A 144,179-nucleotide genomic window follows, 5' to 3' on the forward strand; every position below is an offset into this window, starting at 1 on the left:
AATCATAAACTTACACAAACATTAAAAAAAATGGTCAAAATGTGGCTGCCATTGAAAAGCCAGCATTATGAGCAGATAAGATTTTACTGCATCTGTCAGTGCAATTAAATGTGATTTACCATGATTCATAAAGAGGATATGTGGTTTATTAGGGGAGTTTCCCTAAATTTTGGCCAAACCACCTGAAACATATGAAGAGCACAGAGAGACTGACATGAAACCACATACATGGATGTGGACTGCATTCATCCTTAAATCTTGGGTAATCTTAAAAGAGGAGCAGATACTTAAACTTCCTCGTGGCGTAGAGCCTGATTCCCCTGTGAATAAGTCAGAAGCGTGGCGTGTGTGTGTGTGTGTGTTTGTGTTTGCATGCACTGAGTAGAAGGTCAGAAAAACAGCATTAAAATGAAGGTAGGCTACTGGGCCAGGAAATCCTTCAGGTTCACATGGGCTGTGGAAGGTCCTCACACGCAAACAAAGCCGGTCGGGGAGGGTGGGGACACCTGGGTTTTTTACAGCACAATTAGGCCAGAAAACTGTTAAAGGGTCGCACAAGTTTCCCAAGAAAAATAAGCTCTCAAGGATGGAAATCTTCATCTGTCGAATGTGCAATTTGAGACTTTTCATTTCCTCATGTAAAATAGTTTGGCTGCCTGCAGAGATGATGTTAAAGAAAAAGTTCCACATTTTATAAGGCATACAGTAGGCTAGGCTACTTATTGTATTCTTCACTTTGTTGGTGAGATTGAGACGAGACTCATACTGATGCAACCTCCATTAGCAAACTTAGTTTAGCACAAAACTCGTTTTGTAAGTCACTCTTATTGTATTCTTCACTTTCTTGGTGTGATTCAGAAAAGACTGATACAACTCACTATATTCATAACCCCCAAAAGCTAACTTAGCTTAGCACAAAATCTACAGTGGGAAACAGCCTGGCTTGGTCAAAAACAACAAAAACATCTTATAAGTATCTGCATCTGTGTACACGTTGCATGCTGTTTGTTGCATCTGCACAAAGGAAAAATACTGAAAAGCACAAGTAAAAATGTAAGACAACAAATCACTTTTTTTTATGTGACTGTGACTGTGTTTTGGAGCGGTTGGTTGCCTGGCATCCAGCAGCTCAAGACTCAAGGAAGTTTCTGGTACTGATTAAGAAGTAGTCCCACGCATATAATGTTTTTTCACACTTTGATTCTTGTACAGAGACACAAACAAACTATAACATTTTTAATTGGTGAGCTTTAAGGTGCTGGAAGGCAGTTTTTTTTTTTCTTTTTCGTTTTGCTCTGCTGTGCTGATTTAGCCAGCTGCTGCAGTAGCTTCATGTTTATGGCTACAAGTGTAGTGGATTTTCTCATCAAACTCTTACTGTAGCAAGAAAGTGAATAAGTAGGTCTATAACTTCAAACTATACCTTAAGGGTCTGACTGACATATCTAAGAACTGTGGTTTAAAAAAAGGCACAAGATTAAAAGAGAAATAGCTAATACCTCCCTCTGCACATGGATTTTTAGTTAGGTGATCATGCTGCTGTGTGCATCTGTTTCCATTTAGGAACCTACAGTGAGATTAAATGAGTGTGGAAACGTAATGGATCTCATATGTATGGAGAGGCCCATTTACATCCTGTAATTGTGTCATGTTTATTAAAACCATGACATAAAGCACATATCCTGGAGCTGAAAAGACACACTAATACAGTATTTACAGTGCAGGGGGAGTCATACCAAGAACCCATGACCTTCCACTGAGAGGACTCACTAACATGTGCATATCGTGATGTCAAAATGAGGGAAAAGAGTGATTCACATTGAATGAACACGCAAAGGCAGGATTTTACACAAACAGATAGTGCATGTTGTCTGACTGCAGGGTCATCAATAGATTCCTGCTGCATCAATCTTTGTTGTTTAAACAGATGGCAGCGGCACCAAACAGCTTCTGCTGTGCCTGATCGAAGGCTTGATAGGAAAGCCCAGAGGAGCCTGTGTCAGAGGCCATGGGGGCCAGTAGATTCTAAGCACATTAACATTCCTGAATAAATAACCCCAGGGAATGTTATTGTGGAGACGTTAAACAGGATTTTCCTCCTAGAGCCCAGGAGAACGGCCAGGCATCACTCTGGTGTTTCCATCGCCCCGGGGTTAAGAGCAGCTCAAGAACTCGGCGTCAAAAGGAAGAGATATTTAAACCCCTCATATATTTCCTTTAAAAAAATTAAATCTCTTTAAAAATTACAGAAATTGCACCACATGAAAGAATTCTGGATATTCTGGTTATGGTGCAGGCTTATTACTCCTTGTAAATAGACCAACCATACGCCACCAAAACATACAGACACACCTGGATCTTTAAACCATAAGCTGTCAAACACAAACCCCTGACCCCTTTATTAAAAACTTACTTAATCACCATCAATCCAGATCAAAACTTAAAACTATGTTTTATGCTTTTGTCATTTTCCACAGGAGAGTAGGCTACAGTTTTACAATTTTGCCTATACTAGGAGTTCACATAAATAACCTCACATCCTGTGTTTGTAATGATGGGCTTTCAGAATAATCAGTAAGGGTGAAGAGGTGAGATTTAGGTTTTGCTTCAACCTTAATGGTTCCTCTAAAAAAAAACAAGAATATTGAACAAGACAAGGATTTTCTCTGTCATTTTGTTTACTCAAATCTAGTTCTCTTTTCATCTTGTGAGATTTTGGAGATGTCAGTGAATGCATCATCATTCCCTCATAACATAGCCAACATAGGCTAATTGAGACTCAATTTGCATTTTTACCATAAAAATGTATGGATAAAATCGTATAGGTGCATCTTATACTAAAATATACATTGCTATCTAATGCTATTGCAGTCTAATGCATCAGTCTAATACATCAGAAGGCTGCTCCTACAATCTTGAAGCTTGGGAAATTCATTTAATTATTACTCCTTAGTACAAATTGTACATTTTAATAACCTCTTAAATGTATTCACTCATCTTTCTGTTCCATTATAATTAATTCATTTTTTCTACTGTTCTTTAAATGCCATATCCCAAGGACCTAATTTACTTCCTTCCAAATTTTAGTCCTCCTCACACTGAAGTGATTTAGATCCAAAAGTATCACATTTTTAAGTTCTGACTGAGTTTTCCTCAGTATTGTACCTGCGCTGGTCTGTGCATATAAATAGGGCAGTGCCTTACAACATAAATCTAGAGACTGAACCCTGAAACAATGTTCAACCATTGTGACCTGATTCAGTTTGTGAGGCAGATTTTCCTGAGCTTCTTACTTGACCAAGACTGGTCTGTTTTCAGTAGGTGACAAAAACCAAACCAAACAAAAACATATATGATGATATGATGATTGTAATCATTTGAAAAGAAACCAGAAGAAAGTATTTCATTGGCACCTGATGCATACACCATAACCTGTTTCCAGTCTTAATGGAAGTGTTTTCATTATCAATACTCTCATTGATAATCTGTAGAGCCAAGAGCCATTACAATCTCCAAATGACATCCTAGACCAAATTGCATTAAAGTCATCAATAACATCCATTATTACTACATAACTCAGACTGCATCATTTATGGTCACCAGTGGCTCAGACACATCAATATTCTGTCCATTGGAAAACACCAATATTCAATAAACTCCATTAGGCATGTCATATAGATCAAATAACATAAGAAATAATCAGTGCTACACATACTCAGAATGCAGCAAGGCACATTGACAGATAGTGTTATTGATTAAGATCAAAATCAATACTGATACCACAGGAAGAAAATATAAAACGAATCAGTTAATATTGTTAATGCACACAACAGGAAATATTAAAGTTTTAGCCTGTAAAGCCAGAACAAGCAGCTTTAAGTTGTTAAACTGCTCCAACTTACTAAGGGAGAGTTGGTTTGTCACTGCAGTGACAGTATATTTGATACATTATTACCATTATATGTTATAGTAATTTGACCCATTGTGAAAATAAGAAATGTTGAATGGAGCAGCCTTAAATAGACAGGTTACCACAACAGACTGAGGCCATCAGATGTTATTGTTTTCCTTGAAGCTGGAAATTACTTTCTTATCCAAGATTTAACCTGGTGATTCAGATGTTATGACATTTGTGCAAGTTCACAGCCTGTACTTTTAGTGTTGCTCAATATGTCAACATGTTGAGTGAGATTAGGAATGACATTTAACTATACAATTACCATGGGTCACCTATTGAACACACTGACATGAGAAAATATATGTTTTACTTGTGTGATTGTCCTGCAGCACAGCAACACCAAGCACTCACACTGTTCTACAATTCTTCAGTCGTACAGCGACCGGGCTGCTGTGTTTCTACCTCTGCACTGTAATCACCACCAAACAACCTGTCTAACAGCTGAGTAATGGAGCCAAATGGAAAGCTACACAATGAAGCCCCCCTGCAATTTAATAGCTCCACTTCTACTCAGAGAGTCTGTTGTCGTCAAATCCTTGATGATCTCTCTCCCCCTCACTCTCTGCGCATGTTGTGGTGTTAGAGACGCCTGGGGAAGAGGCACGACCACTGACAGGATTCCTCTGGATCAGCCTCCAGCTCTGTTATAGTACAGCTTGGAGCTCGCTAGATAGGAGCAGAGTCCACCCTTTCCCTCCCCCGGTGAATCACACATTCCTGATGTTGGAGGTCAGCACTGAGGGAGGACCACAGCTGCGGACACATTGATGACTGTGTGAAATATATACTCAAAAAAAAAAAGAGTCGTTTGGACCCTGCTATAGCTGTTACTTGATTGGGTGATTTTTCTTTTTAAGGCACAATCTGTAAGTGATCTTTCCCTGTGTTCATTGCCTGAAAGGTCATAACTGAGCACCTGCCGAATGACGTGAGAAACAAAGGGAGCGAGGTCAAAAGCCTCTGGCTAGATGCCAAACGCAATACAGATTTTAGTTAGAATGAACGTGGCACCTGAAATTTAAGTTAATCACGCAGGGAAAGTTATACCCCATCTTGCTCTTTTTTTTTCTTCACTCCATTTTTCAGTCGTGTCTCACGCTTCCTCCTTGTGCTGTTACTCGGGTTACTGGCTGAAAACATGGGGCCCTCTACAAGGATGCTGGGATTTTTCACCACCATTACATCCAAAACATTTACATTTCACGGACACATTGAATCTTTGTTATCTCTACGCTGCTTCTTTATCATTTTGAAGGCCTGAGGAAACACACAGCCTCCTCTATACGCTGACATGTTACCTCACCGGTGATAGCAACAAGCATGACCAACCTCCATCCAACTCCTCATCTTGGATACTGAACAACATGTGGCATGAGAAGATAAAGAGCCTCGCCGAGGAGATGTTGCCGTGCTGTCAGCAAATGGCTGCCGGTGCCAGGTGAACATATGGAGAGCATCAGAGCACGCTGCTCTCATGTTTGATGAAGTCAACGTTTGTGTTCTGTCAGCAGTATATTCTTCTTGGTCCCCCTCCCATGGGGCTCCTTCAGACACATATGGGGGTAATTTGTTTGAATTCTTCAGCAGCTAAAGAAATGGGAGGGAGAAAAATGGCCTTGGGACTTTGGGGTTGGAAATCATTTTGAGGGGTTGGGACCAGGTGGGGGTACACATCTTCGAGGGTTCAGAGGGAGTGGGGGTTTTCTGTGAGAAATGGCTTCTAAAGAGCTTCGAATAACATGTTTGTGAGCATTTAGAGATTGCATGATGTTTTCATCAAACTGAAAATGAAAAATAACATAGAAAATTCATTGTCTACAGCTCCCCATGATACAGCACCTCATTGTTCTTCTGTTCTGTCTCTGAAAGGTTAAAAGTCAGGTTGTCACTACGCATCAGGTTGTAAATTCACCAAGTGTAAATGTTTCTGCATCTGGGAAGTATGTGAACAAGCAAGTTAACCCATTGCATTGAAATATTTTTCTTTTCATTTCGGTCTAATGTTGGCCACAGGAGGACCTAAGAGAACTATCCTCTGGACCGATGATAGCTGCAGTAATTATTTGGGGGGTAATCCTTTCACTCAAAGAATGCACCAGAGGAAAGGTCATGGAGCTTTTAAAATGACATCCAGCAGGTAAATCAGCAAACCTGTGTCCAATTCCCCATCAGGAGGCAGGGTGTAACTGCTGGAGGAGGAGGCGCGCTCGGGGCCAGAGTGGGCCAGCCAAGCCAACTGAGTGTGGCAGCTAATCATGGAGATTGTGGCATTGTGGACAGGATCCCTATGTCTGGGTTGTGTTTTATTGGTTGTTTTGGGTTACTATCCATTTTGTGTTTCCCAGCACATGGCTGCCAGTCTTTAGTTGAAGGGGAATTTTGCAAGTCCGGTCACTTTTCTCCTGTTTTGATAACTGTGCATTTGTTTTCAATGAAGCTGGCAAGAAAGTAATACATGGAGAGGTGGATAACATTATATATGATATACGCGTTACGACGTGTGCATTTGTGTAATATTATCTACATGTATCATAAGACAGTGGTTCTCAACTGGTGGGTCGGGACCCAAAAGTGGGTCGCGGATCCGTTCTGGATGGGTCGCGGACAGCTGGTCAAAAAAGTAAATAATATTTAATGCACATCTGACATTGGACATGTCTTTTATTTTGAAAAATAACTTATATTGAAAGGCACACGTCACGTGAACACATGCAGTTGTAATGGTCCTCCTCAGTTTCTTATTATTTGCTCTGAATGCAAAGATATCAGTTTCTTATTAATGTGGCCTGAATGCAGTGAATCTTGTTTTGTTTTGTGGGTCTTTATTTTGTGCAATTTGATATTTATTCACTTTTGTGAACATGCTCTGAATGCAGAGATGCATTAGAAGTCAAATATATCGTTTTGTTGGTCTCCATTTTGTGCAGTTTGATATTTTTTTATTCACTTCCGTACATGCAGTTGTCATGGTCCTCCTCAGTTTCATTCATGTGCTCTGAAATGCACTTTTCTCAATAAAGAGCAAAATGAGTTTTTAAAGGCTTTTAAAGTTCTGGAAAAAAAAAATCTTGGTTTGAATTCTATAAAAGTGGGTCGCGACCTAATAACCACGGGAAAATGTGGGTCCCAGAGTGAGACTAGTTGAGAACCCCTGTCATAAGAGATTACAGGTGGGGCGCATTTGTGTTGTGGTGCCAGTGCCACACGAGGCTCTGATCTTGCAAGGGTGTTTTTTCAGCCAGACAAGTTACAGGTTTGTTACCTTTATTATTTTGTCAGTGCAAGCTATTTTTAGAACGGCCAATCCGCGAGCTGCTCAGAACTACGCTACGGAGGCTCATGGGATCAAATACACAATCCAACAACTCCACAACGCTCTGGTGGACAAGTTGTGACCTGCACAGTCACCACGCTATGAGATAACAACGGAACGTTATACGAGACGGAGTTGTTTTCGAGGCAAATACAGAGACTGCTTGCCAAAAAAACGCCCCTGTTCAACGCATCGGCTGTTTTGCATGAATTTACCTCGAAAACAACTCTGTCTCATAACGTTCTGTTATTATTGTCGTGTCGTCAGACTGTGTGGGAAAGGGGGTGAAAAACGACCAGGAGTGCTAGCCAGCAGCAGCCATTTATTGCGTGCAGGCAGGTGGACATGAACAAATCAAAGCACCCCTCACTGACCTGAGGAGGAAACCCCGCGACACTCTTCACTACATACTTGTAGCGCCCTCTAAGGGACATAGTGTGCAACACCTGGAACAGCAGGGCGCTGTCTAACGTGACACCCTTTTAACCTTAGTTTAACATTTGCTGTGCTTTTCTCTTAAACACCACAATTATCTCATAGCATGAATGTGCAGGTCACAACTTGTCCACCAGAGCGTTTTGAAGTTGGTGGATTGTGTATTTGATGAGTTTTATCAGGGAAACAAAGAAATCCCATTAGCCTCCATAGCGTAGCTCTGAGCAGCTCGCGACTGTGCTCCGCCATTCTAAAAATAGCTTGCACCGACAAATAAAGGTAATAAACCTACTGCTATGACCATAGGGATAATGGCCAATTTGCCAAAATGTTGAACTATCCCTTTAAGGTAAAAATCCTGCACAGTTCCTCTTTAATTATCCTTCGTTAATAAAAACTCCTTGTTTATTGAAAATCAGTACCGATAGAAATTAAACTCAAAATTTAAAGTGTTCATCCTCTGGGAGCATGAATGTGGGTAAATATTGTGACATTCTGCTCTGCCCTTGAAACCTTGGCCTGATCCTCCACAAAGATCAACAGCAACCTTTCTGGAAATCAAGCTTTAACTTTTCTAGATGCTTTATCATGAAACTGAGTTTGCCATGATATAGATTTTGACCTGGTAGTGGAATCAGACTTGAAATAATAAAGGAGCGTGTCACACACACACACAATTTGGAATTTAATGGGATAATTCTTCAGGCATACATCACATTATACAAGAAGAAAACTGTTAAGACTGGCACACAGAGTTTGTCATCTGGGAATCATGAATAAACACAATAAAAGTTAATGGATATTTGGCTCCTTCAAGTTTTTGCATTGATATATTACCTGCTGGTGGCGCCAGAAGGAGGTCACAAACTCTGTGGCAGTTGTTGCAGCATTTTAACCATTAGATATGTTCACACCGTGTCATGAAATAAAGTTAATCAGGGAAAACATCTTCACCTGGCACCAGACAAAAGGCTGTGGCTGTAAGGACCATGAATGTTTACAAAAAAGCCAACAGTAGTAACTGTTGTTGAGCTGGTACTGAGACTTTGGGTTATGGAACATCGTGGTTGTTACTGACCAACACGTTGGCCAATATCACCGCCCTCAGGCCCCGTCATAAAAGACGCTATAAAGAAGGAATGGTTTTGATTGTTGGCTTTGCATCCATGGCAGAGCACGTCAAGGGGCGTTCCAGATGAGGTGGACGGCTGAGCTGTTGTTGTAGAGCTGGAAAACCTCCAGGAAAGAGTTAAACTGTCAATAAAATGTTTGCAATTGCAATCCAAACCCTGATCACACTCTGTAACCCTCTGTGTACATTTAAACCGCTTCAGGCTCTGACTCCCTGTCAGGGTAGCAATGTCTCTTCTGAAAGGTTGTGATGGCAGAGATCTGGCCTCCCTCTTGATGTTTACATTCTCCAGACACAGGGGAGGATGAAGAGAGAAAGAGGGAAAGAAGGAAGCGGGGAGAGGGAGAATTACTTACAGCTGTGGGACTTCAACCCAGAGTCCTCCATGACTGAGGGCTTCTGGGCACGGACACAGCGTATTATGGCTAACATTAGGGTTTAGAGTACTTTTTTATGAGGGGCGTTTGCGTGTATTGTATGTGGATGAGTGAGGGGCAGATAAAGGAGACTTACATAACATGTTTAAGGCCCTGCTGTCCTCACTTTGCTTTTGTTTCAGTCCACTCAAACAAAACATTTACAAACGCTGAATGTTCCTGTAAACAGCGAGCGCAGAGGGATTAAAGGGATGTGGTGCAATTTTTTTGTTTTTTTTTGCGCGTTTGTGTTTCAGCCTGATAGCGATAGTCCTGGAGACTGATTGTGGTGCCATGCGCCAAGTGAAGAAAAACTCTGTGAAAGTCCAAGAGCTTGGCATAGCTGAAAAGCCGAGGTCTCCTGGGGAGCCAGTCATCATGGTGGTGTTCTGTGAATAAGAAAAACATGCCCAGTGGAGCTGTAATGAGGTCACTTATCAGAGAGGGCATTTGGAGGGTGCGCCTCACTTCCTCTCAGCGTCCCTCCATCTGTCAGGGAGCGGACAAATGACCTCAGAAACTAGTGCCAATAATGTCATGCGGCGTCAGACTGTATGACAGGCTTCAGGTTGAATGTCCGAGCAGACAGGCCAAACTTTTTGACATACGGCCTTTATGGAGGAAGGGTTGTTTTTTTTCTCCTTTTCTTCCAACTGCTTTCAACTTTTGAAAAAAACCCAACTCTGAATTTATTATTGTCGTTTCTCTTTAATAGCCCCTACATTGTCAGACAAGTCAAAAATGCACTATAAACACAGAGGAAGCAAACTAATGTGTTTGTGTGGTGAGAAAATGTATCACTTTAGTCTGACAACAATCTTAGTGGGAAGCGGGAAACAGGGATGGTGGTTCAAGTGTGTGTATGTGTGTCTGTGTGTTTGCGTGTAGGGGGTAAACAAGAAAGAGAATAACCAATCACTTCAGAGCAACCACAACAGTGCTACAGAGTTCACAAGAGGAATTTGTAAATCACGCAGGGTAATTACTTCACAAATAACGGGGGTTAAACTGTGGTGGGAAAACAACAACTGTTTCTTTCCTCCACACCACATGAAAAGGATTCCACCATTACAACGTTAAGCACTGATGAAGAAAGCCTCTTTGAATCCCAAAGAGAAAAATGGGGTCCAGCTGAAAACGTGGAAAAAAAACAAAAAAACATCAAACTGTTTTTGGTCTGGTTAATACTAAAAATATACTCAGCATGCAGCCTCTATCACTTTCAATTACACATGAATGGACTGTATCTTTGAGAAAATCTTTCACCACTGACGGTTTAATGTAGCCGGTCATGAAGATAAACATTATGTCAAGTCCTTGGCTCTGAGATAGGAGCATTTGTTGAACAGAGAACGCAGGAATTAAAGGCACTGCCATGTTTGGTAGCAGAGAAGTCTTTACACCTCCGTTTGATCATTTAAATCAAACGCACTCCATGTTTGGTTTGGAAAGAGGAGGACGCAGAAAGAGGTGGGAATTATGTAGGTGGAAGGGAACAAGTTGGCATAAAGTTACACATACAGTGTTGTTCCCCATTAAAACAATGTAGATAATTATAACAAAATAGTGCACCACCCCTGGCTCCCTAGGCCTAGCATGTTCACCATCCTAGTTCAGTGTGTTGGTATGGTAACATGAGGCTGCTAAGACGTTAGTAGTTTTGCAGATATGTGTTCATAAACTGTACCAAATGAAATGAGGACCTGATGTAGCACTGAAGCAATATAGTTTTTACAAATAGTTTTCGGTTGGATGTTTCGATGCAATTTGATATAATTTTGCTCATAACTGCAGATCAGCCTTATAGCACTGCTGCAGGAACAGTAAGGGGCTCATGAATATGTGTGCACATTTCTAAAGTAGGGTTTGAGCCACCGGTGGCGCTGCATGATAAATCAGGGGATCAACAAAGTTATTACTAGGGTTCGCTGGGGAAGATGCGTGCAAAGCTGTACCCAATTTAATGCAATCCATTTTTATAGCTGTTGAGAAACATTACTACAAAACAAAAACGTCAGCCTTGTAGCGTGCCAGAGGGAAAAAAAACAAACAGAAGTCAGTAGACTTCATCCTTTGGGGACTGTGAATGCATTTTTATAACAATCCATCCAAAAGTTGTTGAAATATTTTCAGTTTGGACTAAAGTGGTGGACTGGCATCAACTAACGCTATCATCTCTAGAGCCAGATAACACTGCTAAAAAAAAAAAAAGAAAAAAACTACTTCCACAGAGTACACAGATTCTGTAGGGTGTAGTCTCGTGCCTAATTAAGGCACTGGAAACAGTCATTTAGTAGTAGTCATAACAAAAAGCAGCTGCTCCACAATACTATCACCCATGGCGTGGTCATAAAAACAAAACACATTTTGCAGCTTATTAAACTAATCAGCGCTAATCTCCCTCTGGGCAACATGCCTGATCCTCCGTCAAATCAATCAGATTAGGAGAGCATGTGAACACACTGGACCAAAAACCCAGCTCATGGTAGCCTACGCTGGCACATAACCTTGAGTCACATAATACATTACAACCTGTGGATGGTCGGTACTGTTTATGCATTATATGGAGACAAAGCAACCTAAAACGATAATACGAGACACTGAAGGCAGGTTGTTATTCCTGAACACTCACATGTGAATGTACTTTGCCACTCTGGCATAGTTTCTGTGTGGAGTCTATATTATTCCAGAGGACCATTGGGGAGAGGGGTTAAAGCCTGGAATGTACACTATTTCCCCACAGGAAGTTGAGCATGGAAGTCTACTATTGCCCCACGCCCAGATCTCCACATCACACGCAGCAGCCGGTCGACTGTTGAATTATAGAACAAAAAATCAGAGAAAATGTATTCTGTCATGTGTGGCACAGAGAATAAAATAAACTCCACAGCACATTTCACTTGATCTTTTGTGTTTTATTAAAGACACTTTATCTTTTGATACGTCTTACAGTTTCATTGTACAAAATTTCACATGACATTACAAAAATAATGAAAGGCATTTTTAATAAAAATGTACTTGAGCTGTCTACTATGAGAGCTTTGTTTTTTTTTCCCTCTTTCTTTTTTTTTTTTTTTTCATAAAACTCAATATTCACATGTTGTCAACTTGACTGGATGACATCTGCCAAGCTTTGCCTCTTTAAAGCAGCACGTTTTACATTTACACAGGTCTCGACACAAAGGTCATAGTGGGTGTTTCTTCAAAAAACAAACTGTATACATAAACATTACAGTATTGTACAATGTATGGTAGCATGCAGAGTCTTCTGATGCTATAATCTATATACTGTGGTAGATTCTCAACACATGTATGTAAGAGAACAGGACTAGTTTCTCTAGAAGCGTCAGATCAAAGTTTGTCTCAGTGACTTCAAACTGCAGGAAGATGCTGCTTTCGGTCAGTGGTTTTAAGAATAATTATTTTCATTATTAGCATTTTTTGTTGAGAAGTTAATTTCATCAATCTCATGCAAACATATTAGCATGATTATTACCTTAAAATTCAATGTAATGATTTTCGTCACTTGTTATTATAATATACGGCCTCACTGGCAGCCTTGTTGTTACTTTACAAGGCTTTATGAGATATTAAGCAGGTACAATGTGCCAAAAATATTAAGTTGGTTTGTGTCATTTGTTTGCTAAATTGTGCTTTGGTACTGAAGTCGTGCTTTTAAGTATATAAAAAGGTCTGTATAGGATACAGTAAATCACAGGACTCTTCAGTGATGAGAAAAATCACTTTGATTAGCAACAGCAAAATATGTGAAGTGTATATGATGCGTTTTTCTCCACAGTGTTCCAGTCTCAGGTTCCATGTGTCTGTTGGAGCAGGTGCCAGGCACACTCCACGGCTATAAACACTGAAATATATAGACATGACATTAAGACACACACACACACACACACACACACACACAGGGAAAGACCTCACCCAAACACACACAGACATACACACGAGCGTACACGAGAGACACACCCGACGCTCACACACTCTCTCACACACTCTGACCTAACACTTGTGGGCACCGTCTGGTACATATAACAGACAGTCATTTCATTAAATGGCTCAGTGGGGGCTCGTCCCAGCCAGCAGAAAGAGGCCCACATCCAACACATACGCCCTCACTAGACTTTCCACCTACTGGAACTCATGTGCACCTTCTGAGGAACTCTACATCATGGACATAATAAAAGCTTACAAAGCTTTCCAAAAGCTTCACTTCAGGATCATTCAAGTGGTGACAGTACTGAGTTTAGCTAAAATAGTGCTATAAATCACACATACATACAATAATATGCTTGTAATAACACCAAACTTCAACAATATCCTTCCCGAAATCAAGGAATTTGTTTCTTTGTTTTGTTTTTTTCTTCTCGTGATTTGTTTGCATTAGTCACACAGTGAGTGAGCGAGCGGCAGGAATACGAGTATAGCTCCCGTGCTGGAGATACAGCTGAGGGAAGGAGGCACAAAAGCTACACAGAGCTTTGTTTACAGCTGCCATTTCTCAGTTCTGTTTCATTTCAGACTTCAGTCAACGGAAAGGCCTCGACAGAGGAGAATCTACGAGGCCGATCTCTGTCACAACACGAGAAGAGACTCAATTATCCCCGCTTCTCCCTCTTTTCCACATTAACATGTCTGGGGAAAAAGATGAAACTTTCCATTGAGAGAGCACAACTTGCTTCACTGTTTTTTTTCCGTAGCGTCCCCTCATCCTTTGAGATGTTCGAGGTTCCATATTTGTCTGTGTTATCCAGATTGTTTGGGAGTTTATTTCATCCAGTATTGACCAGTGGCTATAGCAGTGATTTGAATGGCGCGGGTCAGTCTGCAGTCCTCCCTACGCCATGATGAGATGGTTGCTTCTCTCTCTGATGTCTGCCGGAGGAACCAGGTCTTTCTTCACTGGAGTTGGCAACATGGTAGAACGTCTTCCTTTGGGCTTGAACAAGTCTGACACAAAGAAAACCTGTGGCGGGAGTAGAGAGAAAAACGTCCTTCAACATCTTAATCCTCATAAATCACCTACCTACTCACTCCCTTTCCTTTAGAGAGAGACTGTGGAGTTCTTTAAGTTCCCACAACCCCCTCCTTCTGTTTTCCATTTACATGTAACCTTGCCCCATTTCAATTCGTAAACACTGTCTCTACTTTTATTGTTATGCTAAGAGAAGCCAATTGTATGTACCTGTTTACCTGTAGGATTTAAATGAAAAGTGAAAATGTTAATTAGAAACTTTCTTAGTATAATCAAGATAACTTCACAGTGTGGAGAAACCTTTTGATTTTCCTTCTTCAGTGGCTCTGCCAAAGCTCTCAGTAAACCCTGACCTGATTTCAGGTTTGTAGATCATGGACAGTTATTGGGTCAGTCCAATTTTTACAGTAAACGTTTCAAATTCCTCTCATTTTATTTGTATATTAATTTCTTATTTTCCTCACATTCATTACTGTAACCTTTTATAAAGTGAACAGTTATGCTCATTCCTGTATTTACAATGATTAAAACCACAATGTTTAGACATGTACTAGAGCAACTTTTTTACATCAAGGACCCCTAAATTGACATAAATTAGACCACGGACCCCCATTGGACAAAATTTTGAAGCAAAATACACAAATATTATTTTTCTGAGACTGAAGAACATTACTTTTTCAGTCAATGTAAAATTAGAGCCAATGACGTGAATTTTTGGAAATATTATAGAGACATTTCTGGAAAAAAGTGGTAAGATATATATTCTTTTAAAGTTAAATTACATTTCTAAAAAAAAATAAAAATAAAATAAAATAATTTCTCAAAAAAATTCTAGAAAAAAGTGGTAAAATTTCAAGAAAAAGTTGGGGACCCCCTTGAACACTCTCAAGAACCCTTGGCTTGAGGGTCCCCGAACCCCACTTTGAGAACCATTGTAGAGAGACTGACCGTACAACTCCGCAATTCTGAGTTTGGATTTTGAAATGTATTTCCTTATTCACGAATTTATTGTTACAGTGCTGCGCTACGTCCTATTTCTATTTCTGTGAAGAATTTAAAACCTGTTGTTGGAGAGGGGCTCCATTAATGGAGGCACGACTATTATTATTATTAATCAACAGGAAGGCAAGATGCAAAGCAATGATACAATAATAAGGTAACAGAGCTACTCACTATGCAGTAGGCCACCAGCGCTCCCTGCACGAAGCCTGCCAGGACATCGGTGGGGTGGTGCTTGTGGTCAGAGACACGGGACAAGCCGGTGTAGAAAGACATCATGATGAGGGTGAACTGGGTGAGAGGGCGCAGCAGCCGGGCTCCATGCCAAGTAAAACGAGACTGTAGGTAAAACTGGTAAAGACACAAGAAGGTGGGTTTCATATAGTGTGTATCCACAATACATGCGTGTATGCCTGTGAAAAACAACTGAGTAACTTACCACCAAGTACAGCATGGTGTACATGGAGAACGAAGCATGTCCAGAGAAGAAAGATTTCCTAAGGGACAAAGGAGAATCAGCAATTTACTATACCTTATTATAGTCTGTAAAGAAAACACTTGACATGATAAACCTTTAAGTCTGTCACAATACCTGGCTTCTTGAACTTTGCTGTCCGGCCCCTGACACTGGTAGTCAGTGATGTATCCCAGGGAGCAGTTGATAGTGGAGAAGTCAGGTTTGCACACATCCAGGAAGTGCGGGCGCATGCGGCCCACTGACACTTTGGCGATGTCAGTGAAGGACTGACTGATGGCACAGCCAAAGACGAACACCCCGACCTGCTTGTAGAGAGCAGAGATGTAGGGGTTCCCTACAAAAGACTTGGAGCCCTCGTTCAGGAAGTAGATCCTGTAGCTTTCTCCGATGATGATCTGAAGGAAGAGAAGAGATGGCGATGTCACAATCGTGATTTTGACAGAGTCCCAGCCACTTATGCCTAAGTACTTATGTCCAATCTCCTGAGTGTTCAGTGAAAATGTGTGAGTAGAGAGGGGCCAAAATACTTCATGAGGAACGGTGGAGAACTTTGAAACTCAGAGGAATTTCATCTGCTAGTATTTTACATGTCTTTTACCATCCAGCTGACAGTTTGTTTTAATAACATGAAGAAAATATAGAATCACTTATTTATAATTTCAGACTTCCCCTGATATTCCATTGATGGATGTTAAAACATCGCTAATTGTGAATGCAAGTTTTGCTTGAGGTGATTCCTTCAAGCAAAGACTGCAGCAGAAAGTGTTCATGAACAAACCCTCAAGCAAGACGGATAGTTCACCCAAAATTCAAATTTCACTCATTATCTACTCACCCTCATGTGGACTAAGGGCTGGGAGAAGTTTCAGAGTCCTCCGTGCCTTCTCTGAGTTACAGCGGGGCTCCATGCAGCACTGCATGTCCATATGACGGTTGCGAACGGAGCTCACTTTTCTTCATCCAAAAAGACACACCAAAAAACATCCAAATATCTCCACACAGCTCGTCTGTAATGTCCCTCTTGTATTGAAGCCCTGACATGAGAAATTGTTCTGAAAAAAATTAAATAAGTCTATATTTTAAGCTTGGGACACTGGGAGCTTCCGCTACAAACAAGCTTAAAACATAGACTTATTTAATTTTTTTCGGAACAATTTCTCATGTTGGGGCTTCAATACAAGAGGGACATTACAGACGAGCAGTATGGAGGTATTTGGATGGTTTTTGGTGTGTCTTTTTGGACAAAGAAAAGTGAGCTCCGTTTGCAACCATCATATGGACATGCAGTGCTGCACGGAGCCCCGCTGTAACTCAGAGAAGCACGGAGGACTCTGAAACTTCTCCCAGCCCTTAGTCCACATGAGGGTGAGTAGATAATGAGTTTGAAAATTGAAATGAAATTTGAATTTTGGGTGAACTATCCCTTTAATGGAAATATGCATCAAAGTCTGTGAAGAGTGACATTTGGAACCAGGATACACTGAGCTCTGATGTTCACAGAGCAGAATATAAGAATAAATATAAATAATATATGTATGTAACTTTTTTAGAATCAAAATGTTATTATGATAGCTGAAATGGAATGCTGTGATTTCCTCTGAAGTGGTTTGAAAAGAGGCCACTTTTTGTAGTTAAACGTGTTTACCTGTGCCATTCTACTTCTGAGAGAAAACAGTGAGGCAACGTGGGAGGCAACTCAAACTGTCCGCCATGTATAGCTCCATGGAAGTGTGTAAATAAACCACCGTCTAAAACCGACGACTGACGGGTAAGGCGCACTTAGGAGGAGGTGGACGGTCATAACTCGCTACAGCTGTTCAAGCTCAAATATGACCCCGCACCCCCTCTTCTCCTCTGTTGTCTTCCAGACACTCATAAATGAAAGTAGCGAAGAGGGGAGATAAAGGGTGAAATTGGAGGGATGGAAGGGGATTATAGAGAGCATAAAAACTGTGCAAAAGAGGATAAGAAGAGTGCGAATGAGGAGGAGTGAAGGGAAGAAAGAGGAAGGTGAGAGGAGGAATGAAGTCTGGAGGAGGAGGAGGACTGAGGGAGAGAGTGGGGGAGGCACCGCTGGTTCTAATCAGCAGAAACGCTGAGCTAGGCAACATGTCTGATTTTTGGTGGCCAGACTCCACCAGGCGCACGTCGGGGGCGCGTTTGTTTTTCACCGCTCCGGCTGTCTCTCTGAAATGTCTCCGATTTCACAAGGGATGTCTGGCTGTTTTCATGTTAGTATCTTGGTTTCATCAGACATTCTTGCGAGGGGCGCAGGAATAAGTCTCATTCTTGGAAACACTCTCTGCAAAAGGGATAGCCCCTTAAGGAGATTTAACAAGCTGATAGAGTGCGTCGTTTCCACCATCCAGGCCTTTAGAGCCAGCTCAACAGAGGCCAGCTGCTTTCATGGGAGAGAGGGATGGGGGAGAAAACAGATCTGGTTCCCCTTGTGTGAAAGATTCAACAATATGGCGCAATAAATGAACTGGCGTTGTAGATTATGTTGCTGTTGCACTCAAAAACCTCAGAGATAATCGTGGGGACGAGAGGTTGATTTGTGGCTTGTGTCAAAAGTCTTGCATTTTCCAAATGACACCATGGTGTTTTCCTTTCTTCTAAAAGAGATCTGCATAAATTATAAAGGATGTGGCCTACATTTCTCAGCTCTTTAAAGAGGGGGGGGGTGAGTTTGTGAAGCACTACATGACCTAATGTTGTTGTTTTCTGGTTCAAAAAACACAAAGCTTGGCAGAACGCTGTAGGGGGGAGACGGATTACAAAGTCACGTTTTGCCAAGGGAAAATGAGCTATCTGGCAAAGTCTTCTTGTTTTGGGGCCTTCACCACAATTCCACCCTGCCAATTACAGTATTTAACTGAACAACCATTGCGTTAACCATAATTACACGGGGGCCAGGACTCCTTCTCACCATGAAAACCCCTGTGGCCCCGAGCCTGCAGAGCAGTCTGCTTTCCAGGAGAAGGGAGAGCCGATGGCGAAGCCGTGCCATGAGGCGAGGCACCGTCCCACCAAGATATGCCAGGTGACAACTGGACATGCCAGGGAAGTTCTCACTTGTAACATAGAGGCTGGGACGTTTCTAAATGATTTAAGTGTGAATGCCGCATGTCACTTTGGAAAAAAGTCTCTGTCTAATAAGTAAATGTAAATGTCCAAACTAAAAGTGATGGAAGGATTCACTTCCTCTGCTGAGGCTGCTCCTTTGAACTGCCACAACATTATGGAGTGGGAGGTTGGTGATGTTTCCAAAGATGTTTTTTTATTCTTCTCTTGTTTTGTTCTTTCTTATCTCAATTCATTTACTTTTTTGGCCACTGCATTGCAGTGTTAGGTCCTTCCTGTCTTGTGCTGTCATGTCTTTATGTTTGCTCTATGTTTGTTACTTGTATTGCACAATAAAAAACCAAAAAAGGGGGAAAAAAGCAGTCATCTTGAGTGAGTCCAGACCTCTGACAATCACAGACCCAGTTGTTTTGATCCAGTCTCCTTGTGTTCATGTTCATCACGCTAACAGATACGAGTGGGTTTGGCCGCTGAAGTCACAAAGTAGGCTTTTGTTTTGTTTTGCTAAACTAAGTTGGTAGATATATAAAGAAGATATGCAGGGTTATGGTTCTTTTACTCTGTGCTGTCCACAGTGGGTGCAGCACCTCGTCAGCAGCACCACAGACAGCAGTCCTCCATCACTTGTCTACAGTGGATGTATTGAGCCTCAGTACTGCTGAGCGCTCAGAAGTGTTTTGTGAAACCTTACGGGCCAAAAGACAATCTTGCACATGAGGGTAGAAATCGCAGCTATCCCCGTGAATATGTGAGCCGAGTACGAGCCGCTCCAAAGCCGGTGTTGACAGACGCATACTGTAGGTCAAAAAGGAAGCGTATCTGAGCTCCATGTCAAAAATGATTTCAAATTATTTATACGATTTAGCGCAGATTTTGGATCCTCAGTGTTTTCTCCCAGAAGATTTGAGACAGAGAAACAATTCAACACCTCACTTTCTCAAGTGGCTTTATCAGCTGTTGTCATCTTAAGCCCCCGAAGAGAAAATCTTGAACAAATGCTGTTGACTGGTTGTTATCTCGAATGTGCTGAAGGCAATCAGAGAGGCTGATAGCACAGGTTTGGGGAGGTGTTGTTTCAGTAATCATGTGGGATAATCTGGGTCCATACACACAGTGTCACTTTCAGATAAATCCCTCTGATGGAGCGTGAAGAAATGTATTTTAGGGCTGCCACTGACAACTATTTTTTTAATGATGAAATCATCAACTATTTTATTAGTAGTCAATTGAGCTTAATAATTTTTTTTTCTTCAGAAGATGTTACTAAAACACTGGCACAGTCAATAAATCCAGATTCTGTCCTCCACATTTGCTCAAACACTTATTCAGTTTAAAAAAAGAAAGGCAGTAGCAGACGATTTTGGTTTTATGAGACTATTTAGCAGCTACAAGGACAAAGGATATTAAACAGCTCTGTCTATTAATGAACAGACAACACTTAAAAATGAAGTAATCCTTCACATGTTTGTTACTGATCTCACTGTGCCATAAAAAGTTATATTTACAAAAATAAAAATCATTTACAGTCAGGGGATTTATAGTAAAGGGAATTGGAGCTTTGATGTGCTCATCCTCCTAAAGTCAGCCTCTAACCAGCTGGAGATATTGGCATTTTAACTTGATCTCATCCATTAAACGTATTGATCCGGATCATATTATTGCTGATTCTTTTTTAAATTCACAACAGGATTTGAATTGGTCTCAACCAGTTGCTCAGTTTATAACAACCAGTCACATTGTAAGGTTCATGGTAAACAAAGACATTGTCCCATACAGCTTCTCCCAACAGATAATTATTAGCTCAACAAACAAAGCAGCTGAACATCTCTCTTTTATTGTTGCTTGTTGTACAGATGGTGTGAAGTGTGAATGGCTGCCCGAAAATAAATCAATGTATCATCAACTTAAAATATAGACATGGTCTTATTGTCATAGTCAGTGTCAATTATCAATCATGGTGACTGACTGTGACAGCACTTGTGTATTTCTGGTTCGATTAGGGAAAAAGCATGAACACACGTTGCACTTGTAATTGATATCACAGCATAAACATCTCTACATCATTACACTCAGAAAACACCTTGCTTCTTAGGAATGTTACAGTGATCATAAGTAGAGCCCCTACTGGTGATGATGAGAACTACTAGGATGGACTGTGAAATGATGTGGTCAACATCTAGTTTAAAGGGATAGTTCAACATTTTGGGAAATGAGCCCATTGCCATAATCCCTATAGTCATAGCAGTAGGTTTATTACCTTTAATTGTTGAGTGCAGGCTTTTTTTCAGAACGGTGGAGCAGAGCCGCGAGCTGCTCAGAGCTACACTACGGAGGCTCATGGGATTTCTTGGTTTCCCTTGGTTTCGAGGTAAATTCATGCAAAACCACTGATGCGCGTTGCCTTCAGGGACAATTTTTGGCAAGCAGTCTCTGCATTTACCTCTAAAACAACTCCGCCTCGTAACGTTCTGTTATTATCTCATAGCGTGGTGAATGTGCAGGTCACAACTTGTCCACCAGAGCGTTGTGGAGTTGTTGGATTGTGTATTTGATGAGTTTGATGAGGGAAACCAAGAAATCCCATGAGCCTCCGTAGCGTAGCTCTGAGAACAAACCTACTCCTAAGACTATAGGGATTGTGGCAATGGGCCAATCTGCCAAAATGTTGAACCATCCCTTTAAAGGTGTCAGTACGTGCTGCTAGTAATGGTGAAGGCCGCTGAAACACAAGAGCTGATGATGTCATTAGTGATCAAAGTGAAGTGAACTTACAGACAGGATGGTGATAAGAATGCCAGCAGCGCTAAGCACACCGTCGCTAATGGTGTCTCCGTGTTTGGCCGGGTACTTGATGGATTCATCATGGCAGTAAAACCCTCTACGGTAAGGCTGAACAGCACTGGTCTCAATGACCAAGAAAGGCAGGCCGGCTAGTGTGAAGAAGCAGTGAGCGGCACAGAGAGGAAGAGAGGGGGTGAGGGTGGGTGAGGGAGGGGGGAGAGAGAGAGGGAGGGAGGGAGAGAGAGAGAGATGGAGGCGCTGGGTTAATGATACGCAAATTACAGAGGTCGCAGGTACGAGCAAGAGGTAACAAGGGAACATCTGGGACTGGCTCAATTCATTCTGCGGCTGTTATCTGTGACTAATGAAGAAATAATGACTCCCGCTTTGCTCAATATTCAGTAGAAATGGGGCTTTCTGAGCACATCTTTGGATGTATTAAGGGACCATACCTGTGCCGTTTGTTGCATGTTTCAGCCTGTTAACTACTAATCATCTATGCTTTACTTTATTGCTGACCATATTCCAAAGCACACCATATATTTCATATCAATCTGTCTCTTCGGGCCGTATTGGTTTCCATTTATTGAGCTATACGGAATGGTAATGAAACAGCAGATGTTTGTAAGTAAAAATGAACCTGGAATGAAATTGTCAGCTGACCTACAGAGGGCTCCAAAGGTCTTTGTTACTTTGACGATTAATCAATATTCTGACTGGTAAAATAAATGGAAACCAATGGCTGTCTGTAGGGCAAGAAAATCTGTCTAGGCTCACAAGGATACGCACAGGGAAACTGTTGGCAGTTATGTGCAGCATACATGATTTACAGCCAATGAGGTACAGCGTGGATGCACCACAGAGTGTGAGTCAGAGCCTGTTGTTCCAATCATGTCATTAGAGGTATTTGGAGCCAACCAGGGGATGAATTGACAGCGTGCCGACAGATGCTCTCTAGTTCTCTTGCTTGCACCAAAACCAGGACTTACTGAGGCCACGGGCACAGTGACGCCCACGGCTGTGAGCACAGCGGTGGACACCGTGCTGCTCTTATAGGGGAGCTTGATGCTGTTGTCGTTGCAGAAGAATCCTCTCTGGTAAGGTGGGAAGGGGGATTTGTGCAAAGAAACGGCGACAAGCAACACTGCATGGTTGGACAGATACACGAGCACAGGTCAGACAGCTCTTTAAAAAAAAACCAAAACAGTGAACAGCTGCATCAACAGACATTATCAACAGGAAGACAAACAGAAAGGCACAAACAGATAGAAATCTTAGACATACAAACACATTAAAAACTCCCCGTAGACATGGATTAAAGTAGATCTCATCCTGTTTTCACAGGAAGGCACACTGATGCTGTCATAAGACAATAAACAAAACTAAATCAGCTGATAAAAATATTAAAATCAAATCTATACAATTGTTTTTAGACTTAAGTGAAGCTCTTAGAACCTGAGAGTAGCATCAACTGGATCTCAACCAGGCTGCGTTGGCGCTAGAAGGGATTTCAATGTGTCATGTCCTTGAGAGAGACCAATGCGACTAACTGACAAGGATGAAAAAAAACACAAACACTATCAGACTCTTCCTTCCCTTCCCGCAGAGGCTTTCAAGTGCACTTTAAAAGGCCCACTTTAAGATGCCTTTGGGGGGTGTCTACGTCTGATCAATTTAGTGTGTTTCACCACTTAAAGTGGCAAAAGGATCTTATTTATCTCCCAACAACAAACACAGAGTGGGTGTAACTCAGATGCGAGCCAAAAAGGACAGCTTATTTTCTCCATTTACTAGAGGCGTCAGCGAGGGGACTTTGAAATCTGAGTGTGGACGTGGGACCCAGGAGATGCCTCAAATCTGACAGAATTTGGAAAACATACTTTCAAATCACTTCAAAGCAGCATTAAACTGATGGCGGGGGCTTTCAAGTCAAGTCGCCCTTTGAATAATTCGGAGATCTGTCGATACAAAGAAAATCAAACATCTGCGCTCCCCCCCCCCCCTCCCTTGTCAAAAAAGCTAAGAAGCACTGGGGTGTAGAGGTCAGAGCTGCTGAAGGCTGGATGGAGGAGGTGGTGGTGGTGGTGGTGGGGGGATTTCTCAAACCAAATGTCAACACAGGCCTCAGTTGCTGCTGAGCCCCTCAACCCCTAGCATCCACACACACAGTCACACACACAGTCACACACAGCTGACTGGGCCTTTGAAGGTCCAGCTGGGCTGTGCTCAGGTTTCAGGCTGAGCTGTGCTGCTTGATGGGAACTCCAGAAGACTGGCCTTCCCTCCGCATTCAGCAGGATCCACGTTATTAACTCCGTCTTTTTCACTCTTCTTAAAACAAATACCTGGACGGAGCTGAAGCAGTAGAAAGAGTGGTGGGCCGATACAGGTTTGAGCTGTGCAACAGTCAAAATATACTGTACTTCAAATCCTCAGTGTCTGATCCCTGAGTTGACTTAGCCTGGCCATGAACAGAGCAACACAGGCCTTGGCAAAACACATTCCCTGGGACATATAAAGGCTGCCCAAAATGCTGATATTAACCAGTCAGAGGGGGGAAAAAAACATAGGGGTAAAAGTGCTGGACGTGAAACATATAAACCCCAGAGGCCTGACCTCTGTAAGTGCCTATACACATTCAGACTTGATAGAAAACACAAGGCTGGAGGCAGAGGGCAGCCGGTAACAGAGAGGTGGCAGATGGATTGATAAAATTAAACGTCTCGAGTTTATAAAAAATGAACCTGCGCGAGGTCAGGAGCCTCAGACAGCTGATTGGAAAGACAGGAAGAAAACACAATGAGACACTGTCAGGTCCTGTCTCGCAGAAATTGAGCTGGTTTTTCTTCTCCGCTCAGTCCTCTGACCCCTTCCATCCGTCTAAACACTGCAGCATCAGCAGTACACACGGCATCTTGGGATTTTCCCCTCCTACCCTCTTCCTCCCTTCCCGCTTCTAAAAGCCGGGTAGGGGGGCGGAGGAGGAGGAGCATGGGGGGGGGGTGTCCTCGTCTTGCCAACGACAACACCAGTCAGCAAGCATGGGTATGTCTTTTGCATTAGCTCAACATCAACCCAAAGAGAACAGAAACAAACAAAATAGTTGGAGGGATTTTTTTTCTGAGTTCTTGGTTCCTGATCTAAACATCAGGTGTCCTCCACTTCTTTTTTTGCCCTGAGGCAGTTTGCTTGGTCATCAACAGGGGAGCCCTAACTGAAAATAAGCAAACAAGAGTTAATGAATAATGATGATGACTTTTTCAGCACATTACTGAACGTCGCGTCGCCTCGCATCAAAATGGGCTCAAAAAATATGTTTCCTACGCCTGTCCGTTCTGCCTCTCTCCCAGTTCAGCCCTGGCAGTTCCATGTAGCTGCACTCTGTGGAAACTAAAATCAATGTATAACCCTCACGTTGAATTAAAGCGCCGCTGTATTTTGAAGGCATTCGCCAAAACACCGAGTGTGACTGTTCAAATAAACAGACGCACATTTTCCACTTGCAGGGATCCCTCACTGTCTGGTGTAGAAATGTATACATGTCTGAGGTAGTTGTGGTGTATACACAGATGCAGTTGTTTTTACTCGCAGCAGCCCCCACACAACCTGCTCCCTGTCAGTCAGTCAGTCAGTCAGTCAGTCAGTCAGTCAGTCAGTCTGGTCTGCTGCAAAACTTAAGTCCACGGTTCCACTGTGGAGGAGAAACTGGATCTGCCTGCTCAGTTCAGAACAATCGCTTTAGCATTCTGTTGCTAGTGACTCAAACTGCTGCTCATGTCCCATTTTGCCCCTCATTTATAATCCAGATGTGTTTAGAGGAGCACCAGTTATTATCCACAAGGTGGTTTACAATTTGCTCTAGATCTGTTTGTTCATCATTTCTACAACCCCAATAAAAACAGACGTACAGAAGAGATTCAAACATGTACATTAATCACAGACAATACCACATTCAATAGATGATGCCTGTACATACATGACTATACCATGAATTGTACACTTGTCGAGCAGAGCAAAAATATTAGCTTAGATAATGTGGATTTCATCAAATAATCATTTCATCTTATTCACTCCTTATAAATATTATTTATTTTTAAGTATTTTTGTATGTCGCTGTCTAACATGATGAACCATGTCCTGTTTTTGCATTATTTGTAGAATATGACACATTAAATACAGAAATATTTTCATATACAAAAGTGGTACTTCCTTAAACTGATATAAAAGCCTCAGTAGCATTTAGATGTTTCTGTGATTCCAATCTTTCATATGTCACACACACAAAAAAAATTAACTTACTGTACAACTGGTCCGCACTTGTCTTCGCTTAAGATCAAGTTAATGGTTATTATTTCTAAAAGGGCAGTTAAACCAAATTACAAAAAAATTGAATCTTTAATTTTCAGTTTTACATACTGAGGTTTTGAGATATTTGTCTTTCCAATTTCTAACTATTACAAGTCACTAAATACCACCCACATAATGGAAAACCAAGACTTAAAAAAGCATAAATTACCCCAACTTTCAACATCATTTGCCTGATTTCTTGGCACACCATGTTTTTTTTGTTTTTTTCACTGACTTGAAAGTACAGGCATACGTGTGGTTGGTTTACTACCTTCTGTTTACTGCAGAACCAGCACAAAGACAACACAGAGACATTATAAAATGATTAACTGGAAAACATTAAAGCCGCTACAGCTTACTGCAAGCTGAGCCTGCTCACCTCACTAGAGGCTAAAGCAAATAAATAAATAATAGCCCCCCTGCTTTCCTTAGCATTATTCATTGGAATTTAGCCCTAATCACCTCTGAATCAGAGTGACGTCTTCCTCCAGCCTACTGACTAATGGTATCTTTACTGGCACTGATGGTCTACTGGGGTCTGAGTGACTGGAGAAGGTTCTTGTGAACAACAGAGATGGGACAGAGATATCCCCAGATGCTGCAACACCAGAGCTGTAATCAGTGAATGAAGGAGCGGTGATTACTAGAGCTGGCCCACCATTTCCTCCTGTGGTCGTTCCCCTTCAACCACATCTTTTGCCAGAAAAACACTCCTGGTTTGTTGACAAGCCTCTCTGTGGGGAGGTATGTACATCTAGAGCAAATCATGGGGATTTACCCTCCACAGAGACAAAAACTAGACTGAAACTAAATACAGCTTGTCTGAAAATGAGAGTTTATACTTGCGGAATATTTCAACAATAGCTGGACTGCTGCCGTTCTCACTGAGCTGCAGTCGTTTTACCAAACAGTTGAATGCTCCTTGGCTGTTTGATGTCATGATCTATATACAGAGCAACATTTTGGAAGCATTAAGGTTTTCAGAGAAGAAAATAAATGAGTCAAATCAGTGAAAAGTCAAAGGTTTAAATCCCGAGGGGAGCGGCAAACTTCTTCTAGGACTTTTAGGTTTGGACTTCAAACTGTTTCACCTGCAATAACAATGTCTGCGGCTGCTAAAACATCACAGGATCTGCTCATGAACATGCACACACACACACACACACACATACACTTGTGACCTTTTCACCACTTCCCTTAATTACTCCACACACACACACACAAATATATTATGCCAGATGTTGGGATCAGAAGAATTCCTGCTGGTGTGGAATGTGAGCCATTCTGGAAAATATAATGAGGAGTCAAAGCAGAGCAGAGGTAGGTAAAGTCTACTCTACAGGTGTGAGTGGAGACCAAAGAAATGTACATGTAGGTACCCCCTCCTCCTGGAGCATTTCATTCATTTCCCCTTTGCCAGCAGTTTAGTGTGTAGGCTGAGAAAAACAGATCCACTAGCTGAGCTAAAGCTACTTTCTGGAAAATATGTAGCAAACAGCTAAATGTGCTGGCAGTGGTTACCTACTGATGAAGCATCACTTGTTGCTGTGGTAACGCAGCTGGTGAGGCTGGTAAAAACTGGCAAAAACATTTAGGCCTAACACTTGACTGAGAAAGGTTTTATTTATGATCATTCACTTTGAATTAATTTATTCCCATCTTTTATTACATGTTTTAATTAAGTTGGTGACACTAAGTGACACTTCTACTCTGGGAATAGTCCAGATAACATATCAGGGAATTGTCGGTGTTAAAGTAATTCTGCCCTAAATATAGCCTAAGTGATTTAATCATATAGCCTAATACTGTCTTAGAATATCACAATTAATTGTAAGGAGTAGGACAATAGGGTGAGGAAACATTAAGAAATCAGACAGCCAAACTCACCTTGAACACACCACAAGTAATTATTAACAATGTCCAATGAAACAATAGGGGAGTTTAAAGTCACAGCAGAGTACAGAAGTAACGTTACTGATACGGTAACTGGTGACTTACCCAAGAAGAGGCAGAAGAGGTCCACTCCGACCAGTAACTTTCTCCGGCGGTGGTCTTTGCAGTTGTTGTTGTTCAGCGAACTCCCGCCGTTCCTCGTCTCGGCTGCCATAGTTTTCTCATAAATCAAACAGCGTTGCATTTAAAACGTTGTGTGTGCTTCAAATGTGAGGGAACTAAATGTGTGTGCTAAAGAAAAAAAAAAAAAAAAAGCTATGTCAGCGCCGCGCTCACTTGAAGTTTTTGCTAACTACTACGAGAGGTGACGGGCGGCTGCTGCGTGAATCCTGAGGAGGAGTAGTCATGAAGGGGAAAGGCTGCTTCTAAAAGTGACCGCCGCCTCTCACTACAATCACCACTCGCTTTCTCCTCAACTTCTAACCATCCTCTACTCTAGTCCTTTCCAATGGGGGTGGGTGGGTGTCCTGTGACAGCCTTCCAAGAAAGCCCCTCCTCTAGACCCTCCCCTCACAATTAATGCCATATGCAAGCTCCTTCACTCAGGCTGATTCCCACACTCACCTCTCTGTGATCGAGCCCATTCACTACAACACACAGCAGCAATAACAAGGGGGATTCCACACAAAACTCAAGTCAGCCACTTCATCATGAAAGGGTTTGTTTCCCAGGGTCAGAAGAACATGTGTGTTTTACATATTTAGGGCTGTTTTTCTTTATTTTCTATCACGTAAGCTGGTGTTATTTTTCACTTTTCACTCAAGATGCAGCAAGATAAACAGTCTGGTTTAAATCTGGAGTAAAATTCCCAGATTACTCAGGTTTTCCGAGTCTGATTTACAGTATGATAAACGGAAACCCTGAACACTATAATGAGTTTCCTACATCATTTAAAAGTCAAGCAACAAAACATGTGGGAAATCCCGATACTGTCCATGATACTGCAACAAAATATAGTGAGATTCAAGTGCTGTGAAAGGAAACGGATTTAGATAGTACAGATTCATGGCTTTATATCAGAATATAACTGTACATTTTGTAGGTCTACACTTGTACTGTACCGAGAACGTGGCAATGTCACAAAATGTCATGAAAACATGAATCAATAACAAATATTTATTACATGTAACACACAAACTGAAGAAAACCCAAATGCTAAGAACACAGTCATAAACATCTACGCAGGATATTACAAGTGGACAACTGGCTATTTCATGTTGTAAAGCTTTGGACAAAGTGCAATTATTAAATATGTGCACCATTTATATTTTTTTAACAGTAACTTCAGAGAAAATAAGAGTGAAGAACACAAAGTGAAAATGCACCATAATACACAAAGTGAGCAAAAAGTTTAATCTGGATTATAATATATTTGCATTAGCACATGATAGTGTTTTATTTTCTCTACTGTGGAGGGTCAAATAAACATTTTCAAATAGTTGACAAAGAAAATCAATCTTCTTCACGCTATGAAATCCTACAGATAAACTGTACAGTTGAGGTTTTTCTGCGCCGACATTCCCAGCTTTAGCTGATGTGGCAATCAGAAGGCGTCAGCATATAGTGGTGGAGGAGGAAGCAGCTCCAGCTCTGTGAAGTCCACCTCTTGTTCACTGTCACACAAAACGAACAAACAAAAGAGAGAACACCGCAGTTCATGGAGTGAATGCCAAAGCACCTGAAGTACTTAGTGTGCTCCTCACACACCATGACAGTACTCGGCTAATACAAATAAAGATCAAGCTTCACTTGCTGATTAGAAAGAAACTCAACACTTACGGATATGGAGGCTCTTCAACAGCACACAAGAAGTCTGGATAAAGACAAGATACAAAGATGACATTAACTCTGAACTGCTGTCTGTGAAATATCCGACCCCGACACTCTGTCTCCAAGTTATTCGAAACAGATAAATGCTCCTCAAGTTATTTTCCATGAGACGCCAACCAGTGTTCAGACTGTAAAGTGACTTGTTAAGAGCTCTCCTCTGAGCTTCACCAGTATCAGTGAATGTGATAGAAGTGGTGACAACAGTGCAGTCATGGAAAAAACATAACTCTGTAAACTTACTTGGTGGGTCGTCACTGAGAATAGAGGACAAAATGAATAAAAGAAAAAGAAAACATTCATTCTATCAATAACATGGTTTTTGAATATGAAGACAGTGGTGCAACAAATAAAGTTATGATCAATAAAATAATTTCATGTAATGTAAAGAATACTTTACTTTGTGGGTGTTGCTCCTTCACCGTCAGTGACATCAACAAATTCATCTTTGTTGTGTTGAAAGAAGATGGCTAGCTTCTGGAGGGCTTCGTGTCTGGTCCTTCAAAGTTTAACATGAAACTGTTAGGAGTCATTTTACTGCTACTGTATATCTATTGTGTTTCATTCTTATCAATGAAGAACACTTGCACAATTCACTACAGTGACCCTGAAATAAATTCTACATTTAAATAGACAATCAGCAATTTCCTATTACATTTTGATGCTGCATTCGACAGGATGTTTTTCATTTTATACATTTGTTTGTTAACCTTCAATATGTTCCAGCATGAATAAAAAGACAAAAAGCCCCAAAAGGTCTCAACATCACTGATTTATGCACCTAAAGCAGTGTTGTATTTATTAGTACATGACCCCAGAAACACTCCCTAAAATGTTAGAGCCTGTTGAGCTTTCCTTCAAAGCCCCCTGAAGAGAATGTTAAAATCCTGTTATCATTTTGTGGCGCTCTCCGAGTCTTGCTACTCATGAAAAAATACAAAAGTATGCACTGCTAAGATCCTTGAAAAAGAGGTGGATGTAAAATGATTTATGTACTTAGGGGCTTACAAGAGAAACCTGCCAAGCTATCTGCTTTGACACCTGTGTGTTTGAGACTTACTGTGTGTGCAGGTCCTCCAGGTTGGCATCGCTCAGAGTGTGCTGGGCGCCGACATGGCCGCAAGCTGTCAAAACGAACACGTGAAGGGCAGAGGTTGGTCGGGTGGAGGAAGGGTGGGGGAGGGGGGGCGAGTTGTGCGAGGACAGTGAGACAGTGGGAGGGAGGGAGGAAATGGCATGGTAAAAGAGCACATCAAAGGCATGTTACTGTCTGCCATATGTCAGCGCATAACATAAACTAACCGCAGGCAGAGTTTGCATTTCCCTTTAAACCAGAGGGCTGGGTGGGGGGGCTACTGTTCTCTCAGCTTTTACTTTAAAAGAACTGGATGGACAGAAATTGTACTTACACAAATCAGACATGGTGGAAGTCTGCGGGGGAAAGCAACTATACAAACAGAAAAGAAAGAAAATAATTATATACACTGTGTACCACACAAATTCAATCATCTTCCAGAGGGAAAGACTGAAACAACTCTTATGTGGTCTACGGTTTCTGACATTCCTCGAAGAAACAGCACTTATCTAAAAGCCATGCTGAGCCCAGCAGAGGACAGTCAAACTTGTCAGACTTACTGGCTTTCGTTGGAGGGCGAGAGAGTCTCATCTTCACAGGCCCACTCCTCGCTGTCATCTGTGACTGTGGAAAAACAAATTAGTTTGATTAAGCACAGTGTGCTTGCTGATGATAGAGGTTTGGCAGGGAAGCAGCCAAAGCCCCTCGGCCTACATGGAATTCCTCCACAATCATATAAAAACACATTGCTGCCAAGCAGATGACAACTAGTTAAGTTATTCAGACCAGGCCTTTGGGCTGGTTTCCAGTTTGTGCACAGGTGAACTCTGTCAGTCAACAAGCCTGTGCATTATATCAACCAGTCACATTCCCAGTCCTGCCTTAACTAGACAGTGGATTTTTTTTGGGAAATGTTGAAGAAGCTAATGCAAAGTTTAGAGGTTAACAGTACAAGCACTCTTCATGCAGAGCCTTGTGACACTCACAGCTGCTTGTCAGCACAGGATGGCTGGAGGACCTGCAAAACAAAGAGCTAAAATTAATCATGATGCACACCGATGAACAAGCAAGCAAGGTCTTGGTTTTCGTTTTTTTAATTAAGACGTTAAATAAGTTTATCTGTGAGTGAGCCGGCACCTGCTGCTGATGCTGATGGTATCCAACTCCGGGTTTCCTCCTCGTCCTGCTGCCTGGGCCTTTTTGCCAAGTTCCAGCATTTCCTTGATATTTAGCTCCACATTCATGACTGAAATGTAGCCATCTGCAAAGCAAAACAAAACATAGTAGAGCATTAATTGAAAACACTGAGGATAATATATCACTGTGATGTAACTGTAACTAAGAGACCAATATACAGTAACTGTGTTGAAATAGCTTCGTATCAACAAGCAATCTTGTTTTTTTCCCCCTCAAATCCTGATATTAATTGAAAATATAAACTTCCTCTTTTAAATGGAGCAACATCATCAAAGTTAAACAATGTAGCAAAAACAATATGTCCAAACTCACATTTGTGGTTGGCGTCTCGAGCCAGCCACTTGCCTTTGGGGCAGTTGGTTGTGCGGATGATGCTGACCGTGTCCCCGCTCTTCACGGGGAGGTCGTTCTTGCGGACTTTACTGGCCACCATCACTTTGGCGTGGTACATAGGCTCCTCGTCGCCAGTCACCTAGGCGGTACACATTTAAGTCATGGGATGCTGTGGTTTACACCAATTTCAGCTAAGCAGTTCATTATGCACAATTCCAAGCAGGGGAATTGCTGGAAAATTACAACCTCAAACAGTTTACTGCCTGTTTATTGAGCTTCACTGTGATACCATGACAACAACAGAGCAGAGAAAATACAGCTCTATGAGAAGTAATTATTATCCTCAAGGTAATACGATTGCCTAACATACCTTGAACTTCTTTTTCATTTCATTTTCCTTCTTCTCCCTTTCTTTTTGCTCCTTTTTCTCCTTCTCCAGTCGCTGCTTCTCCCTCTTCTTCTGCTCTTTAAAGTCGGCAGTGTTGGGACTGTGACGGTCCTTACTGCAAACAAATGGGACTGTTCAGTGGCTAAAAAAAGCCAAGATTATTTTCTGTAAAGATTTGATTCACATCCGAAAATATAAAGAGGTATAAGCCAGTCAAAAAACACAGCATGAGATCTCAATGTGAAAACAGGGATGGCGGGTTTGTTTTTAAATCACATCAGTGACAGACAGGTGACGTGTCTAACATACCTGTGGACATGATTATGGGCCGAATGAGCATGTTCTCCTGATACACTACCCCTGCAGTTTGATTACCACAGGGAGAGAAAATCAATGGCTGTCTTCCATCTGGCAAAAATCAATCTCAATGAAAAAACAAAGGACGTGTATGTTGGGAGGAAGAAAAAAAAAGGAAACAAAAAAGACATACCACGGATGCCGTGGCCACATGTTACACGCCTCCTCCTTCTTGAAATAAACACAGATGATTTTTAATTTACAACAGATGATTGTCAAAAGAGTGAAATATATAATAACGATAATAATGAATATTAACTTTGCTGTTCTCTTATTATTCACTAAGATGATTGTAAACTCAATTGGATTTAAATAGGAGATACCATAGGGTGTTTGTCAGCATAAGGATCTGTTAAAAAAAAAAGAAGAAAAAAAAAATTGAACACGGGTGTCAGATGGAGAGAATTCATTAAATGAGAATAAAACAGTGCATTGTGAAAACATTCTTACTCTTCAGACCAGCTTTACGTTTACGAGAGTTCTGGCCCAAGATGTATTTGTTGATGTTTTCAACATCCTCGTAAATGTTATCACACGTTTCATAGTAACTGTCCTGTTGAGACACACTGGAAGGGAGCAAATCAATCAAATGTGTGATTTGAAAAAAACAAACAATTGCGTTGGTGCTTGGCAAAAACAAAACTCACCTTGAATGTGTCTGAATGCCACTATTCAGCTCTGTGTGACTATTTAGCTCTGTTTCCTCTGGGAAAGAGTGGCACTCAGCACCTCCCAGATCAGTCTCATCAGCTTGAGAGTTAGAGGGAGGATCTACGGCCGCCTCTTCACTCTGAGACCACAGCTCTGGTGCAGCAGCCTCTGGGAACTCTGAGAGGTTTATTGGTTCAGGGAAGCTGGCTGGATCAAGGGGTATTATGTTTGGACTGCCAAGGTTCAGATCTTGGATGATACAGCTCGCACTGGGCTCTGACGGCTCACACACTGACAAATCAGGTTGGGAAGACTTAAAATCTGTGACCCCAAAGTCAACTGGTGCAGGAAGGTCAGTGCTGACAAAGTCCAAAGCCTCCAGTTCGAGCACAGCAATATCAACAGCTTCTCCCTCTGCTGTCTCCACCTCTGAATTCTCAAACTCTGGAAACTCTGGAAACTCTGGAGCATCCAGCACAGGGTTGGAGATGGATGGGAGCTCAGATTCTGGCTCAGGCTCTTCACTTGGTGCTTGGCTAAGGCCGGGTGACACCTCTATAAAAAGAAACAAATCAGCACTTGAGCAGATGTTCATCTATCCCACAAATAAGAATAATGTAAACTGCAGCTCAGCTAAAACACAGCCATTGATCTCCAAGTAAAACACACATTCTTGCCTTTTTTATCCTTCTGTGTGTGGCCACAAAATCAGACAGGCAGAAATGAAATAAAGCAAAGCTAGGGGAAATGGAAAACAGAAAGGAATAAAAAACAAAAGCAAGTTCACATACAGTACCATGGACTGTGGGTAGATGGAAACGGCTGAGATCTACTAATGGAGGTCTGGGGGGCTTTGCTGGCGGCGGCCCCAGCGACCTCAGGTCAGATAGAGGTTTCTTTGCAGGAGCTGAAGGTAGATGAGGTTCACCTTTCCTCTCAGCTTGACCCCGGCCAAACTGCTTAGTCAATGCAGACTCTAGCCATTGGGAAAAACAATACAACAACAATCACACACCAATTAAAAAAAAAACCCTTGTCTGAATTAAGATGATTTTTTTTTTTTTTATCATTGATTATAACTTACTGAGGGCAGTATTGTTAGCTTTGAAGAAAGGCCGGGCTGAAATACAAGCCAGGTGTGGAAGACAGACCGGTGGGGGCATAGACGGGTCAGACTCAACACTATGGGAGCTCTTTGGTGGTGAAGGGAACGCCTTGTCTCTTGAGGTGTAGTCAGGGGAACGCAAGCTCTTGGGTTTTGTGGACAACAACATCTGTCTGCATGAGAACTTTTTCTTGGCCCTCTCCAAGGTGCTCATAATCCTGCTGTCAGAGTCGACACTTGTCTCTGCAGCAGGAGGGGTGATCGGCCTATCTGGGCTCGAGAGGGGGCACTCAGCAGTCGATCGGTCACTTTGGAGCAAAATCCCATCTTCTGTGGTTTGTTTTTCCACCGGGTGCAACTCACCAGGAGCACTGGAAGGTCTCGTGGTCAGATCAGCATAAGTGGGCTCCTCTCCATTTTCTCCGCTGACTTTTGATGCTTTGGCCGACTTAAAAGGAAGCAGCAGACCCTTCTTCTTGATTTTAGCTTGTGGCGGGACTTCTTTTCCTGGCTCTGGTTGCAGTTTGTGCTCCTTTCTAACTGGTGGTTCCATCTTCTGCTCTTTTACAGGCTGGACAGGAAGCACCAGGGGCATGTGTCGCTCTTTAAGGGATTGCCTCGTTGTGCTGTCTCCATTAGCGGGCTGAGATGAGGGGGACGTCTGCTGGAGTTGCGGTGGAAAGGAAATTGGTCGCTTGCCTCCAGATGCCCGCAGCTCATCTCTGAAGATGACCCGGGGAACCACTGGTGTCTTATTTTCCACGGCATCATTAATACTGCTGACCACGGAACAGCAGTGACCGCCGGGAGGTGGGAGGTGTCTGGGTTTCTCTGCAACAGCTGGTCGTCCGGTTTTACATTGAGCCAGAAGAGCCTCTTCCTGAAACTTGGCCCTCAGAGCTTTGAAGTTGATTGGCCCCTCCATAAAGATAGGAAATAATTAAATTAATAGAAATGGCTTAAAGTTACTTCTTGGGAGTCAAAACCTACATTTTATTTAAAGGTGGATTTAGAAAAAAACTGTTTCATTTACTACTTAGTGCAGACTTATCATGCTGCTTTAAACTTAATCCAGAAATCTGCTACAGTTGCAAAAATGTGTCAATTCATTGATAAGATGCTAAGCAGAAAATTGATCACCAAAACTTTAAATACTAGAAACTAAACTGTCTATATGGCCAAATGATACAGTTACAAGATCATGTTAAACTTGGTGGATAGAGCTTTAATTATGCTCCAGTATTAAGAACAAGCATAAATAACATTAAGTCATGAATGTTAATGGCACAGAATTAAACACATCCAAAACACACTGCATTAAACATGATGTGTTTTAGCTGGTGCAGGGCAGGGTAACAGGGCTAACTTTAGCTAACGTTAGTCTTTTGACAGACCTCCAGCTAAACAGTTACCAAGAAAACTCTTTCAGCTTTACCTCTGCCATTGTAGCTCGGCTTGTTCATCACTGTTCAGAACTGTGCATTAGAAAAACCGTCGAAACTTTGGTGACGATTTACAGGAGATGAATCCGAGCAACCTGTTGGCTAATCCGATGCTAATACAAACAATTTGAAAGCACCGCTGTGAGTGACGCACCTGCGTGCTGCGCGTAACCTGCGTGTGCCCGCCTACCCTACGAGCGCGTTCACGTTTGTTTCAATCAAAGACTCCTAGAGCCACTTGGCGATTGTTGGGCTTCTACTACCACTCATCATAATCCCTAAATTTAGCAAAAATGATTATTTAGCGGGGACTAATTTCTCTTTGTGGTTGTTTGTGGCAGAAGGAAATCAATTGTGTTTTAGGTTGCTTTCCTGGCAGCCTATGTTTACATATTGAGACACAGACACCATATCTGAAAAAGGGGGGTTGCAGATCAAAGAAAAAAAATCTGTTTGCTCTTGATCAATCATTCACTGTGTTTGGTCAACAGTGCTGTGGTAGAGCTCCCCAGAGGACAGCTGCATTGTGATGTGCCAGTTTAATGTTCAAGAGTAACGACTCATTTTCAGCATGAGGCTGTTAGTTCATATAGTACCGGTAGTACTCCTGGGTTTATGTGCACTGCATCTGTTCATCAGTTGTACTGTGGATGCATCCAGGAGGCCATGGACAACTTCTGACGAGAGGTGCAGTATATCTTCACTACTTTTAATATCTCCTGGAAAGCACTTTGAAAACACATCATCAGCAGAGGGTTTAGATCTGGAATTGAAATGATAATGGTTTGTTTTGGGGGGCAGGGAGGCCAAGGCAAGGATGGCCAGGAATATAAACAGACCTGCGCCTATCGACTGTATGATGGGGAGATGGAATCCTTGGACTCCTTGTAACGACTGCACAGACATACAGGTAACAGTGTTTATTTGTTGGCTTGCTTGTTTGTTTTCATTGAATTACACAAAAAATATCATTATAAGAGGCTGGACAGTTCTTGTCAGGTAGCTCAGATCAATAAGTCCAAAGGGAGCTGTTATTATCCCAAATCAGCACTCCTGCTCCTTTGTCAGTTCTAATGATACTGTAGCCTACTACATTTTAGGTTTTTCCACAAACTCCACCAAATATTACATAGCTAGCCTATTGTAGACATCTATTTACATGATTTTGAATTTGAACTCAAGGACTGCAGCATAGTAGGCCTACCGGTACATACCAGTACCAGTAGGGAATGTTTTCTGTGTGAGCCTAAAGCTCACTGATGGTAACAGAATGAATTTTCAACTTTGCCTTAGTACCGTTTCCGACCCTTGGAGAAACCCTCACAGTTTGGGGGCACAGCATGCGGTGATTTGTGGGAGAGGCGGCAGTGCCCAGCACCAAGGGCACAGTGTATGGTGCCAGATTACTGTGAAGAGACCTTCACCTGCGCAGAGAGCGGCAAGTCCCATCAACAACCACTCAGACTGTGTGTTGTTGTTGTTTTTGATGTGAGCAATACGGAGGTCATACTGTATGTTCATGTTTTCGCAGGGCGCTGTATCAGTCAGTCACTTCGCTGTAATGGAGAAGATGACTGTGTTGATGGTTCTGATGAGGCAAACTGTGAAACTGTCAATCGGAGAAACGACAAGTGTTCCACTCTAATGTCAATCCCTGGTGCTGACCGTGGCACTCAGGGGTAGGTAGCTATTACTGTTGTTATTGTTTTATTCATTTTATTTAGTCTATATAATTGAAATAAAAATGTAAAGCCATGCTTAAGTACAAAAAAAAAATCAATTTGGAAAATTATTTTTAACAATGGGAAAATCCTTCTTTTTTTTTGCTCAGAAAATATTCCTAGAAATACTGGTAATGCCTGGCACATAATTCTAATTAGGCAAAATATATTCATGTAATATTCATGTTCAGTAGCTACTAATGTCAGTCACTTCCTGTGCAAGGCTAAGCTAACCGGATGCTGACTGTAGTTCACTTACTATGCAAACACAAGAGTGGAGAAATCCTACCATCTACTGTAAATCTTGATATTGTCAAATCTTTGTTCCTTCAATGACCAACTGGAATTCTTCTTTGCCTAGGTACAATATCTTGACTGGAGAATTTATGGATTATGTACTTGACTATAAGTACTATGGAGGAAAGTGTGAATATGTCTATAATGGTGACTGGAGGAAATTCACCTACGAATCATTCTGTGAGAATCTAGGTTTCAATGATCTAGACAAAAACTACCGGAAACCTTATAATTATCATACCTACCGTTTTGTGGTAAGATTTTTTTTTTTTTAAAGAACCTTCATAATTGGGCTGTTAAAACTGGGATATTTTGTCATAAAGTTCATCTGTCACAGGCTCAAGCTAGATCAGAGGGCTCTCATGAATACTATGAAGATATGGCCAGTATGCTGAAGGCAAGGGAAACCTTCAATTCTGCCAACGGGGGTGTCACGATCGGGATCTCCTTAGTGGAGTTTGGCGCCAGTGGAAAGACAGAGGAGAAGTTTCTCAAGAACATTACAAGATATCAAAGCCAGGTAAAAATCCAGAGACGCACATACTGACATGTTTTACAAGATAACAGATGCACTTAGTTTTATTGTTTGTTTTTGGTCTAATACAGGTTCTGCTAAATAATTTGTCGGAAGACTGGGCACATTGTATCGTGATTTATTTACTCAGCTAAAACCCTTGCTAGAAAATAGTCTGACTGGGTTTGGTTAGCGAAGAGTAACTGTCTAAATGCAGAAATGATGGTTTTGCGTGTGTGTTCCCTGTTGTCTCACCTACTGATCCATGGTCGGTGCTGTGAGCTGATGAGAGCACAAAGGGCGTTGACACATTTCCTTGTAGGTGATGATCAAATTTGCACACACCTTTATACACACAAACCTTTAGTAGATCAAGCCCATAGCTTAGAAACAAAATGTAGGGATCTTTATCGTAAATAAGCCCGATTCTCTTGACCATCTCCTAGGTGTATCTCAATATTTAAATGTTAGATAATGGCATGCTAAAATAGCATTGAACTCTAACCTCAGCAAAGAAAACAAGTACATGCATTACTCAAAACTGTGAACTCCTTTATACAGTCTCTATATCTTTGACAAAAAACAAGGCTGAGATACATATCAGTGATATTACCTGCAGCTTTACTCATGATTCATGATGTAAGTATTTCACTATCTTCTTTTGTTTTGTTTTGTTTTGTTTTTTTGTCCTCAGGACAAAGGGTATATTAGGCTTTGGTCCAAAGTCCAAACAGCCCATTTCAAGATGAGAAGCAGTAAACTAATGCTTCATGAAGATTTCTACACTGCACTCATGGATCTCCCCGAGCAGTATGACTTTGGGATGTACTACCGGTTCTTTGACCAATATGGCACCCACTATGTCACTGAGGGCACTATGGGAGGAAGCCTCGAATATGTTGCAGTTATCAACAAAACCGCCATGGCAGAATCAGGTACTGTGGGAAGTTTGGTAATCTAACTGGAAATGTAACATGAAGTAACATAAAGTAACTTTTGTGCATCTCTTTTCCCAAACTATGCAGAAATTAACGCGGAAGAAACTGAGCTTTGCCTCGGTGCCTCTATTGGTTTAGGCAAAACATTTTCAGGAGTATTTGTAGGTGGTAAACTGAGTCCGAGACACTGCGGTAAAGGCGGATCCTACAGTGAAGGTAAGACATTGAAATACAACTGGTAGAAAATCCTCACCACTCAGACAGAGGCTTCATTTGAAACTGTTGGCTAATTTGTTTTGCTTTTCAAACATAGACAGGGACGCTGACTCTTCTTCGATTGAGGACATTATTACTCTGGTAAAGGGAGGAAACCTTTACAGCACTAGTGGGGTGTTAGCTATCCAGAACCCAGAAACCTACAGGAAATGGGGAACCTCTCTCAAATACAACCCAACAGTCATTGAATATGAGGTGATGTCATTTTACATATTTTTTACATTCTCACCCAGTGTTGCTCATAATGACTTTTTTTTTTTTTTTTTTTTACAATGTGGTCATCTTAAAGGGACAACGAGGAGTTTCTATTTGGTTATAAAAATGTCTCACGTTAATGTGGATGAATCTACGCTACCCACACTTGTTAATGGGCCCATTTTCGATAAATATATCGTTTTGTCTCTATCATTATTTTTGTTCTTCTTGTTCTTTACTTTCGGTTTCGTGGCGAGTCATGAGAATAACGCCGCCGAATCGCCGTTTATGGTCAGAACTACGACAGTATGTGATCGTCTTCGAACCTCTGACTTTAATTCTTGATGAATGAAAACATGAGTCTGTCTTGCGCCGGTCAAAGAATTTCACGGTGCGCGCAGAGGCTCATAAATGTAGTGTGAAAACGCTTCGCTTTTCCAAAACTCCTCGTTGTCCCTTTAAAAAAACTTCTCTCTTTCTCCTGTTCCTCTCTGTCCTTCCTCCCCTTTCACCCAGATCATGCCAATCCATGAGCTAGTGCGCCTCAGCACAGCCGCTGATCATGTGGGTGAGAGACTGGCCAACTTGCAGAAGGGCATGGATGAGTACACGCGGGAGTTCAACCCCTGTCGCTGCGCCCCCTGCAAACACGATGGGGTCCCCGTCTTCTCGGGTGCCTCCTGTAGCTGTATCTGTAAGTCCGGCTTCTTTGGACAAGCCTGTGAACAGACTCACAGAGGAGGTGAGATGTTGTGACAAATAGTTGTCTTCTTACACAACTAGTAGATAAAACAAACCACCATTAAAGGACAATTCCGGGAAAATTCAACTCGGGGGTGTATTTTCCTAACATTTTAAGTCTAAAAGAAGGAATCTGAAGATTTTCAGTTTAATTGCTCCTGTTTTGCGGTAGCTGCGTCTGTCCCCGCATCGCCACGGCAGCAATGAATGGGAGCGGATGTAAGTTCCGCTGCTTAGGCTGTTTGCATCCCTCAAAGCCGCAACTTTTTTCCACAGACAGCGTCAGATGGCGACTCAAACATGCACCGAGAAGTTTATTTACTTCAAGCAAGCTGACATGTTTGTAAAAGTCAATCTAATTCAAAGTCTCCCGGAGTCTCGCGCGAGACCCAAGTTGCCATGCGCGGTGTGTTCAGGTGCAGTGGGAAAAGCTACCGTTTGTGTCATAAACACAGGAATATCAACTCTTGACTTGCTTCAAGTAAAAAAAACTTCTCGGCGCATGTTTGAGTAGCCACCTGACGCTGTCTGTGGAAAAAAATGCAAGTCAAGAGTTGATATTCCTGTGTTTATGACACGGTGGCTCCGACTGCACCTGAACACACCAAGCACGGCAACTTGGGTCTCGCGCAAGACTCTGGGAGACTTTGAATTAGATCTAGTTTTACAAACATGTCGGCTTGCTTGAAGTAAATAAACTTCTCGGTGCATGTTTGAGTAGCCATCTGACGCTGTCTGTGGAAAAAAAGTTGCGGCTTTGAGGGCTGTAAACAGCCTAAACAGCGGAACTTACATCCGCTCCCATTCATTGCTGCCGTGGTGATGCGGGGACAGACGCAACTACAGCAAAACAGGAGCGATTAAACTGAAAATCTTCAGATTCCTTCTTTTAGACGTAAAATGTTAGGAAAATACACCCCCGAGTTGAATTTGCCCGGAATTGTCCTTTCACAGAACATGACTTTCCATGTTGAGCAGATGGCTCCTGTCAGCACTCTGAGCTCATGTACCAGTCCTACAAAGGCAAAGTGCAGTATCTGCATTTTTTTTGACCAATCAAAAGTGTGGCATATTCTCTTCAATCTGGCAGAATTTGATATTGGTACTGCTAAAATTTCCAGAGTTATTGGGCTTTTTATTTTGCTGTCCATCCAAAAAAGCACTGTGCAACCAAGGCAAAGTACTGTACTCCCTACATTCTATAATTTATTCTTAAATTCCAGTGGAGTAAAACCAAGGCAAAATGCAGTATCTGTAGCTAATGTCAAGCCAAAGTGCAGTATCTGCCATAAAACTGTCAAAATTGGTCACAAAATATGCCATAAAATGGTCAAAATTGGTCAGAAAGACAAACTACAAAATACATTTAATTTAGTCCACCTTTATCTAATCAATTATAGACTTGGTAGTTATTCATAATTTGATGCTTAAACCTGACAATGAAAAACACAAAAAGCTGTTTTTCTCAGTTTGGCATTTTTACAGATACTGCACTTTGCCTGAGTGTCCTTCATTTCTTTACCAGAAGCCCATTCATATGTGGAATCAGTTAGCACTCTGATGTCTATTGATGTCAAGGACTGTGAGCACCCGTTGGCACATTAGCATTGTGATCAAATAGCATCGGGAAATGTGACCCAAACCTTCTAACATGGCACAGTCATGTAATCTTATTGCACGTTAACAGTACTGTATGTGTCATGATACAGTCAGACAGTAACTTGAAATAAATAACCAAACCATCTGTTGGTTGAAGTGGTTGAAGTGTTCACTCATGTCCACATGGAACGATGACTGTCATGCAACACAGTTTGCAGAGTATTGACTATTACAGTAAGAGAGCTTGTACCCTTTTCAGTAACAACTTATCTCTCATCTTGTGTTCATTGAGATGTCTACTCCAGCTCTGTATGAACAATTTATCTCTGCTATTCCTATTTCTATGTGTCTTTGTCACTCTCATGCATGGAAGTGTTTTGCACAGAACTACGTATATTTCATCAATCTTCCAAAAAAAAACCATCTTCACCAACTCAGGTGAGCGCAATGCCAGCACAGTCCTGGCACCCTGAATGACAGGCACAGAGTGGACTTGTAAAGAGACAGACAAGGAGAGGAATTGAATGGATATTGTTCCACCACTACCGGTGTGGTGGGGGTTCTCTTGACTAGTCTGACTGACTGTGACAGATGAATGCAGAGCTATTTGTTTTTGGCAGTGAGAGAGAGCGAGACAGAGTGTGGCACAGAGGGGAGCTTTAGTGTTAAGGAGTGTTTCAATGTGGTGGTGTGTGTAGCTTTACAATGAAAAACTGTGATTTTACCCATTTGAAATAGAAATCAAGATGTGGCGCTAGGTGCTGATATAGTGTCAGGCTGCCACAAAAGAAATATCTATGGGGATTTGCTGGATGTGGTGGTGAACATCTGAGGCAGTCCCACACTGTCACATCCACTGCAACAGCTCCACACCTCAGTGGAAAAATGGAGAGTGGCACTCTGCCATTACAACCAGTATGTAGTCCAATGGGGTTTGCATGAAACACATTATTTCTGTTGTCAGGATAGTCAGGTAATAGACTGGTGTTTTAGCTGATGAGGGCAGTGAAGTTAAAGGATCTTGATAATCATTAGAATTGATCCATGTGGCTCCATGTCCAGTCCAGTTTCATAGCAATCATCCGTTGTATAGACATTCAGATGTTTCACTCTGGACTATATAAGTCAAATGGTTGTGTAGAAATTATGTAAGAAGATCACAGACTTAAAATGATTTCGAGTACTATACTTGATGTCAACCTAATAGTTATTGAGATATTTAGTTTGGGGCAAAACTAAGCGTTTCCATCCCTATAAACACAGTGCTAGTCTGGCTCAAATATAGACTAATCAGCAGTTCTACCCTACCAAATATCACAGAAAATAGTCCCCCTCCGTGTTATATTACTGATTTATAACCTTTTATGCCCAGCTGTTAAATTTATAATGTGTTTTGCATTGGTGAATTGTCATAATATTGGCCAGCTCAATGTTGTGCAGTAAAATATAAACCTCTACTTAAGGTGCCTGTTTGGGTCAGAGGATGTGATGGAGTAATGGCAGGGTTTCCACTTCCATGACTTAAGATCAAAATAAAACTCTGCCATTTGTAACTCCACAGATGTCAAGACAGATGGGTCGTGGTCTTGCTGGGCGGCCTGGTCAGAGTGCGCGTCAACGAGTCAGACCAGGAGAAGAACCTGTAATAATCCCGCACCTGAAAAGGGCGGAGCAAACTGTGTTGGCTCCTCATCCCAGACGCGACGTTGTTAAAGTTTGGTCCTGTTCTCTAAAGATGCTGTTGGTGCTAAGTGAGCACAGCAGTTTATTTTGTCAGAGCCTTCAAAAATACAATCTGCCTTTCCCAGGTCACACTGTATAACTTACTGTATATCCACGTAGTAATAAATGTGTGTTGTGCAGGCTTTTTTTGTGTGTCAGTATTTTGTTTTATCAAAACATTTTTTTTACTGCACGAGTAAAACTGCCATTTAAGTTGTGTAAGACAGTTTGTAAATATGAATTTTAAATTTGATTAACAAGCTGAATCCTATGGAAGAGTATTAGGGCCACTTATGAAAAAAGAAATGAGAGGAGGAAAAAGTTGAAATTAGAAAATTAGAAAACATGTTATATCAATTAAAGCAGAAGTAAGCGATCCGGTCGTTTTTGCTAACTTCTTGTCAGCTGATGGAGTTAGCAGTCCCCGCCCTCGTCCCTACGTCACCACATTCACGCGCATCCCTTGGCTGCACACACAGAGAGGACCGCCCCTTTATGCCGCTCTCTCTCCTCATTGGATGAAGGTTGTAGGATACAAGTTTTCTCCTCGGCTTACAGCAGAGCAGAGTGACTGACAGACCTGTGTTTCAGACCAAACACTCTGTATAAGTGATTGCTGTCAGAAGATATAACTATTTAAGACTCATATTAACACAAACATTCCGCTTACTTCTGCTTTGAGTGTGCAGTTGCATAACTTCAGAAACCAATTTTACCGTTTCACTCCAAGGATATGTGCAAATTGTACTTCGACTTTATTCTCAACATTTTCACTTTATTCTCAGAATACATAATGAAAAAAAAATCTCCCTCTCATTTTTTTTCATGAGGGGCCCTAATACTTCAGAATCCAGATCGAGTGATAACAAAGAAATGGTTCACATTGTTTAACATAAAATAATAATTGAAGACATGCCTTTTTTTGTTGTTTTATTTAGATTCAAATGGAAACTTTTTTTCACACCAAGTACTTCCAAGTCAAAAAACACCACAGATTATTCTCCTGTTGTGAATCTCTGATTAAGTGCTGACATGGGAGCTGGTGAGCAGGGTTTTAATAGCATGGAGTGGACTCTTGCTCCAGTCCCCTGCATGGCATGCCTTCCCTGCTGGGTGCTGGGTTGTTGCACTGTCGGCTCCTAGACCTCGTTCCTCCACTGCAGGATGACCATGATGACCAGCAGCTCCAGCTGCCGTCAGTGGCTATATCTGTCAGAAAGGGTCACACGTTAGTTATGTCGATGTCTCAGTAGGTTTAGTGCGAAAAAGGAAAATCATGTTTTATGCAGTTTTTCATAAATATTTTGGATGCGGAGAACTAACCTGTTGGCCTCAGAGTGATCTCACAGGCCAGTCCTCTGTAGCCAATAGGGCACACACATTCACATCGTGTACCTGTTGACAAACACAACGATATTTTCTTATTGAAAATAGTTATACTGTACATTATATGTCAGTGATGGATAAATATAATATCTTTAAATTAAAACTAAAGCTGGAGAATCAGTTTGGAGTGAAAAAAAACATGTAGGTTCTGTTTGAAAACTGAAAGGAACTGAGCAGCAGGTCAAAAATTGCTTTTCCAGCATTCGGGTTAAGTTTTCCAGTATTTTGTGCCTTATGTACAAATCTATGATGGAAGATGATAATTTTTAATAATCTTATATGGTGGATCTTCCAGGGGGGTCTTCCACACTGGCCCCAAAGATAGCGTTTCCTCAATCATCAGTGTCATGCCATGTCTCCCTATTGTCAGTAGTGTGTGTGTGTGTGTGTGTGTGTGTGTGTGTGTGTGTGTGTGTGTGTGTGTGAGGCTTTATTTGTAATTGCTTTTTTTGTTTGATTTTTTCTATGTTTCTATTTTCTTTTTATGTGTGTAAAGCACTTTGTGTTACATGTCTATGTAGGAAAAGTCCTCTATAAATGAAGTTTGATTGATTGATTGATTGATTGATTGATTGATTGAATATAATATAGCAAGATTCTCAAATGAAAATATCCACAGTGTGAACAAATCTCGCTGACTGTGACTGTGTGTGGACAATTAACAAAACACTGATTAGCTTGTCTGATGCTAATTTAGGGAGCTTTAATTAGCAGAAAACTGATAATGAACCTATCAATAAAATAAATTTGACCTATGACCTAAACATCAACACGTGGATCACAGCTCACATGGCTTTCTGAGAAAAATAGTCCTAATATCAGCTCTCCTCCTCCATTTCCCTTCTGGCCCCTCCATGGTTATCAACGTGTCTGCATATGCACGGAGAGGAGGAGACATTGTGCAGCTGCCTAAGTGTGTAGGATGGTGGGTTGTGGGTGTGTGTGGGGGGCTAATTACATTCGCCACAAAAGATTTAGTGATTATGAGCTCTTAATTCATATTCATATTTTGGGAGTACAAAAAGACCCAGTGCTGAAGAAAAAAGATGTGCCCCTGTTGGTGGCATTTGCGTGTTCAAAAATATTCAGAGGAAGGTATCCGCAGCATCATGCTTCAAATCTACATCTGTGCCTACCAGTAGTGCATTTTTTTTTTTAAACATACACTGAGGGAAACAAGACAGTGGAAAGAAAAGCACAATTGTATGAGATCTCGTTTGATTCAGTTTTCTTTTTTGCTTTTTCCATTATATCTATTTTTTGCAGTTTTTAATTCCTGATTTCTGTGCAGCACATTAAAGACCTCTGTGTATGATGCAATGATAAATAAATTTGCTTTGCGTTGGCCGAGCTCGCCTGATACATTGAACTTTCTGTGAACAAATGAAGGGCCGGCGGTACTTTCAGTGGAAGGGACAAACAATAAGATGCCCTGGCTTACCTTTCAAGACGGCCACTCCATTGTTCCGACAGGGGGCACAGCGGCACGGGCTAACCTCTGCCATGTACTCGGACAGAGCTCTCTTTAGGTTTCTCTTCAGAATAGCATCATCAGCAAAGTCTCTGGAGGTCACCAGCTCAAACAGCGGCTGAGTCTGATGAGAAACAAGTGTCACAATTAAACCAGGATCGTGTTACTGTTGAATTTCACCTCCCCTGGCCAGGAGTTTTTTTCAGATGGAGCCAACTGAGGAAACTCTCAGGTGTTGAAACTTGACCCTGCTGTACCCAGACAGCCTTGTTGTACTTGGCATGGCCTGACGTCTGTTTGTTTTTCAACATGCTATTGATTGGCTTAGCTGTAATCGGGAGACTATTTTATCACAGCTGCAAAATGGAGATGGAGATGGATGAAAGAAATACAGAAAATGTATTACGCTAGAGTCACAAGAGATTTGGGAGACAAGACACAGATAAAAGAGCGTTAGCTACAGTACAAGGGGGGGGGCTATATCATGTTACATGAACGAAAACAGTGAAAGAATGTGAAACTCACTTTCATGCGAATGAAGTCAGGGTTGAAATGCACAGCTTCACCCCACAGCTTCATTAGTTTCGGTTCGGGAAGCTTTTTAGACACCAAAGCAGTGATGGATTCACTATTACCACCTTTTACTTCGGCAAAAAAGTCCTCCACCGCGCTGCCACGTACCGAGTCATCTGCACAGAGACAGAAGAAGACCTTTAGCATTTTAGCATCACTCCATGTTGCAAAAGCGTTTCATAAAACATGAGACCTCACCTCCCATCTCATTCAACAGGCCATTGCACTTTCCACCTTCCGCTCCCAGTGACACATAAACACCCTTAATGTTGGCTCCAATGTTGACGCCTGCCTGGACGCATTTTTTGTAGTCTTCCAAAGAATAATCTAAAAACAACACAACTCAGTCATGGAGGGGTTTATTTTCTGTCATATGTGCATCATCCTTCTCAGACTTGTGCCATGAGGAGAGGTATTTCAGTGTCATAGTGTGTCAGTGACAATGCCCAGTGACTCCAGTTTGAGAACCAGTGCTTCATTACCTGACTTTTCGAGCTTCTCCTTGTTCAAGATGATGGTGTGTTCATATTCTCCCCCAAGTCCAGCCTCTGTGATGTAGTGGGTGCCGTAGTCTCTGAATATCTGTCTGTATTCTCCGTACACATACGCCTGTGGCAAAGAGCGCAGGCGCTGCAGGAACTCAGGGTGAAGCATCAAATCGTCCGCCTTCAGCATGTACTGGGCCAATTCCAGTTCTGCTTTGGCCCTCACGAAGCTGTTAGTCTGAGGGGAGAATCAGTGGGAGGCAGGTGAAGGACACCTAGCTTGTGAATTTTCAAAAGGATTTTGGAAAATCTAAAAAATGTCATAGAATTTTTTTTGGTTTGGTTTGGTTTTCAGATAAGTGGGTGCACCAGCGGATTGTAAGGACGTCAGGAGAGAAGAAAAAACAAACACCATCTCACCTTGCCAGAGGCTCTGCGCATCTTCCGAATTGAATTGGTTCGTTTTTCATCACTGTAGTTGAAGCCAAATTCAAACACGCCAGGAACGGCAATGCCAAATGAAACCTTGGTTTGCCTTGTACGCTCAAGCATGCTGTTGTCCACATATTCAGAGTATGAGGTAAAAGACTGCGTGACCAAATCAAATGTGCCTCTTGTCTGTGGAGCGGAAAAATGTAGCTTTTAAATGAGCGGGACCTTGTAATCTTCAAACTATGGAATGTGAAAAAACATTAAAGATTGAGATGAAAACTAATGGAAAGAAATGGAAATCATGATTAGTCCAGTTTAACTTAAGGAAGCAATTAACACAAGGAAAAGCTTATTTAATAATAAGTAATAATGCAGTTATAAATGTTAATATTCCATTAATAAGTGCTAAATGAGTCAATTAATTAATTTTGGTCCAGATCTTATGTAGTTTTTTTCTGGTAAGTCATCAAATGTTCACTTCAACTGATTAGTGGATGATCTATTAATCATTAATCAAGCCATTAATTACAGTAGTTATGACAAAGTGTGTGTCGCAACAGAAGTGATTATAATTTCTTCAGTCAGCTCAGACTCAGGACTCTGACTGCTGGTTATTTCCACCTCTTGAGTGTACTGTTGCAGGTTGTAAGGCTTCCTGTATCTGACGTTGGCGATGTACTGGGGCGAGCAGCTGCCAGCATAGTATCTGTTATCAAGCACTACTCCCTCCAGCTTACTGTTCAAGATGTTGATTCTGAAAGATGAGTCAAGACGAGCATTATCAATGAGTAGACATAATGTGCTAAAAATGAAATCTCTGACCGAAACTATTAGGAATGTGACTCACCCTTTGGCAAGGTTTTCTATTCCCCAGTACTCCTCAGGCTCTGTTCTGCAGGGCTTGGTAACCCTCCCACAGCCCACTTCATCTGACATGTCCCCACAGTCATCCTCCCCACTACACTGCAGAGTTCTGTGAATACAGCGACCTGGCAGAGGGAAAAGCTTTGGCTCATTCGCTTTCTTAAGTGATGACAAGTTCAGCACAACTCTTATGCCTTTATTGTAAATAGAAGCATTAACTAGCAGCAGATCAGATTAGCTTAGTGTAAAGGTTGGAAGCAGTGGGGAAACAGTGAGCCAGGGTCAGTCCATAGGTAAAGAGTCCATTAAATCACTTCACTAAACTACAACTTGTTTTTTTGGCTCCTTACAGATGTTATCTGCTGTTCCTTAGAGGGGACAAGTTTATGTGGGGTTATATGTCTACGCTAATAAATTCTTTCTCTACGGGAGCTGCCTTGGTGTGCGGATTTTTATTCTTTATCCAGGTTATATGTCTGACTCTTTCTCGGCTGTGGATGGTGAGTTAAATGACCTTCAGAGCCATTTTTAGATGATGAACTGATGAACTGTTTGCCCTGCTGCTATTCTGATGCCAAGATAATCATCTGCTGATGGTACGTGCATATTCACAAAAAAGCATATAGGCCTACTGTACAGTAAGTGTATTTACTGAGATATTGTACTTACCCTTAAATTAAGACCAAAGCTCCTAAATGCAAAATAGTTTGACATTTCCTGACTGGGATTTAGAAACGACTCACTCACAGAAGACACAGATTATTAATACTCTGCTGTGTGTGACTTGGATTTTGAATCATTATTCCACCGTAACACAAAACACTTAATGATTCGGTATATGATACCTGTTTGGGCGCAGAGGAAACCTTCACACAGAGGAACATTGTTGCATTGGTAGCGATCAGAAACAACACAGGCCTCCTCCTCCCGGTCGTGATAATCACACCGCTCCCCTCCAAACTGAGACGGTTGGGTAAGCCTAGAAAAGCGATACTGGATGGTTGAGAGAAAAAAAAACACAGAAATAGTTAAGAGAAACACAGAGGAAGGCCCAACAAATCCCAGTGAAGGTGCTGGAGGAGCTTTGAACCTCTTCCTGGGAACTTAAGCCCCTGAAATCACATTAGTGGGCTGTTTTCACTTTGTCATTAAGGTTATTAAGGCCCCTCCTTGTAAAGTGGATGAGATAGAGCATTTAAGTACATCATCTGAGACCTCTGCCAGCGGCGACGGTCTCTACCTCACAGCAAAACATTTCACACCACTGAATGCAGTGTTTTAATTATTTCTCTGTCTTACCTGCATCCACATCAAATCTCCTTCATAATGAATGCTGCATTATGAGTGGTGAGATCAATTTATGGCCTGTAGTTCAGTTGGATATTAAGTGTCTATATTTAGCTCACTGCAGTTCATAGCACTTCAGTGTATAGGCTAATTATTATTTGAATGTTGAATCAAGGTTAATGGTTTTTAGTTGATGGGAAAATGAAAATTTGCTTTCTTATTGAGGTAAGCATATGGGAGGTCTTAACAGCCCTTTGATGTCCAATAACATTAGCAAGTACCTGGCCTACTTATAGTAGGTTAGCACAAAGACAGGAAACAGGAAACAACTACATGGGGTCTTTAATGGTAACAATAGTACACTTTGTTTTGTTTTTTCTGTATGAATTAAACAATTGGTGAACTTTGTACTGATTGTTTCTTTTGGGTAACACCAGGCTAGCTTTTTCAATTTGTTATGCTAAGATAGGTTAACAGGATGATGGCTCCACATGTATGATACAGACATGAGTGGTATCTATCGACTCATAGCTCCTGGTAAGAAACCGATACCTATGTAAAATATTCCCCAAAATGTTTCCCAAAACTGGTGAATCTTGGGGCTTTTCAACTTTACAGGGGAAAAGTAAACAAATTACAGTTAGTTATTAATGAATGCACTGCAACTTAAATGCATTTCCAAACACTGCCGCAAACACTCACAACTCCTGCAAACACATGACCATACTGCAGTGCAGACTCAACGCAATGGAGGTGACGACGAAAAGTGAGGGACAGTGGGGTGCACTTTTGTAATTGACATTAGAAGATATGAAGGTGCTACATGTTTAATAAGGTGAATTCGTTTTTTTTATTAAGACATAACTTAGATACTGTTGCAAATCAAGCATGCACTGTAAGAACACCAATGTAGGCTACTCTCAGCTTAGTTTTAGTCAGTAGCCAGGTCTGTCAGGTTTTTGTGTCCCCTGAAACACCTGTTTTGACTTTTTGCCATGTGTTTGTGTATTTGCAAGGTGCTGTGAGTGCATACCTTGTAAAATTGATGAAGTTGTTGTTGTTGTTCTCAAGTTGCAGTGCAATGAGCTAATTTAGAGTCACATATTAACCAAATGTGTATGCTTATAGGCTGAAGTTTGACTGGTGATATGCAATTTTCTTCTATATTCTATAACTAGCCACAGTCTGGTTGCTGTATTCATTACCTTGCTGACCTAACTGAGATTTACTGTGGTCATGTGCATTTCATTCTGGAGCATTCTGACACATTCAGGCCATGTAGGCTGTTGTGGTTGTAATGTTCCCCCATGTTCACTATCACCTGCCCAGTACCATCATGCATACTTACTCTTTTCTTCTGACAAATGTCACATTGAGACCATCGGCTCCACTCTGACATAACACAGTCCAAATGCTGAACTACCACCTGCTCACCCACTGAGCGAGGTTCACGAACACTGGGCTCCTCATCGTTCGCTGACGTGATGCCGACTTCACTGTGACATGTAGAAGAAAATCACGGAAAAAATATCTTGCTAAATCAGTCTGGAATCACTTTTGATACCTTTGCAGAAACTTTACAGAGACTTGTCTTTGACAGCAAGACAGTCACATTAATGAACCTTAATGAAAATCATCAGACAAGAAATACAGACCATCAATTATATTAAACACATAAAACTGCCATACCTTAAAAGCACCAGGATCAAGATAACATGGAGAAGACAGCAGTGCAAACGGAGTGCACTCCTCTGTATCAGCACAGAAAACATGGTTGTGTATCATGACTGACTGCGCACAAGAAGACAACACTGCTGCTCTGTCTACGTAAACACACACTGATCGATACTGGCCTGGATATGAACTCATCGGTGTCATTACACTCAGAGGTGGAGCTGAATACACATTACTACTGCAGGCCCTCAAGACCCCAAAACTCAGCATGGGGGCTCATTTGCAGACAAAACTACAAAGGTTCTCTAACAGCAACATTGTACAAATCCACATGTCTGGATGTCTTTTCAGAATATCACCCATTAAAATCTCTATGGTGGATAATCATAAGATAAATATAAGCAGTTCTGTGATACAACTGGAACAGTGACAAAACACACTCTGGATCACACCAACAGTGGTGGAAGAACACGGCCTTGCAGTAACGTGAATTCCTGTCACAAGGCTCGTGTGGGGAAATCATGATGTTTGTGTATTTATGACCTTTAAACTTTGCTCACCTTTAATTCCGAGTTCAGTGTGACAAAATAACATAACTCAGCTATTTTGTATTAACTGAATTTCCCTAACCTTGCAGTAAGTCCACTGGCATGAGGCTGCCAGACTCTTGTCTGTACATGTAAAGACAGCAGTGGTGGGAAGCGATTTCATATTATTTCTCCACAACATTTCAGTGGGAAATGTTGTAACACACTACGTTTATTTGACAGCTGGAGTTACTAGTTGCGTCTCACATTACAAAAACCACAGGATGAGCTAATAAAATACACTCCGTGGTAAAAGATTTAAATGGAGGTATCTAAACTTTTTTGGCTTGTGATCTCTTACAAAAAGCAGATGTCTGTGAGTTGTTCATTGTTTCACAGAAAGTCATTTCCCCCTCTTAACTTCTCAGATGGTTTCATTAAAAAAGTAATTTCAAGGGTCTTTCATTTCACAACAAAAACAAAGACAAGAAAAAAAATCTAAAAATACTTTCTGACTGTATGGTAAATTTAAGCCGTTAACATATAATATAGTTTTCATCCCTTAAGTACACACAAATACACACACTCATTTACGTATTTGTACGGGAACATCAAATTAGTATATCATTTTTGGATGCTGTATTTCAATGACAGAGTGTTACTTTGCATGTCCTGTGGTAAACAAACACATGTAATGATACTGATGCTGATGTAGCACATCTGTGGTCACATGGCAGTGACTGAGTGTGCATACTGGAGTGTTAGTGTGAGGAGAGCAGCCTCTGTTGGCTCATTAGAGCGATGCCTTCAGGTTCAGGAAAGACAAGGACACTGGGCAGACCAGTGGGAATCACATGATATTTTATTTGTGACTGAACAGTGGCATGGGTACAGTGTATGGGGAAGTCATAGACGTACAAAAGTCCTTTTTTTTCTCTTTTTCATGACAATTCTTAATTCCATAAATAAAATTTACAAAATATTTTGGACTATTTCTCATTTTTCTTACACGAGCAGGGGTACAGTTAGGCTACCTTTTTGTTACTGTAAGTCTAGCAATTAATAGTGATATCTCTATTGTTCATATTATATAAAGTTACCTTTATTTTTGACCATTTTGATTCGGTGGAGCAGACCTACAATATGCCCAAGTGCTTTGTTACAACAATGACCTCTTTACTGTATACAATGACCTGACAAGAAGAACAGTGATTGACAAAAACAAAACAAAAACAAAAAAACCTGATAAGGCATAGAAATGCACTCTACTGTCTCAGTGCTCGTGGTTTTGAAGCCATGTCATATCAGAGTGGGTTTGTTCTGCTCAGTTATTCAAGAAACTAAACAGAGATATGATTTTTTTTGAGAGGGAAATTGTAAACAATGCGACCTTAGTTGGAAATGCAAAATATCTAAAAACAAAGAGATGCAGGAAAAATCTGCCTCCTGTTACTAAAATAGTCTGACCTTTTTTCTTTTTTTTTTCCAGAAGTAGCAGGATTTCTGTTTCAACCCCTTTTGTTTCTTTCATCTCTCAAGTTCACAATGAGTGAGACAGATTCAGCAGGCTTTATTTTGAGTGACCATGTAACACAGATTCACAGTTCATACCTCACCAACTCAACAGAAACATTTTCAGAAATTAACCAGAAAAAATTAGAAAGAAAGAAAAAGAAAAAAAAATGGCTGCCAAAGCGAAACAAACATCCAGACGTCAAAAATGGAGGTGCTGGTAGGGCATTGCTTGAGAGAAACACAGGTAGTTGGCATCCAAGAGGCAGAGAGCTATCGTATGGCACAGAGGCTCAGGTACGGGGGGCTGGGGAGTTTCTTATTTACAAAATAGATGTTTGGCAAATTTTGATTTTAACATTGACGCTTCCGAGTCATTTTGATATCTCTGATGACTCGGTGTCATCAACTAAGAATTCACAGCTTATAAAATAAGAAAAAAAGAAAACTCATATCATTTGATTTGTTTCAGACCGAGGAGGAAGCTGCAGAGAACTGAGCTGAGTCAGCTGAATCCACATTGAGTCTGTTCATGCAAATGGACGAGTCGGTGGCGCAACACTATGAGTACATTTGGCAAATCCATCTGCTGTGCACAGTCTTTGCTGGTGGCAGTTGACATACTGAAGGTCAACCACAGGACGCTGCTCCCTCTCCAACGTCTCCGGAAAAAGAAAAAGAAAATAATTTGCATCATCAGTGTCACCCATGGCCTTTTCACGTTCCCTCACAGATAGAAATCCATCACAGGAGGAAGCGGTCGCCTCCTGTTGTAGGTTTCGGTCAAAGATCAAAGGTCACTTCCTGGTTGAAAGGTTATTTGATTGGACGATAAAGCCAAAGTCTGGTTGTCATGCTGAGGAGTGCAGTACAGTATGTGGCCTCTGGAGGAAAGCAGATCCTAGGATAGCCAGCTTATTACAGAACTGCCGAAATATCCTTTAAAGGTTGAAAAACAAAACAAAAAGCAAAAACAGAACAAGTCTGTGTAATCCAGCTGTGTGAGACGCTGCTGTTCACAGTCACACTTCTCTCTCTTTGTCTCTTTTCTTGAGCTTCTGTCTTGGCCTTGAGAGCTTCATCCCCTAAAAAAAAGGCAAACAGCAACAGCTTACTAAGTGTGAAGCCGCATGAGTGCAGTTACACATCTCACCTTCAGGGGGCAACATTGTGCCTTCCTTGTCTTTAAATTGGGTGACGTAGATGGGCATAACGACTGAAACATTGAACTAAAGCAAAGCTCTTTCCCAACAGGCAGCAAACCACTCATCCACATAGAGGAAGGAGACACATGAAGGGGACAAATGGAAATATGAAGCAAATAAAGAAACACAGGGAGACATCGGAGATGAAAAGACCAAAGGAAGAAAAGACATGAAAATGGCACAATATGAAGAGCGGAGGAAACTACGGTGTACCCACTCAGTTTGTTGTTCTCTAGCTGTCTTCCTGTGGACAGGTCTCATCCTGCGTAGGATCAGGATCAGGATCAGGAGCTCCGCTGGGCTCAGGAGAGACCGACCTCGCCACATCAGAGCCCTGAGAGAGAGAGGAAGAGAGAGGCAGAGAGAAAAGACAAATCTGTATTCTGAGTGTTATATAGTTATTGAAATCTAGAGTGTGGAGATTTTTCCTCCCACATTTTCCACAAAAACCATCAGACATTTAACAGCAGCTCTAATCTAATCAACACACTTAGATCATCTTTGACCTTTCATGCTTAATTGACTTGACATTTTTCTGAAAAAGGGTAAAAATCAATGCTACTCAGTCGTATTAATCACATGACATTCTCGGTGTAATTACATGTGATGTAGCAGAGAGCACATCATCCATATGACAATAATAGATAGTAGCGTCGCGGCGGGCAGCTGTTAAATCAAATCCACCACTCTTTATTGACTGGGATGTGACCCCTCGGGTGTCGGCGCTCACCGATTGTTCCTCCTTGGCGCTGCTGCTGGGGTCGCCCTCGGGGTCGACGGGGGAGTGATCTGTGGGGGGGTCACTGGCCTGGGATGGGGGGCAGTCAGAGGAACAGCTCTGATGAGGGGCTGGAGTGGATGCTGCAAAGACACACGATATGAAACGTACGGTAAATTCAATGGAAATATTCATGAGGGTTTCAACTTTGATTTGCACATTCTCCCAATGTTTACTGTTTCATGCTAATCTGCCCTGGGAATATGTTTCAATATCAAGCAAGTAACACACATAACGTATACTGAGAGGTAGCAGATTTAAAGTTAGATCATGACCTTTATTGCACATCATCTCTTCTGCTTTTTTTCCTATTAAACCTGACATTCTGAATCCCATCAAATAAAACACAACACAACTTTGTCTGCCCAAAGGTCACTGGAGTTTTTTAGTCACACAGTTTTCGCTCTCTCTTTTTTTATGAGGCACAATACTGAAAGGAATTTCAATGTAAACATTTAACCTGATGATGACACTTTATGGATCACATCATCATGAGTGTTTCATCATGTGAAAAATCCAAATGAATATATATCAATGGGATAAAATGCTATAATTGATATTTGAGGCACTTGAAAAATGCTCCATGCTATTATTATAAGTCGGAACCATGATTAAAGGAACTTACGAGATTCAGTGGACGGTGAGGTGGAGGTGCCCGGGCTCAAGGTCATCCTAGAGAGATCAAGGTCGCTACAGCTCCCTTCCTCTTCCTGGGCAGCAGCAGACGAGGGCGGCAGCAGCTGACTGCAGACCAGTGAGTCCGGTACGCTCATGAGGCCTGGGGTCCCACACCTGCTCACCGCTGCTGACGCCACGCCAGGGCCCACGCCCGACGTAGAGGGGCCCTCGCCCGCGTCCGAGTCCCCGCCGAGGCCCTCTCTGCCCAGGCTGAGCTGCCTCTGCAGCAGGGCGGGGTCGGCCGTGTGCTGGGGGCTGGTGATGGCCGAGGACGGCGCCGAGAGGTCGCAGGCTTGGGGGCACATGGTGGTGATTGGAACCAGGCCTTGGAGCATGGCAGCTGGGATGGCATGGCCCCCCACGCCCACAGTCTGGGCCGGCATGTAGGCCGCCATGGCCGCCCACTGCTGTTGAGTGGCTGGGAAGATGTTGGCCTGGCTCCAGATGAGCGGCTGGCCGCCCGGAAGGACCTGAGCCACCTGGAGCGGGCCCTGCACCGGGAAGGCCAGGGTCTGAGCCGGGGCCGGGAACGGCTGCTGCGCCCACTGGGCCGCCTGCACCGGCCCCATGGTCATATAACCTGCAGATAGGAGACAGGGAAGGAAATGATAAAAGGATATTACAGCGGAAAAAGGAAGTCACGGCAATCATTATTGTTATTACTATGAGCACAGAATACATTTTGCCTCATGTGATTACAGGTTCAACACATTGATTTTCAAAATTACTGTCTGTTCCTCTGTCAATACTGCTGTTTTACAATCTTTGTGTAACAATAAGAGCTATTTAATGCTTAATCAATGCTTAAAGGTGTTTGGTGAATTAAAAGAGACCACAGTAGGACTGAATAACGCAGCCCATTAGCGACAAGTCACATACACCTTTCATTCCAGCTGAACAACAGCCAAGCAAATAATATGTTTTTACACAGTGTTCCTGTTTTCCAAAGAGCCATATGCTTCCGTTGATTTCATTTCCAGACTTACAGCACAAAATGGTAAAAAATGTAAAAACAATATGAAGAAAAAACACCCACACAATTATTACTGAATGTGTTTTTCTGATTTATGTTAATATTACACAGGAACACAGTTGTAAGCAGGGACTGTTTTGAAAAGGCTTCACTCTTGGAGTGTTCCAGGAAAACAAAGTGAGATTTGAGGGTCAGCTGCTAGAAAGCACTGACTTCATATGTTTTTTTTGTTTTTTTTTTGTTTATCACAGACAGGCACACTTGGAGAAAGGGGAATGATGAGAGTTTGTCTGTTTATTGCAATGAAAGAGCCACTGTTGCTGTTGTTGTTGTTGTTGTTGTTGTTGGGCTTCTGTTGATGCTGCTATGTTGTTGAATGCATAAAAAAATGCCTGTTAGCCAAGTGCAGCATTACGATGGAGAAGTTGATTATATGTCTCCAGGAAAATTCAAGTCAGTAAAGATTTTCATTTTACACTGAAATAAATAAAAACAATAGAGATAGGAAATCTTTCTACTTGAGATATACTTTTCTAAATGGTAGTCTAAAGCAGCCTTTCTCAAAGTGGGTGCCGCGGCACCCTGGGGTGCCGTCTGACTGCGTCAGGGGTGCCGTGAAAAAAATTACCACTTCTGACATTTCATAGAATACATTCTTTTTACATATAGGCCTATGCAAAGGGGCCGTGTCCACCGGACGCCCTTTTAGCCCGCCCTCGGCGGAAAAAAAAGCTCTCGGGGCTTCTCTTTTTTTGTCGCGGCGCTCAGAGCGCTCAGAGTTGAAATAATCAACTTTTGGAACAGCGCCGCACTTATCAAGCGGCTCGGACGTGAGGCGGCTCGTTTCTGCAGTGTTCAGAAAGAGAGAGAGAGAGAGAGAGAGAGAGAGAGAGAGAGAGAGAGAGGGAGAGAGAGACCGCTCCGTTGGTCACGGGTACTCAGAGCAGTGTGTCCACCGGACACAGGACGCTATGAAAAAAATGTCGTACAGACAGGCACACATCACGAGTCACACCCCCTCCTCTCTCCGGTGATCTGTGTCCGCTCTGTTCCGACTCCGGTGCGTTTGATGTATAAAAACACTCTGCAGTGACAGGGGGAAACTCTCTGATTGTTCCTAACGGAGTCAGAATGGAGCGGAGACGCCGGTGGATGTTCATTTGAGCGCGTGCCTGCGCTGCGCGGATGTAGACCTTTCTCTCTTCCTCTCACATTGCGGATTATTGTGTGCGTGTGCGTGCATGTAGGCTACAGAGGCACCTGTGCACCCTGCATTTACAGTTTGTATTATGCTCTGTTAAATAATAGCCTACTGTCCCATCTAAATAAACAGGACATTTAGCCTACATTTAGGCTGCAGTGTCATTTTGAATTACATTTTACACAGGGGTGCCCTGAGATTTTATTCACTTTTGAAAGGTGCCCTGACTGAAAAAAGTTTGAGAAACGCTGGTCTAAAGCATTGCAAACTGGAATTAAGTGATTGTGGGCTGAATGGAAAAATTATAATGTTATGGGTTTTATTAAAATATACAATGGCCCTAAGACGTCTGGGGTAAAAGACACACAATATGTGGTCATCAGATAAATCCACATTCTGGTCAAATCATCAAACTAACCATAAAAAAACAAAAAATCCAATCCAATCAATGTTTTTTTCTGCAGTATATTTGACTCTGGTTGAGTCTGGGTAAGTACCTGACGGCACAGACGTGGGGCTGAACGGGGCGTACATCTCAGCAGGGTTGTGTTGCTGCTGGCGGCTGCTCCTGCTTGGGTCCAGTGTGTTGGCAGGTGATGGAGGCATCTGGGAGGCAGAGCACACATGGACACACACACAGATGTCACAACTATCAAAGTCACCCAAAAGTCACTGTGCTGCACATTTATCTTTAATCTGCAGCACTGTGGCACATTCAGGCCAATTTAGATCTCTGCAGCCGACGAGACGACTGAATTTACAGATAAAACCTGATTTGTGTGTGTTCCCAACTTTGCGAACCTAAAAGACGGTTTGGTTTGACACGTGTGGCCGTATACTCACCGAGGGAGGGGTGGACATGTCGCCGAAAAGATCAAAGTGGTTGATGTTCTGTGAGTTTAACCAAGGGATGAGGGAGAAAGAGAGAGAGAGAGAGAGACAAAGTCCAGTGATACATCACAACAATGAGGTTTGCAAAGTCATGAGACCTCACATTCATCTCCACATAGGGTTTGGTGGCTGCATGTGTTGGTACTGTAGGTGTGAGGAGTGAAATCTATTCACATAGACAGTCTGCGCTCTGGATGGCAAAGGAACAACTATCCCCTCGTTTCATTATCAGAAAATGGATCTAAAATGAATCTTTCATGGCTCGGTATAATTGAGTGGGTAAAAGGCTATTCAGTTCTTCTTATGTCTGCCAATCAAGAAGGGCCCCCATGAGAGCCTGGGCCGCTTTATCATGCTGATTCCTCTCTGCCAGCAGATACAGACACAAGAGGAACGTGTTTATATCATCGCGTGAAAGAAAGAAGAAGCTCCTGGAAGCACCCAACCGAGACAATGAGGCCACCTCACCCTATAGGCAGACGTGACCCCGGCTCTGGTCCCCTCTGCCAGCCACTCGCACTACTTAAAGGAGAGGGGACGCGGCTATGAAAAAGACTATGGGATGGCTAAGTTGCATGAAATGTCTCTGGGGCCATGCACAAGCAGACAATGAATCACCGTAAAAGCACAGAGACACACAGAACACACAGGGTTTGCATGCTATAAATAAACAGACATGTTTAACCAAAGAAAAGAAAAAAGGGGAAGAATCACAGCAATCACTGTTGCGCATAAACAGGGGTGTTTATGTCTCCCTGGGATAAGCCGGGACATGGCGGAAATGCACAGTTTGCACAGCACTTTGGAACCATTGAGGGGCACAGAATGAGTCAGAATTTGGAAAAAGGTAAACATTGTACACAGAGGTCTCTCCCTGCAGGCACTGACACACATCAGGGGAGTTCGACGCTCTCAAAAAGCTCCAACTGAATGAACAGACAAGCAGTAACACTTAGAGATATGGAAGCGCTGCTACTTATACTGGCATGGGCTGTTTGGGCGAGATAGCAAAGGGGGTCGGGACAGTTTATCTGCTTGATATGCTGAGCAACAAGCACACAAACAGTGAAGAGTAGAGAGGCACTTTGCTAGGGCTGTTTTCAAAAGTTGTGTGGAAATTCTTTCTGGGTGCATGTTTGGGCAAAATAGGCTTGAATAAATGTTTTCTATAAGCGATTTGAGAGATGTAATAGCGTGGTCACGGCATGGTGGTGAAGAACTCATAAAACCTACCAGGATGAGATGAAATATATTTGCAGTTTGATGACAGGAGGAGAAATCAAAAAATGCTTTTTTTGTGCTGTTTTCTGACCAAACCAATTCACAGCAGAAAGATATTTTAAAAAATTAAAATAAAATATATATCTCTAATCATTAAGGTACAGGTTTCAGTGTTTGTTGGCCTTGACTATATGGAGCCGTGACTTCACTGCATGCAGCTCAAACCAACACCCACCCCACCTACAAACCTCTCCTTCCTCATCCTCTGAGGAAGACGGCACAGCCACCCCTTTATTCTAGTCGTACCAGTTTAAAAAACTAAACAAAACTAAACAAAAAACAACAAAAAAACGGGACCAGCAAAAACACTCTGTGCTGATTTTGTCTCAACCATCTGGTCGCGACATGCGTCAGATTCTGCACAGGATTGGATTTTGGACACGAGGCCTGTCTCTCTAATGTTCTGTGAAATTGCTGACATGTGTGATTTTGGTCGACCAATCAGTCAGCCTTATCTCTTCAAGCAGGCTCGGCATGACCAATGATGCTTTGTCTCATCATCATCATCATCAGCATCATCATCAGCATCATCATCATCGCAGATAACTGATGCAGATGTAGATGCCCGTTGGACTTGTTGTTGGCTTGAGAAATGTGATTTAGAGCCTGATGACTATTGAATATTACAACCATTACACTGTCAAAGGGGGGTTAAGGCACTTCCTTCCAGACGATCTTAAAGAGAGGTTTGCAAGTAGAGGAGTAAAGAAACAAATAATAGAAAATAAAAAACACCTACAGTCATGAAATGGCGTTTTGGGACATCATAGATCCCTTCCTTCTGCTGACTGGTTGGGACCTGCATTGGATTGGAGGTCGATTCAAATGTAAGTAACAGAGCAACACCTTATTTCTGTTTATTTTTTTCTCTGACAGGCTGCGTATTTAAAACAGGAGCTTATATGAACTGAAAAATGTCTATTTAAGTAGAAAAAGCATACTACATCAATTTGGATTTAAGACATTTTTTTTCCCTAATGTAATTTTATCGTTTAGAGCAATGGGATTATGCAAATTTTACAGTTGTGCCGTTGAATCAATTCTACTTAAATCAATATTGATTGCAAACAATGCTGGTTCTGTGAGTATTAAGAGAGCCGATTGTTATTCTGCACCAGTATGTCTCAACTGGTTCATCTGACAACAGGAAGATGCCTTGGCCTTCTTTGTATATTTCTCTCACATTTATCCAAACTATCTATTGCTCTTAACCTCTCTGCCTGTCTCTCCAATTGCTCCCTTGACTGGTTAACTTTCCGTTATGTTTTCCCCAAGTCTATTGATCTTGTTTCATTCTGAGATCAAATGGCATGGCGAGTGATTAATCTCTCTCTCTGAATCTTTCATCTTCAGAGGAATGCAAGATACAGAGAGGCAAAAAAGAGCAGGAGGAGGAGGAGGAGGAGTTGGAGAGGGAGGCAGCTAAGGGGGGTAGGGGGGAGTAGGATTAAATCATACGACAGGTCCCCAGAGTCCTCGCTGGTCCTCCAAATGGTCTAAAATCAAAAGGTCAAAGTGTTGGATATTATAAAAGGAGCCTGGTCTACAGGCCAGACTCAACAACTGACCTTGACTCCGCTACAGTTGTTCCACTCACCACATGAGGCATCCTATTGTCTTTAATATGTATCGTATTTTATTCATATATTCATTCAATTAGATCCAATTTTTGTTAACGATAGCCTTTAAATGTATTTACATTCACTAATTATGTCTCTATATAGCAGCTTTTATTGTTACCGAGAGACTACATCATCACTGTATTGGATTTAAATTGTCTTCCAAAGCAGAAGGGATTCACATTAAATGATGATTGGATATGATCCAGAGATGTTTGTAATTTTATTTCATAGATATTATTTGATATCACTGTTCACTCTCCTAACCCCACACCAGAGCTTTATTAAGTTACGAGGCATAAATACAGCTGCTGCTGCGGCACATCAAAAGTGTTTCACTGCTAAAAAAAAAAAAAAGGAGTGGCTTTTATTGTAAAGACCCTGCAGGAAACAGCCACATCAAAACAGAAACCTTGGTTTGATCTACTTTTGAATCTCCAAAAACAATCTGCACTTAGTAACTTCTTTTAAAAAAAGTTGTTAGTAACGTCACTATTATCATCTATCACAGGGTATCAAGAGGGAGGAAAAAAAGGGGGCAATGCTTGTCTTTGTACCTGATAAACGCTCTCCTCTGACTGGGGGCCACGGAGGGGTTCGTGTCCAGCCTCAAACACTATGTACTACAGAACAGAAGTAGTGGGCAAGGCGTAGAGGTGCAGAGAATAATGAGATGAGAAGACAGAGAGAGAGGCAGAGGTTGGCATATAAAACAGAGATATACAACAAGGGGGTGATACATGATGAGAATAAATGAAAGGATAGGGGAGCGAGGGTGGCGCCAAGTGAGGAGTGAAATGAGATCAGGAATGCGAAGGGTGTAAAAAAAAATGGGGGCATATGAAAGAGGAATGAGGCGGTGGTGGAGAGAGAAAGAAAAAGAGTGAGGTGGGGAGAGGAAAGAGCACAAGTATAATAGGTCAGGCAGTAGTTCAAGGCAGTGTGGAGGTCTTAGCTCAGCAACGTGATGCTCCACCTCTTTGAGAGAAAATAGAGCCGCAGTTCAGAATACTGGCTTGAGATCCACGACTGAAGCCTCATCAGTCCTCAGATCTGTCAGTATCTCCTCTGAGGTGCATAGAAATAAATGTATTTATGGATCTCAATATTAAAGTAATAGTTTGGCATTTTGGGACAAACACTTAATCACCATTAAGTAAGATAAGAGGACTGAAGCCTTTCCCACATCTGTATGGTAACCATTTAACTGGAGCAAGCAGCTGGTTGGATTAGCTTCACATAAAGATGGCAAAGCGGGGACGTAGCTCGCCTGGCTCTGTCAAACTGTGACAATATTCTTCGAGCAGCTCACTAATTAACATGCCATATCTTATCTGTTTAATCCATACAGAAATTTCGGTGACAAATCTGCTGTTTTACAGGGGACTGTTTCTTGGCAGCGAACGGTGAAGGAAGGAGTGAAGCCACTTCTCCCACCCAATAAGTCGTTTGGCACATATTCTCCCTTGAAACTGTAGCCTGTCACTTTTACCTCATGGTTTTTGTGTGTATTAAAAAAGAAGGTGAACTTGATATGTGCTGGTGGTGGGCGGATTTTATTCCCTTTGAACAGAGCCAGCTAGCTGCGTTCCACTGTTTCTAGTCTTTGAGCTAGGCTAAGCTAATTAGCTCCATACAGACATTAGAGTGGCATCAAGTCACATCCAGAAAGCTAATAGGCTACATTTCCCAAAATGTCAAATTATTCCTTTGAAGGCTCTGGCCACAGTCTGGAGTTTTGTCAACCAACATCAACATAAATTGAAAAACTGCAAATGGAATGATGTTATGCAAAAACACACTTCAAGAGCAAAGAACAGAGGTGATCTGGGAGGTGGTTGGACGTACGTACTACTGAACATAGCATTCAGAGTAAGAGTTAGTGTTGTCTGTATTCAGTGTGAGCAAACACAGAGAAAAAAGATCATGTTCAGCCAAATAAATGCACAGGGCAAAAAAGAGGGGGGGTGTAGGGGGTGGGGGTAACAACCAGTCCGGGGTGGAGGGCATATCTTTGGAAGAAATCAGAACATTGACACAGATCAACTTAAAAAATATGGTTTTACAACACTGCACTGGCAAATGGGAGTTGAATGGTTGAACAAAACTGTCCACTAGGATGATCTACTGTGTATTACTGGAATGGTGGAATATCATGAATCATTAATTCAAGCAGATCAGTTACTGGAGAAGATATTTGAATTAAGAATTAATTTTCTTCTTTTTTTTTTTAATTCAAAGCTTGAAAAGTGAAAACAGCTCCAGTGAAGCTAGAAGAGCATCAAAGTCAGCGGTGTTAGCTCCTGCTCTGTGTGCCTGTGGACCTACCTGGTAAACTGGATCATCCACTTCGTCCTCCAGGATAGTCTGTGTGGGTTTAGGACAGAGGGCAGACGACACATTTTGTAATTTTGACAAGTCAAAGTCTCATTAGAAAAAGAAATGGACGAGGAACAGAGAATACAAAACATTAATCTTAGTGTTTTCCATCAACTAGGCTATAATTATAGAGCGACAGCGTCTTCAGTTTTAATGAAACAACGATTTGCTCAGCCATAAACACACCAACACATACAGTACATTTCCTGTCACACATCTGAGTCTCAGGGGGAAAAAAACATCCAAACCTGTTGCACTTATCTTATATTTAGATGTTCAAAACAGAAATTAATGGAGCAGACGAACACAGTCTGTGGCGCACTTCAGACGAAGCTTGAAAGTGTTAAGATTTCTGCTGTGCGAGTGCGTTGCTGGCTGAGTTAGAGTGTGTGATCTCGCTTATAAATGGGAAACGAAACTGCGAAAAAAGAAAAAAGAAAAAACAAACTCTCTTTCTCTCTCTGGGTGTCCTACCTGGTAAACCGCCTGTTCACACTGTTTGTCCTTCTGAGCCTTTTTCTCCATCTCCTCCCGCTGTTTAATATCGTAGATGAGCGTGAAGAGGTCACGCAGGTCAATGATGAGAGGCTCCGCCTGAACGGGAGAGGTGCAGAGAAAGAAGGAAGAGGAAGAAAAAGACAAAGAATTAACAAGGGCGAGAAAAGAAGAGGGAAGAAGGGAATGAAGGGGAAAAAAGGGAAGGAGAGAAAGATGGGTAGCAAGAAGATGCAGCAGAGTGTAGAGTAATTGCAGAGCAGTGGTGGACGTGATGATGATATGTAGGAAAACAGGGAGAAGCAGAGAAGAGAGAGCAGAGCAGGAAGGCTCTTCACATTTTCAGAGAATGAGCCCGAGCCTTTCAGCAATAACCTTTAAAAACAAACAATTAACCCTCAAACAGAGCTCTGATGTGAGTAAGAGGACAAATATTTTTCCTCTGTGACTGATGTATTTGTTAATGTGTTAGCCCATATGTGCAACAGCCTATTTTTTATTTTTAACCATCCGCCTGAGTGGCTGAAATTGGATTTTTCATACCACAATCATCCCATGTTCGAGGACGTGTTTTTCTCTGTTGCAGAACATCTTTTTTTCTTTTTTTTGCCGGGGGGAATGTAGTGATTGTGATTGTCGCTTGACAAGAGCTTCTGCCATTGTTGTTTTTTTATTAGAGGTTAAATGATGTCCTCACTGAGCAGTGCAAGGTATTCAAGGCAGACTGGAGGCTAAAGTGAGTCACTACTAGAAAGTGATGAGACGTCAGTCAACGTTGATGTTGCTTTCCGCATCTGAAGACAGTTGCAGGAGTATAGTCATGAAGTTTGACACTGAACTCACAATGGTTCATCTCAACTGGTAATGATGTAAAGGCTAATGCTATGCTAAGGCTAATGCTAATGTAATGATGTTAATGCTAATTCTCGCTGTGAAGCAATAGCAAAACGAAATAGTTGCTTGAAATGATATCTTCTCTCCTCTTTGTTACATGGAGTGACTTCATGAAGGATTTTAAATATTTCATGAAAGCATTTTCGTTTTATCATTTTAGTTGCTGGACTCCCATGGAGTTGTCTGTGAATGTAGAATATTAACAGTAGAGTGTGGATGTGGACGACCACAGAGTTGAGCACTGCAGGGGGCGTGGAGGACTTAAATAACTTATAATCTCTCTGGTCGGTCGGCTCCTACCCCGTCTAATAAAACTCATTTGAAAAACTAGGAAACTAGCGCAGAAGAAACAAGCAGCTGCATCTTAATTCTAACGTTGGTTTGTTTTTGAATGGCGACATTTAAGTTGGTGTCAACTCAGCACACAGTTTTCTGCATCACAGACATTAAACCCGCGACAGTTCATTTTTACATCTATCTGAACTGACCTAACAGTATACAATATCTTTTTGAGTTGCATGTATAGTTTTTTTTAATTTTATATATATAGATATGTATATATATTTTTTGGGCTCTTTGCCTTTATTTGATAGCACACAGTAGAGATAGACAGGAAAGGGGGAGGCAGAGAGAGGGGGAATGACATGCAGGAAAGGGCTGCCCGACGCGGGATTCGAACTGGGGCCGCCTGCGGTGAGGACTAGCCTCTACATGTATGTATAGTTCTTAAACTGTACATGTAAACCACCATTTGTGCATTTCACACTTTCCTCAGTCAAGATTGAAGATCTGTAGACACACAACTGAGACCTGAACTTGACTCACTCCTCAGAAAATGAGGGTTTGACTCCCACTAGACTTGCCTTGGGACTTTGAAGCACAAACAGTGAAGTCTAAAATTGAGACCAGGAGAAGTTCTTCTGACAGCACCAGGTGCGCCCTGCATAGGCACAAAGCTTGAATATTTAATTGCTGGGCCTATGCAGTAAAAAAAAAAGAAAAGAAATATGTGGTCTCAGTTACATTAAAATGATTGCTTTTGACTCATCTTCAAAAGGAAAATGTTCAAATCTTGTGGCATTAAATACAAAGATTTTCAATCACAACATACAAATCTTGTTACTTGCTTCCATCGTGCCCTCAGGGGACTTGGATTTCAAAGCAGCCCCAGCAGGGTGGGAGAGCACTCACCGACTGTGCAGTCTTGATGGCCACAAACCTGTGGTGGCCCTCCTTCCCACATACATAACCAAAGGCTCGGTGGTCCCTGGTGTCCTTGGCGATGTAGCTGATCTCATGGACAGAGTGGTGATGCAGGAGCACCTAGGTGACAGAGATGTGTTTGTACAGATGAGACCTCGTGGGCCAGGAGGAATACGGTAGCCACACATCTACTGCATCTTCTTTTCATTCCCAAAGATGCAAATAAAAAACAAGTCTCATTTCATTTGAGAACCTGCCTTTTCATATAAATGTTATACAATAAGCAGCACTATACACTGTGTTGGCAGAAAAAGTAGGTCAAAGCTACTTTAAACATCTTTGCATATTGCTAAGCCAAACGCAACCATCCAAGGCAGGGTGAGCCTGAAAGTCTCTGACAGAGGGAGGAAAGATTCAAGAGTGTTCACGTCTCTGTTACACAGTATGTCTCAGATGATATGGGAGCAATAGGACTGGTCCTCTGCCATCAAGCATAAGGATCTAGTATCCTGCTGTTTGACTGGTCTGATTCGGGTGTTCCTTCTGCTGTGACCATGTCCACTTTTTATACGAGCAGGATTAACCATGCTGTGATTATTCACAATTGCTGTAATCTACCATATGACGCATTCACGCCATTGGTGGCCGTCGAACAGCCCCGACAACAGGGACTGAAAAGCGCGCTAAACATAACTACACACCCATATACACACACTGACTAATTGAGCTGTCACTCAGGCACACCTACCTGCTGCTCCTCTATTAGCAGAGATAAGCTTAGGCACTGAGGAGGAGCTTTTATTTGAATATTAGCCGATACTCAGTCCCTGGTAACGCCTCAGATTAATGTAAAATACAAAACTAATATGACTAGTCTACTCGATTCAGCAGAGAATCATGTCAGCTTTACATAAAGTATTTCCATCTAAATGCTTGCTGACGCCGGCTGCGCTGGAGTGATCCCCATTTCCACCATAATCACTCAAGAGGGATATTAAGTGTGGAGTGTTATTTACTGCCAGTAATCAGTAAATAAAATGAAGAGCATTAGGGGGCATGATTTCCAAAACAACAAATGAGCTTGTCAAAAGCTGGTGAGCTGGTTGGTGATGGCGGGAGGCTTAATGTTCTTTTTCATTACAGGCGAAAGGCACGGCACTATCACCACCAGTCATATTGAAAAGAGATATTATCAAAGATGGGTGTTTTTGTTTTGTTTGTTTGTTTTTTTTTGTGGGGGGGGGGTAAACAGTTGGTGGTTGGGTGGGGGTCGGCAGCCACGGGACAAGCGCTGTTGCATAATTATCAGTTTAACGCTAACGACAGCCGAGGTGGAGCCGCGGTGTAATTAGCATTAGCGGCAATGATCATTAAGGGGTGGAACTGACTGCTAATTATGGGTTAGCGCTGATGAGCAGAGTGGGCCTATCTGTGGCCAACACTACGCCCCAGGACGGGGGGGCCAGGAGCCCCTCCATCATCCTGTAATGGAACAGCAGGCCTCTGAGCCCGCCGGGGGGGCGGAAACAGCCCGTCTCATAACATCACCATAACATTGCTCACTGCGCTATCATTAGCAGGCAGACAGGGGCCTGAGTGATCTTAAGTAGGTCCTGCAGCGTAGCCTTAATCTTACTTTGGTGTATGTTAAACCAGTTAAGGTCAGGGTCAAATATCAAATGCAAGACCCGCAATTTAATGCTGTCAAGTTCAATCTATATGACCGAAGGGGGAAAAATGTCCAGTGGAAAACATGTTATTGCTTCTTTTTTTTTTTCTTTCGCACTGATATTTTTGAGAAGAATTTCGATTTTTTTTTCTTTTTGCTATGCAGCAGTAGGTACAACACGTTTTTACTTCAACACAACCATGTGACTCATGTCACCTCAGTGCAGGTACTGCCGCTGTGCTAATATGTCAACCGTGCCAACCAAGGCTTACAAGATGGCGGCCCTGGCAGCCGCTGTGAACTGAACCGTGCTAGCGTCTGCCCTCTGGATGTCCTATACGGCGGCTTCAGCAGCAGCAGCAGCAGCTGGCGGAGGCCTCACGGTGCAGCTCGGCCCACTCGCTGACATGTTACTCACCCCTGATCTTTCACAGTAAATCTTGATCCCGCCGAAAGAGACCGTCAAGAAGACTCTCTGCTTGTGCTCCCCTTTGGAACGTGCCGAGGAAGCCATTCCCTGAAGGACATTAAAGGAAACGACATGAGGAGATGAAAGGATATGAGCTCAGCGTGAAAGATAGCGGGCGTTCTTCTCTTCCAGCTCAGGTGAGTGTAACAGTGGGGGAGGGAGAAGGAGAGATTGAGGGGGAGATTCGGGAGGTGGGGGGGTTGGGATTGGGTGAGCGGGGTGACAGGAGTTACATAAGGTGTGATAGGACAGAATGTTCTTTCATGTGCCTTTTCTTGAAGCTTCACTCTCTCAGGAATTCACATGTCACCTTGTACAGCAAGTCTTATTATTATTTCCCAAGCACCTTTTTTTTCTCTCTCTCTTTTCATGAAGTAGGTCTTCTGCACTTCAACGTGACACACACAAGAGCTAGCTAACAACAATAAGGTGAGATTTGCTGACAGAACGGATCTCGCTGCTGACCGAACCGGCTCGCAACTTCACACACTGCTGACTGAACATCCAATCCTGCCTTTGAAGTATGCTTTTTCCCATGGTTCTCAGCAGCTCCTTTCTCTTATGTTCTCCGCTGTAATAATGAAAACAATTAACATTTCTCCACCGCGTTTCAGTTGACGCAACCTGTGTGTTTGACATGTCTTTCATGGAACAAAACCCGCAAAGGAAGAGAGAAGGAAAAACAGAGGAGATACAAAGCAGGAGAAGACTTGATGTGCTGAAAGTGTCTGACAAAACTGCAGCCCCAGTCACACTGATGAGTAGGTGACCTCCTCTGTACATTAGCTACCTTCCACCTCTGACTTTTCATTTCAAAGCTTAGCTGATATTTAAAACCACAGCCACTGTGAGTTATTTTTGCAGGGAAACGGTGGAGGGAAAAAAAAACATCCATCCATCGTTACATAAACGTATTCATATGAGAAAAGGAGGAGCTGAAGGGATGAAAGGGAGAATGGAAAGGAGGATAACAAGCATAACTAGCAACAGGGATAAGAAAGAGATGAAGTAAGTGAGAAAGAGGCGGGCGGGCAGGAGAGTCGATGGATGTTGTCAATCAGCCATCGGCTTCTCCATTTGGTGGATTAGTCCTCAAGGCAGCGAGAGGCAGCTCAATACAGACCCCGTCCCCTCCTCTATCCCCTGTCCAGATAATAGCAGGTCTGTATCGACTGCTCCATTGACTGGAACTGGCTGGTGGCTGGTGACTACTCGAGTCATGTGGAGGGCACTGCTGAAATGTCAGATCAAGGCAATGAAAAAGTTGTTTTATTGGACATAGCCCTTTGAATGGATACGGGTGATGAAAATTAAGCTTTACCTTCTGGCTATACTGCTCTTCACATAAGGGCTTCCCACACATTTAAGCCGCAGCAAAATCTGTGAGAATATACTTAAAGAGCCGTGCATATACGTCCCTATTGGAGAGGGATTTATCCCATAGCCACCTACTGCAAAGATGCTTATGTGCAGCTTTTTTTTCTCCAAACAAAGAGAGAGGAAAGTATTTCTTGCCTTTTACTTTCAAAAGGATACAAAGTAAACTTTTGAGAGGAAGAGGTGTCTTATTTATGACTAGTATGTCACTGCACGTTTATCAAACTTCCCCATATGCTGAGGCAACGTGCACTGGGCTCTGATAAGGTTGGTGTTTTGGTACTATACTATTATTCTATTAAATAAAACTAATACAAGAGCAAAAGTAAAAGGAATGGCTTTAAAACTGTGTTTAACATTAGCTACAAATGACAGCATATCTGGCCAACCAGTTTACATAGGGGAGCGCCGGGTCGATTGATACACTTTTCAGTTAAACGTCTTTTTTCAAAGATGACGTTATGTACACAAACATTTTTATCATGTGATCAACAACTCACATGTGTATTCTCTTAGTTACAAGTGTAATTTAACACATATGTTGGATGATCGCGCTGTTTTCTAACTTTGAACGTAAGTTGACATTTGTCTCAAACGCCCCACCTATGCGGGTCGTTTGAGACACAGAGGAGGGACGGTTGAAACAGCATGTTTTAAACAGAAACTACTGACCTTACTCTCATTTTTATGACGCATATCGGACAACATACTAGTGTAAAATAAATATATAAATAATTAATATATAAAATATATAAAAATATATAAAATATATAAAATTTAATATATAAAATTTCACATAATTTCTCACAACATAAAAAGGTCAAACAAATATTTTTGTCCCGTGCGTAATTGTCAAGATCCGCATTTCGATTAAACTCACCTTTCTTCTTTTGTACGAGTTGTTGGACGACTGCATTTTCATTTCATTTAGCCTACTTATTTCCCTGTCCTAAGTCATGTTTATGGATACACAGTTGAACATATTGTCATTTTACCCTCGGCATTTTTCCCTCACTTTGCTGAATATCTGTTGATTCATGTCATAAACATGTTTTGTTCATTAGAAATATGTGGTGTTTATTAAAAATACATGTTGTTCAGTCAAATCAGTTGTTGTTCATTGCAAAATAGTTATTAATTTGGTGATTTATACAGATATTGATCTCGCGTGAGGGACATTTGAAACAGCTGTATCAATCGTCCCTCCAGCGACTACTGCCACTTAAACCTGTTTTGCCTCTAAACTTCAAAACTATGACACTGCATACATTAGGACCTACCGCACGTAAGATTTTACTTTCCATAGTCGAAAAACGGTTCGCACTAATAACTTTTGAATGGCATGACGTCATTTCACGAGCTTTCCCGGGATTGGTAGGTGTTGTGTGCTGAACGTAGTGACGAAATCTGACGGCTCAAGCTTGCGTGGTTTTCGAGGAAATCGCTGTGTATCAATCGTCCCGTGTATCAATCGACCCGGCGCTCCCCTACTAGTTAGCCAGATACGCTGTCATTTGCACTAGTAAGCCTTATTCACCATTACTCCAAAGACCAGCGACTTTCATCATATTAACTTGTGGGGTTACAGGTTATGTTACAAAAAAAAAAAGAAGAAAAGTCCATTCAAAGGAGTGTGTGGAAGCTGGTCCTGGTGGGTTATAGGGTTAATGGCTCTGCAACCTCAACCTCAACCTCTTTCTACTCCGTGTATGGAAAACAGCAACAGCATTATGTCATTTCACATTTTCTCTGATACTAGGAACAACTTGCTGTTCCTTCATTTCCATGTCTTCTACTGGGATCTTTGGCATCAAAAAGTCAAACAAAAACCCCACATTTTTCAAAGCATGGAGCTAAAGTTAGCTTAATTAGCAAACTAGCTACAGCTGAAGATCTGCGATGACAGTCAAGAGTCCTCGTTCCCCCGACAACTCACAGACACCAGCTGAAAATGAGAAGTTTGCTTTTGTCTCTCAGATCAACCTCACACAGTGTTTTGAAACCTACTGAAGAATTTCAAGTGGTAAATCTACCCTGTTACCACGGCACTGTGAGCGCACACGAGCCAGAACAGAAAGAGCTTACCAGTAACGAGGGTGGTGCAGTTTACACAACATTGTAGTTCACATACTGTACGTCAAACATCCTTCTTACCCGTTCATCCACAATCACCAGCTCTGGATCTGTTATTATGGGGCTGAATTTGACCTAATTTACTTGCGACGTTCTGTTAACAACGTTGCTAAATATTATCTGGGTCACATTATCACAGTTTGCATATGCGCCACAAGTATGAACTTTGTGGTAAAAATAGAAGACTGTGACTGACATGAGAAGACGTACAAGAGGCAGACGAACCGGGGGGTTAGAGTTCTTGTGGTAAGTAAGAAAAAAGTGAATATTTAAGTGATGTGCTAGGCTACTTTAAACATCTCAGAGGAGGGAGCCAGTTTACCTCCAAGGTCAATGTGTATGAATCAATGTAGAGAGGAAAATAAAGTACAAAGCTTCTACCATTTTGCACAAGATATAAACCAACCTTACAGTAGCTTTCTACATGACAAATATCTACAGAATAATACGGCCGGACTTTTATTTGTTCCGTCTGGTCAGTTCTTTGCAGAGCTTCAGTGAGTCATATACAGGAAAAGACAGCTCCCATGAGTCATTCAACAGACAATACAGTCATGCCCGAGCATGGCTTTTCAAAATCTGTCTTTGATGAATGAAAAGGCTCAATGATGTCCCTGCAGACACACACAAACACACAAACACACACATGCATGCACACAAAACCGACAGCCAGGCATTAAGTCTGCACCTTCAGCTTCATCATGGAGTCCTGGCACAGCTTGTCCCCACGAGCCGCCGTCACCTCATCAATCCCGATCAGCTTGGCCTTGTACCGCACGCCATCTCCACGGAAACGCTTAATAAGCCCCGCCTCACTGCGGTCCTGACCTGCAGCGAGAGAGGAAGAGAGGAAGAGAAAGAGGACACCAAATTAAAAGGGGGAGAAAATGAAAAGAGTGACTACAGGAAGCAAAGGATGTGTGAGCTCAACTGAATCTTACAACTTCAGTATCATGCCCCGCCTGAGGTTTAGAGGGGTCTGTGTGTGTGTGTGTGTGTGTGTGTCTGTTCGCCAATATAAATATTTATGGAATAGGAAATTTAGTATGAATAGCAAATAGGCAGCAGAGAGCAAAGATTGAAAAGATTGAAAGGAGGTTGAACCTGAAATTGAAAATGAAGTTGAACTGAAGCCAGTGGACTAAATGAGAAAACAAGTGAAACACTGAGACACTTTACAATCACCTATCGCAGGGCATTGTGGGGCGTTCGCTCACAAAGCTAGGGTGGAAGGTTAGGGACAGTTTGAGTGTGTGTGGGGGGGCGGGGGGAGGGGGCTGACTCCTACGCGTCACCCACATCCAGAGTTCCCATGGGTGCTATTGGTGCTGACAAACCAGCTTGAATGGAACGCTATTGAGGGGGAATCTTCTCGGTCCAGCGCTCAGCCACAATCCACCATGCCCTCCCTGGGTGATGGATGTTGGGTGGTGTGAGATGGGGGGGGGGGGGCGTTGTGTGTCTGGATGGCCTCGGGCTTCAGGGTTGTCCCCCCCCCCCTCCCCTGATTATTCTGTCTGCCAGTCTCTGCCCTGACACCACCTTGACACTGACACCTTTCTCATTTTGTCTCTGCGCTACGTGCCGTTGGACCGTTTTGATTATGTCGGCCTCGAGCAACTTCGCCCTGCGTCTACAACCTAGAACACCATCCCCTCGTAGCCTCTGCATGGTTTCGTCGAAGCTTTCGACGCCGACTTTCCTGCTGTGCCTCAAACAAAGAAGATAGCAGGATTTCAAATCAAGGTCACCGGCACCTTGGAGAATTTAGCGGTTTCTCAAACCCCCTTCGGTTGCCTGGATTCTAGGTCAGGAGCCCACACGAGCCCATCAGTTAACGACACATTTAGGTGTCTGGCTAAGCTGTGCGTGAGAAAAGGACAAGGTTTAATATCCCTAACAGAGACCGTCAAGCTGCACTCAAAGACCATATTACACCAAAATGAGCTTATTCCACCCAGAAACACACTGTGTTTCCATCCATACGACATCTACCCTCACACAAATGGAATTTCACTTTCCATTCCTGCAATTTCTAAAGAAAAAAAAAAACAAGAAGAAAAAAATGGGAAATTTAGAAAAAGAGCAAATTAAGGAGCTTGTGCACATGGAGAAAAAAAAATGTTTTAGTTCTAATGCAAGCGCTTGTCTTGGCTATGCACACCCTCTCACTAATTCATGAGGGCACAATTCTCTAAAGAGGGGGGGGAGGGCTTGACGATACTAAAGTCATTAAAGTCTCTAAGCAAGTGAATGTCAAATCTGGGTCTAATTCAGACTTGTTTCCCTGCCAGAGGATAATGAGTCTTATATACAGCCCTGGCGTGCACATAGCAACCGTGTGGAGAAATGAACATTCAGACGTTGATGACAGACTCGCTAAAGACGCTCGCTGTCGACTCTGCTTTGACATACAGTATATACATAATTACAGCAGCGATGAACCTACAGAACAGATGCAGAGGGAGGGGGGACACCTGCAGCGATCATCTCTCTACCTGCTTTAGAACCAATCCCCTTGCACAGTGGCTGTAGTCCGCTCATACCCTATTATGTATTCCATCCTGATTTTACTGACTCATACACTCTGTAATGTAATGTAAAATGCATGCTGCTCCAGTTGCATTTTAAACGCGATCGGTCCAATTCAGCGCGGCTCTCTCAGATGAGCTTTAACCAGATGTTCTGTGCCATTTGTTTCTTTACATACAGCGTGCCATTTCCCCTAATAACACTTCAGGAGAGATTTAGAGGTTTATGCGCAGATCCCCCAAAAAAAAGAAAGAAAAAAAAAAGTAGGCCTCGCATACCGAATGAGAGTCTTGACACAGTGGCATAACTCGTACACTACGTGCTCTGGGTTCAGATCAAGACGAGCCGAGTGTGCTGTATTTGAAAACTAAAGAGCTGCGGGGCATGCTGTTTCATGTTGTTACACACTGTAGGAGAAGGAGAAGAGAGAGGGAGAAGGTGTGTGTGTGTGTGTGTGTGTGTGTTTGCGTGCGTGCAAGTGTGTTTGTAGTGAGGTGACACATATTCCTCTGGCTCTCTGGATTTACAATTACCCAAGGTTGAAATGTCCTCACAATATTTCTGGCCCCGTAAACCTGATGCTCATAATCTGTCTGACAGAGAGTTGCCTTAAGTATTGTCTACTGTTAATGTGAATCTAAGGATATCCTACACATTGTTACACCATGCCCACCGTTCAGGAGTCTTTGTAGTCTGGGGTGCATGCGTCCTCTCTCTCTCACATCTCTCTCCCTCCTCTTTTTTGCCTGTTGCCCTCATTTTCTGACAAGCCATTAGGCAATTAAACGCCATAAAAATAGTGGATTCTTCAGAAACGGAGGAGAGAATTAGCAGCCAGGATGTCAGGGGGGTTCATATCAAACACTACAGTCCCCCACCTGACACACACAGGCCTTGCAACCAGGACCATGGAGAGAACAATTACGGTTAGCCCTGCTCCATACTGTTTCAGGGCTCGTCTCTGATCACAGTGTTGCATCCTCCTCCTTGCTTGCACTCGAATGGGGACAGCGAAGGGACAGATGGCAACAGATGGAGAGTCAGAAGTGGCCCTCCAGTTATAAGGACTTGGCAACAAGAAACTTTTTGTTGGGGATCCGGGCATGGAGGCAGCTTAACCTCTGAACCTTTCCGAGCGTGTATCCGTGTCCGCCTGTCTCCATCCGTCAACGTCCCCGTCGGTAGCGGACACGCCGTCTATTTAGCCATGATGATGAGAGTTTACAGCCATGCTTAGTGAGCCATACTTTCACCTACATGCAGTGCGCAATATTAACAATTACTTTATGCAGCTCTGCACCGAGCAGTCGACGTCCCCTCCAAAATGAAAAAAAAGGGCTTGGTGTGTCGCCCTATCAGCGCAGGGGGGGGGTTGATGACTTTAAAGGGATAGTTCACCCAAAATTGAAATTTGTATCATTATCTACTCACCCTCATGTGGACTAAGGGTTGGGAGAAGTTTCAGAGTCCTCCGTGGCTTCTCTGAGTTACAGGGGGTCTCGGCGTAGCAGTGCATGCCCATATAACGGTTGCAAATGGATACCAACTGTCTTCGTTACAAAAAGACACACCAAAAAACATCCAAATACCTCCATGCTGCTCGGATGTAATGTCTGTCTTGTATTGAAGCCCCGGAATGCGAAATTGTCCCAAAAAAAATTTAATAAATCTATATTTCAAGCTTGTTTTGTAGCGGAAGCTCCTCTTCCCAGTTCGTCCAAATTTGACGAACCGGGAAGAGGAGCTTCGAGAAGCTTCCGCTACAAAACAAGCTTGAAATATAGATTTATTTAATGTTTTTCGGGACAATTCCGCATTTCGGGACATTACATACGAGCAGCATGGAGGTATTTGGATGTTTTTTGGTGTGTCTTTTTGTTACGAAGACAGTTGGTATCCATTTGCAACTGTTATATGGACATGCACTGCTACGCCGAGACCCCCTGTAACTCAGAGAAGCCACGGAGGACTCTGAAACTTCTCCCAGCCCTCAGTCCACATGAGGGTGAGTAGATAATGAGTGAAATTTCAATTTTGGGTGAACTATCCCTTTAAGCAGTAGTAAAGAGAACGGGCGTCTGAGGAAGGCAAATCTGTCCCCGCCATCTGCCTCCCTTGTGTGCACAAAATACTTTTCATAAGCCTCAGCAAACACACAGATACACATTTACAAACATTAAAGACAGCACATGCTCACGTCTATAAACCCCCTCTGCCCGGCTCTCCACACTCCAGCACCACATCAAGGTTTTTGGGGGTAAATGACTGATCGTTAGAGAGGTTATAGAATTAATGAGGGCTATTGTGCACATCATCAATGCTACTGAATAGAGCATTGACTCACTGTAGAGTAACATGTAGGTATTGATCTGTGCTGGGTGGTGCTGGGTGGTGATGGGGAGGGTCATTGTTTGGGTAGGAGCTCCACTGTTATTATCACACTGACGGTAAAGCAGTGTGATGAAACAGTTGGATAAGCATGTCAGCAAATGACTGGGTGGAGTATAGGGAGGACCAGGCTGAACTGGTTTAGTATTTGTACTGCGTGACGTCGAGTGCAGCAGGTGAATGGTGATTTAATCAGCTGTTTGCCTCTCTCTGTCTCTGTCTCCGTCCTCCTCCGTTCCCCCGTCTCTCTCTCTCTCTCTCTCTTCTTTTCTTTTTTCCTTTTTTGAAATGAATCATTTTTTTGTGCACAGATTATAGCAGGAGAGCAACAGTTGCTATGGAGATGGAGTAAAGTCACGCATGTAAAGCAATTCTGTGGATGGGTAGAGGGGATCTTGGGCTTTGCTGCAGTAAGGTTTGATATTTCCAAATGGTTTTGAAACAGGTGACGATCAGAGATGCTGTGACGTCATAGGAACCAAGCAGAGTGTCTCCTACTACTGTAATAATAGCTTTCATGGGTATGTGCCCTGTTTTCCTCTGAAATACACAACCAGCAGAGAATACATTAAAAGATAAGAGTGATGACAGTCTATATTTTTCTTTTTGTCAATAAATCCCACAAAAAGACCATAACTGGGCAATAATAGTAATAAAATAAGATATTACAGTAATGTGTTAAGTACACACAGGATTTTCAGTAACAAGTAATGTAAGGAATTATAGCGCGTAATAAAGAAATTACATAATATGCACACATAACACTTTGATACATGGGTCTTTCATATGTCATTATGTTGATATGTCAATTTTGTTGTTTTAAATTCACTGAGGTGTTAGCTGGGTTCAGTGTGTGAAGATGCCAGGCTGAGCTACAAGTAGAGAAAACAGCCTTCAGATATCCAGATGTCATATAGAGACGGTCCTCGACCATCTAGGTTGTTTATACAAGCAACCCCATGGTTATTGTTGAGCAGCATCTATGGTAATGTTCATGTGAGACAGCATTAGTCTTTTCCACCCAAAACAACATATTTACATCCAAGTAACAAAGCCCCTCAGTGGCTGTTGTGATTGTCACAGGAGCACAGGAGGAAGTCAGGTGACGTTGTTGTGCTGTGACAAAGCCAGCGAAGGCAGGAGGTTGTGGCAGATGGTTCAGTCGACAAAACACTAGGCTTTAACAGCTGGAGGTGGTGTAAATAGTCACTAAAGCACTGCATATCTATTAATCCACCGCTGAGAATAGTCCCCCCAAATTTTTTTTACTATATATTCCACTTTAAGTAAAATTGGCTCAAAAAAAATAATTAAAAAAATGCTTTTTTTTTAAAAGAAATTAACATATTGAATTTAAATATATTTGTGACCACATTTGAACTATGTACAGTACAGTAGGACTGGAAGGGTTTTGGGGTTGAGTATTACTGACAGTGTAAAGAGGTCATTTAAATATTATGAGTCAGATTAACACATAGTTGGTTTTGGTCATTTCATGGGATTTGTTGATAAGAGGAAAAATAAAAAATAACAGCAGCCTTATCATTTTAAATCACATCCGTTTCTTCTCCCACCCATATGAATATAAACAAGATCTTTCTCTTAATGTTGTGCATGTCATCAGCCTCATCCTCGGCGGCGTCCTTCACCTGGCCCCTACCCGCTCACAGTCTGCAGTCTGCAGTCTGCATGCATTTACTCTGCCCCATTTCCATTTATATGGATCTAAATAGCATCTTCTCTGATTGTGACAATGGCCCCTGCAGCACATGTGATTAACATGGTAAAGTCGGGGGGCTGATAGCCTGTACTGATAGCCCCCCCCTCCCCTCCCTCGATGAGCCGCATGGCCACGTGTGTAATAGCCCCCTTGCTCTGCTCTCCCCCCTCCACTTAACTCAAATCGATGGGCCCTCCTCCAGCCCGGCCATTTATCTGAGCGAGCCGACAGAGCCGGTGAAACCGCCACAGAGGAGCTGGCCCCGTGGCCTCGTTACAGCCAGCCCGCACAAACCAGATTTACTGGACTAGCTGGAGTGGCTTTACTCACGGATGGAGCGATGGAGGGGGGGGGGGGGGCAGGCGAGGCAAAGGAAAAAGCATCCTCTTCTTACGCACTTTCTTCCCACTCCTTGTGATTTTTACTCATTCTGCCTCTCCGTCTCCTCTTCTTCGCTCCTCTCAGCCAATTCAATCCCATTTCAATCTCCCGGTGAACGTTGGGAGAATGCCTCTTCCTATTACATCACTTATGCTGTTCATCAAAGCGACATGGTGTGAATTACCCTGTCCATGACACCTAAATCATGGCACTACCAAACCCCGGGGCTACGAGGAGTAGCTTGTTACTACATCTGGATCCCCGGGACGAGACGGGGAGCCTCTCCACGGGCTCTCCTGAGCCGAGCTCCCAGCATTATTCCGCTCCATCCAAACCTGGCTTTAAGTTATGTTCACTGCCTGCCAAACATGAGAACGCTGCCGTTTCTCCATTTTTTTACTCTTCATGTTACTACTTGTCTGTGCAGCACTGTTCCCTCAACATATATAACAAATTACACATGCACTGTGCTCTGATGTTTTACACAGATCTACATACAGAATTATTGTTGTAAAGAGATTTGGTAAGTAGACTCACACGTACCTTTGATCCTCCTAGACTCCCTTCGCTGGCTGGTTTTGACACCCGGCTGGAGCTCGGCCTCTGCTGACATCCTCCACTGCTGAGTCCCTGGTCCTGCTCACAGCGGATCCACCATGGGTTAGCAGCACACTTAGCTAATCCTCGCACACCTCCCCGTGTCCGATTCCCCCCTCCCCGCTCCCGTTTTCTTTCCCTCACAGTCGCTCTTTGGTGGAGAAAATCTCCTTCGAATCCATGGCGAGACGTCTGGTATTCCTCAGTGAGCGAAGATCCAGCATTGATAGCTACGCTCCTTCACTGTTTGCCCATGGCGTGCGAGTATCGGTGGACAACACATGGAGAGATGATTGAAATGTGAACCGGGCGATCCTCTCGAGAGCAGCGGCTTCAGATCTGAATTGACATCTTCTGGAGTGTACCTGAGTTCTCTCCGTGAAGGTCAAGTATCACATGGTCCGCCGTTGCTCTTTTCTGAGGGTCCACCTATTGGTCAGGTGTAATTCCCCCCAGGGGAGGCTGCAACATTGATTGAATCAAATATTGTTCTTCAGAGTAGGTCAGGAGTGGATATTATTCTTTGGTAGAGCACTTCAGATGCAGTCCGACAGCCCATCACAGTCACTTGCTCCGAGCACTGCAAGGCAAGAAGACAGGGATGACATTTAATGTTACCCCCAGAGGCGCTTTGAGCATTAAAATGACAAACACATACCCCTTGATCACTCATTACAACATTCATTTAACATACAGAATGGCAGGCACCAATTTAACAGATCAACAAAGATGTTATTATCTCTTCTGGATCATCAATCCTTAATGAGAAGCGGAGAAGACGCTCGCTGTTCAGCGCCCACCCTTGAAGGAGACCTGTGGCGAAATATTTGACGCTCAATGTTTTATGCTTCGCTTGTGAGTAAATATGGGACGTTTAAGCATAACCGGTGCTTCTGTGCATGCAAAGCAAAAAATCTTCAGAAGATGGATTGTTAACGCTGCCAGCTCAGGCCGACAGCCCGGGAGGAGGGAGGAGCAGGAAGCCATGAATGACGGGCAGTTTCAAAAAGCAAACTGTGGTGGGAATCCTGGCACAGCCGTCTAGAAACTAGAGCCCCCCCACATTGTTCTTTAATGCCCTTGAAACATCTACTGCTAACACGGGGGCCATGCCAAACTGGCACAGTGGCTGGCACCGCTTCTGTTGGCATGGCGACGGCCCATTGTTGGAGAAAGAGGCCTTCAGCCCGCCGTGGCCTGAAAAGAGCCGCTGCACACACATTATCCTGTGTGACATTGTATGACATTGTGAGTGTGTATAATGAGAGTGAATAGATGAGTGATGTTGTTTAAAATGTATTTTTAGACACAAACAAACAAACAAACAAACAAACAGAGAAGAAATCTCAGGTTTTGGTCTTGGCTCTCCGTGTTTATTTGCTTGTTAATGCCTGAATCCAGACAAACATCACCTGCAGCTAGCTTACAGCATACACACCGCCACTGTGTGTGTGTGTGTGTGTGTGACAGTTCAGTTGTGTTAGCTCAGACCTCACTACAAACCACTGTTCTTTCTATGTTTCTTCCAGTTTCTTGCAATTTAGCATAAGCATGAAATCCTTTTGCTGGAATGTGAACATTCTTATAACTCCCTCCTTCAAATACAACTGCACCGCCTCAAAAATTCACTTCTCATTCACATTCAGTACTACATAAGTCTGTGGTTTGGTCTCATATCATTACACAGACCTTTGGGGTGGGAAACTGAAATCAAACAGTATTAAGCCCAGAATGATACAAAGCTGAAAGCAACGTTCAAATACAAATTACACATATTGTGACTGAGGCTACAAAATGAGCTACAGTACATGGCTAGAAATCACCAGAGCAGAGGTCTTCAACAGGGGGTCCGCGAGGTGCTGCAGGGGGGTCGTGGACTTTTCCGTTGATTAGACAATGTTTTATATCAATGTTGCAAATAAAAACATCAATTTGAATAGCTGGTCTGCATGATTACATGCAGTTGACAGGCATTGTTGATTTTGGCATTGGCATCAGGTGTATTTATAAAAGGCAGAGGGACGGCCCCCTACTCACTTTAGCTTGTACACGTTTAGAAAAAACATGAATAAACCTGTGTATTATTTGAATAGCTTAGGGTGAATTCCAGTTCTCCCCTTAGCCCTAGCCCTTGGCCCTAACCCTTCGTTTTGCGCGTCCACGTGAAGTGGTAGGGGTGTCCCAATTCTGGTTCAGACGAGGGTTAGGGGGAAGGGGTAGGGCTATCTCGCCCTCGAAACGGAGATTTTTCAGGGGCACACTACAGACCGAGGGCTATGGCAAGTTTCCCAGAATGCATCTTGCGGCAACCGGCAGCTGTTTTATTTCTCACTGTAGCACTGTTATTACGTCATTTTGTTAAGTTTTAATATTTTTTCATGCGAGAAAGTAGCTGTTTAGATCCCAATGTGAGGTGGGTTTATCCAAATGAGGCTGTTTAGACGTTTGCTCCGATGTTTTTCAGAGAAGTGAAGCTCCACGTTGGAGCCTCCACCTGTGGAGCAGATCAGCGGCTCGTCACGGAGACACCAGCACGTCCGGAGAGCTTGTCAGCCGGCCAACCTCCCGACCTCGTCCCGGTAGAAAAGACGACCGCTAATTAACTTACCCGCAGGTTTTTAAAGCTTTACCGCCGGGTAGTTACATTCTTTTTAGGAGATAAATGCTGGTCTCATTGATGAAATGTAACAATTGTGGCAGTCGCATTAATTTGTTTGAATTAAAAGTGAAGCTTCATGTGTGTATTGGACAGAGGAGCAGCGCTGCCTGGGAGCTCTGTAGCCTACGTACAGAAATCACCACATTTAAATCAATAAATAAATGTTTTACAATGAAGCGATCAGTCTTCATTAAATCTTTATTTTATTTTATTAAGTTAACGTGGTTTTGAATAGAGGATTTGTGGCAAAAGCTCGTCACGTCTGCTTATGTGAAAGCCAGCAGAGACTACTGATGACGTATGTGATTGTTGAAGTGGTGTCCCAATTCGTAGGGGTTGACTTTCAACCCTACTCCTTGTAGCTCCGTTTCAAGGGCAAGGGTTAAGGGCTAGGGGTAGGGCTAGGGGGAGGGGTAGGGATGAAAAATAGAATTGGAATTGGGCATTAGTATTGAATGCACAACAAGCTATGTTTATACATGGTAGCCTACTGGGCCCAGTTTAATACAATACACATTTTCTTCAATAAGGTAGGGGTCCCTGCTTCATCCCTACGTCAGTTTGGGGGTCCTTGGCCTGAAAAACGTTGAAGACCTCTGCACTAGAGGGAAGTGAGAAAATATGTGGGTGAAAGGATCCTTTCACTTAGACATTTTTCAAGATGCAGAGCTTTGTGTATTCCTAACACGTATGTATAAAACAGCTACATCTGCCTCCTGCAGACTGGTCCTTCAACCCTCCCGTTACTCCAAAATGAGCTGTGATGTTGAGACACATTTCATTTCCTTGAACAACAGGTCACCTCATCACCTCCGGTTCCCCTTGTGCAAGGCTGTCTAGACCATGTGTCACCCTTCATGTGCGCTTATGAAGTAGATAATGACACCCAGGTCCGTGCGAAGGGGAAATCTCCCCATAAGTATGTCTCAGACAGAGCCATAAAGTGTCAGCGACGGCAGAGGTATTTTCCATGTCACAAAGAACCTTATCAGAATGTAATTTTCATTACCAACGAGGGAGATATGCCTCATTGTATTAGACGGAAGAGCGATTTAATGTGATGTACGGCTGCTTTTCAAAACCAATGCTATCTAGGTCACCCAGACTCCCCAATCTGCTCCGTGTTTTAACAGCTCCCAGTGTCTCTTATGATTTGGGTCAGAGTTAAAGAGCATCACTCGTTTCTCTAGCTACTCTCAACTGTTAGAGAATGTCAAAAATCCCTTAACAAAAGCCACACTTTATTTATTAATTTGTTCATTTTAGTACTACCTCTCTCAAGTGCAAAGGAAAAACTTCCTTGAGGGAAGTCAGTGTGATTTCTGCTTGCATTTCTTTATTTCCCTCCGTCAGGCCGCCTCTTTTCTTTGTCTCTGTCTGCCTGAATTTCACAAATCATCTGCGGAGATGTTTGTTTCCTGCATGAGTTTTTACCCCATAACTGCATTATTGAACAAAAAACAGGCATGCTGTGAGAAAAAACCTGATGTATGGCAACTCTCTCTTCCTTGACATTAAGCACATCAATCATGCAAGCCATTGATTTTTCAGGAGAGGAGTCTGAGTGTGTACCTTCGCAAGGTGAACTAGACCCCCTAGGCAATATGCAGGTACATATATCTTGTCATACGGCTTCGGTGCACTGGGATCAGATGTGAATCTGAATCCTTCTCATGAGAGGAAGCAGTTCTTTCTGTGTCACAAAGCTGTCTATAACCTTTAGTGTGTTTAAGTTCAGGTCAATCACAACAGTTTGCACGCATCACACATTGGTATCACAATCAACAAGACTAGGCCGAGACCTAGTATATGCTTGGACTGCGTCATGAGCTATTTGCATTCTGCCTGGTGTCAGCAGGTTTCAGGTCTGTATCTGTTTGGTTCTCTGCGACTCTCTGTGCTCAGGGATACAGTATTTTAATAAGGGTTGAATTCCCAAAAAAGCTGTTCTCATTTACATGTTTTTCTGTTTATGTTGTCAGGCAACGGGATTAAGTCTGAAATAGTGACCGAAATGCCGCTAATTAAGACTAAATGCTGACCAGCAATCACTTCTCTAAGCCTGATTTTATTACCACAGCATCGACTGACAAAATCACTAGTCACATAGGCCTAAGGCAACAACTGTGCTGTGATTTCAGCCATATTACTTAAAATAAAAAATGATAATTAAGAGAGAAAATTATTAGATGGAATGTAAAGGGGAACTATGCAAGTCTGGTCACTTTTCCGCTTTTTTACTAACCCTCCTCCTGGCCATGTGCATTTATTTTCAATGAAGCCAGTGAGAGGGCAATCCATGGAGTGGTGTATAACTTTATCCACCGCTATATCATATGCGTTTTACAGTGTGTATATTTGTGTAGTCTTATCTGTCATAAACAAGAGATTACAGATTATGGGGCGTGTTTGTGACATGGCGCCGCTGAGACGGGATCTGGGACACCGGGTCAGAGGCGTTGATCTTGCAGGGTTGGTTTTTGGCCAAGAGACGCTACGTGGAAGGCAGAGAGCTTCTATTCTCCCTGTAGCAAGTTATTTAATCATCACAATTACTCCAAAGCTGTTTAGTTAAAGCAGAAGTAAGTGGTCCGGTCGTTTTCGCTAATGCTGCGTTCCAGGCAGGCTTTTGAAATCGTAAATTACAGCTTCAAGTCACAACTTACGACTTTGTAGCGTTTCAGGCAACCCACTCGTGTTTTTCCGACCTGTTTTACCGGTGAAAGTCACTATAACGGCCACTCGTAACTTCCGACCGGTGAACTCGTACCAGATCGAACTGGTACCACTTCACAGGTCGGAAAAATACGAGTTTCCTTGAACGCACCATAACAGTCCTCGTCGCTACGTCACCACATTCACGGCGTTCCTTGGCTGCACACACAGCCCTGCATGCCGTTCTCTCTCCTCATTGGATAAAAACTGTAGGATACGATAAATGTTTTCTCTTCGGCTCAGAGCAGAGCAGAGTGACTGACAGACCCGTGATTCAGACCAAACACTCTATGTAAGTGATTGCTGTCGGAAGATATAACTATTTAAGACTTATATTAACACAAATATATCACTTACTTCTGCTTTAAGGTAAAAATCTAGCATAGTTCCTCTATAAATCATGCGGTCAACACAAAGATGTGTGTTGAGGGGAAACCTGACTTTATGCTCACACAGTAACAAGGGGGATTCTTTTGGGGAAAGCCAGTTTATCCAAAAAAAATGCAAGAGTTGTTGTTATTATCATTTCAAAAGAATAATGGACAGTGTGGAAACCCCACTTGCCTGACTGATTAATGGTGGAACTCCATCACTCAGTCAGTCAGTGACATATGCACTGGCTACTGCTGTTGGGGTCCGGCCAAAAAAAAACTAAAAACTACATACAGTCAGATACAGTGTTGTTAAAACTAGAACAAAAAATACTACCATGACAACACAATAACAATACACGATTTGAAACTGGAATGGAGGAAGCAGAGATATATAATTATCAAATTAATGCGTACACATTACAATAAGGAACTTGTTTTCTTTGAAATAAAAACTATGATTTAGAATTGGATTTATATTACAGGGAAACAAAAGGCTGTAATCTCCAGCAATTATATTGAGTTCTCGCTCTCTATGGAAGAAAATGAATCATTAAGTGTGATCAGATTTTCAGTCATGTTTACCGTCTCTGAGATATAATGGGCAATCACTGAACCAGTGTTGAAATCAGATCATTCTTGAGATTTTTTTAAGCTCCAGCATTCCAGTAAGTAACGTTTCCTCCTGAGACTGGTGTTTAATAGACTGCACAATCAACCTCACATTGTGAGACAAGCCTCCTGCATCCTGCTGCCGATGAGTAACAAAGGTTGAACAGCCATCTATCACTGGATATGGCCAATTACACCTCCATTCACTGCGGTCCCGACGGAAGGCGCAGTCTGTGCTCTCCAGCTTGTGATTGCTGAGGAACAGGGACGGCCCCGTCCCCGGACCATCATCGTCTCTTCCTGGCCAAGGCCGGCATGGCCCGGGGCCGGGCCAACGTTTGTTCGACAGACTGGCTTTGGCACCTTGCGCTGGTCATCTTTGTTACGAAATTCCCCCCAGCTTATGGAGTGGGACACAACTGTCACAACCTGGTCTAGCAAAGCTCCTCTAAATAGCCCTGCTGTGTTACCTTGTGTCACCTATGGCAGCGTGGGCCACCAGCTACTGCTACAACCTGTCCAGGCCTTTAATCTCTGTTGTTGTCAAATGTTATATTTTTCCGGGGGTTAGGCCTTTTTTCTTCTTTTTTTCTTTTTTCCATCAGCTCTTATCGCAGCTGCAGAATCAACAACCAGGTCGTCTCATGTGGCCTTACAAGTGGCTGATAGCCTTTAAATCTAAGATAAGGTTAATTTGCTTTTGTTGGACTAATTAGATTTCTGACGAGCTAGTGATTGACTGACATACGGGTCTTTGGGGTGATGCTGGAAACTAATAACACTTGTGACCATATGATTCAGTGGGTTAATCATGTTCCACAGTCACGCCAAGCTGTACAGCAACAAGACTGTTAACATGCACATGCTAAACTGGACAGGTTGACTTTGTTTCCTGCAGATATTATAGTTACCATATTCATTATATTAGTTTAGCATGTTAGCATTAACTATTTAGTACTTAAAGCAGAAGTAAGTGGAATATTTGTGTTAATATAAGTCTTAAATAGTTATATCTTCCGACAGTAATCACTTATATAGAGTGTTTGGTCTGAAACACGGGTCTGTCAGTCACTTTGCTCTGCTGTAAGCTGAGGAGAAAACTTTCCTTGTATCCTACAACCTTTATCCAATGAGGAGAGAGAACGGCATAAAGGGGCGGTCCTCTCTGTGTGTGCAGCCAAGGGATGCGTGTGAATGTGGTGACGTAGGGACGAGGGCGGGGACTGCTAACTCCATCAGCTGACAGGAAGTTAGCCAAAACCACCGGATCGCTTACTTCTGCTTTAACTCAAAGCACAATTGACCTATGGCTAAGCCACGCCCCCAAACGCAATGAGCCAATCACAGTGCGCATAGCTAGCCCATACACTCGGACATTCTCTGCTTCCACGTCCATTGAAATGCATTGCAGTTAGTCAGTTTTCATTAGTTTTTATATGTTTTTTCTTGACATTTTAAGTTTAAAATGCTCAAACGGTGTGCATGGGGTACATGCAACTCCGACACTAGGTATCCCGAGAGGCTGGGCGACGGGGTGGATTTTTTTTTACCTTTTCCCAAGCCACATCTCAACCGAGAGAAGTGTCTGCTCTGGATAAAGTTATGCAGTAGACCACAACACCAACTAAATGTGGATAAAATTAACAAGGATGTCTACATCTGTTCTAAGTTAAGTCAACAACGTATTTGAGGCAACATATTGTCAGAGATGTTTAGATGTTAGCCTGTATCACAAATAAGCATAAAGCCCGCTAGCTTAATGCTAACGTGTAATGTAAAACTCCATAGACAGGCTAACAGAAATTAGCCCGTCGCTATAGGCGTTTCGCAGCAACCGACAGCCATAGCAGTAAAGCTAAGTTAAGTTTTGGTGACTTCGAGATGATATTTAATCTTTCTGTCTCCAAAAATCATCAACTGCCTCCTGTGAAATGTCTCCTACTGTGACAGCTGCCATAGCGCCTGTCACCGAATGTTGACTGTTTGTCCGAGTGAGTGGAAGGGGTGGGGCTTAGCCATAGGTCAATTGAGGCTGATGAATTCTGCAGATATTTAGTAACAAACCAAAACACTGGACAAATTGAACTTCTGACCTGAGTGTTAAACCGGTGGTAACCAGTCTGTGAGCAGTGAAGGTGTTGTAAGTGGGTCAATGAACCTTTTCCAAAACTGTGCTATGTTGGGTTTTTTTTTTTAACTAAATTATCACCATGATAAGCCAGTGAGTTTTTCAGTGTCTCCAGTTGGACCACAGTCTCAGGCTGATCATGTCCAAGTATCAGAATGGAGAGCTGGTTAGAAACAGGAAGAATTAAAAGGAAAGTGGCTCCAGAGAGAGATGGTGAATCTACAACTAATCTCTTCCCTGTCAAACTAAAATAAAATCCAGCTTCCCAGATTGTCATGTGGGCCATGAGTAAGAAACGATTGGGAACTGATCTTCATGGTGCTCATAAAGGAAGTCTGGAGATCAGCAGCAGATTTCTTGGACCAGTAGGATCACTATAGGATTCATCCTCTCATGAAGAAGAATGTCAACACAAAAAGTCACGGCAGTCTATTTGACAGCTGTAGAGATATTTCAGCCTGGACTAGCTACAGTCAGCAGCTTTACTCTGCAGGCGCTGCTAAAAAAACAAAGGATTTTAGGAGAATTCAGACAAAAGAGGACGTTCTTAGGATGCTCGGTGATGAAACTGAGCTAATTACCAGGCTTTCTTTTAGCATGTGCAAATGTGAATAACATTAACATAAAACAGGAGCAGCAGAAATGCCGACAACTACACTATATTAACATAGCGCTGCAAACTCAACCATTCCTTTTGATTTCTGCAAGGATTTATTCCAAGGCAGAGCTGAAATATGGTAGCCAAGGAAGAGAAGACCCTCTCTCCTTTCTTCTCCTCCTTTCTCTGCCTTCCTGGCCTTCCAGGGGGAACTGATAGCCTCTGAGCTCAGGCTGTTCAGCCACGGCCCATTAGTTCACCTCATTCTGACAAGATGGAGGGCCTCTGCCGATGGAACAGTCAAGTGTGCAAACGGGGAGGAGGGAGGAAGAAAAATACATACAAAAAAAAAATTCAGTTTGGGCATTTGAAGCGCTCTCATTTACTTTCTGGGGGAAAAAGGGAGGCCTCATTGCTTCAGGTTCAGCAGCTACAGCTGGTAAACTAAATAAGCGTTGCCACACAGTTGCTTTGCTGTGCAGATTTATGTCAGTAAAGGCCTCGGAGCTGTGCACTCGCTTAGGCGTGGCTCCAGCATGGCCGGGCATGGCAAGTGAGAGGGCAGTGAGGAGCTGCCCTCTGATCTGCTCCTGCATTATCATTTCTACCAGCTCAGCTGCAGGATAACTGGACCCAATTTAGATGGAAGACGAGCGAGAAAGGAGGGGTGTGTGTGTGTGTGTGGGGGGGGGGGGGTAAGGAGGAGTAAGGGGGGGTGGGTCTCTTCAAGTCTGAGATACATGACATAAATGAACAAACACACTGGCGCTCACACAGTGGAGGTCTCAAGATGCAAATATTAATGGGGTTTATTTTGAAAGTTTGCATTTCCTAGGCGGCTGCTGCCTGTCTGACAGACGTATTCAGGCTAATAAAGTGTCACTACATCCCCATGGTGACAGTAAACAATAGCATGAAAACAAGATGAGCTATGTTTCCTGTTTTACTCATCTAATTCCCCCCACCAGAACACACACCAGGTCTGGGAACCGGTGCAGGACTCCTGGACCTCTCTCAGAACACTTAATTGGTGGATGTGGCTCTCCAAAACGACTCGTCTGATTGTCGCTCTGTGCCTTCCCCGACCGGTCTTTAATCCACTGTTGATTTGGTTTGTTGTTTGTGCTGTGTCTCAGTGTCTGAACAGTGTGTTAAAACAGCCTATTTACCACATTCAGCTGGGAGAGAGAGGGAACTGGGCTGGCTCCAGAAGGCCTGGATCAACACCATGTTGCCTCACAGCCAATCTTCTCTTCCTTCTGTCTTTTTTTCCTCTCTTTTTGATTTGCTTTATATTTGATCAGTTTTAATCTCTGCAGCCTTTTATTAACTCTTGCATTTCTATCTTCATTTCTCTGTTGCGTGTGTTTTTCTCTACCTCCCAGCCCTGTCCTCCTCTGCCCTCCTTTCCCTTTGTCTCCCCTCTCTTCCAACATAATGCCTGTTTGTGAAAAGAGGTTGAAGCATGTTTTATTTTGCTGCCACCCCCCACCTCTGCTTTCTTTTGTGAGTTACAAAAGGACAGTGGATACCTTGGTTCGGTCATTATTTCATGTAGCGAGTAATTAATGAGACAATTAGGTTTTTTTCCTCCCTTTGTGTTCTCTTTGAACTAAATAAATAGCCATAAGGTGTCCTCTTTAATTGCACATGGGTCATGGATATAATTAAGATAACACGTGAAGCCTCTTTATGAAACTTGACTGTGAATAAATGTTTCACAGTCTGTTGTTCTGACTGCATTCATGTCGTAAAAGACACAAATGTGATTCAGCAGCGTTGTGGACTGGCAACATGACTATCAAACACAACAAAGATCTAGTGTAGCTGAGATAAAAAAAAAAAAAGCTGCCATGATCAAAAACCACTGAGCACAAAAACATTAGCTGCAGTCTGCGAGACAGCATTAATGAAGCTGAGGGGGAAGCACCTAACAGGCATCTCCAAACCTTTCTGTTTTTCTACTTGCTGTTACACCGGCTTATTGACGTTGTCACGTGTGCAACACACCGCACGCACACAGTGTCGGGGCGTAGTTACACTTAATGAAAATGAAAAGGCAGTGTGACATGTTTTGGATTGACTGAGGTAAAACTGAGGGACTGCATGAAAATGACTACACCAGGAGAAGATAGTGTGTTATATTTATTCATTTATGCAGTAAGTATATACTTTGATGGCTTTTGAATTGTTCTCGCCTCCTTACCTCAGATTTATTTTTCGGCTCAGCCTCCCTGTGTCTGCTGTATTTACTCACTGGTAACTATTTGGTTTCAAGTGGCAGGGATTTTTAGTAAACACACGACTCTGTGTTTGACATAATGTGCAATTTAGCAGATATTGTAAAAAATATATTTAACAGATGTCGAGATTTTTTTTACCTGCAATAGCTGTTTTTTGTTGTTGTTTTTTGCCACTTAGACCGTCACAGACACACACTGGGAATCACATTTGAATCTGGTTGATTGTGATAAGCTGCTATAAGCATCCATCTTTTTTTATATATTGCATTAAATGATCCTCTTCTCTGCACTTTCATTTGCACAGCTTTTCCCCATCTATGAAACTACTTTCGAAAATTCCTTTATTTGGTTTGGGTTTTCTTCTCGACTGTGGCATCTGGCAGGAAGAGAGTCTGACATCACACACACACACACACACATACACAAAGCAAAGTTAGCATGTTCAATACTTCCTGCTGTGAAAACGCAGATGGATTGTTTGGTTTGTTCTCTCAACTCTGCTAGTTTCTTGCAGGCAGCTGTAGGAGCTATTCAGAGCAAAGGAAGAAAGTTACACTCCACTACTACTGCAGCATCTCTGCTGCAGATATCATCATTTCAACAAAGTAACTATTTCTTCTTTTCTCTGGAGTCCACCTTTGTTGTAGCTTTACTTCTCCCACTGTAAAGTAACAAGTACCTCATAAAACAGTATTTTAAAAAGGATCTTACACAACACACACACACGCTATTCCCTGACTACAGTACAATATGTGGGGGTGTAATTAGTGAATCTCCCACCACACCTCAACGTCTCTCATTAATCTCACATGAGTGATTAGGCTGCTGCGACGTATGGAACCACGGGAGGTGTGAAACTGGGTGTGAAACTGTTGTCATCTCATATGTTACCGTACTCTGGAGACTGGGAGGATTAAACCATGCCAGGCACAGCCCATTGGCAGCTAATCATGCCGCTAATGATAAGTGAAATATTCGACTGCCTCTCATTACAATGGCATCGCAAGGTCAAGATCTTGCACAGATCGCGAACACACACGCGCGCGGTGCGGCTGTTGTGTCTCTCCGAGGAGCTGCCTCTTCGCTTGTTTGTGTTGTTTTGTATAAACCCAAAGCGGAGGCCGGATCATGAGCCGAGGGAAGCCTTCTGAATATGACACTTGACGGCTGATTAGAGCAAAACATCAGGGTGGTCTCCAACTGCGATGCTCTGATGAGAAGTGATCTAAAGGGTCTCATCACAAGACGTCCTGCTGACCGACGGTGCTGCGCCAGATGCTTGTCGCTCAGCTCTGCACATCAGACACACCAGATCTGTTACCTGCAGGCGCCTTTTCATTAAAAAAAAGGCACAAACTTCCAAAGTAGAACAAGCGCAATTAGTCGACCTGGGCAGACGCTCAGGAAAATCAAATGTCATCATCCGTTTGCAGTGATACATTCACCCTACATCTTCCCTTACATGTCAGATTCTATAGCTCAGCTGATGGTCGTGGAGATAAATATAGGCTTCTCTGCCCATAATTGTAATGACATGAATAAATGAGGGAGAATAATGATGCATTAACAAGCCAAATCCAGAAATGTACAGTTTCCTCAGTGGAGGTCAGTCCAAGGGTCAGCTCCCTTTAGAGCAGCTTGTGACTCAGGGACAAGGCCGGGCCGTCTTCAGAGGACCCCAGGGCTCCGGGTTCACTCTTCAGCATAATAAGGCTGTTATTATTTCATACACCTGTATCGTCGCTCTCAAGGCCTCTGGTTTTAATATAGAGTTATCACAGTGTATGTCGCGTGCACGCGTTGCTTATTCTTTAATACAGTTATTACTCACTCAACTTATTTTTGCCTCAGGGTTCACAGCCAGGTTAATCCAGCTCTGCATGCTCAGAATTCATTTTTTCTCTCTCTTTGATTCATTTTCTACATAAGCGACTGATCATTTCTACCCTTCCAAGAAATAAGTGGGTTACAACTCTATTCCCATTTAGTGGGTGTTTAGATCATGAACAAAGCTGCTTCAGGTGGATGTTGCAGGGGAACAAATAAAACACATGGTCAGAGAATACACAGAAGGATGTACATGACATAATAAGAAATGTAACTCAGTGTTTTTCTCAAAATATTATTTTGTGTTCCTAATCAACAGTGTATTTAAAGTTTTCCATTATTTAGCTTATAGTTTTGGGAAACATGGATATTGTCAGATGAAGTTTGGCGTATGAGGCTGTGAAACATTTTTGATCACAACAAAGGCAATAGTGCTCCACAGGATCATTTCATACTATATATTAGGGCTGAAATTAGCCTAGAAATCTAGCTGCACCCTAGCGGCAGCAAAAATATTTGCTCCGTAGGTGGGTCTAGAAACGAGCCATAGGAACTTTTTGAGTCTCGAACACCTTTTGTGTTCACCAATCACAGCGCTCTATCTGTTTAGAGAGTCGCTGGGCGGGCTTAACGCGATGACGACATACATTTTAATTGGTTTGTCAGGCTAACGTCATCCTGCTCTTTGCTCTGATTGGTCATAGCGCTACCCTATTGGTGCAGAGGCAGTTTGAAAGACAGCCTCCATCCCGCCCCCTGGATTGAGCCGAGGTCTACCGGTCGTTGCCAGACTAGACATTTTAATGATATAGTCTGGCTTGTCAGGCTAGGCTGAAATATTAATCCAAACATTACGGAAATTGCAATATGGTCAAATATATACTGTATGTCCAAATCGCATGAGCTGCAATTTGTTTTTTGACAAAGACCATACAGATGAAGCACTGTGGTGCTCCACAGACACGGTAGTCTATCAATCATGTTCTTCAGATGGACAGGAACATCCCAGTTTGGTAAAAGACCCAACAGAACTCACATCATCAACATTTTAATGATTGGAAATTAAATGCAAAAATCATCACCTCACCACTAAAGTCCTAACTCCCATCTCAGTCCCAATCTGGTTTTTTGAATTCAATCTACTTTTCTACTCTTTTCTTTATCTTTACAGAGGGATGATAAACGTTCCCTCCTCCTACTCGTCATCCTCCATGTTGGCTCCAGTACTGACAGTGACGACCTCCAGGCTCCATCCAATTCATTACACTCTCAGTAACCAGTTTATCTGTCACACAAAGCCCAGGTTATCGCGGTCTAACACAACAGTTCTGTGCTGAATCCCACCTACAGGAAGGTTGTCGTGTTGACTCAACTTCATAGTCATCATTTAGGATGTAGTTTGTTGAGTTGAGTTGTGCTACGCTGACGATTGCTTCTTTTACATCAGTGAAGGTTGACTCAGGGTGAATACCATTCCAGAGAACCATAAAGTTAAATCGACACCCTCTGAGCAGTTCCATTAGCAGGAGTCTTGGTTGCGTAATAAAGTTTTGCCGTCATTTAACATTTGATTACTCACAACTGTAAAAGATGGAAACGCAGGAGGGGGGTGTGTACGCTGTGCTCAGTGAGGGAAAAACATGAATCAGGGGATGTGAAATCACATGAGAATTGAGCCTGATAGCTCCTCTAGGCTGAACTAAACATCTCAATTACCTCCAGGGGGTTGAAAAAGCACTGCAGTAAGGAGATGTGGCAGATACAATATTTAAATTGACTGTCAGTGGAAGAAAAACCTTGCTAAGCCTATATTTGATTACATATTTTATACAACACAAACACAAATGCACGCACAAATGCATCTGAGCTAGTGAAGTGCCTGCTGCTGCCAGCCTGCCTGCCACACCATCCTAACCGTCAGCCACATGGAGCTGCTGTCCTGCCTGTGGGGAATAGGGTTGTGGAAGGGGCCAACGGGATGCAACCGAAGGACCTCGCCACTCAGAGGTGATGAATGCTCTGCTGCGTATGGAGCCTCCTGTAGAGCATCTGTGCGCGCAGATGAATGGGGAGGAGAGTCTGATAAATTGGGTCATACGAACGTAGCGTTTCTGGGTAATGCGGTGAAAATGCTGGAGGAGTAGCAGTTGGATGGCTGCACGTGCCTACAACTGGGGCAGAGCTGCTCTAACCCGACGTGATTTCCTCTCCTCGGCTCCTCTCTCACACTCCTGGCTTCATTGAAAAGTTACGCTTTTCATTTGCAAAATAAATAAATAAATACAAACATGCTTTGAGTCTCCATTTCTTGGAGCCACCCGAACAAAACAAGCCATCTATACAGTAACCAAAATGCTTTTAGCATCTGAACAATATTGATTGTTGTTGTTGTTGTTTTAGAGTACGCTTTTTGCTTTTTTCATTTTTGCTCTGATAAAAAAAAAAATCACTGAAAAGAGCACACATTCTAGATGAATGTATGCCTTTAAGTGAATGCTGAAAATTGATATTAGGGGCATATTTTGATGAACATTAATGATTTGTGAATGAATATAGTATATTGCAATAATGTATCTACCATATTTATTTATCAAGAAGACTGAATTTCACTTTAAAACACTCATTGCACTTTTTAATTTGATGTTTTTATCGGAGAGTTCTTAGGTTTTTCTCTTGTTTCTATTTAATTGTGATTATCTGCTGCTCTGCTTCTCATTATCCTGTTCATTGCAGCTTTCTAGGACCACAGTACTCAGTAGTGAATCTTGAATACTGATATCTGACTTGACATTAGCTTGTCATGTTGTCTAATTTAATTATACTGATATGTTTAAAGGTTTATTCCTCGTGCCAAATTTGATGCCGTGAAACACTGCTAACTCTGGGTGTCAGATGTTAGATCTTAAACAGAGAGAATTAAAAGGCCACTGAAAATGAAAAATACAAATTTGAACTTGTCTCTTAGTAAAGGTTAAATATGTATGAAAAGTCATTCTGAGAGCTTTTATATCCAAATCCCTCTCTGTTCTAACTTCCTGTTTCATGTTGTTGATGACTCACATGAATTCTTCCAGTCAGACAGTATTTGCGATGACCAGATAAGCTATCCCATCATATAGGCTGTAAAAGCGCTCTAGACCTGTTGGCTTGTGGGTCTTGGAAGCTGGCAGGAGTGTTAGCTGAGGTCTAATTTATTAATTTCTCTCTCATCCTCCAAGTCTTGATGTAACAATGCAGCAGAGGGAAACGTGGAGGGAAGCCAGCAGGAGCTCTTTAAAGGTCCCTGTTCTCTAGAAATTCATGATCTCAAAGCCGATTCAATCAAATATGTCTCGATAATTTGATCAAATCCATCTCAGAATGACACCCTGCCCTCATACCGTGTTCACCTGCCTGTTGTGTCACTGCTCCCTTAAAGGTAAAGTGGCGTCAGTGTAACATACAGTCCACTGGCAGCGCTGATATCACATTATACTGACCTTTAAAAACACTGTCAGTCATTAATGCATATACGTATGACATGGCAGCTGACATGTATGGACAGCAGTGTGTGGGCAGCATGTGCATACGCCACATCATGTCACATCACATCAGACATGGAGTCTGGTGTGTTCATTGCTCTTCTTCTGTTTAAGACTCTAATCTAATTTAATTCATTTCAGGCTGGGGGAACGACGAGATGTGGTGGTGGGGTACACGACGGGGCGAGGGGCGGTGGGGGGGGGTGCTTTACCTTGGCAAAGATAAGAAGACAAACTAGATTTGAGGGCGGATAGATCTTGTCGGCAGCACACGCCGCCTCTTGGCAAGCGAAGCCAAGTCGATATTGAGCGGGGGGCCTTTCTTACCTCCTAAGATTTACAGTATCTGGAGCTCCACAGCCTCATACTTCAGTAGATGGATGAGTATTTCATACGGTGCCAACTGGCGCAAGATGAGTTGAGCTGAAGGTCATTGTGACTCATTTCCAGCTCAGAAGCTGGGTGGCTGGACACAGAGCTGCTAAATCTTTACTACTGACTTGTTTTAATAGTACAAAAGTAGAGGGCTGAGAGTACTGTACAGCGCTGGTGCAGCAGCACACGTGTACATGTACACAGACAGTACACTGCCAAAGACAGTTGAAAGTCCAGTAGTGGGGAGTGGGTGCAGATTGCCATAGAACCTGGAGGCATATGGCAAGGCGCCCCATGCCTCCCAGATAATTGAGTCCTAATGAATCACTGGTTTGGCATGCTACATGTCCCTGGTGATGGCTGGTGTCATTGATGCATTGAAGATGGCCGCTCCTCTGGAAGTGAAGTGGGCAGTGACGGCTGCTCCGGCTCGACGCTGCCGACGCTGCTGGCTTCACACTCAACACTTCACTCGCTCACCAGATGTTACAGGCCAGGGCACAAGGATTACTAGCCACCGAGCTCCACACAATGGAAATAATTGTGTGATGGGCTGGCAATTCACTGCCCCATTTGATTCCACTAATACTGTGTGTTAGTGGTGAGGTCGCCGCCTCATTGTCAACTCAACAGGGTCAACGCCACTTGGGACGTGGCTATGGGAAAACACTTGAAGTCAATGACGCCTGACTGCTGTTTTTTTTTGCAGAACTGGTATGTATAGGTCTGTAATGAACTGAAGTCCATATGAAATGATGGACACGTTACATAAGCTTTGGCTGAGATCAACAATAAATACTTACCTACTTGTTCCACTTTTCAGACAGTTGATGCATTTCTCACCGTTTTCATTTCAACATGTAATTGAATAATACTAATTGAACAGTATTTTGAAAGGTTTTGACAGAAATAAACCATTTCAATTTCATAATACACTGTTGCAAGTTGGAATAATCTTGTTTTCAGACACATTCCTCTTTTTATTCCTATAAAGGTTAATCGTGGTTTAATTTTCACAGTGATATGTTTGAGAGAGATTGATCAATTAACTTTTGAGAGGATTTAGGCCTAGACCTCATTTATCAAGAATAAATAACATTGCCACAATCATTTTATGAGAAGAGGTAAAATATATATATATTTTTTTTTTTTTCAAATTTATGGGCAACAGTATATAAATTAGACAGAATTTAATGAATTCATATGCCACATAGTATTTGTAACAGATGCAATTTACAGGCTAACTATGAGGTGGGAAGAAAAACAACTAAAACTTAAAGGGATAGTTCACCCAAAATTCAAATTTCACTCATTATCTACTCACCCTCATGTCGACTAAGGGCTGGGAGAAGTTTCAGAGTCCTCCGTGCCTTCTCTGAGTTACAGGGGGCTCCGTGCAGCACTGCATGTCCATATGATGGTTGTGAACGGAGCTCACTTTTCTTTGTCCAAAAAAGACACACCAAAAAACATCCAAATACCTCCATAGTGCTCCCTCTTGTATTGAAGCCCCGACATGAGAAAAAATTAAATAAGTATATGTTTTAAGCCTGTTTGTAGCGGAAGCTCCCAGTGTTGCTCTGCCGGAATCTTGCGCAATTTGTGGAGCCGTGAACTGGGTGTCAATGCAAATCGCGCGAGATTTGGACGGACCAGGAAGAGCCATGCTGAGAGCTCCCGCTACAAACAAGCTGAAAACATATACTTATTTAATTTTTTTCGGAACAATTTCTCATGTTGGGGCTTCAATACAAGAGGGACATTACAGACGAGCAGTATGGAGGTATTTGGATGGTTTTTGGTGTGTCTTTTTGGATGAAGAAAAGTGAGCTCCGTTCTCAACCGACATATGGACATGCAGTGCTGCACGGAGCCCCGCTGTAACTCAGAGAAGGCACGGAGGACTCTGAAACTTCTCCCAACACTTAGTCCACATGAGGGTGAGTAGATAATGAGTGAAATTTGAATTTTGGGTGAACTATCCCTTTAAGCTAAATGTGCAAGATACCATCCACTATGTGGGGCTTATATTCAGTTTTTAAAATGTAGGTTCTCTCTTTGGTCTTGTTTCTGAACCAGGTCCAGACAATATACTATATATTGGAGAGGAACTGTAATTCTTTTAATAACATTTTCCTATTTCAGGTTTCTGTATTTTGCATAACTGTGAACTTAAATATTGTTTCTGTTAATGACCTTTTTTTTTTTTTTAACCAGTGGGATGTTAAACCAATACTTCAACATTTGGAAAAAATATGCCTATACAGTACTTGCTGTCTTGCAGAGACTTAGATGAGAAGATTGATAACAGAATGATGATGTTGCCCTGGATGTGAAGCTGCAGCCAGACTGGAGACAGGGGGGGAAGCAGCTCGCCTGGCACCATCGAAAGCTAATTAATTACCACTTAACATCTTGTTTGTTTAATCTGTGCAAACACCTACGTGTAAAAATAACATGTGCTGGACATATTTCGTAGCCGGGGTCTGTTTTGAAAGAGCCAGCGAAGTCATTGCAAAGAAAGAAATGTGGCACACCAAAACCTGCAGATTGTCTTTTTTTTTTTACATCTTGGGTTTTGTGAGGATCTTCTCATCTAACACTCTGCACGAAAGCAAATGTATTTCCCCACATGTCAAACTACTGCTTTAAACTTCCCGTTGGGGAGATCTGAGTTCCTTTTCTTGAGCTACTCTCGTGGCTTGTAGTTTGAGTCTTCGCTGCCGGCGCATTTAGTTGCCACAACCCTCCCGTTGCACTCTCAACTTCAGATGCACCTGTCATGTTGATTACATCCCCAGTGGAGTATGTGCATCATTCAGCATCCTGCAATGCACCAACTATCTGAACAATCTGCCCCTTTTTTTATGTGTTCAACTGAGGTAAATCAAGGATCACCTCTGGCCTGCCTCTGCCCGGGGGTGGGGGCGCGTCTTCATTAATGAACGGACTGGATGTGATAAGGCCATGGGCGAAACGAGAACTTGCAAGACACAATCTTGCGAGCTCATTAAAACTACTTTTATAAAAGATTCAGGCCACTCCAGCAATCATGTGTCTAATGTGGAGATGCTACGTTAATGTGGTGTAACCCCCCCTGTTCGTTAGATGCATTATCTCAGAGCACTCGGGAAATCTTAAGGGAGTTCAAGTTGAGGTGATGCCACTGCGATATGAGGAGAAACAACAAACGTGATAACGCAGCAGGCTTTCAGCAAGACAAAAGGCAGGAAGCAACACTACGGCAAGTGGGTGAGACAACTCAGAGGAATTTGAAAGGAGTGCAAAAACAACTAGAGCCAAAATTGTTGTCCCTGCGTTGTTGTAATTGCTCAGAGATAACATGAAAAGGAAATATTCAAACAACGTTCAATATTTTATGATAATTGTAAAAGGGGGAAAAGGCATTATGGCCTTAATCGGATAAGATATACTGTAGCTCCCATATCCACTTGCTGCGTTCGCTGTCAGAAGCTAAATGAAGTGTCTTGATTCCACTGGGAGACCTAACAAAGAAGCCCTTACTGGAGAAGTTAATGCTCTCTAGTGTTCTGTGCAGCTCCATCTTAAGCCCCACAACTCACACTGGGCTGCAGGGAACTGTCTTGGGATGACAACTGGAAATTGTACTGTATGTAGGAGTGTGTGTGAGTGTGAGTGTGCGTGTGTGTGCGTGTGTGTGTGTGTGTGTGTGTGTGTGTGTGTGCACGTGCAACACATGTGTCCTACAATCGAGCCAGTGAGTGCAGCTTAGGATCTGTTGCAGAACATCCTCTGTAAGGAGATTACTAAAGGCAGTTTGGCCGACTGGCAGAAGTCGCCAATGAACTTTGGCACCAATGTCACAACAACACTGTCCCACAAAGACACAACACAAACATGACTTGTGATCATTGGAGCCAACATGGATGTAGGTGAGCCATGTTATTTCACCAGCAGCCTCTTTTTATGGCCGTTGGTTTAGCAGCAGCAGCAGCAGCAGCAGCAGCAGCAGCAGCAGCAGCAGCTGAGAAGGCCGTTTCTCCGCGCATGGCCTGCTCTTACATGAGCACTCAAGCAGAAAACACAAGGCACCATGACAGACATATGGTCCAATACTGAATTGTGCATTTGAACTGGTAATATTGGCTCATGTTCAGTTTTACCCTGAGGGGATCTGGGCTTATAGAGAGGTTCAAACACAGAGAGGAAAGTCCACAAGTAGCCTATCATGAAGGCCTCCTAACAAATGGTCCAACATTGGTATTTTGCAGAGCAAAACTCTTATTTATCTTCTATTTTGTTGTTATTCAGAAGAGATGAAATGACTCATTACCATGAACATCTACAGTGCTGCCTGGTAGTTTAATTGGGTCATTATGGTTACATAGGCTATAGAATTACAAAACAAAAAACACACTATTGAAAGTTTCACATAAGTGTATTTCAGGCAAAAACAAAAAGAAGAACAAAAAAAACAGGATCACTGACCCCTCCACCATTTCTAATGAGGAAAACCCAAAGATGGGCGCAACCACACACCATGTCGCAGTTTAGACGGCCCCCACGCCCTGATGCTTCCCTCATCCCCACAATCCTACATCTACAATGACCCGTGAACTTGATCCGAGCCCGGCGGACTATAGTCTCCAGGCCTATCACAGCGTGAGGCAGACTGGCTGAGCGCTGCCGGTCCGACCGGAGCCGCTGCTGCTGCTGCTGCTGCTGCTGCTGCGCGCTCCCATCCACAGGTATCAGCCCACGGAGCGTCTACCGGTTCTACACAGAAATCAATACATGTATCAACATATGCGTCATCATTCACTCATTCACTCAGCATCAGAGCGGCTTCACACGCAGTCGTTGGAAGATGATTTACTGCTGTTGCAGCAGGACATCTCTTCATTTGAATATTTGGGGAGGGGAGGGGGCACAGACGTGGGGGAGGAGGGGGAAAAAGGTTTCTCTTATAATTATATCTTCTTTTTTTTCAAATGTCATCTCTTGAAGCAGCAAAAACCACAGACTACGTTTCGGTTGGACATCGAAATCGATCAAGTTCAGAACGAAATGTCCATCCCTCAATTTGTGCGCAATTCAATAATAGGCTATGGGACAGCAGGTTGTTTGACAGGCGACCGGCGTTTGCTCTTAAAAGGACTCCACGTTCAAATCCACCACAGCACCATCGGTGATCTCACTCTCGGGCTCGTTTCTCATCTGATCCGTGTCATTTTCTGTCACATATGTCCGTCTCTTGCCTCAGTCATGCACGGCGGACTGTTCCGCAGCCCATTTTCATTCAGCGGCCAACGCATCCTATGCATACATCCCGACTTGTCGCCTCGCATTTTTAAACAGCTGCTATAGTTTCACACAAGAAAAAAAAACACACACACACAGATAGACACACACACACACACACAGGGAGGTAAGACTCCCCGTCAAACACGAAGCTCACACAACTGAAGATGCCACTCACCTTTTCTCAGCGGATGCTTTTCTGGAGTGTCCCATTTATGCGTTTTAATCCACATCTGTGTCCCCTTCATCTGAGCGCTCTGTTCCCCCCAGCGCGAGAGAGAGAAAGAGAGAGGCAGAGAGCGTGTTTAAGAAAATCCATTTGTTAATTCCATTTGCCGGACACACAAGGTGAAATCACATTGCCTCTGCTTGTTACATGTTCAATTTTCTTCCATAATTCTAACATCCCATAAAGCTCTATCTTCTTCTTTTTCTCCCCCCTCTCTCTCTCTCTCTCTCTCTCTCTCTCTCTCTCTCTCTCTCTTCTCTCCAGCACTGAAGTTGCCTGGTTACCCCTGTTTCTCATTCAAGGAGGCTGAAGCGCTGCATACAGCGGCCAATCATAGCAGCAGCCGGAGAGATTAACTATTTCTTGGCTCCACTATTCTAGTTTCAGGCTAAAACGAGCAGAGTGGGCGGGGAAACTGGGCCCCCGGTGACAGAAAAAAAAATTAAAATGCACAGAGAATAATGTAGAGAGAGGGAGGGAGAGGGAGGGGGGGATCCGTTGGAGGGAGAATGTGTGTGTGTGGAGGGGGGAGGGGACGGAGGGGATTAAACATTTTCGAAAAAATAAAGGATGGGGGGGGGGACCAGTTGCCACTTCTCCCAACAACAGAGATGTAAGTGAGTGATCTTCCAGCTGCAGGGTGTTGTGCTGTTCAGTCTCTCCTCCACTGGTCAGTCTTTAAGGAGCACACATCACTCTCATTTGTGAAATCCCCAAAAAGCAATCCATCAGGGTAATTGATTGCCCCCCCCCCCCCCCCTTTAACCAGCCACCCGTCATGCCGTGCACGCCCCCCTCCCTCCCTCTCTTCTTCCCTCTCCCCCCGTCCCACTCCAGTCGCCTCATCATAGCTCCTATTGATTTCAATTTCCCCCTGCAGCCGGGGTGAAAGGTGTAGGGGAGAGAGCCAGCTTCAATCATTCCTACACGGCACGTGGGGGCATAATGACCCCCCACCTTCACGCTTTGCCAGGGGGGGGGGGTACTACATCCAGGTCAAGCCCCCCTCCTCAAACACACACACACACACACCTATATGAGACGGATGGCCTTGGCCTGTGTGTGTGTATAAGCTTCTGCCTGCTCGGCCTGGTGGCTTCAGACAGCCCCCCCCCCCATGCAGAAGTGCTGGTGCATTATGGGGGAACAGCGGGAGGTGGTGACAGTGGGACAACAAGCTGTGTGGGACCGTGCACTAGACTGTCTAGGCTTCATTCCAGCAGATAATGCTGAGCGTGAATATTTTTCTTAGGTCTTTTAATGTGAAGCTTTTCCTACATCCCAGCATCACGGTGGTGGAGGAGACGTCGGTGCTGTCTGATTCAGACAGAGTTCACGTGCCATAAGAAAAGTTATTGAGTTCCTGTTTTTTGTTGTTGTTGTTGTTGTTGTTGGTTTTTTCTTTTTTGTTGTGTTGCTGCTTCCGACTGTGATTGATGTATCGCTGGCTTCACTCCATCCCACAGATTACACATGAAAACAACAGTCCTGGGGTCCCCCCCCCCTCCCCCACTACCGGACAAGCACTGTGTGTGTGTGTAAGCGCTACATACACAACTTTACACCCACACACACACACACACACACACACACACACTTAGCGGCTGATTGACGTGTAGCTCTTGGCTGGAGAACAGCTTAATCCCACTGCTTTCACAGATGGACTCAGTCTTTCTCTTTTTGTCTGGTGTTACCAGCAGTGGCAGTGCCATGTTATACATTTACACACACACACACGCGCACACACACACACACACACACACACACACAGTACAGTAGCGTGTACTTGTGTTTACTGCAGAGGGAGGCTGCTGTGTGGGTTCTAATCCCCTCCCTTTAGCAGCCACCCCTGCTACCTTGCACACACACACACACACACACACACACACACATACATACGCACACGCGCAAATGCACACAGGCACATCTATTCTTTGGTCATTAAAAAAACAAAGGAGGTCAGTGTCAGCGGTGGAATCAGGCAGCTGGGTCCTGTGAGGCGAGAGTTAATCCTGGTTTTCAAGGCCCACAGACAAAAAGAAGCCTTGCAGATGAAACGTTCCATGAGTTACACATGAACACGTCGTTGTGTGTCACCTTGTTAGCCCATGCATGCACCTTCACAATAATGGGGAGTGTTTGTTGTTGCTCAGTCTGCGGCGGTGTATTATTTGCATGAATCAAGAGGGGAGAGATTCGACTCCCCCCCCCACACACACACACACACACACACACACACACACACACACCTCCCCTAATCGTATTCCTCTTCTGCAAAAGGCTTTGATTTCCATGTAGATGGAGCCGCGTTGATAACAAACGGGGAACTGCCCCGGAGAAATGAGGCAGAGCGATAAGATAAGGCGAGCAGAGCAGATCCCCATCCAGACAAAAAAAAAGACAAAGAGGAGAGTCATCACCCCACATGGCGCTTAATCTCCATTCAATCCAGAGATTAGCGCAGTCAAAATTCACATCGCCACAGCCCCTAGTGAATGATTAGTCATCTCCCAGAGGAGAGGTGGTTAACTGGTTAGCTGGTGCCCCCCCCCCCCCCCCCACCTCTGCAAAAACCCCTGCCAGTGAAACATGATCAATAACTAGTTCCTGGTCACAATGACAGAGGTGGCGCTTTGGGATCACAACGCAACATGGTCTTAAATGGCAGAAAATCTGCTTATTGTGCATGGACACACACACACACAAAATGCAGATTTTCCACTGTTTCCTGCTCCTCAAAGGCTCGGCAGCTTACTCCAGACTTGATCACTGATTAGACCATTCAGCTGTATTCTTGACACAAGAAAACAGTCACACAATGAGGACAGAGGGCTGTTTGCTCAGCCTACTCAGGGCTCTATGCTAATCAACTGCTGTAAGCAAGTCAAACCGTGTTCTCGTGGCGGCGAGCGAGCGATTAGTATTCAGGGGGGGGGGGGGCACGGCGTGGAGAAGCCTGACATCGATAAATGTCGTGCGACCCTTGACCCCGACCGCTCCGACTGCTGAAAAGTTCCTCTCCCTTTATCAGGCTCAGCCCAGGCCTCTTCATTTCCTGTAGCATGGCTAATCATAATGTACTCACACACACACAGGGGTCTGGAGGCCGGACGCACAAAGGGACAAAGCCAACGGCAGCTGTGGTCAAACGGTCCAATCGTTATTAGGAAATACAACCCGAGCGCTAAAGATCATTCACTCAGGTGTGCAAACGCTTCACTGGAGTTGAGTATTCCCACAAAACTGACAGATCCAAGCTTCTAGAGGTGTTACAGATAGATGGAGAATACTCTTGAAACTGCATACAAGCTGAGTGTAAAGGTTTTAGAATCAGGAGTTGGAAAATCCCATCATTAATTAGTTGTTCTGGACCTTTCAACTGAATCACACAGTCTTCCTCAGCAGATGGAGTTGCCTGCTTGTCATAGATTCAATGGATTCAATACAGTCGAAGGCTCACAGATACAGAATGGACTTTGTTTTACTAAACAGCACTACTCAGTATATCTATATTCTATACTATGAAGACCATTTCAAAACCTTGTCGCATTTACATTGTGCCTGGTGTCAGTCATTTTCAGCTCCTTATCTGTTCACTTCTCTCTTACTCTCTTTGCTCACTGTCATACTTTAATGCAGGTGAATTCCCATTGAAGCTGTTCTCATTTACATGTTATTTTGTTTCTGTATGACAACAGAGCAGGTACAGTATGAAACAGTGACAATGTGGCCCAGTGAGACTACATGCTTACAGCAGTCACTTCCAAGACGCTGCTCTCCACTGCTGAAATCCTGATTCTAGGCAGCAAAACTGCTTGATGGCACCAAATTACTCTGAGAAAGCAATGACCAAATGAGAAAACTCCAACAATTGGACGGTCAACAGATGACGCAACCTCATCACTTATTCACACAGGGTTCACCTGACCAATGGCATACTGTAACCTGTGCTTTTGTCAGTAATAGATCATCTGTGTAATGTAAAAAGAGTACACTTGTAAAGAAAAGCAAATGACTCAGGAGTTTCTATCTAGCGTTTTGGTGTCTTTCAGCTCATTGTTTTGGTTTGGTGTCCAACTTCAGTCTGAGGTTACGCTGATCACATAAACTGATCAAGTGTAAGCAGACCGTCAACTCTGCAGTTGATTTGTTGCAAAAAACAAAACAAAAAAAAAACATAAAGGAGACACACCAAAGGCAGCAGCATTGTTGAAATAGAGAATTTAACTCCAGGTCCGTAACAATTCCATTATCCATGTTACTTTCACCGCTGGTAGTCATGGCAATCGGGCTGCAACTGTGGATGTCTTCATCATCGTTTCCAAAGGTCTTCGCTTTCACCCATTTTCAAACAACAATAAAAAAAAAAAGGATCAGCAGCGTTTCCTAAAGTTTCTATTTTCGGTGCTCTAAAACTCCAGAGCGGTGTGTGGATGGGAGGCGAAAGCGTAGCAAAAGCGATCCGTTTTAAAACAAATAAATGGAGTGTGGATGTATCCTACTCCTCCTCATCAGTCTTGTGTCTGTAGCAGCAGCGAGACATAAGGATGCTGAAAGAGAAAACCCACTGTATACCACCTGCTGAGCACCAAACCAGCGGATACATGCTGGAGCATTTAGCAGCTTAAGAGCCACATTGTTCCCTCTGGAAGAACAAGGTAAATACTGAACTAACTTTCTTCAGGTGGGAACAATCATGCCTCCGAATGAATGAATGAATTTTAATCGGCGTCTGCTGGATTGTTGCTGTTTGCTAACTTATTCACCACTTGAAATGTTTAAAGCTTCTTCCAATGGCCCAGACTTGGCTGGAAAAGATAAATGAACAGTGCTTAAAGCAACACTCCACCTTGTAGGAGCAGGAGAAGTGCTGTTTAGCCCCTCTTCTTCTTCCCCACTCAGGATCAATGCGGTCACACTGCTGTAACACAAGTGCACTGGCTGATGCTAATTGGGGTTTTAAAAAGTGCTTGTGTATTGTGCCACACGTTTAGCCTTGTTGTGCCTTTGTGTTCATTGTTGTGACTTGTCTCCAGGTTGAAAGCCACAACACCGGCTCATTAATCTCATGTAGCCAGGCCAGCTGTCTTGTCAAGCTCACAGAGGTCTGGAGAAAATCACACTCGAGCACGAAAATCCTAGAGCAAACACTTGACCCGATTTGGAAACACTAATTTGTGAAAACGGTAACCTTGTTTGGGTAGAAACGAGGTCTCTATGCAGTGGTTTCTTTTGTGTAAAGGTGTAACCAGGCTCCTGTGTCCTCTAAATAACCTTGGATTTCTTGAATATGCATGAATGTAATCCAGTCGTTGTTGTCTTCAACAAAATCCAAGAAAGCATCTCAGCCCAGCCACATAAACCTAATTTAAACCACATTTATACATTACGGGTTCAATTTGGGTGGTTAACAGGTTAAAATCACCCATTGGCCAGCATGGACTCGCTCACTAATTACATGGCGGATACACATGGTTGAAGCTTAAGCTCAAGGTGTGAGGATTTATTAGCTGCTGATATTAAATCACAAGAGCAGGAAATAAAGCAGATGGACAATGACAGGTGCCAGTTAGCATGTTTTTGGGGAGGGACAACAATGCCATGGATTTATATCCATCTGCTGAACTTGCATTCTCAGTTAGAGGCACTAACACAATGTGGTTACATTGCATCTGTGCACTATTTGGATACAGAACAGTGCAGTTATCTCATGCCAGTTATTTGGTGTCTGAACATCTTGATTATTGTCTGTCATTTGCATATTTTTGGTCCCTGCATCCATGCCACATTCTTGAGAACTGATGAGCAGACATGCATCACTCTACACTATCAGACAATTATATGAGACTGTTTGTCCAGTGTCAGTGGGCCATGTTGTTACCATAGAAACTGTCCAATGCACAAGTCCTTAAAAGATGACCCTCCTCATAAACAGGGATCATCACTTATCTGAAAAAACCAATCACCACATGGAACTCCTGGTGATGTAAGTCTCTGTGTGTGAAGTGGAAACAGTGATGTGGCACAATCAGCGACTCTGAGCACACAGCAGCTTCCTCAGTTCACCATGGAAACGCGCCACACCTCCCTCATGTCCGGTAAGTCAAAGAGCTCCTTTATTTTAGCGAGTGTGCTACTAGGTATTTAGAAATCTCATCACACACACACACACACATTGGACACACTACTATTAAAAACTAAACAAATTCAAACCCTGAAACATGTCTTCAGCTCACACTTTTGTGATTTACACCACAACACATGATGTCTCCATAATGTCCTATGTAAACAGACTTGTCTAAATACCTGGACCACACACTCAAACCCACATACACACACATACAGTATAAACACACACACACACACGCAGTCAAGCACGTATTTTATGGGATCTTTCCACCCACACGACTGTGATCAAATTGTCTAAGGGCCCAATGACAAAGACAATGTGACAGTATGTGATTTATTGTGTCAGAAGAGAAAGTAAAAGAGGGTAATTGAGGGGTAAGTGGAGGAAATAAAGTTTGCAGGTGTCAGCGTAACTTTGTCTGCCATCACAAGACTATGATGAATTTATTCATGGGTGGGTGATGCTGCCAAGTCAAGGACAAACACCATATAATTACCTCATACATTTAGGAAGTGATTAATTCCAAATTCCCGCTATTTAATTAAAATATGCAAATAGACAGCCATCGCTGTAACATGCGACACACTGCAGAGTAACAAAGTTTGACAGGTTCAGTCACTTCAGGATGTAAACGGCCTAAAAAAGAGCCACTGGACCACACACACACACACACACACTGCATCTGTCTCCGTTGCACATTTGCACCATTGCGCATCACTGATTTACTGAACACATTGAGGTCCAACAGTGGTGACTCAAGCAGGCTGCCTCCTTCAAAGCAGAAGAAGAGTTGGAGAGCCATTACAGATATAATTGGATTTCATTTCAACCATGTGGAGGAAAAAAGACTTGTCACCACCCTGGAGAAAATGGAGCCAAAATACAATCACTGTATTTACTGCACTGCGTTAGAGGGGGTGTGTTTGTGCATGTATGTGTGTCTCGCCCCGTGCTCCTCTGCGTGTGTGTTTCAGTGAGTCGGTGTGGGTGTGTGTTGCGCATTTAAGTGCGTAAAATCCCAAGACACATACACAAGTGTCGAATGAATCCAGAGAGAGAGAGAGAGAGGGACGGGCTTCCCTGATGCTCTTTAAAGCGATCCATCAGAGGAGGACAAACTGCAGACAGTAAATGCAGGGCGGGGGGGGGGGGGGGGCTGTGGCTTCAGCTGTGCCACTCCACTTTAGGAAATTAGCCCACCACATTGTGTGTTGGTTCTGTCACTGTGGCACAGTAAAACTGTCCATCTTGAGAAGACCTTTAGTCCATGGAAACCCAAATACACTAAAAAAAGCTTTCAGAGATACACTTAAACATGAAGATGGTGAGAAAAGACAGAAGAACGATGCATGGTAAACTTCAGGTAGTGCTAACTAGCTAACATCAACGCATGCAGAACAGATAAAACACTTTCATGCATTTGCAATTCATGCAATACTGAGACTGTTCAAGCCTCATGCTACAGAAGTTCTGTTGTCACATCCAGAACAAACAAAAATACTTATGACTGAATGTGTACATGTGTAGCTTTTACTTACCATGAAAAAAGCAAATATGGCATCAATAGTATCTATTGTAAAGACACAATGGCACTCAACCTAATGAAATGGTGTGTTCACAGTACAACAGGTGCCAACACATTGGTGTTATTATTATACAAATCTGGAGGGAAGAAGAAATACAGTTTTTCTTATGAATATAGATACTACTTATACAGTATATATACTCATATTCCCTATGGAGGTTTCACATGATGTGTTAAGTTTATATTTGTCATTGTAGATGTGTAGATCTATAACCCATCTGATTGAGCTATTACCATAATATGATAATATAATATATTCCCTGTGATTTATTGTTCCTACTTTTTCTTCCTGATGGGTATTTAACACCATCTCTGGCTGCAGTTTAATAAGGTCATGTGTTAGAGAAACAGTGATGAAAGCCTGGAGCTGAAACACATCTGTTTCTTTCTGCTGCTGAGCAATAACCTTAGTGTTACACACTTATCTAAGAGTGCAGATGAGTTTGTTTTATTGGCAAAGGAAAAGTTTAACATTTCTATACACTTATTTTGACACTCCGTTGTAATCATTTAGCTCACAATATTATTTTTGTTTGCAGTCATTGTGTGTTGTGACTTGGTGGATAAACCTTACCCTATGAGTGCAGGAATCTTTTGCCACATTTTAAGATATGACATTTTTTTTCAAACAGGTGCACAAGCTTTGTAAACAAGTCATCTGTCTAATCGCTTGCCATATGCATTCCCTTTTTTTTTTTTTTTTTTTTTTTTAAAGGGAAAGCAAGATGTTAAGACCCAATCCCAGATAAATGATGTGCTGAGAGTGGGGCACCCAGATGGAGCTCGTCTTTTAGGAGCACGTCAGAAAAGTGGAGCTCCGCTCAGGGAGTGGGGGCGAGGGAGGAGGGAGACGGGGAGCATTTGATTTTCCATCAAGAGCATCCAAAGGCCTTCAGACCCCGCACCCCCACCCCTCACAGCCTGACAGGCACACCTACACACACATCTTCACATCAACACACTCCTGTGCACACGTAGACAGATGGGTGCAGCTGCTTGCACACCTCTCTGTGTCTAACTTACATATATATTTAACCACCCACACGTACTTTACATGACATGCACGCACGGGCGATGCAAATGGAGGCACGCTGACACACACACACACACACACACACACATACACACACACAGGCTTTCCTCTCACAGCTCCGTGTGCAGGGGCAGCCCCGACATGCTCACTAGAGATTTGGGGAGTTTAACTGGTGCAAGGCCCAGATTGGAGGCTTTGATCCTGATGCAGGAGTCAGTTCCACAATATGTTGACTATGGGTTATTTACAAGTTGGAGGCTGCTTTGGACAAACACACACACACAGAAGCTGCTGCATTAACATCTGGAGTCGGAGTTTGCCTCTCCTCCCACCATATCCTCATCTCCATCCTAAATGTGCCAACCTATTGTTTAGAGAGTTTTTATCTGGCAGAATATGAATTCTGACAATACACAGAAATGATAATAAGGCTCCTCTTCTGATATTTTGAGGCTCTGACCCAGTTTTGATTTGTTCCACAGGGGGCGTTGCGATACATCGCTTCAGAACACAACTCTAAATCCTAATGAAGGCTGAATCTGCTGTATAATTGCACCAGAAACTTTCTCAGCACAAACAAGCTATGTTTGAAGATGGGTAGATGAATCTCATTTAAGCCGGGCCGGCATGATATTCCCAACCCACTTGGAATAAAAACACAAGGACTAGTAGGTATACCAGGGCTCAGCCAGACTGAGGGAGATATCTGTGTGTTTGCTACATGTGTGTGTTTTGAAGGAGGAGACAAACAGGATCTGAGAGAAGCAGCGAGCGACAGAGGGAGGGACAAAAAGGTAGAAGACAATGAGAGTTAAAATGAGAAATAGATGGGGGAAAGAGCCAGATGGGGGTTTGAGAGCTTGCTCTCAATGGATCTACCCTGTTAAAATAAAGGTAAAATAAATAAAAAATAAAAAATATCCTGCTAACTTCCATCCCTCAGAACGTACTGTAGCGTGACACGCCGCTGTCGCCATAAGAGACGGGAGCGTAATGGTGTGGGAGAAGAACTCAAATGTCAGTCAGTAACAGCAGCCTGTTATATTAATCACAGTCAGAGGCCTCCTTAACACTCCCACATCCTTGGGGAGGAGTGTCATAAAAAATAACGCGGCAAAAGAGAACTGTGCGGCAATGCAGCATGAAAAATGCCCTGCATCTGCAGTGACTCAGCCAGTGAATCCAAGGTAAAGAGGAATCTGTTTGCCCTCTCTCTTTCTGTGCTTTCTCTCTCTCTCTCTCCCTCTCCCGCTGTCTGTCTCTCCGTCTCGCCCTCTACACACGCTTCAGTTCGTAGGCTCCTCTCCATGCGCACACACACACACACACACACAGAGAGGGGATAAAAAAGGAGGAATGACAGAAAGGAGACTCTTGCTTTAGCATATTATCAGAGTCTCCTTACATTCATCAGGTTCTGTGTGCCTACGATTTCAGTCATTATCCTCAAATAGACACATGAATTCATCCATGCTTCCTCAAACAATCACCGCTGTCTTTCCCTTTTCTAAATCAAACAGCAGATGCAGGCGTTTTCTTCTCCTCTCCCCCCTGGTTGGTTAATCTGTTAATTCTACATTCCCTGGGTGAGACAGACAATGAGGACGATGGGTTTCGACGTTAAAAACCCACGGCTATGGGCTCTACACGTTGAGACCGTCTATTGTTACAGGGCTTTCTAATGTAAATAAGCTGTGTAAACAACAATCGCTACATGCTACTGTCCTAGATAGATACTACAGTGCACTGCAACACCATTAAGCACAAAGACATATTTATGCATGACTGAGTACACTCGCATTCATACTTTGCACTAGACCGTAGTGAGGCCGAGGACGGCACATGCATAAACAAACATGAACTCTCATTTAGACGCATAACTAGCGCCCGATGAGGAATATAAGCAGACCGTGGGTCAAGCAGGTTTGCTGGACAATAAAAGCCACCATTGCTTTCATTTGATAAAGAAGTTTGTGACAAACATCCTGAGCAAAAGGGCTGTGACTAAACCCTGGTATTTATAAACCCACTTGAAGGTGACGCGCTGTGAGTGGAGTCATATCACCACTTCTTCCTCTTTGCCCAGGCAGTTTGCCGGTTTATTTCCGGAGTTTATTGCATTTGCATGACTGCACCCCTCGCCGTGATAAGTTTGCTGATTTTGTTTTCCTACTAGATGCACAAGAAATTTGAGCAGCGACTCCTCCTCTGCTGCAGAGACAGTCAGTGCAGGACAGTGGGGATTTGTCTTTTACAGATTAGATTTAAACGTTGTTGATAGGGTTTTGAATCCTACCCTGTTTATGGACACATCTGAGATATGATTTTAACATTTAAAACTAAAAGCGGGTTATTTCTGTACCTGTGAACATGGTTCTGATGGTGCACCATCTCCTCACCCCTCCAGGTGTGTCTCTGTCTCATCTTAGAGAAGTTGAAGTTCAGGTCGCCGGCTTCCTGGACTTTGTCACCTCTTCTTCACCCAATCACCAGTAACTGGACAGCAGGGATGACAAGGAAGGAGTTAATTACCCATGTTAGACTTGCATACTGATTTCAGCATGACACATATGTCAAAGAAATATCATAATCCTGGTGGAAAGAGAACTCAAGTAAAAGTAATTAAGTATTATCTGCAAGATAAACCCTAAGTATCAAATAAAAATCACCTGAAGAATCTCCCCTATAATTATACTGCATTATTGCTACTGATGCATCCATGTCTAAGCAGTAGGCCTATTATGTCCAAATATTACAATAAGATGCTGAAACAGAGACATAGTAGTAGTAAAATGTTTCTCTTCACAGTATTTGGATTAGAAGTATAAAATACAAGGGAAATACTCAGGTAAAACAGTAAAAGTACTTTCCACCAGTGGGATTAGCAACATATACAAAAACCTTTCAGAGTGTCTTCATTATTTTTGTTACAGTATTTGTAATTTTCATATAATAACTAACAGAGGTTTTTTTTTTTCAATCAGAATCAAAATGTTTCATATGTTTTGCTGCTTTTGGTCCCTGTTTATTTGAGCAGTCAGATGTGGTCCAGTCAATATTGCCTTAGTGAGTCACAAGATGTCCGGACATAGTTAAAAGCCATTTATACAGTATAGTTGACAGTTGTTGGTAGCTCTGGAATGAGGTACTTTAAAGAGATAGTTCAACATTTTGGCAAATTGGCAGTAGGTTTGTTGCCTTTAATTGTCGGTGCAAGCTATTTTTAGAACGGCAGAGCAGAGCTGTGAGCAGGCTCAGAGCTACGCTACGGAGGCTCATGGGATTTCTTGGTTTCCCTCATCAAACTCATCAAATACACAATCCAACAACTCCAAAACGCTCTGGTGGACAAGTTGTGACCTGCACATTCACCACGCTATGAGATAATAACAGAACGTTACCAGACAGAGTTGTTTTAGAGGTAAATTCAGAGACTTCTTGCTGAAAAACTGCCCCCAACAGGAACGCACTTTAGCAATTTTGCATGAATTTCCCTCTAAAACAACTCTGTCTCGTAACGTTCCATTATTATTTCATAGCGTGGTGAATGTGCAGGTCACAACTTGTCCACCAGAGCGTTTTGGAGTTGTTGGATTGTGTATTTGATGAGTTTGATGAAGGATACCAAGAAATCCCATTAGCCTCCGTAGCGTAGCTCTGAGCAGCTCACGGCTCTGCTCCGCCGTTCTAAAAATAGCTTGCACCGACAATTAAAGGTAACGAACCTACTACTATGACTATAGGGATTATGGCAATGGGCCAATTTGCCAAAATGTTGAACTATCCCTTTAAGATAAGACTGTTTGTTTTTAAGGATGAGGAGTTTTTTTTTAATAGAATTTAGATCTTTAACTGTTATTTGCATTTCCATGATTATATTCCCAGGAGCATGGTCTAACTCGGCTGTGACTTGGCTCACTGGGTCAGTGTATATGAATATGAGCTCACTGGAATGTGCAGTAAATGCTTTGAGAAACTAATGCAAATAATCCTGTCCTATAAAAAAATGAATTTTCCATCTTCTGACATATTGATGCACTTGCTGACATAATAATAAATCTACAGTCATGCACTTCTCAGAGACGAAAAAACACACGCAGGCAAGTCAGAGAGAGAGAGAGAGAGAGAGAGAGAGCATGACATCCTCTGCTGTGGCCTCACTCATCCGTGGCCTGCTCCGATGCAGATGTGCTCTCTACCTCGTTAACCTCAGCCAATGGGAGCTGCCCGCGCGCAGCTGTGCAGCCGACATGCCGCTCTGCCTCACCAGACTGCGGCGCTGGCACGAGGAACCCACTGGCACCAAGTCAACACATACTCACACGCTTGGACACATGTACATACACATACAGTACACGCTAGTGCACACACCCTTACACACAGTCACAGTCACACACACACACACTGCTGTGCCTGCACATGACTGGAGAGTGCTCAGACATGACTGTGTACAGGATCCACCTCTGCTCAGAGATGCGTCAGAGCATCACACTGCACACACACACACACGCTGGCACGTAGGACACACACTCACCTTGTTCAAGGCCAGAAATAAAGAGGTTGTTTATTGACAGGCCGGGTTTCCTGACTACATTCAATTATACTTTGCGAGGGGCTTGTACAAATTTATATCCGCTCCTATAATATTCACAGCGGCTCTGCATCCTGTAGAGCTGCAGCAGCTACCACTACCACCCCATTTACAGTAACCATAGCAACTGCTTTGGACAAGCAGGGCTTTGAGGGGAGGGAGGTCAAGGGTTGAGCACTGTTCAGTGGAGAAATCAAATCTGCTCTTTGCCTAGACAGAAGCTGTGAAGACTGATGTCCAGCAGGAGAGGAATCTGCAGAGCGGGCTGCTTTAGGAGGGGGGGGGGGGGGTCACGGCTGCGCTGACCCGCGTTCAAATCTGCTGCCCGGCGCCGACTGTGACTGAGCGCTCTATCTGACTGATCCAGAGAGTCTTCTGTCTGCTGAATCAAGATGTTTTTATCCTGCCTGCGCGAACGCCCCGCAACATCACAGAGATCTGAGCCGTTGGATTTATTCCAGGCTACTCTCGGTCAATCAGTTTGCAATCTGGTGATTTGTCTCTTTTTTGCCTTTTTTTTTTTTCTCTCTTTCACATCAGAAGCGAGCCCACAGGTGGTCGCTTACTTTACTGTAGCCATGGCAACTGCCCACGGAAAGCCAAGAGTGTCTGGTGGAGAAGAAAAAAAAGCCCTTTACTTACCTTTAGAGGGGCAGCTCCTTTGGCGGAGCGTGGGCGGTTTCTCCTTCGCTAAGTGAGTTCTTTCGGCCTTGACTCGTTAAAATTAACCAGAACAAAGTTGACACTGTACTGGGTGAGGGGGGGTGAGGGGGGGGCAGTCAGCCCAGGTGGGCAACATTCATTCCCCCTCCAGGCCCGGTCCACAGATGGGCCGTGCCAAGAGGGGCCGGGCTGGGGGGGGTGGAGGGGGTGGAGGGGGGGGCACGGTCCTGGCACGGAGGAGCTGAGCCATCTGCCTGTCACGGCTCCTCCGTTTCAGACTCCTGCTCTGGCTCTGCTGTTCCCACCACAGATGGACAGCCTTCAGAAAGGTGTTAGTCATGCCTGGGCTCCATCCCAGTGACACTGGGAGCGAGGCGCTGCACAGCCTGGCTACCATTAAAGCAGAAAAGGCTGAGCAAAGAAAGGAAGGATGAAGTAAATGTGTTGTATATTTGAACAGGGCTGAAAGGGGGGCTGAGAGACGCTGAGCTGGGCTCTGTCAAAAAAAAAAAACCTGATATTTGCACACAACATTAAGTAAACGCTGTGTGGATAGCAGATATTAAATGTTACGGCCCACAGCCTCTCGTTCTACAACCAGCGCTCCCACACGGCAACGCCACCTTGCTGTTTTTTTCCTTGTTCTTGCTCTTACACCCCAGCCTTCCTGTGTCATTTTCCTTTACACCTCTCTCTCTCTTGTGTATTCCCACGTAAAGTGTTCACAAATGCATTGTTTGAACACATGCACTTTCATTTTCTCACCTATATGTTCCCTCTCTGTTTCTTTTTGGCTGTCCTTGAAGCCCGGCCTCTTTTCATCCTCACCTTTCCTCCCTCACATTCCTTCCTGACCTTCTTCCTCTCCTTCCCTCTCCTCCTCTCCCGTCAGTGGTAGCCCCATCGCTAATCCGTTGGGATGCAGTGCAGCATCTCTGCCGGGGGTTTTCTGGAAGTGGATTTGTAAGAGAAACACCAGTAAGCCTCTCTCTCCCTGTCTTAATGGCAGATTAGAGCCTTGCTCCAGCATTAAGTCGACAAACACACAGAGCCGTGATGGAGCCCGGCAGGCAGGTACAGGAGGAAGGTGGAGCAGCTCCACATTCCTCAGAAAAAGTAGGAGCAGGGGAACGGAGGCATAAAGAGGAGGGTGGGGGCAGAAGGGGGTGATCATCATAAACTAAACATAAGCTGCTTAATGTACCACCTGCTAATTCAATTTTTCACAGGAGAAAAAACAGGTATGGTGAAAAGGACACACGAACCCACACATGTTTATCTTTTCATGTGGATGTGGGGATGCTCGGAGAGGTTGACCTTTTTCCAGACGTCGGTTTTGATTGCTGCTCATACGTGCCGTGTATTTCTGTCCCCTGTACGACAAATACGCACCATGTCTGCACTTCACATCAAATGTCATGAGCAGTGTTTTTATTACCTAGTATCAACTTGAGTGAAAGATGCAGATAAATATATATGTATTTTAACAGAAGGACAGTATTTCATGAACATTTTATGAAGCACAGCTGATGGTGAAAGTGTGACTTGTGGATTATGTGCAGTATTTGTTGCACTATCCTGGATCAAATGCACTGATGTTCCTAAATGAAATTGTTAGGTGCATAGAAGGAAATGATGCAAAGCCTAGAATGAGATGTCCAAGTTATGAGGAGCTAAAACCTCAACATAAACTGAGTGAGAGAGCGGTGAGAGAGGGAGACATTAGATGTACTATTGGTGTTAGGTGGTTAGTTACCTTAGTTTGTCACTCAGATGTCACGATTTGTGCCGTAACTCTGAACACACAAACCTTCGACAATAATTACAGAGTAGCCCCTTCCCCTCCCTCTTTTTTTCCCCCTTTTGTTTTGTTTTTTCTTTCTTTTCCCCTTTCTTTCTAAGTATGGTTGTTAATCATTTTACGATTTTTATTCTGTCTATTCACTTTTTTCTTAATTTATTTTTTCTCAGTGGCTGTATGATTACGTCCATGTTCGGTTGTTTGGACAAGGGGTCATGTTGTGTCATGGATGGATGTTGGACAAAAAATCAAAAATGATCTTCCTGTGCAGTGATTGTCTTATACATGCTTTGTCAATAATAAAAAGACCATTGAAAGAAAGAAAACCTGAACACGTGTTGATGCAGTGTCACATCATTTTTGTCGATACCCATCGCAAACAAATGTCTATAATTCTTCATTCTACTTCAAATCATGAGAGAAAGATGGTTCTTCACTCCTAAACTTGCTGCATTTTGAAGTTTTCATCAGTTTACAGTTGTCAATATATTCATGGAAACAGTGCAGCAGTTGCCTTTACAGTAGATAGTGGTATTGACTTGATCTTTCATCTTTATTTAATGTATTTAGCTCTACCTGTATACCTACACTGTAAGAAAAAGCTGTGAATTTACAGCAGAATTCCAACAGTATTAACCTGTTATTTTCAAATACATCATTCTACTGTTAAAATAAACAAAAACTGTTAAATTTAGGTAATTTACTGTTCTTTTAACGGAACTATACTGTTTTCCTAATATACAGCACTTAACCGCTAATCTTTCATCTAAACCATCTAAGTCACGGTATCATGTTGTATTTTTTGCATTGTGGGAAATTTAACCGAAACTACACATGTGAAGCCGGATCTGTTCCTCTCTTTGTCGACCCTTCATCCACCCCCATCTAGCAAATTATTTGGTGAGTAGCAGTTTTATTTCATTTGTAAATTGGTACAAAGTAAATTGGCAGTGTTTTCAGTTTGTTTTCATCAGCCTATTGCAAAATGTGCATGTCATGACAGAATGATTCGGTAGCTAGCTAAAATTTTCACAGATGATAGATGAAGTGAATTCATGAAGCATTCATATAATGCCTTAATGGTGTAACACACCACAACATAAGAGGTCTGTTCATTCTGAGGTATTCAGATTTTAAATTTTAGCTCAGAAATTTAGTGCTTTAGTACTTTTTTCTAGTCAGTATAAGACCACTGTTGTTGCTGTTGTTGTTACCATGTTTGCCATTAATTAATGAATCTATGGGGGCTCATGATCCATAAGATGTTTGCTGAGTTCTTTGAGCGTCATTTACGGTACAGTTTTTGACATATTTCTTTGACATTACACATAAGCCTACTGAAGACTATTTGCTGCTGCGCTACTGATCACAGTAAGTATTTGTGAGTTGTTGTTCATATTGCACGGTGCTTCCTGTTTGTTGAATCATGGTCAAGTTTGCAATAATCTTTTCTTTGTCAGGTATATGCACCTCAGTTGCCTATGTGGGGTACATGAAAAGTCACAGCAATATTAGACCTGTAGTGTTGTCTGCCTGATTGCAAATTGCAAAAATGTGCAGGTGAAACAGTGAGCACATCTTAATTTACCAGGGCAATTCTTGGTCAAGTTTCAGGTAAACAACAGGAAACTTCAGCGCTGGATGGTCAGCATCGAGGGCCATGTCGTATGTGAGGGAATCCAACCCACCTTATTTTCCACCTTCTATCTTCAACCAGGAAGATGCCTCCTGTGCCCTTGAATTCACCCAAACGTCAGGTATTTTCACTATAACATGTGTTTTTTTCATCTTTTCAATAGCATGCTATTCTAAATTTAACATTTGCTGCTTTTTATTGTGTTGTTAATGAATATGTGCAATGATTTTCCCACTGTCTGATGAGACACTATTAATTGCAGGTGCTTCATAAACCCTGAGAGGCACCAAAGGCTGGATGGGGCACCAGCACCACAAGCAAAAGGATGACAGCAGTCAAACCACATGTACTGTATCCACATGCTGAAAGACTCATGGAATTTCAGCAGGACTTCATTTAGGTGAGATTATTCAATCCCATAACACACACAGACCATCTTGTCTCATTGCTTTAATTCTTTCTCCCTCTCAATCTCACCCTCTTTCTCTCTCCTTTACAGAGTTGAAAGTCCCTTGCTGTTATTCTTGCCAAGTTATTTGTGTCTGTTTCTGAACATACAATTGTTTGAATGTTTCATTCTGGCATATTTTTGACTGTCTGAGGTCAGGACTTTGGATATTTTTTTTCTGGACTTGTGGCTTTTCTTTGATTTTTATGTTCATAGACCACATTACAATAGCAGATTACAAGAGGATACAAAGGGCAGACACATCTGAGAGCTTTGTAAATTTATGACTTATCTATTGCTCAATTGTCTGTAACGCCTTTTTTTAAAGAAGGTGTCTGAATGTGGTCTGAATGTGGAGATTCTAAATTCATGTTGAAATAAAAGTCAAAGTGTATTAAGAAGCTGTGCTTTTTTCATATTGCAATTACATGCTGCTCTGTTTCTATTTTGTTGTAGTTTGTAGATTTTGTGAAGACTGATAATGTATTTTTAAACAAATCAGTTAACTGTAAAGTATTGTTAAAGTAATCTTAAAAAACAGTACACAGTGTAATTTTCAAATACAGTACAAAACTGTAGTTTTTAGTAACAGTAACAAATATGTAATTTTACAGTAGCATAATGGTAACCCAGCTGCCAGTTGTTTACTGTTTTTATAATAAAAAAACAGTCCCATACTGTTTTCTTCATTAACAGTAAAATGCTGTAAATTTCCATGACAGTAAAAAACTGTAAATTTTACAGTATCATAATGGTAACCCAGCTGCCAGTTCTTTACTGTTATTTTACAGGAAAATTCTTAACAGTGTACCTACTGTAGGGGAGAGTGGGGTAATTTGTACCATGGGGCAAGTAGTTCCACCCCTGTTATCTAGAAAACCATAGAAGAAGTTGGTCATGTGACCACATATTTTTGAAGGGGCATCCATTTCACTCATCCTATCAAGAAGGGGGGCACATGGCTTGAGAGGAAAGCACATTTATGTTCAAAAAACAAGTTTTTGCCCTCCAAAGTAAAATCTCTATGATCAAGGTTTTTTGATTGCCGTGTTTGAACAATTATAGATAACTTTGAAAACGGCTCACACATGTTTTAGTGCTTTATTAAGCTACACCATGAGTCTATACAGTTAGCATGATGCCAGCTCAAAACAGCTGGGGAATCCTTTTTTCTCAAAATGCTGGGCTTGGGGTAATTTGTGCCAAAGGGTCTGGGTTAAGTTGTGCCAGTGGCAGTGCTGTCTGTGTATAGGAGAAACATGGCAGTGGGCACGGATTTGCTTGAAACTTACTGTAACATGTGTGATGAGGGACCGCCCCTGAACACACCTGCCCAGTCTGGTTGTGCTCGTAGCCTGGTGGATGAACAAAACATTGCGTTTCTTTGCGCCACAGCTCCCAGCGTGCCTCAGGCCTCCACGACTGCATGGGGACGAGCGAGGGCCCGATCATCGCCGCTTCTGGCTTTAATTTTGTATTGAATGTCTTGCTTTTATATAGCATTAACATTTGTGACATTAAAATGATCTGTTTTACTTCAATTATCAATGGCACAATTTACCCCAGTGTATTCTCTCTAATGGCACAACTTACCCCGCACTGGGGGCAAGTTGTGCCACAAAACCACTTTTTTTTCTAAAGCTATATTTCTGAAACAGTTTATTTAGGATTCAAAGTGATTGTTCCCAGGGATGCACAACATCCTAAACTATATGTACATATATTAGTTGGGGGCATTATTATAATCCCCTTGCTTTTAAAGGCAATTTAAGTAAAAATTGGCACTACTTACCCCGCTCTCCCCTATGCACCTATTGACTGACCTATCTGTTTACTCCCCGCCCCGCCCCTCCCCTCCACAAACAGAAATCGCGTGTTTCAGTGCTTGTGATTAGACATAATAAAACTACTGTTTTTTTTTTCCTGGACGTTACACTGACAACCATCTGTCCATATTGACATCCACTCTGCTGATCATGCAGATGTTGCTCCTGCCTGGTCAAACCTCTGGCCGCTGTGTGACGCGCTCACGGGGACGAACCTGACCTCACGTGCCAGGTAAGGTAAGGCTGAGGGCTTGTTACTGGGTCAGCGCCGTGAACCGGCACTGCAGCTCTCGCATCTGACCTACATTACACTCCACGTAGCTCTGGATGAGCTGCACTCCAGTCTCTAGACAGAGTTAGAGGAAAAAACACAGCAGATAAGCTCCGGTGCTGCTGCACTGACAGCATGCCACAGCTGATGAGGCGCGTTGACTTCACCTGCTCATTCATTCCTCTTGTGACTGAGTGATATAAATGTGATCTACGGTGTTTTGTAATGTATTCCTGCCCTATATGACCTGCTCTTAAAGAATTATAACACACATCGGATCTAATGAAACCAGATTTCCTACATAGTCTAAAAAACTTTCCTTTTCTAGGTCTCATTCATTTTGATTTACTACAAGCCTCCATCAGCCGGGTTCAATCCATCGTCTGCTAATTCTTCTGATTTATTCCTTTCCAGGTCTGGACAGATGGTCAGATTCAATATCCTCGGTTTCATAGGCTTCTTCATCTGCCACTTCTTCTTTAAATTAAATATTATCATCCTCATCGAGGCCATGATCCAAATTCCAACTAACTCATTCACTGTTAGTCTCTTGCTTGGTTTGGCACTGTACCACAGGATGATGTGTGAGAAGCCTCATTTATTCATAGAAAGATTCAAAGATCAGACCTACACAGTCTCGAGTGATGCTGTGGTCGGACACAATATTCTGTTTCATCCCATGGCAGACATATTTATTTTGGTTGTAGTATTTGGTTCCTGGAGGAGGGGAGGACATGTGTGAGAATGGATATGACAATTTACTTTCTATTACAGCGTACACATGCTCATTCTACAATGTGCGTAACTAGGGTTGCTGTTTTTTCAGTGAGTTGATGACAGAGTTCAAATGTTTGAATTCTGACAAGAACTAAATCTCACTGCCATCATTTATGGATTAAAGCTATGCTGGCACTGGACTTCATGAAAAATACACACACACACACACACACACACACAAATAACTTTTCTCACAAATAAACTGAGAATGTGCAAAGCTCATACACACTGTGCACCGAGAGTAAACACTTAATACAACAAAGTGATGTTAAGATAAAGAGTGACATGAAATATCAGGTGAGTGAGAGTGAGATAAGGTGTGGCCCATGCAGACTATGAATTTCCACTTTGTGTTCCTGGCTGTGCCGTAACTTAATCATTAATGTAACTTGAGAAACAAAAAAATGGCGTTAACAGTTGTACCATTTGTTGTTCAACTGAGCCAAAACCCAATGAGAAGTGAACGTGACTTAAAACATCATTTGTTTACAATATACAATGTAAAATCATGTCAGTCAAAAGTGGATTAATAATTATCTACACACTTCTGCTTGTGCAACTGGGTGTAATGGGCATCGTGCAATACTACCTAGCATTTATACTCTTATAGGGCATCGTGCAATGCAACCTGGTACCTATGCACTCCTGCACTTTAGCACCTGTGGAATGTGTTTGTTAATATGTTTTTCATTGTCATAGTCGCCTTTTTGTCTTTTGTGTTGTCTACATTATTATGTGTACTGTTATTCAACTGTTTTTATGTTTATGGGACTCCGGATGGAAATTAGCACCTTGCTATAATCCGGCACATTTACATGTTTTTTTGTCCATTAAAGGACAATTCCAGGCGAATTCAACTCGAGGGTGTATTTTCATATCATATTAGGTCTAAAAGAATGAATCTGAAGATTTTCAGTTTAATTGCCGACATTCAGTTTAATTGCCGACATGTTTGTAAAACTAGATCTAATTCAAAGTCTCCCGGAGTCTCGCGCGAGCCCGAAGTTGCAGTGCTGGTGTATTCAGGCGCAGTAGGAGCTACCGCTTGTGTAATAAACACAGGAATATCAACTCTTTACTTGCTTGAAGTGTACAATTTTTTCCACAGACAGCGTCAGGTGGCTACTCAAACATGCGCCGATAAGTTGTTTTTACTTGAAGCAAGTAAAGAGTTGATATTCCTGTGGTTATGACACAAACGGTAGCTTTTCCCACTGCATGTGAACACACCGCGCACGGCAACTGGGTCTCGCGCGAGACTCCGGGAGACTTTGAATTAGATCTAGTTTTACAAACATGTCGGCTTGCTTGAAGTAAATAAACTTCTCGGTGCGTGTTTGAGTAGCCATCTGACGCTGTCTGTGGAAAAAAATTGCGGCTTTGAGGGCTGGAAACAGCCTAAACAGCGGAACTTACATCCACTCCCATTCATTGCTGCCGTGGCGATGCGGGGACAGACGCAACTACCGCAAAACAGGAGCAATTAAACTGAAAATCTTCAGATTCATTCTTTTAGACTTAAAATGTTAGGAAAATACACTCCCGAGTTGAATTCGCCTGGAATTGTCCTTTAATGTGCACTGTCCCATTCAAATAAACAAATTAAGTAAAGTAAATAAACTGAATTTTTTTAATATGTGCGTGATGAATGACACCACTTATCCGTCTTTGTGTTTTGTTAAAGCACTATATGAGGTCTGCTTCAATATGAGAGCTTTAAATGAATCATTGATCATCTTTGTGATGCTATATCATGGTTGAGATATCATTGCTCACTTCTTAACAGGTACATGTGATCAATTAGCAGTGGGTGTGGGGGTATAAATAGCCACAGCTGCGTGTAATAGTTGTGGCGTCATGACAGCTGCACTCGTGCTGCTGCAGCTCGCTGGCTGTGGCGCAGTCGGTCAAATTGCACTTCTTTGTTGCAGTTGTTCTCACTGACAGGTGCAATGAGAGGTGGTGTGGGCGCACATACTGAGATGCAAACAAGTGCAAGACGAATCCATATCATTTACGTTTGTGGCTGTGCTCAGCATTGACTTCAGATCTATAACACAAGGTTACCAGCAGCTTTATAAATCTGTGCATGATAGTTCTGTCTTTTCTTTGATTTCCCATTGAGATAAAAAAATAATAATCCTTCACAAGAGAAACCTGACCAAGATAGAAACCATAAAAAACTCACAACATTTTTCAATTCTTTCTATTTTACTTGTATTATCTGCTGTTTTTATTGTCTGTAGAGCAACTTTGAGTTCCCTGAAAAGTGCTCTGTAAATAAAATGTATTGTTGTTGTTATTATTATTATTATTGTTATTATTATTATATCATTTCTGATCTGCTGTTTCCTGTTCAGGAAATCTCAAAGCACCTGATAAATTTCCACTCAACATTTTTACTAAAAAATAAAAAAAAACTCAAACCATAAAACTTGTGCTAACTGTTATGGTTTGATTTTTGTTGGTCATGTGTTATTATTGGTAACGTTGTGTCCACCAAAATAATTTAGATTTTGGGGAAGCATCTGTGTCCAGAGGTGTAGAAAGGCAGACGATATATACATGCTTGTTTGTCTCTGTCCATGGTTTGCCCCTATTACTGACTGCACATTTGGAGAAGAGGTTTGCTCTCATAAATAAAAAGCAGCTTTGTTATTTTAAAAGAGCGTGTATTGCACAGTTCAAAATTTATATTTATTAAATTGGACTTGGGAATTGAGCTGCTTATGATTGTTTTTGCATGCAAAGATAATAAGCAAAGCATCTTTGAAAAGCATTGATATACAGTCTAATTGTTCCAAAACACATTATTGAGACCTGTACAGTATTTGATCCGAACATGATTATGGTCTGTTACTTTCACCTTTCTGTACAAAAACATGGAAAAACAATATTGAAAATCTCAGCTTACTGGCTTACTGGCCGAGGGGGCAAACGAATTGCCCCCTCGGGGGATCATAAAGTTTTCTGAATCTGAATCTTTTTCTGCTTTTACAATCATTCAGACACTGAACTCTCAAATGATGCTGTATCTAAAATCAAACCCTAACCCTGCCATTAGGTTGATAGGTTAATTGCTTCACTTTTTTATTGTATGTTTATTTATTTATTTATTCTTGGCTAAAAATAAATGCCCTATTTCACAAATCTAAAATTAATATGAAAACATTAAAAACTGAAAACATTAACTTTATGCCTTTTGGAGATCATTTGATCCAAACTCTTGCCTAACACAGTGATGATTTTGACACAGCTCCTCTCTTAAAGGGATAGTAGCATTTTTTTAAAGTGGGGTTGTATGATCTACAAATAGCCCCTAAGTACTTTAATTGCAGTAGAAGACTCTCTGCACTCCTCCCGTTAGCAACGCCAGCCCATAGCCCTGCCCAGAGATTTACAACATACAGTGTTGTGAACGCAGTTTTTATTTGGACCTAACCCAACTCACGTATCCCTCCGCCCAGGGTTAGCGCCCGCCGATCAGCAGTTGGTTAGGTCCAAATAAAAACTGCGTTTTTCCTGCACTTTGAGGGGCTGGAAAAAATTATATTATAGCAAACAATGGAACTGTGTTTTGTTTTTTTTCCAGGTAAAACCTCTTTTAGGCCACGAAAATAGGCCATTTCTTTGGGTCTGTTCACAACACTGTATGTTGTAAACCTCTGGGCAGGGCTATGGGCTGGCGTTGCTAACGGGAGGAGTGCAGAGAGTCTTCTACTGCAATTAAAGTACTTAGGGGCTATTTGTAGATCATACAACCCCACTTTTAAAAAATGCTACTATCCCTTTAACCTGTGCTAAGTTGCCACGTTAGAGTGTAACAGTGCACTTTGAAAGAACAGGTTTAAGTCACTTGATGTACGGACAGCTCCAAAAAATCAAGTTAAAGCAACTAAAAGCAGAAGTAAGCGGAATATATGTGTTAATATAAGTCTTAAATAGTTATATCTTCCGACAGCAATCACCTACATAGAGTGTTTGGTCTGAAACACGGGTCTGTCAGTCACTCTGCTCTGCTGTAAGCCGAGGAGAAAACTTCTTGTATACTTCCTTGTATCCTACAAGCTTTATCCAATGAGGAGAGAGAACGGCATAAAGGGGCGGTCCTCTCTGTGTGTGCAGCCAAGGGATGCGCGTGAATGTGGTGACGTAGGGACGAGGACCAATAGATCCATGACGAGGGCGGGGACTGCTAACTCCATCTGCTGACAAGAAGTTAGCCAAAATGACCGGATCGCTTACTTCTGCTTTAACAAGTACACATAATATAAACTTGGTGACCCTCTATGGTATGGTGTTGCCCTTGGGCAACATACCAATATTTGACCTGCCATCTCCACAGTGCATCCCTTTTAATGCTGTAATACTTTTAAAAAAGAGGGAATACCATAGAGAACCATAACAATGCTTTAATTTATCAAATGAATCTCAGGAAGCCACACTGAAGACTTTTTCAAAGGAAACAGGTTTGTTGTTTTGCTCCACTAAAACGGTCTGAAAACATAACTTCCTGGCCCTTTTTCGTCTGGAAAAAAAATAAACTAACAGATTCGTAAAGTTTAATTTTTAATAGTTCTATGCAATTAATATTCTTATTAAATAATAAGGATATAAATATGGAAACTTGTTAAAATTCACCTGCTGCCCGAAGGCAACAATGTACCATTATAGAAAATTGCAATGTTGCCTTCAGGCAACAGCGAACCATGATGGAATCAACATGAGATTATGGTAGTGTGTTGGTAATGTTCAACATTCAACATAATTCTGTTTTGATCCTTATAAATTTGATTTTGGTTGCTGTAAAGTAAAATTCAGGCTATTATGATGATGATCAGGAAGATGAGAATGAGAATCGGGATGAGGATGAGACGAAGGTGAATGTTTACAGAGACTCTAAAAAATTTCTTTAGATTATGTTTAGACTATTTTAAGAAATAAAAAAAAACTGAGCGTGCCATAGAGAGTTACATTTTTCAAGACAATCAGTTTCCAAGAAGCCATCAGTGTTCTCATAACGACACACTGAGTTCCTGTGTATCAGAAACACCTCAGACTGTTGCTACTGTACTTGAAGCACTTCAGACAACTGCACCAATACAAAGTAAACATGAAGGTTTAAGACATGCACGTGTCTTTGTGCTGCATGTGTGCGTGGGCGTGTGTTTCCCTGCACCAGTTTATGTTTGTGTGTCTCCACTGGTGACTGACTCCTATTCCACATGAGTAACTGTGTGTTTTGATGTGTGGGTCCCTCCTGTCTGAAACCGCATGCATCTACTGACCACAGGAGGATCTGCACATGTCAGGTACTGCGCACGCACACACAGACCTTTTCATGGTATGTGGACAGCCTATTAGCAGGACAAAAAGCAGATGTTTTCCTTTTCATTTGAAAGAGATCAGTGGATTTGCACAAAGGCAACCCAATTTAGACATAGCAGCTTGGCTCCTCCGTCCCCTCTCCCCTCTCCTCTCTCCCCGTCTCTGTGGCACATACATTCACACATTTGTATGCTCTTTGAGGAAGTAGCAGTTCTCATCCAAAAGCCCGAGCTGTGAGAAAAGGGGATTGTGCAGGAGAGCGACTGAAGGGACGGAATTAGTGAGAAACAGAGATAGAGCGGCTGAGAGAGAAGGTGTGTGTGGGTGAAAAAGGTCCGCCCTGTTTTAAAACGCTTGAATCTGGCTCTGACGCCACTCGCCCAAGAGTTAACACTGCTGCTTTATGAGGGACCTACTCTCCTCTTCTCTGCTCCCAGTTCTGTCAACACATTTTTTTTTTATTTTGGAGCTCAAATTAGCAATTCAAATGGAGGCTATTTGGATACGCTCGCCCAGCTTCCTCCCCTCGGCTTTCCAGGCAGTTTGACAATATTTTTGTTAAGCCCCATTTCCCCCTAACGCAACTGTAGCAACGGGGTAGAGAGAGGGAATGGGGAGATAGAAGGAAGGCTGGTAGCAGAGGGAGAGAGGAGGGGGCGGGCATATGCGGCGAGTGATAGTGTGGGTGTGGAAGGTCAAACAGGAGACAGAGTGGTCCTTGCCATTTGGCGAGTTCTCTCCGCTAAGCTAATATGAGGGATAATGACAGTTATCGGAATAATATGGTTCAGTTTAGAGCTAAAAGGTTTAAAATCATTCAGGGATTATGAAACAGTGCCACCCTGCCTCTAGATGATGAGCCAGTTCCACAGCCACTCGCTGACCGGAAGGACAGGATGTACTGGCTTTTACTTCAAATTCCAAAAACATCTGACATGTCATGATACTGTGATATCAAACTCAGAAACAGCTGTCAGAACAGACAAGCTCCGTTAAGCAAAAAAAAACATGAATGAACATCTGGTACAGGTGTGGACAGACTGTTTGCCTCCTCTTTGGCTCTTGTGTAGGTTTCAATCTGATTCAACTTTGACACGTGAAATTGCTTGGCTCGGAGCCAGCTGTACATGGACAACTGGTCTATGTATCACAAGTTTCACCTCAAGAAAATCCACAAAAGCCAAACTTCCTTCCACAAGAAGGTGAATATCAGGAGCTGGTTCATTGAGATAAACAGTCGCAGTCAAGCTGTTTTGCCTGTTTCATGAACTGATCTGAGCTCTGTTACAGCCTCAACGCCTGACGTTTCAGTTTTAGTCACATGCTTCAGGTACAATGCATCACGTCTGTTTCTAATTCGCAAATTTCCCTCAGTAGAAGAACACAGAAGAACACATATTATTGGATGGCCCCATCACTAAACGTATGTATCATGTCATGGGTAGGTTGTACAGTGTGGGAATAAAGGCTGAATTTAATTTATACAAACTGTCACAACATTACTATTTATTGTACTGATGGAAATTTGCTATACACAATTAAAGTGAATTTTTGCTTTCATTGACACCGGCCTTTCCACCTCAGCTGTGGTGCAACACTTTGAGATAAATCATCATTTAGAAATTAAATTTGACTGCTGTTTGATAAGGAACTGTTGAATTCATGCTGTTGCTAAGGGCCCATCACGTTTGCAACAAACTAGCTCACATGATGTGTGAAGGCAAAAAATATTTAGAGCACACATGGCCACACTCAAAGGTGGAGTTGCAAGCCTGCCATCATAAAGACAGATGAATCACAAATATCACTGAAATGGACATAATGGCCCACCCTTTTCCACAGCATTTCCTTGAAGGCAGTCGTAGGGTCGCGCATATAAAACTTGACAGATGTAATGTGTGGAAGAAAAAAACATAAAGCTCGAGAGAGATGTTTGAATCCTGCATCCTTTCTCACCTATTCATACTGCTGGATGCTTTCAGATATGACTAGAAGCGACTCTCTGAGATGCTATATGCACACTTTCAACCTACTGAAAAGTTTCCATGTGGACAGTAGAACTTTAGTGATGACTTCATCAGGTACTAATGGTACAAATTAAATTCAAATCTTACATTAAAGCTGTGAAAACATCACAAAAATCGGTACCGATACCTTCACTTCGATACCGGCTCCTGAATGATACCAATTTTATAACATCAGTTCTAAAAAAAAATGAAAATTACATTACATCACATAAGGTACAAATCTTGAGTTGTATTTTTCTATTCCAACCAGCAGCTTTTCTAAGGCTCAACAGGTAGATCACCCTGGCATGTGTTACAACTACATTGCAGTCACTTTATTTAGATTAATTTTGCAACCTGAAAATATTAGGAAACCACTTTCATATAATTTTTGTAGTTGACACATTAAGGTTTTTAAATAGGCTAAGGGTTTCTGATTTAGCTATTAAATGCAAAAAGTGTTACAATTGTCCCTGGTCTCCCCTAAACATGGCTGTCAGGTAGTCCCATTAAATTAATTAATTAAAAAAAAAAAAAACGGTGACTACGTGGTGGCCGCCGGCCGTGTTGTGATCCTCCAGAACACAGAGATGGTTGGTCCGCCCCTGTGTACAGCTACACTTGCGCTCCAGCATTTTGCAGGCAGAGGAAACGCTGCTCTGACGTCTGCTCCCTCATGTGCAGTGCACGTCGCGGAGCCGCACATACAGAGGCGACAGAAAGAGGCAGGAGGGACTGATAACATGAAATAACCAAGAGCATAATCTGTACTGTATGTGCGCGTCGCGGGGCCGCACGGAGAGGCAGCCTCTCGGGAATTACGTCAAACGCAACAAAATACCGGAGTTTTCTGTGCAAAGCGCCAGTCAATTTAAGCACATGAAAAACAATCAAAACCGGACGTTTTCATGAAATATAAAAAACCCGGACGACCCGGACAGGACGTGAAGAGGAACGGGTCACCCGATGCATGCAGCAACTACGTAATGTTACAGCTGATCACCGGCAGCATTATCAGATCTTGATCAAGTGATTAACTTCTGGGTACCGAAACTTGGCACCGAAAGACGAGGCATGTTTTGATACTCGGTACTATACCGAAGCGTTTCGGTCGGTGCCACAAAAGAACCGAAGTTCGGTACCCAGACCTATATTTAAGAAGGTCACATTTAATTGTTATTTTGTGTCTTTAATGCCAGGATCAGAGTCTTTATATAATATGAACACTGTACATCAGCGCGATATACAGTAGCGCATTTAACGTTTACGAGCGGCAAAGCGCAACCTACCATGCGCCCGTGTCTGTGTGTGTACGTAGCCTACTAGGGATGTGAAGATTCACCGATTCATATCGGTGGTCCGATATAAACGTATGCGATGCAACTGCACCGGTAGATTCAGGGTACATCGGACATAATTTATGGTTGAATTTGCGATGCATCTCTTCTAGCCTTCTACATCGGTAAATTCCATGGTTAAATTGATCATTTCATTTTCCGAGGCAACCTGAACGCACCACTACGGAAGCCGCCCGTGCGCAGCCTCCTGCCCCTGCAGCAGCAGCAGCAGCAGCAGCTGCAGTGTTGCCAAGTCCGCTTATTATACGCGACTTTGGGCTTCTTTTTCTGTGAAGTCGCTTCTAAATATTGGTCGTCGCGGGTTGCGGTGTCTTTGGGCTTGTTGTGAAAGTGTAGTTGCTTATTTATGCTTGTTTCCAGCTCCATGAGTTGTCCTGCAGATATTTTCGATATGTTATTTAAACACAGGATAGTTTATCCTCTTGCTGCATCTGTCACCCCCGTTCCCTCCGCCCCTCTCTTTCCCCCGTACGCAAAATTTTTTTTCCTACTATGGCCACGCCAAGACCCGCCTTACTAGGCCTCTGATTGGCTTATCACGATGCCCTCTACTCTGCCGGTTAGGTTTAGGCAAAGACGGTTGGTTTAGGCGTGTGAAGGGAGTGGTTAAGGTTAGGGTAAGATGCAGGTATAGGCTTAGCCTTGCAGAGGCAGCCAATCAGAGGCGGAGTAAGGCGGGTCTTGGCGTGGCCATAGAGAGCCTAAGCGGAAGCAGGAAGTAACGGCGCCATGGGACCTCAACTCTAAAAAACTCGCCATACAAATGAACGGGACTGAAAGTTTTATTTTGTGATCTGTTTGAATTGCGCCATGAGAAAAAAATATGTCCTCTACCTGTTTAAAACATCACGTTTCATGCCGAGAAATAAGCCGTTTATCATAAAACGGCAACAGAAGAATGTATTTTGTGTAAAGACCGCTCTAGTAAATTCTCAAATTAAAGCTGGTCTCAGTTAGAAGAGCCCAAAAAAAAAAGAAAAAAGGGAAGCCCAGGCCATGGTCCGACCTGACCAAAGGTAAGAGAAGGAGCAGTCGGGTCTGACCCCTGTCTCTAATTAAAACTGGGTCAGTTCGGCAGTTGAAGCACAGGTGGTTTTATAGAGTAGCCTAGGCTACCTTTGGTTTAAGTAAATAAAAGCCAGGGGTTCTACATGGAGAATTTACTCTACATTTCCGTTTTCCACATGTTTTTCTTTATTTCTCTTTTGGAACCAAAACAAACAAACCAAAAAAAATGTGGATTTAGGGTGATAGGTCTCTGGCTGTTGTGAGCTGGGAAGCGGTGGTAGCCGCGGATGCTAACCGCGGATGCTAACCGCTAGTTAGCGTTAGCGGTTAGCATCTGGGACAGCTAGCTCTGCTACTCTGCTGCACTGAGCTACACCTGAGCTCTGTCACTGGCTGGAGAGAAAACACAGACACTCCACCCAGAAATGTCCCATGTACAACGAAAACATCTGTGACTTGTCTCTTGAACTTGTGTTTTTAAAGGTGCTATATAAGTAAAGTTATTATTATTATAACATAGCAAAAGACCAAAATGCAGAGGTGCCACCACACAAGACTAGCCCATATGATTAAGCTGGATTTCATTTGTATAAGTCTACCATTTATTTCCTCTAGACTGTACCTTTCAAATATGATTTATTGGTTTGCCCTGTAAAAATTAACCAAATAGGCTACATCCCTCAAATTGATCCAGAGAGTAAAGCAGAACAGTGGTATTGAGGTAATAAACCTGATGTGGGAAGAAACTCTCATATCACAACTGTAGGCTATCAAACATCATCATTTTTGTTTAACAAAATTATCAAATGATGTAGGTTTCATTAATGGCAAAAATTTATTTTTACTTTTGACTTTTACTTTGAAAGTGCATTTCAGAGCCTGTACTTTCTTACATTTACTTGAGTAAAGGAGTTGAATCAGTATTTCTACTTTTACCAGAGTATTTTTTTACACATGTATCTGTACTTTTACTTAAAGCAGAAGTAAGCAATCTGGTCATTTTGGCTAACTTCTTGTCAGCCGATGGAGTTAGCAGCCCCCGCCCTCGTCATGGATCTATTGGTCCTCGTCCCTACGTCACCACATTCACGCGCATCCCTTGGCTGCACACACAGCCCTTCATGCCGTTCTCTCTCCTCATTGGATAAAGGTTGTAGGATACAAGGAAGTATACAAGAAGTTTTCTCCTCGGCTTACAGCAGAGCAGAGTGACTGACAGATCTGTGTTTCGGACCAAACACTCTATGTAAGGGCGTATTGACACCAGGCTCGTTTGGTCCGCTTGAAACGGACTTTTCCTCTGGTGCGGACTTTTTGGGGAGGTTTGAATACAAACCAGCGGACTCTGGTGCGGATCAAACAAGTGAACCGAGACCACCTCTGCAGCTGGGACTCGGTTCACAAACCGAACCTTTCCCGAACCAGATGCAAAATCCAAGCGCCTTTTTGGATTCAACAGGCTTCCGTTGTTGTCAGAAAATGTGGAAATTATCAACAAATGAGCCGTACGGGACGGGTCAACATGGAGCACAGATACACGCTGCCTCCTTGATATTTGGTCAGTCAGTGAAAACATTTATCAGATGTGACTAGGCTTCAAGGCTTCAATGCCGATTGGCAACGCAGCATCCTGAGAGAATGATTACCCGGTATGTTTTTTGTTTGTTTGTTTTTTGCTGTGCCGTCCTTTTTTTCTTTTTTTTTTTAGGCTATCCTTCAGAGTGGGGTGTCAACATCTACATGTGTAAACAGGTACATGGATAACAAATCATAACCGTTTAGAAAAATCAATAGGCTAACGCTAGCCGTTTACACGTTTGACTTTCAAACAATTAACTTACATGAAGTGAGCTAACACATCTTCACTGTGTGTAAACAATACATCAGAGTGCTCTGTCATCCTATTGGTCAACGTCAAGGTTTATGTCGAAGGAGATTAGGCAAAGAAATGCAAAAAATTGTAACATGCTAGACTTTGTCGCCATCGTAGAGCGTCCAAGATTGTTAGATTGTTAGATTGTCTTTATTGTCATTGAAAAAAAGAATTCCAACGAAATTCACGTTGCTTCTCCGCTGTGATACCACACAACACATACAAGACAGAATAAATACAAAACATAAAACCTATAAAAACATCATGAAATATTAGTATAAAAGCATATGGGAACATTAGTCCACACACAAAAAAAAAAAAAAAAAAAAAAAAAAGAGATATTGCATGTTGCCCGCTGGGGATTGCACAACCCATTGTTGCCTATCTGTTCTTTAGGCTGCTATTTAGTTCTTTAATGGCACAAGAATAAAAACTGTTCTGGAGTCTTGATGTGCGACTCTTCAGGCATCTGTAGCGCTTTCCAGAAGGCAAAAGTGAAGTGGTGGTTTCCTGGATGTGATGAGTCTTTAATTATGTTATTTGCCCGTTGTAGGCAACGAGACCTGTAGATGTCTTCGAGGGCGGGGAGTTGTGTGTTGGTGATGGACTGTGCCGTCTTTATTGCAAGGAAGAAGATGCAAAATCGCTTGCGTTTACAAGCGTTACACTACATATTTGTTGGTCGTTCCTGACGTTCATAATCGGGCGCAACGCCTGAAATGTGTCAGCCACGACAAAATCGTATGAAAATTGGCCTGAATTTGTGTAATCTGATCCCGGTACAATAGAACAAGTCACCACCACACACACACACACACATCTGAGCATAAACACTTAGGTCTTGATGTAATGTTAAAATAATAGCGTATTAGCGTCCTTATGTTCCTATATGCAGTGTAGCTCTAAATGAAACCCTCTGTGTCTAGAGATTGTTTTAAAGTATCTCAGGTGCTCTCTATACTATTAAGTCAAACTGTACTGATAGTTGTTTGGGATGGAGGGGGGTTTGTCTTGGTGGTCTGGAGAGAGGCACGGTCCAATAAAGACAGGAAAGTTGCACCAGGTTGGCTTTAAACATCGCAATTAACGGTAATTTAAAGAACACACTCGCACAACTTCTCAATCTCTCTCGAGTGTCTCGTAAAGGAGGTGAGGGTGAGATTATTATTTTTCTCTACCTCTCTGTGTGAGATGAGGGAAATATGACAACAGCTAATGAGGCGAATGATATATCTCCCTCATGCGTGGGCTCCTATCCTCGGCTCAGCCACAGAAGCCAAAAAAGATGAAAAAAGGAAGAAAAAAAAAGAGAGAAACATGGCTGGGTTAGTACGGCCTATCCAATTTTACTCCCCCTACAGATTGTATGTTTGTGCAATATTATCCAAAACAAATAGACGCGGGTGAGGGGAAGTGACAGTTAAATTCTAATTCAATATTTCTCTGTCCTGTCAATCAGGGCCGACTGATTAGCGGTGCTTGTTCATCTAAATGTATTGTATCACCTCCTTGCCAAAATATAATGTGATCCTTTCATGCGTGGTAGGCCGGGCCGCGGCGCACTGCTAAGTCAGCGCTCTGGTTAATAAGTCCTTTTCATTAAACAAGCGTTCATTAAACATTCATTCGTTCACTCATCCTCATTTACATTTTCTCATCATAAAAGCATTCATGAAACATTCATTTGTTCACTTGTTCTCATTTGCATGGTTTCAAATGCATTCTTCAAGGAATGAATGAGGCCGAAATAGGCAGAGAGCGAGAGAGGCGGAGGGCGTGGATGAGAAAACGACGGGGAGAGGTGGCAAAGGGCAGAGGAGATAGTTATTACTCCATTTGAACAATCTGTCCTGTAAATGAAAGTCGAAATTAGATTATGTTTCTTCTCATGATTATGTAGAGGCACTCGCCGTGCAAAAGAATTGTGCCTGTTGCACAATGCGGGGGCCATGATATGAAAACAAATCATCTCAAGATATCAAAGCACACAGAGATGGAAAATGTATTCTTGGTTGTGGTTGAATAAGGTACCTGCAAACACAAACACACACACACACAATGTCCCATTCTGAAGATGATACGACTAGATAACACCACCGTGCGGGGACGCCACATCCCAACCAATAAATATTGCAACAATATCCAACGAGGTCACGCTTATGACACTGCATTGTTTTATTTCCCTTTTCATTTGATCCATACTGTATGACCGAGCTCTTCCCTATATGATTTTCCCTCCTCTCTCTCTTTTCTTGTGAACAGGCTGCACATCAAAGACATATTCAACAAATCCTCTGTGAAATAGAGCCGCTTTGCTCTACACAACGGCGCTCTGGGTACAACTCCCAGTATATACAGTGCGGCTTGTGAGTGTGTGAATGTCAATGCGATGAATCGAATACCGATGATGCAGCGACAAGAGATCATCTTCATACGTCTCTAACCCTGGGAGCATTCTCCATCCTCCATCCGCTATTCATTACCTTCTCCTCCTTGCCTTTTAACTTGTGCCGTCAGGGGAGACATCAATCTGAGTGACAGGTTGTGTGATCCTCCTCCCGGGCTCGGTGGGAGAAGGAGCGCTGTCAACATAAATATCCTTCCTGGAGTCGGGCGGACACGGAGCATCCATGGCCACCATGAATCTCTATGATCATGGGCAGACAAACGTCGAGCCCATCAGCATGGCTGCAGAGGCCACCCTCACACCCCTCCCCTCTGCAAAAAAAACATGATCGATACTGTCAGTTTAGTGCTTGTTCTTGATTGTTTGTCCATCTTTATTTACACAGGCAGATAATGGAGACAGCATGCAGACAGCCATGTCCTCCAGGGACACATGCAGGAGACTCTATACAGTATGAAGTAGCCTACTGCACTCAGGGGAATTGTTACATGCAGAGTATGCACTACAGAAATGACTTATGTTGGAGTCAAACAAACTCCTGGTCCTGGCTACTCATCACTATCATCAAACTCATTATCACCTCATCACTCAACCAGTGTTTTTTTTTAGCATCCTCAAAAATTATCAATATGCATCCATGAGATGCAGTTCAGCCTATGAGCTGTAGAGGCAGCATCAGTAGAGTTCTCAACAGGCTGGCCCAACCAACCCCAAACAACGCGCTGGTTCCGACCAAAAATATATGCAAATGCCTTGTTTTGCCCTTTTTTGTTTTGCTTTTTTCCCTTTCTTTTTTGAATGAAACACAACTTCTTGCTGGTTGTAATGTGTGTCACGTGAGCTGCGTGGTCAAGCGGTGGCGCGTTACCGGCAGCAACCATGCACACCACCAGCTGTAAAGAAAGCACGCTGCTTTGATTAGTGGGAAAATGTCTTTGGAGAAACAGAATCCAACAGCGATGAGGTGGACAGATGTCCGCCAAAGGCCAACGATGACCGATCAGGACCTGTCTAGTCCAATAAAGTATTTCATTCAAGTTTCATCACATCATTGTAAAGTAGTTTTTTGTTTTGTTTATGTTTTGTTTTTTCGTGGGTTGGGGTCAGGTTGAGGCCAAGGAATCAATGCTGGTGAGTCAGGCTGCATCAGGTCAGACCGGCCTGTTGAAAACTCTACTCTGAGGTTAGCAGCCATTGAGGATCACCTCACCAACAGATGACAAACTCATCATCTGCCTCACATACATTTCCTCTGCCATGAGCTCAACACCAGCAACAGCTGGCGGAAAATCACATTTTTTCGGCCAGGAACACATAGACTCTAATCTGCCCCCTAGTGGATATACATCTTAACCCTCCTAATACCCACAGAGTAGATAAACAAGCTGATGAATTTTAAACTTGACGATAACTGGTCAACTGTATGCGGTATTTTAGACTCACGTTAAAGACTCCTAAAATTGTTAGTATTTTAGTGCTTTACCACCTTCTGTTCAGTTTGGCCTTACATAACATGCTGCTGCTTTGCTGCCCTTAATTTATATGTAGCAAATTTTCAATTATACACCCATATGCACTCACTGACTTTAACAGTTCAGCTCAGTGGGGAGTGAAAAAAAACCCTGAGGTGAAAAAAAACAAACTTAAGCTCAAATATTGCAAAGTCACAAAGTTAGAACACTCAAGAAGTAAATTAATTTCTGAGCATTAGTTCACCCAGAGCAGAGAAAAGTCAAATTTAGTAACAACTAACGACCTTGAGGCCGCTGCTTGCACCAGATGAATGATGTGAGGACCGATTCTGTAAAATGAACATCATCATGAAGAGGTAGTTTTAACCCCAACACTACACCCCCCCCCCCCCCCCCTCTCTCTTTCCATGGCCAGAAACAGCAGATGCAGCTTATTGCACTCTGTCTTCCTCTCTGGGACGTTATTAAAGATTACAGGAGATAATCGCGGTGGTATCATGTTGGATGCCAGGATCAGGCTGCACAATATCATCACATACAGAACAGGTCACTTGAGGAACGCTGTGGGATCTGTCCAGAAGTCCCATAAATGGTGAGAGATAAGGCCACCTCTGCCTGCAGCGGGTTTAAAGACACAGTCCGTGATACAAATGTGAAAGACTCAACTCTCCATTCAAATTTAAAACACATAACCTCCTGGTCTACTTTTAAATTAACTGCCTCTTATTGACAATTGTTCTTATTTACATCAGCAGTGTTCACGATAAAATAGTTTGACATTTTGAGGAATATGCTAATTTGTTTGTTTTTTTACTATTACTCTTATGTATGCGTTTTTAATTATTTGTTTTTATTTCATGCTTTTATATTTATTTCATGAATTGCAGCACTTTCTGTCGAGTCTAATTTGTTTCTTGTTTTATGTCTTTTGTTTTATGTTTTTATGTCTTGTTTTGATTTTGATTGTTCGATTTGTGTTGTTTGTTTCGACTCTGGACTGCAAAACTAGTTTACCCTTGGGTATCAATAAAGTAACCTGAACCTGAACCTGAACCTGTATTACAACATGTATTCACAGCAGGTTAACTTAGCCGAGCATGAGCAGTAAAACAATTGGCTTCTTTTCAACTTCTGGTGTTTGTTTTCTAAATTGATACAAGAACATCAACTTGAGCTAGGATGATATAATACTGTCATTAAGCTAGCTTTATTTGTGGCTAGCTGTCACTCCTGTTTCTAAGCTAAGCAAACTGACTGCTGGAGCATCATATCTGTTGTACACATTAGGGTAGGACATAGGGGCAACTTTTCACCTAAACTTTGGTAATTGAGCAAATTAGCAAATTTCCACATTATGCCAAACTATTCCTTGAAAACAGGGCATTTAAAGGAACAGGTACCCTTTTAATGAGCAGCAAATGGACATGATTCTGAATCTGTGGATTTAGCTCATAACCATACTGAAATACATTCTGCATAACATATACAGTAACTGCTACAAGTGCCAGTGTGTGTGTGTGTGTGTGTGTGTGTGTGTGTGTGTGTGTGTGTGTGTGTGTGTGTGTGTGTGTACATATAGTACACATCACATAGGGATTTGCAAGTTTATTCTGCCTGCATTTAAATGACCTTCCGTAACTGCCAAACGCCTGCTAAAAACGCATCATTGGTGTCAAAGGAAAACACAGGGTCCCTGCCTAATGCCTATCTATGTGTGTGAGAGGCAGCTTATCAGTGGGCTATCATTGTCTGAGCCACAGCCATGGACACCTGCTCTGCAGAGTCACACACAGGGAGGAGAGGAAGCCACCTGCATACAAATCAGACTGGGCTGTGGTACCCAAGGAGGGGCAGGAATATAGAGACAGAGAGAGAGGGAGGGAGGGAGGGAGAGACAGCAGGCATTGGCTAAGGAAATAGAAACAGTTAATTAGCAAGGATGCTCATAATGCTATCCTGTCCTCCCCTGAAAAACAGCTTCCTCTGTGACTGCAGGTGCTGAAGGAAATCATCGATGACGGAGTCATGCAGCAAGCATGCTATTAAAAACTAGCCCTCAGTGGAGTTTTTTTCCTCCCTTCTTACTCTATTGATTTTTCATCACAGAACCCGTGCATCACTGTTAAATATGTGTAAAGAAAACATTGTACTGACTAATGGTGCTGTGATTTCCAAACAGATGCAGGAACAACGGGAAACGGCTTTGTTTCGTGCATGAAAAGACAAGCTCACACATTTGTGTTTTTGGTGAATTCACATCCAAACAGTCGTCTGTTTTGCTCACATGGGTTGCATAACGACCACAGCTGACTCATAAACACGGCAACGTCTAATTAATATTTTGTTGAGTACCCGAAGCAAGGTCATTATCGCAACACTTCAGTTATAATCACGGCTGCTCAGCATTGATGCAGCACGGGCAGGAGGGTGAGATATAAATATTCCCTTCTTCTTGGTGAGGGCTGTTTGATTTTAAACTACGGCCTCTGGGAGAATATTAACAGTCTGTAGCAAATGAGGAAACCAGTTTATGACCTCTGATGTCTTTTTCTGTGTTGGAGGAAGAAGTAGGTTACACCGTTATCATGTAGAACAAATCTGAGACTGACATAGTCTGGAAATACATTTTTGGTTCAGCTGTCAATGGCAGGTCAGTATGAAATATTTACCACCTAGACTTACTTTTGGAATACATTTGCATATATTTTTTCATAAATCATGGATCTATGTAGTTGGATGTTGAAAAGTGGTTTATCATTCTGACAAAATCCACTTCAGATAGTACTAAACTTCTTCCTTCTCACTACTACTCACTTGTATCAAGTGGTATTAATACTTTTTATTCATGTGATGTGGTTTTTGGAGTCTTGGAGTGGCTCCCTGCTCAACTTTTGACTTTCTCTCAGCCTCAGGTGTACTTTAGACTATTGCTAATTAGCATATGTTAGCATGCCTAAAATAAGATGGGGACATGGTAGACATTATACCACCACATATTAGCATTACAATAGTCGCACATGCAACTGTTTATGATCATCTTAAAGGGATAGTTCACCCAAAATTCAAATTTCACTCATTATCTACTCACACTCATGTGGACTAAGGGCTGGGAGAAGTTTCAGAGTCCTCCGTGCCTTCTCTGAGTTACAGTGGGGCTCCGTGCAGCACTGCATGTCCATATGACAGTTGAGAACGGAGCTCACTTTTCTTTGTCCAAAAAGACACACCAAAAAACATCCAAATACCTCCATACTGCTCGTCTGTAATGTCCCTCTTGTATTGAAGCCCCAACATGAGAAATTGTTCTGAAAAAAAATTAAATAAATCTATATTTTAAGCTTGGACGTGGACATGCAGTGCTGCACGGAGCCCCGCTGTAACTCAGAGAAGGCACGGAGGACTCTGAAACTTCTCCCAGCCCTTAGTCCACATGAGGGTGAGTAGATAATGAGTGAAATTTGAATTTTGGGTGAACTATTCCTTTAACACAAGTCACAACACAACACATTATTTCTGCCATATTTTCTGCCTTACATGATACATGTAAATACAGTAACGTAATACATTTATTGTATCTTTCATTGCCATCTAAATAGCAAAAATCAAAAGCATTTGGGAGATCAAGATTATTTCCCATGCTCCTTCATGGCGACTGTACAGAACAGTCAATGAATATTCATCAAACTTTTTTTGCATGTGAGCCAACGGGAATTAAATGACAGCCTTAAATTAACATCCTGTCATTCATGGGTCAGTTTTTAATAACTTCACTCGGCCTCTTAGGAGAGCCAATCTACAGTTCCCTATGGCAGAAATATGCTCCATGTGTAGGACTACAGTCTACTATAGCCTAAATATAGTCTGGATGCTAACTGATGTGTGAGATGTGGGTCAGACTATTTTACTGGATATAATTGATGCTCCTCTCCACAATGATAAAACTGCTAACAACCTAAATTGTGTATTTTCAGCCCTAACATGTAACTCTACACTCTTTTTGCAGATCTATGAATATGGAAATCCGTCCCACCTCCCAGCCACACACCTGCAGCTGTAACTCTGATAATCAA

At 42.6% G+C, this 144,179-nt stretch overlaps 5 protein-coding genes across 9 annotated transcripts; 1 reads left to right on the plus strand and 4 right to left on the minus strand.

Annotated features, from left to right (window-relative positions):
* Positions 1 to 12,153: 12,153 nt before the first annotated feature.
* Positions 12,154 to 28,295, minus strand: LOC146971117 (phospholipid phosphatase 3-like). 2 transcript variants are annotated; one of them, XM_085805182.1, is made up of 6 exons: positions 27,929 to 28,295; positions 21,575 to 21,732; positions 15,833 to 16,113; positions 15,680 to 15,737; positions 15,415 to 15,591; positions 12,154 to 14,232 (listed from the first exon to the last, which is right to left on the minus strand). In XM_085805182.1, exons 1-6 carry the CDS (start codon positions 28,065 to 28,067, stop codon positions 14,104 to 14,106), a joined length of 942 nt encoding a protein of 313 aa, XP_085661308.1. In that variant the 5' UTR covers positions 28,068 to 28,295; the 3' UTR covers positions 12,154 to 14,103. The 2 variants fall into 2 exon arrangements, with proteins under 2 accessions (XP_085661308.1, XP_085661309.1); XM_085805183.1 differs by lacking the exon at positions 21,575 to 21,732 and adding an exon at positions 22,573 to 22,727.
* Positions 28,296 to 28,992: 697 nt separating this feature from the next.
* LOC146971118 (uncharacterized) lies at positions 28,993 to 36,437 on the minus strand. 2 transcript variants are annotated; one of them, XM_085805184.1, is made up of 19 exons: positions 36,252 to 36,437; positions 34,796 to 35,735; positions 34,508 to 34,687; positions 33,708 to 34,266; positions 33,511 to 33,626; positions 33,384 to 33,409; positions 33,194 to 33,231; positions 33,013 to 33,063; positions 32,686 to 32,818; positions 32,295 to 32,454; positions 31,923 to 32,046; positions 31,772 to 31,803; positions 31,346 to 31,409; positions 31,120 to 31,157; positions 30,771 to 30,834; positions 30,111 to 30,209; positions 29,954 to 29,967; positions 29,663 to 29,696; positions 28,993 to 29,496 (listed from the first exon to the last, which is right to left on the minus strand). In XM_085805184.1, exons 1-19 carry the CDS (start codon positions 36,258 to 36,260, stop codon positions 29,427 to 29,429), a joined length of 2,751 nt encoding a protein of 916 aa, XP_085661310.1. In that variant the 5' UTR covers positions 36,261 to 36,437; the 3' UTR covers positions 28,993 to 29,426. The 2 variants fall into 2 exon arrangements, with proteins under 2 accessions (XP_085661310.1, XP_085661311.1); XM_085805185.1 differs by lacking the exon at positions 29,954 to 29,967.
* A 335-nt stretch (positions 36,438 to 36,772) lies between these two features.
* c8a (complement component 8, alpha polypeptide) lies at positions 36,773 to 44,404 on the plus strand. Of its 2 annotated transcripts, XM_085805187.1 has the most exons (12): positions 36,773 to 36,945; positions 37,060 to 37,168; positions 37,552 to 37,696; positions 37,790 to 37,937; positions 38,341 to 38,530; positions 38,614 to 38,796; positions 39,485 to 39,725; positions 39,816 to 39,944; positions 40,042 to 40,199; positions 40,716 to 40,941; positions 44,101 to 44,263; positions 44,319 to 44,404. In XM_085805187.1, exons 1-11 carry the CDS (start codon positions 36,830 to 36,832, stop codon positions 44,250 to 44,252), a joined length of 1,797 nt encoding a protein of 598 aa, XP_085661313.1. In that variant the 5' UTR covers positions 36,773 to 36,829; the 3' UTR covers positions 44,253 to 44,263; positions 44,319 to 44,404. The 2 variants fall into 2 exon arrangements, with proteins under 2 accessions (XP_085661313.1, XP_085661312.1); XM_085805186.1 differs by having other exon boundaries at positions 44,101 to 44,404.
* A 699-nt stretch (positions 44,405 to 45,103) lies between these two features.
* Positions 45,104 to 52,539, minus strand: c8b (complement component 8, beta polypeptide). Its single transcript, XM_085805188.1, has 12 exons — positions 52,449 to 52,539; positions 52,108 to 52,255; positions 50,318 to 50,465; positions 49,456 to 49,597; positions 49,230 to 49,362; positions 48,597 to 48,794; positions 48,174 to 48,414; positions 47,890 to 48,018; positions 47,644 to 47,807; positions 47,089 to 47,242; positions 45,585 to 45,656; positions 45,104 to 45,470 (listed from the first exon to the last, which is right to left on the minus strand). Exons 1-12 carry the CDS (start codon positions 52,529 to 52,531, stop codon positions 45,316 to 45,318), a joined length of 1,767 nt encoding a protein of 588 aa, XP_085661314.1. The 5' UTR covers positions 52,532 to 52,539; the 3' UTR covers positions 45,104 to 45,315.
* Positions 52,540 to 53,807: 1,268 nt separating this feature from the next.
* Positions 53,808 to 81,915, minus strand: dab1b (DAB adaptor protein 1b). Of its 2 annotated transcripts, none has more exons than XM_085805189.1 (14): positions 81,282 to 81,915; positions 74,406 to 74,545; positions 70,157 to 70,255; positions 68,058 to 68,189; positions 65,952 to 66,071; positions 65,427 to 65,465; positions 63,656 to 63,721; positions 62,219 to 62,278; positions 60,151 to 60,198; positions 59,805 to 59,913; positions 57,081 to 57,713; positions 56,408 to 56,538; positions 55,895 to 56,011; positions 53,808 to 55,557 (listed from the first exon to the last, which is right to left on the minus strand). In XM_085805189.1, the coding sequence occupies exons 1-13, from the start codon at positions 81,349 to 81,351 to the stop codon at positions 55,910 to 55,912; spliced, it is 1,749 nt and encodes a 582-aa protein (XP_085661315.1). In that variant the 5' UTR covers positions 81,352 to 81,915; the 3' UTR covers positions 53,808 to 55,557; positions 55,895 to 55,909. The 2 variants fall into 2 exon arrangements, with proteins under 2 accessions (XP_085661315.1, XP_085661317.1); XM_085805191.1 differs by having other exon boundaries at positions 55,320 to 55,548; positions 55,884 to 56,011; positions 81,282 to 81,563.
* Positions 81,916 to 144,179: the final 62,264 nt, after the last annotated feature.

This window comes from Trachurus japonicus, chromosome 17 (assembly GCF_045865225.1).
Source record: "Trachurus japonicus isolate A0001 chromosome 17, Traja_1.0".
Lineage (NCBI taxonomy): Eukaryota > Metazoa > Chordata > Actinopteri > Carangiformes > Carangidae > Trachurus > Trachurus japonicus.

Coding starts and splice junctions, on each gene's coding strand:
- LOC146971117 (XM_085805182.1), bottom strand. CDS start 28,067: ATGCAACGCTGTTTGATTTATGAGAAAACTATGGCAGCCGAGACGAGG. Junction 21,733..27,928: donor CCTCTTCTGCCTCTTCTTGG/GTAAGTCACCAG, acceptor TCTTCACACTAG/CCGGCCTGCCTTTCTTGGTC. Junction 16,114..21,574: donor TTCTTATCACCATCCTGTCT/GTAAGTTCACTT, acceptor CTCTTCCTTCAG/ATCATCATCGGAGAAAGCTA.
- LOC146971118 (XM_085805184.1), bottom strand. Junction 34,688..34,795: donor AGCTAACAATACTGCCCTCA/GTAAGTTATAAT, acceptor CCCAATGGCTAG/AGTCTGCATTGACTAAGCAG. Junction 32,047..32,294: donor TCGAGACGCCAACCACAAAT/GTGAGTTTGGAC, acceptor TTTGCTTTGCAG/ATGGCTACATTTCAGTCATG.
- c8a (XM_085805186.1), top strand. CDS start 36,830: ATGAGGCTGTTAGTTCATATAGTACCGGTAGTACTCCTGGGTTTATGT. Junction 37,938..38,340: donor GCTGACCGTGGCACTCAGGG/GTAGGTAGCTAT, acceptor TTCTTTGCCTAG/GTACAATATCTTGACTGGAG. Junction 40,200..40,715: donor CAACAGTCATTGAATATGAG/GTGATGTCATTT, acceptor CCTTTCACCCAG/ATCATGCCAATCCATGAGCT.
- c8b (XM_085805188.1), bottom strand. CDS start 52,531: ATGTTTTCTGTGCTGATACAGAGGAGTGCACTCCGTTTGCACTGCTGT. Junction 49,598..50,317: donor TTTCCTCTGCGCCCAAACAG/GTATCATATACC, acceptor TCCCTCTGCCAG/GTCGCTGTATTCACAGAACT. Junction 48,019..48,173: donor GGAGAAGCTCGAAAAGTCAG/GTAATGAAGCAC, acceptor TGTTGTTTTTAG/ATTATTCTTTGGAAGACTAC.
- dab1b (XM_085805189.1), bottom strand. CDS start 81,351: ATGTCAGCAGAGGCCGAGCTCCAGCCGGGTGTCAAAACCAGCCAGCGA. Junction 57,714..59,804: donor CCCCACGTCTGTGCCGTCAG/GTACTTACCCAG, acceptor TCCTATCTGCAG/GTTATATGACCATGGGGCCG. Junction 56,539..57,080: donor CTCACCGTCCACTGAATCTC/GTAAGTTCCTTT, acceptor GTGTCTTTGCAG/CATCCACTCCAGCCCCTCAT.